Genomic DNA, 128,740 nt, shown 5'->3' with positions numbered 1-128,740 from the left:
GACGTCAGATGTCCCGGGACCTCTGGGCTGTGTCTGGGTGAGCAGCGTCCAGTGAGTTAAAGGATCCTGCCCGCTACGCCGGTCATAGGGGAGGGAGAAATCTTACTCCTTCTCCCTGGATTCTTCGAGCTGCCTTAGGAATTAAATCGATCTGAGACAAATTAACGGGAGGGAAAGCCAAAGTTTTATCACGTGTGCACGGAGGCCCAGCAATGAAACCGAGACCCAAAGAAATGACCAACACAGGCAGTTTTTATACATTTTTAGCAAAGAGACAATACATTTGTGAGGAATTGACGAGATAAAGGAGACTGGTGCTTGGAAGTTTTAATTAGTAAGAGATTCTAAGCAGAATTTAGGCCGATAGATTAGAAAAAAACCAGTAGGGTTGTTTCTACAGCTTTCCCGACTTTTTTTTTTTTTAAATGTTTCTTTTTGAGAGACAGTGTGTGTGCATGTGCTAGTGGGGGAGGGGCAGAGAGAGGGAGACAGAATCCGAAGCAGGATCCAGGCTCTGAGCTGTCAGCACAGAGCCCGACGCGGAACCTGAACCCACAAACCGTGAGATCATGACCTGAGCCGAAGTCTGACACTTAACGGACTGAGCCACCCAGGTGCCCCAGCTTTCTCAACTTTCAAGTCCCTCACTCTGGTGAGAAGGATGTCTTTTTACTTCTTAGTACAGGGAGGGTGTTTCTCCTGTGGGAGATTCACATCCCGCTCCCAGGGGGACAGAGGAGGGTCCGAGTGACTTTGTACCACGGGTTGTTTTAAGTAGCTTCAATTCAAGGTAATCAATATGTCATTTTGGGGGTGGCCTGCCTGGATCCTTTTGGTGGCCACCTGCAAGCCGAGGAGAGAGACCTCAGGGGAACCCAGACCTTGATCCAGGACTTCCAGCTACCAGAACTGCGGGAAAATTAATTTCTGTTGTTTCAGCGCCCCCGTCTGGTATTTTGTTACAGCAGCTGGAGCAGACTGATACACAGGTCAGTTACTTTGTAAACCATCTCTCGGCTTGGTTCTGGATCATTCTTAGTTGTCTCTTCTTGCCATCTGAGATGCCCTGGATGGTTCCTCTAAGACATCGCTCCTTTATCAAGCGAAAATTTATTCGAAATTTTGCTCACCTTGCGGAATACACGCAGAACTAGTTACTCGCAATCCAGAGTTCCGCTGTATCTGTATTTCGGGGCTCGGCTGACTCAACACCACTTTGAATGAAGCGACTCTTAGGGCTGCTCCCCCCACACCGGGCCCTTCTTTCCTTTTTGGAACCTATTGGGATAATAATAGCTATTATTTGTCGCTGATCTACTATATGCTAGTATATAAATATAATTCATTTAATGCTATAACAACGCAACCTAAGAGGCAGGTACAAACCCGCTTTACAGATGATGAAGGCAGAGGAGAACTCACCTGTCCAGATCTTACATAAGACTGAGTGCTTCTCCAGGATGGGGCTGGGTGGCTTTGTGAGCACGTGACCTATGTGGTCACACGGGGCCCCACACTTAGAAGGCCCCCACGCCTGGTTTGCCATTTTGAAAACCCTAGTCATGTTTGAGCAAGGGAATGCATTTTCATTTTGCACCGGGCCACAGGGCAGCAACCAGTCCTGTGTTTGGCTCCCGTGACCTTGCATTATTTCCGCTCTGCACCCAGTGAAGCCACTGGAGTGCTAGCAACACTTGTTTATTCACGTGAGTTTTCCTCCCCAGCCTGGGGCTTAGGAGACGGCAGGAATGATATCTGAATCATCTCCTGTCCTCAGCGCCCAGGACAGAGCCCCGCACGGTAGAGATGAGCAGGAAATGTTTGTTGAACGAATTGACTAATGAGTCAACTATTGATTCAAGACAAAGGAGGGCCAGCATCCAAGGTAGGGGTGTTCCCCCAAGGCTGGCTTGGCAGTAACAGTCATGTGCCACGTTGGCCTCTTACCTGTCTCCAGAATCAGACTGGGGAGAAGGGCAAGGGGAGTGATCTGGAAAGGACTGCCTCTGTGAAAGAAACAAAGTCTTCTGTTGTGCATGGGGGGGGGCGGCGGGGAGCAGGGAAGTGCCTGCTGTTCCACATAAGAACCCGAGCTGCTCTCCAGTCACCCAAGCTGCGGGCACTCCTCCTCCTGGAAGGCAGCCTGGCTTCAGAAAGCTCACCTGCTTCCTGGCTTCCAGCACACAGATGCTGTTTTCAGAGGGTGCAGAGGCCAACCAGAGAGCCCCCGATGGATGGATGCTGGAGAGTCAGCCCGTCCTTCCTCGTTTTTCAAGCCCTGGTTGAATGCCACCTTCTCCCCGGGGGCCTCCCAGATCTCTCCGAGGCAGAGTGGCTCATCGTGTCCTGTGTGTTCATCGCTCTGGGTTTCTAATGAACTTTAAGTGCTGGTTTTGGGCTCCCTTCACAAGAATGGATGCCCAGGATGGTGAGGATACCAATTATCAGCATGGCTACATTTGATTCTGACAAAAAGATCCTGCAAGTAGGGATGATTGCAACGTACCCAACCCCTAAGCCCCCAAACCTCTCCATCTCTACCAGCCTTACTCCCTTACCTCTCCTGTCACCTGCAACATGGGTGAATCTTGTCAACACGTATGCCAAGGGAGAGAAGCCAGACGGTGAAGGCCACACATTGTAAAATTTCGTTTATGCGAAATGTCCAAAAATAGGCAAACCCATAAAGGTAAAAAGCAGATTAGTGGTTCGCCTGAGTTAGGGTGGAGGGTGGGGGAAAATGGCAGGGTGACTGCTAATAGATACAGGGCTGATTTTTTGGAGGGTGATGAACATGTTCTAGAATTGACTGTGAAAATGGTTCCGTGATCATGTGAATATACTAAATACCCCCGAATTGTACACTCAAAATAAGTGAATCGTATGACATGTGCATTATATCTCAGTAAGGCTGTTATAAAAAATACTCCCCGGGGAAGGGGTGGATGTCCAGCAAATCTAGGCAGAGACCCTGCCCTCCCATCTCACATGTGGTGGGGAGACAGACACAACTCACTGGTCACAAAAGCAAATCCACACTTGTGGGGATGTCCTATAGGAGAAGGTGGGGTGTAGCGTGTGTGGTGGGGAAGAGGGGATTTGCCCAGGGCAGGTGGGGTCGGTGGTGTTGAGGAAGCCATACTCGAGAGGAGAAGGCCACCTAGGATCCCTGTCCCTCACACTTAGAAGCCTCAGGTTACACTGTCCCCAGGGGACCAAGCAACTTGAGGAACTGGGCTTTGTGTCTCTTGAGCTCCACCTGGGGTCACCAGAGGCCCCTCCCTAGGGGCTGGCATCTGGGCACCTGTGGGGGTGCCTTATGCTCTCTGAATCCCTGGCTGACAGCCACACTGGTTCAAATCCTACTGGAGGGAGTTGAAAGACGACCCCTTGAAAGATATGCCCACATCGTCATCTCCTGGATGTGGCCTAATTTGGACAAAAAAAAAGTCTCTGCAGATGTGCTTAAGCTAAGAATCTAGATCATCCTAGATTACCCAAATGGACTCCAAATCCAATGACAAATGTCCTTATGAGAGAAGAGAGGTGCACAGAGAAGAAGAGAAGCTTCAGGAAGGAAGGCAGAGGCTGGAGCGATGCGGCCTCAAGCTGAGGAACCCCCGAGCTCACCAGAGGCTGGAGGAGGCCAGGAGTGATTCCGCTCCAGAACCTTCCCAGGGAGCATGGCCCTGCCCACACCTCGGCTTTTGGACTCCCTGCCTCTGCAACTGTGGGAGAATAGATTTCTGTTGTTTTAGGCCGAGTTGGTGGTAATTTGTTACAGCAGGCCCTAGGAGACCCATACACCTGCCTTCTCCACTTACCCACTATTTTACCCGGAACACATTTCTTAGTGCTGCTGAGCCTGGGTTTCCACGTCTGTGAAGTTTCTACATCAGGGACGCATGAGGACGTGAGGTGATCTGGCTGAAGCTCTCAGAGAAAGGCCTGGCACCCCCTCTGGGCCCCTCGCTTGGCAGCGAGCATTTAAGGTTCTCTTACCGACCAGTTCTGTCTCCTGCGGGGGCACAAAGGAACTTTAGAAGCCCCCATACCTGCCTCCTTGCATGGTTTGTCACACCTAAGTCAGGACCCGGGCTCGTCAGGGGCTCTGGAGGCTGCGTGGTACGAGAGGGTGATGATGAACCATTGTGACGTCATGATTAGCCCCATGAAAGGGATGGCAGGATCTCACAGTGGTCAGAGTATGCGAATTAGTGGCAGTGACCCCAGGGATGCCATTTTTAACACCCATGAAAGGGATGGCAGGCTTTCACAGGTGGTCGGACCACAGTCTCTGGGTTAGATTCCTTGCTTTGCTACTTCACTTGCCACATGGTCTTTGGGTAAGTTACTTAACCTCGTGTGCCTCAGTTTTCTGACCTGAAAAATGGGCATGATGTTCATTATGCTGCTGGCCTATAGTGTTTCTAAATGCTTAGATTCGTGCTAGAGAACGCTATGTTGTTGTTAAACACATATCCAACTCAATAAAGAGGACACTCCTTTGAATCTGAAATCTAACTACATTCCCACTTGAGGCAAAACTGCCTCTTCACTGCTCGCCCCACCTTGCCTCCAAAGGGGTGGTCACCCCCGCCCCCCCCCCCACCGGAGGGTTCTTGGCTGGGTTCTTGCTTAGGGTTTTCCCAGCCAACACTTCTGAAGGCTGGGAGGAGTGGATAATTGCTCTGGCCCTTGCCCCAGCGTGCCTGGGTCTCTCTCCCTCTGAAAGAAACACCCAGCTTCGAGTTGCGAGTTGCACCTGCCCCCTGAATTCTTAGAATTCTTGGCTATCCAGGAGTGTCCCCAAGGGGTCTGCTTCCAGGGCTGGGTCCGCTGGGCTGACTTACATTGCAGGGGGCTCAGGCTTCAGTCTAGGGAGGAGGATGGAGTGGGGAGGGGGCATGTAGGACAAGGATTCCCATTGTCCCGTGAGGCCCTGGCATCTGGGCTGGGCTCAGGCCCCGCCTCATCTTTGCCAGCAAGTTGACATTCCAGGATTTCACCCTGTGCAGAGAGGGTGGGTGGTGGGCACCACGCAGCCCGGGCACACCCCAGAAGACACTGCACCACTCCTGAGGGAGGGACCCTGGGCCCTTCAAAGAGGGAGCGAGGCCCTGGACTACTGCCCACTGCTTTGCTTGTGATCCGGGCAACTTTCAGCCTCCCAGAACTTCATCTTCTCACCAGTAGCATGAGGTCCGTGACATCGCCCCTCAGCACGGGGTGGGATTCTGGGCCACCACCTCACTGTTCTTGGCGTCCCCAGGGGACTCTGGGGCTGTCTGGGGAAGTCAGGGTGAGGCCCGTGCCCAGCCAGGATGCCCTGTCCTCACAGCACAATGAAGACCTCGGCTGGCTGTGTGTGGGGACGTTCTGATCTGCCACCCAGAACTCCCTGTGTTCTCCTCCCTCCGGAGTTTGTTTTGGGACCTTGATTCCAAACCCTGCTGTGATCAGGGATGCCCCACGTGTCTCCCAGTTTCGAGTTCCAGAAAGCCACCCACTCACGAGTTCAGGCGTGTTGAGCCAGCTTCAGAGAGCATCTCTGTGCAGGGCACTGGCCTCGGAGGCAAGAGAGTCCTTGAAGGTAAGCTTCCTTCTGTCCATGTGTTTGTCCATCTGTCTATCCATCTATCCATCAGAGAAAGGATGGGCTGAGCCATTCTACTTCCTGGGTCTGTAATATCGGTGTCCTCATCCGTTCAGTGAGGATTACATCAGTACCTACCTCTTGAGGTGCTTCTGGGCATTAAACAAACTCCATACAGCTGTGCCTGGCTTACCGTAGGCACTAAGCCAATGGCGAACCTTATTTTCATTACTGTTGTGAGCGTTGATATTAGCACTGTGTTGCTATGGGAACCTGCATAAAGTTAACACACAGCCTCGCGCACTTGGTGGGAGCTTCTTCAACTTTGGCTGTAATCTTGGGAAGCCGATGATAAGAGTCTGCTTCTTATCAGTTTGTTTACCCCAAATGGCTCTTGGCAGGACCCATGCTTGGAGGTGCTCAGTCAATGTCAATGGTTTACCGGTTGCATTGCTGCCTTGACCGCCCGAAGTTCTAGCCTCAGCAGCCCCCCTGATGTGCTCCTCAAACAGCCTGTGCTTCTCCAGCAACGCTGGCTTGGGAAATTTCAAGACGACACCACATAGTCCCACTGCTGTCCCCTCGGCTCCCTGACCCATGTCCCCCACCCAAGCTGGAGCTAGGGTCTCAGTGAAGCCACACGGGGTGGAGGTTGTGGGAAGAGAATGGTCTGGGAGTTAAAAACCCCAAAGCTCTGAACTCTCCTTGTCCTGTTTGTCCCTTAGAAACTCTATATTGGGAGGAAGAAAGACTCTTGGTTAAGGTTGTGGACTCAGGGTCAAGCTGCTCAAATCAAACCCCCTGCTTCTAATGCTTATTAGTCCAGGGCTTCCCCTCTTTTTGCCTCAGTTTTCTCATCTGTCAAATGGGGATGAGAGAATATGTATTCTCCGGGCTTCTACTGAAGAGTCAATGACACGACATTCTTTTAAAAATTTGCTTAATGTTTATTTTTGAGAGAGAGACGGAGAGCGAGCAGGGGAAGGTAAGAGAGAGAGGGAGACGCAGAATCTGAAGTAGGCTCCAAGCTCTGAGCTCTCAGCACAGAGCCCGATGCGGAGCTCAAACTCATGAGCCTTTCAGCCATGAGATCATGACCTGAGCTGAAGTCGGCTGCTCAACCAACTGAGCCACCCAGGCGCCCCTATGACATGACATTCTTTTTTTTTTTTTTTTTTTTTTTAAATTTTTTTTTTCAACGTTTTTTATTTATTTTTGGGACAGAGAGAGACAGAGCATGAACGGGGGAGGGGCAGAGAGAGAGGGAGACACAGAATCGGAAACAGGCTCCAGGCTCCGAGCCATCAGCCCAGAGCCTGACGCGGGGCTCGAACTCACGGGCCGCGAGATCGTGACCTGGCTGAAGTCGGACGCTTAACCGACTGTGCCACCCAGGCGCCCCTATGACATGACATTCTTAAAGAACGTGGTGCGGTGCCTGGCGCTTCATAGGTGCTCAGCGAATGCTGTTCTCTAGTAGGTTCAACCCCAGCCCTTTCTTCTCTGGAACACAACATGGCAGAGGGTTACTGCCCTGTCTGCTGTCCTTTCTGGGTCCAGTGGCTTCCCCCTCCATTTCCGGGCTTCTCTTCCCTGAGAGGGAGCCCCCCTGTGTCTCAGGAACCCTGAGGGAGCTTGCCAGACTGAAGCCACAGCACATGCTAGTGTTTCCCAGACAGGGCTCCACTCCGCACATCTCCCATGCCTCCCACCACCCATAATGTGCTAACTAACCCCCTCTGCTTCTAGGCTGCAAGTTATTCCTTCACCGCTACTTATTTACCTCCGAACTCACACGGAAGAGCAGGAGGTGTAACTACCTCGACCAATGTGTGTTGTCTTATTTGATACAATGAGGCACTATTATTCCCACCTTACAGATGATGCAACTCAGACACAGGGGGTTAAGTACCTTGCTCAAGGTCTCAAATATAGTCAGAGGTGGAGCCTGATACAAACGAGCTCACGTTCTTGATTCCATACAAATTTTAGGATTATTTGTTCTAGCTCCGTGGAGAATGCAAGTGTTATTTTCATAGGGATTGCATTGAATATGTAGATTGCTTCGGGTAGTATTGACATTTTAACAATATTTGTTCTTCCTATCCAGGAGCATGGAATCTTTTTCCATTTTTTATGTCTTCTTCAATTTCTTTTATAAGCTTTCTATTGTTTTCAGTGTATAGATTTTTCACCTCTTTGGTTAGATTTATTCCTAGGTATTTTATGGGTTTTGGTGCAACTGTAAATGGGATCGATTCCTTGATTTCTCTTTCTGTCACTTCACTGTTGGTGTATAGGAATGCAACCGATTTCTGTGTGTCGATTTTATATCATGCAACTTTGCTGAATTCATGAATCAGTTCTAGCAGTTTTTTGGTGGAATCGTTAAGGTTTTCCATATAGAGTATCATGTCATCTGTGAAGAGTGAAAGTTTGACCTCCTCCTGGACGATTTGGATGACTTTTATTTCTTTGTGTTGTCTGATTGCAAAGGCTAAGACTTTAATACTATGTTGAATAACAGTGGTGAGAGTGGACATCCCTGTCTTGTTCCTGGCCTAGGGGGAAAGCTCTCAGTTTTTCCCCATTGAGGATGGTATTAGCGTTGGGTCATTCATATATGGCTTTCATGATCTCGAGGTATGCTCCTTCTATCCCTACTTCCTTGAGGGTTTTTATCAAGAAAGGATGCTGAATTTTGTCAAATGCTTTCTCTGCATCTATTGAGAGGATCATATGGTTCTTGTCCTTTCTTTTACTGATGTGATGAATCACATTAATTGTTTTGTGGATATTGAACCAGCCCTGCATCCCAGGTATAAAAATCCCACTTGGTCGTGGTGAATAATTTTTTTAGTGTACTGTTGGAACCAGTTGGCTAATATCTTGTGGAGGATTTTTGCATCCATGTTCATCAGGGAGATTGGTCTATAGTTCTCCTTTTTAGTGGGGTCTCTATCTGGTTTTGGAATCAAGGTAATGCTGGTTTCATAGAAAGAGTTTGGTAGTTTTCCTTCCATTTCTATTTTTTTGGAACAGTTTCAAGAGAATAGGTGTTAACTCTTCCTTAAATGTGTGGTAGAATTCCCCTGGAAAGCCATCTGACCCTGGACTCTTGTTTTTTGGCAGATTTTTGATTACTAATTCAATGTCCTTACTGGTTATGGGTCTGTTCAAATTTTCTATTTCTTCCTATTTCAGTTTTGGTAATGTATATGTTTCTAGGAATTTGTCCATTTCTTCCAGATTGCCCATTTTATTGGCATACAATTGATCATAATCTTCTCTTATTATTGTTTGTATTTCTGCTGTGTTGGTTGTGATCTCTCCTTTTCATTCTTGATTTTATTTATTTGGGTCCTTTCCTTTTTCTTTTTGATCAAAGTGGCTAGGGGTTTATCAATTTTGTTAATTCTTTCAAAGAACCAGCTCTGGTTTCACTGATCTGTTCTACTGTTTTTTTGGTTTCGATAGCATTAATTTCTGCTCCAATCTTTATTATTTCCTGTATTCTGCTGTTTTGGGGTTTTATTTGCTGTTCTTTTTCCAGCTCTTTAAGGCATAAGGTTAGGTTGTGTATCTGAGATCTTTTTTCCTTCTTTAGGAAAGCCTAGATTGCTATATACTTTCCTCTTATGACTGCCTTTGCTGAGTCCCAGAGGTTTTGGGTTGTGGTATTATCATTTTCATTGGCTTCCATATACTTTTTAATTTCCTCTTTAACTTCTTGGTTAGTCCATTCATTCTTCAGTAGGATGTTCTTCAGTGTCCAAGTATTTGTTACCTTTCCAAATTTTTCCTTGTGGTTGGCTTCGAGTTTCATAGCATTGTGGTCTGAAAATATGCATGGTATGATCTCGAGTTTTTTGTACTTGCTGAGGACTGATTTGTGTCCCAGTATGTGGTCTATTCTGGAAAACGTTCCATGTGCACTGGAGAAGAGTGTATATTCTGCTGCTTTAGGGTGAAATGTTCTGAATATATCTGTTAAGTCCATCTGGTCCAGTGTGTCATTCAAAGCCATTGTTTCCTTGTTGATTTTTTGATTAGATGATCTGTCCATTGCTGTGAGTGGGGTGTTGAAGTCTCCTACTATTATGGTATTACTATCAATGAGTTTATTTATGTTTGTGATTCATTGATTTATATATTTGGGTTCTTCCACATTTGGTGCATAAATGCATACAATTGTTAGGTCTTCTTGGTGGATAGACCCTTTAATTATGATATAATTCCCTTCTGCATCTTTTGACACAGTCTTTATTTTAAAATCTTGGGGCACCTGGGTGGCTCAGGAGGTTAAGTGTCTGACTTTGGCTCAGGTCATGATCTCGTGGTCCATGAGTTTGAGCCTTGCATCAGGCTCTTTGCTGACAGCTCAGAGCCTGGAGCCTGCTTCAGATTCTGTGTCTCCCTCTCTCTCTGACCCTCCCCCGTTCATGCTCTGTCTCTCTCTGTCTCAAAAATAAATAAACATTAAATAAATAAATAAATAAATAAATAAAATCTAGATTGTCTGATATAAGTATGGCTACTCCGGCTTTCTTTTGTTGACCATTAGCATGATAGATGGTTCTCCATCCCCTTACTTTCAATCTGAAGGTGTCTTTAGGTCTAAAGTGGGTCTCTTGTAAGCAGCATATAGATGGATCTTGTTTCTTATCCATTCTGTTACCCTATGTCTTTTGATTGGAGCATTGAGCCCATTGACGTTTAGAGTGAGTACTGAAAGATATTAATTTATTGCCATTATGTTGCTTGTAGAGTTGGAGTTTCTGGTGGTGTTCTCTGGTCCTTTCTAATCTTTGTTGCTTTTGGTTATTTATTTATTTATTTATTTCTCTCTCTGTATATATTTTTTCATCTTTTCTCCCCTCATAGAGTCTCCCTTAAAATTTCTTGCAGGGCTGGTTTAGTGGTCGCAAACTCTTTAATTTTTGTTTGGGAAACTTTTTATCTCTCCTTCTATTTTGAATGACAGCCTTGCTGGATAAAGAATTCTTGGCTGCATATTTTTCTGATTCAGCACATTGAATATATCCTACCACTCCTTTCTGGCCTGCCATGTTTCTGTGGATAGGTCTGCTGCCAACCTGATCTGTCTTCCCTTGTAGGTTAGGGACTTTTTTTCCCTTGCTGCTTTCATGATTCTCTCCTTGCCAGAGTATTTTGTGAATTTGACTATGATATGCCTTGTTAATGGTTGGTTTTTGTTGAATCCAATGGGAGTCCTCTGTGCTTCCTGGATTTTGACGTCTGTGTCTTTCCCCAGGTTGGGAAAGTTTTCTGCTATGATTTGCTCACATACCCCTATTTCTCTTTCTTCCTCTTCCGGGGCCCCTGTGATTCTGATGTTCCTTTTTAATGAGTCACTGATTTCTTTAATTCTTAAGTTGTGCTATTTTGCCTTAATCTCCCTCTTTTTTTCTGCTTCATTATTCTCCATAAGTTTGTCCTCTATATCACTGATTCTCTGTTCTGCCTCATCCATCCTTGCTGCTGTGGCATCCATTCGTGATTGAAGCTCATTTATAACATTTTTAATTTCATTCTATTTTTCACTTCTTTTATCTCTGCAGAAAGGGATTCTAATCTATTTTCGACTCCAGCTAGTACTCTTATTATTGTGATTCCAAATTCTCATTCAGACATCTTGCTTGTATCTGTGTTGATTAAGTCCCTGGCTATCGTTTCTTCCTGCTCTTTCTTTTGGGGTGAGTTCCTTCGTTTCATCATTTTGAAGGAAGAAAAGGAATTAATGAGGTAGAAAAATTAAAATAAAAAAATATTAAAATTAAAAAAATATTAAAATTTAAAAAATATTAAAATTAAAAAATTAATCCCCCTCCAATTGAGTAAATGATGCTAGATCCTAGATGTGTGTTGGCCTGGGTGTTGCAAGTGGCTTGATAGATTAGAGAAAAAAGGGGGAAAAAAGAAAAAAAAAAGGAAAATCATTTGAAAATTTGAAAAAAATCAATACACTGAAGTAGACTAAATTGAAATGATGGAAGTAAAATAGAATTTGAAAATTTTACACAAAATGAAAGAATCTGGTAGAAAAAAGTTAAAGAAAAATAGTTTCAATAAAAGTTAAAAATAAAAAAGAATTTTTTCTCTTTCTGTATTCAAGAAAAAGAAAATAAATGAAAAATATAAAAAGAAAAAAAAGGAAATCTTTTGAAAATTTGAAAAGGTGAATACACTGAAGTAGACTAAAATAAAATGATGGAAGTGAAAGAGTTTGAAAAACTTACACAAAAGTAAAAAAATATAGTAAAAAATGTAAAGAAAAATATTTTAATAAAAATTGAAGGTAAAAATGAAGTTTTTCTCTTTCTGCATTCAAGAAAAGGAAGTGAAACGAAAAAGAAAAAAAAGGAGATCATTTGAAAATTTGAAAAGGTGAATACACTGAAGTAGACTAAAATAAAATGATGGAAGTAAAATAGAACTTGAAAAAATTTACACAAAAGTAAAAAATATAGTAATAAAAATTAAAGAAAAATATTTTTAATAATAATTGAAAATAAAAATGAAATTTTTCTCTTTCTGTATTCAAGAAAAAGAAGTGTAAAAGAGAAGAAAAAAAAAAGAAAGAAAATTGAATAGATGAACCTGCTAACAGATTGAAGTAGGACTGAAATTGCTTCATTTTCCCCTAGAAGTCAGACTAGGAAGTGCTTTATGGTCCATAAACTCAGCAGGTGGTGAGACGTGTGTTCTTCAAGAGCGAGGTTGACCCCGTTGGGCGGGGCTCAGTGTAACGGCTCCGCTCTCCACTAGATGGCGCCGCCAGCCTCCTGGGGTGGGTTCCTGTGGCGCTCGTAGGTGCGTATGCGCATGCGCGCGAGCGGTGAAATGGCGCCACCCAGCTACCTGGTCTGTTCTCCCCATCAGCAGTCACGCACCCGTCCTCTGTCTTCAGCTCTCGTCCGCTCCCCGCTTCTTCCCTCTCCGTGACCAGGCCCCAGGCAGTACCTCTCCCCGAGTTTTGTCTCAGACGCGGCTGTTTTCCCCGGCCCCTTACTTCCGAAGGGCTGCGGCTTCGGCCCCTTCCGCCCCTCTGCCGGAGGGTCTCCCCGAGCAAGGGCCGAACGCCGGCCACACCCAGGAAAGTTCGCCAAACCGTGCTGCTGCGAAGCCCAGAGACCGCGCCCGGGTGCCAGCCGCCCCAGAAAAAGTTCGCGAGCTAGCGCAGCAGCAGCCTTTCAGGGATTATGGAAAATCGCAACACGCATCTGGCACCAGGCTTCACCCTTAAGGACCTTGTTCCAGCACCAGCGATCGGGGCCGTTCTCTGGGGTCTGCTGGGCCCAGGTGGCCTCACAGCCTCTGCCGAACGTCCTTCCGGCCGTGGAACCGCTTCTCCCCGTGTGGCCCGAGAACCTCCCGGACCCCGCTCTGCTCCTGGGGATTCGCCCTTCCCGCCAGAGCACCCACCGCCAGGTATCGAGCTGGGGAGTTGCAGCCTTTGTGCTCCCCGTTTACAGTCTTAATGGAATTTAAACCCTCTTCTTTCTCCTTTCTCCCTTTTTAGTTCAGTCCCTGCGGCTGTTTCCAATTTTCCACTTTCTCTCCAGCTGCTTTTGGGGAGGGGTGCTTTTCCCATATTCTGCCCCCATCTCCGTCGCAAAGGCACCCCCCTGCCCTCCGCAGCTTACCTCCCCCCAAGTACCTGCGCTGCGTACCTGCTGAATTCTGTGGTTCAGGTTGTGCAGATTGTTGTGTTAACCCTCAGCTCAGTTTTCTAGGTGTGCAGGATGGTTTAGTGTCAGTCTGGCTGTATTTCATGGACACGAGACACACACGAAACTTCCATGCTGTTCCGCCATCTTGGCTCCCTCCACAAAAGCCAGAGCTCACGCTCTTGAGCCTCAGGTTACATACTGAGTGACCCCATTCTCCAGCAGCAGCAGCACTGCGGGCTGCTGTGAAGATGAACTGAGAATACACACCTCCTGCTAACTCAGTTCTTGTCATATCGGGAAGAGCTCACTGGAACTTAACTCTATGGGGACACTGATAACAACAGCTTCTAGTGTTACGGCTCCTGCCATTCCCACCCCCCCTACACTGAGATCATGTAGGAGCCTTGATCACAGGACCTGCCTGCTGTACATTCCCCATCCTCCTCCCCTATCCAGTTGAGTCCATACATAGTAAACCCCCTGGAAAATGGGCAGGTGCTGGAAGCCTGACTGCAATGCAGAAATGCAGATTTAAGATAAATTTTTTATATTAAATTTTTTAATGTTTATTTATTTTTGAGACAGGGAGAGAGACCTTGAGCAGGGAAGGGGCAGAGAGACAGAGGATTCAAAGCAGGCTTTGCACTGACATCAGAGCGCCTGCTGTGGGACTCGAACTCATGAATCGCAAGACCACGACCTGAGCCGAAGTCGGATGCTCAACCAACTGAACCACCCAGGGGCCCCAGAAACGCACATTTTCATTAAGTTTAGGAAAATCACAAAATGCTTTCTTGATGAGAAAGTTTATAATCATGCGATGATTGTAGATCTCAATGCCATTAGAGGGAGCCAGTTTATGCACCATGGTTCTGGGGGAGGGTCTGGGAGGTCAGACCTACTTGGCTGTTCAGATTTGGGCAGGAGAAGCCACCGGAGTGGGGTTAGGAGGCTGGGCATGGAGTGTGTGTGTGTGTGTGTGTAAGTGTGTGTGTAGTGGGGCATACATGGTGTGGAAGGCAATGGGGTGGGGTGGAAGCTGGGAGCCAGGAGCCGCATGACCCTCCCTCTTGTTCCTTTGCACCCCAGCGAGGTTTCTGAACTAGCAAGAAGCCGAAAGTAATTGGGTTTCATATGGCAGAGATCGACAGGGCTGAGGCAGAGTTAAGTCTAGACAACACAGTTGAAGGCAGGAAGGCTGGAAAGAAGCAGAAGAAGACATCAAGGATGTGTGACGCAGGGCTTTGCTCTGGATTGGATGCTTTCAGGAAGGAGGGCAATTCTTAACACATCTTATTTAGAAGCAGGAGATTAGACAGAGGCTAAAGAAGCAGCAGTCACTCACATTAGCCATTTTGGGTCATTATATGGTGACTCAGACCATCTCCATATTTTGTTTGTGTTCAGACATGATTACGGAGGGGTTTTGGTTTTGCATGAATCCATCACGGTCACCGGGGGGACTTGTCTGATGTCAATGTTCTGTGACTTGTCTATGTTCCTCAGGAAACTACCAAGGCCCGGGTGACAGTTCCAGGGTCACTGGCTCCTGGAGGTCAAGAGCTTCTTGTTTCTTTTTCTGAAGTGAGTTATAGACACTTGCAGAAATCGGGAGGAGACTGGTTTCCACGTGCACTGGAAAGAGATGTACAAGGTGCCTGGCATATGATGAGCGTTAAAGTGTGTGCTCTGTATAGTTTGGTATTTTAGTTTTCGCTAAGCATGTGTCTAGAGTATCTTGTTTTCTCATGGGTGTGCATATCCCCGAATGATACTTGGCACAGAGTAGACAGTCAATAAAATTTGTTGAATGAATAAGTGAGGGAATTTATTTAACCATCCTTCTATTGTTGGACATTTAGGTATTTCGTATTTCTGGTGTAAATTACACAGTGCTTTGCACACATTAAGTAGAACATGTGCTGTCCAGCTGCCCCAGTCCCCACCACTCCCTATCGCCCCTGATGCTGGGATTGTTATATTTCATCATACATGCACCGTGGTTTTTCTTAAAGAAATATTACTCTGTACCCATGTCTCTACCAAAAATGGAAAGATAAAAGTAGGACTGAGAGAGTCGTCCATTTCTAGAGAAACAGAAGTGAATCGTTGGCAAAATTGATGAGCATCTTGTGGGTAAAGTACACAAGTTGCGTAAACCGTCCTTGTCTTGTAACCAACTTGCCTTGTCTGTTGGCATATTGCCCTTCACTTACTGGATTTGAAAGAGCATGTTTTGTCTTCTCTGTGTGAGAACACCCCATATGGCAAACACCCAGCTGAACAAGTAAAGCAAGGCCAGCATCCAAAGCAATATCCACCCTCAAGGGCAACCTGTGTCCTGACTTACAACACCACAGGCTAATCTTGCCTATTTGAACTTTATATATGTGAGACCATACAGTTTGCATTCTTTTGTGTAAACCCTGTGTTTATGAGGCTCATCTCTATTGTTATAATTTGTTCGTTTACATTGCTGCATAATATTCCACGGTATACATATGCCATCAGTCATCCATTTCCTGTGGGATGAACATTTGGGATTTTGTTTCCAGTTATGGCTTCTCATGAGTAATGCCTTTAGAAACATTTTTATACGTCTTCTGGTGAGCATATGGGTACTTTCTGTCAGATACATTCTTAGGAGTAGAGTTAAGCCGTTTTTTTTTTTTTTTTCTTTAAGATTCTGCCAAACGTTTTTCCAAAGTACTTAAATCCATTTGAAGCATTTTAACATGGAGCGTTCATGTGGTGGTAAGTATGATTAGTGTCCCCATTTTACAGATAAGAAACCTGGGGAAGAGAGAGGTGAGCTAACTTAGGTCGTGCAGCTGGGAAATGCTGGCGCTGTCCTTCATCACACACCATATTGTTTCTCATGAAGGTCCAACCTGGTTCCTATAAAATGTAGTGTCTGAGACATAGGAGGTGTTTAGTGAGGGTTTGTTGAATAAATGGGCCGCTGAAAGAATGGGTCCTCCAAAGGAGGGGCTGAGGGGGCCTCTCAGTCTACTCTGGCTCCGCGGTTGATTTTTAGGGAACAGAACAGTTTGGGTTGAAAGATCTGCAAGGGCTGCCATTGCAACCGCTTCCACCTTTTGAAGAATTTTGGTCTCTTATCTTTTTTTATAAATAAAACTTTTTTTTAGCGTTTATTTATTTAGTATTTATTTTTGAGAGAGACAGAGTGCCAGTGGGGGAGGGGCAGAAAGAGAGGGAGAGAGAGTCCCAAGCAGACTCCATGCTGTGAGCGCAGAGCCCGACGTGGGACTCGAACTCACAACTGTGAGATCACGACATGAGCTGAAGTTGGACGCTTAACCCACTGAGCCACCCAGGCTCCCCTGAAGAATTTTGTCTCTTAAATCACATAAATAGTACATCATCATTACGGATGTATTGATAACTCCACCCAGAGAGTCACCGGGAAGATATAATTGGTTATTTCCATATAAATAAACGCTGTTATGTAGTTGAGATTATCATTCATTTCCTCTGTGATTTCTGTATTAAAATTTTTTTAAATGTTTATTTTATTTTTGACAGAGAGAGAGAGAGAGAGAGAGAGAGAGAGCATGAGTAGGGGAGGGGCAGAGAGAGAGAGAGAGAGAGAGACACGGAATCCAAAGCAGGCTTCAGGCTCTGAGCTGTCAGCACAGAGCCCGACGTGGGGCTCGAACTCATGAACTGTGAGATCATGACTTGAGCCGAAGTTGGACGCTCAACCGACTGAGCCACCCAGGCGCCCCATGTATTTTTAAACATAGTTAGAAAGTTCTTTTCCTCTCCAAAGTTGTAAGAGTTCTTCTGTGTCTTTTTCTGGTGCTTTTACAGTTTTCATTTAAAAAAGTTTATATTTGCCCCATTTGGAGTTTATCATGGGGTACAGCCTATGACATGGGTTCAATTTCATTTATATTTTTCATCTGGCTACCCAACGATCGTACATCGTTTGTTAAAAAGCCCATATTTACTCAAATTGTTAAGGCTTTGAGATATGTTTTAATATCTAGCCTGGCCATTTTCCTTCTATTGTTCTTCAGATTTTCCTGGATGAATTTGCTTATTTTCCATTTGAGATTCTGAAGTAGCTTTTGTAAATTTCAGGCAGGGGGTGGGGTGGGGGGGAAGATCTATTAGCATTTTTGTTGGGATGTCATTAAATTTTACAATTATGCCAGAGGAAATTGGCAACTTTATGATATTGAGTCTTCCCACCCAAGAACATACTATGTAGCCTTCTTTGTTCCTAAGTAGTATTTTAACGTTCTTATTGTAGATTCACGTATGATGTAAGGAAAGGATATAAATTCATTCTTTTGCATGTGGACATCCAATTGTCCTGGCACCATTTCTGGGAGACTGGTTATTTTTTCTCCCATTGAATTATCTTGGCATGCTTGCTAAAAATCAGTTGACCATAAATGAGACGGTTTAGCTCTGGACTCTTCAGTTCTATTCCATTGATTCATATATTTACCCTTATTATGCCAGGACCACACAGTCCTGATTACTATAGCTTTTTACAAAGTTTTGAAATAGGAAAATGTGAATTCTTTTTTCCAACTGTGTTCTTTTTTTCAAGACTGTTTTTGGTATTCTGGATCTGCTTGTTTTCTACAGGAAGTTTAGGAGCAGCTCGTCAATTTCTGTAAAAAAAAAAACAACACAGTTGGGATTTTGCTGGGGGGATGCATTGAGTCTGCAGACCAAGTTGACAATATTGTCTTCAGTATCATGAACAAGGGGTTAAATTCATTTAAGTGTTTTGTAATTTCTTCCAACAGTGTGTTGGGGTTTTTAGACTACCTGTTTTGCAACCTTTTGTTAAATTTCTTCCTAAATATTTTATTTTTTTGATGCTATTGTGAATGGAATTGTTTTCTTAATTTCATTGCCAGCTTGCTGAATTCCTTTATTAGCTCTGATAGTCTTTGTCGTGGATGCTGTGGGTCTTTTTTTTAAGATATAGATATAGATATAGATATAGATATATAGATAGATATAGATAGATGATGTCATCAGCAAATAGAATTAGTTTTGCTTCTTCCTTTTCAACCTGGATGTCATGTATCTATCTGTCTATCTGTTTATCTCTATTTCTCTGTCTCTGTCTCTCTAATTATTTGTTTTTGTTTGTTTTTACCTAATTGCCCTGGCTAGAACCTCCAGTACGATATTGAATTGAAATGGTGAAAATGGACTTCCTTGTCCTGTGCCTGGTCTTAAAGCAAAAGCCTTTTACCATGGCAGGGAGAATAATAGCCCCTTCCCTCCCCAAAGATGTTCATATCCTAATCCTAGAACCTGCAAATGTAAACCTTGCTTGGCAAAGGAGAATTAAGGTTGCAGATTGCTAATAAGTATAGAACAGGGAGATTATCCTAGATTATCTGGGTGAGTCAAATGTAATTGCAAAGCCCTTAAAAGTAGAAGGAGAAGCAGAGGAGGGGGAACCAGAGAGAAGGCAGTGTGAGATGGACCTTGCCCAGTGTTTTTTTGGCTTTGAAGATGGAAGAAGAAGGTTGTGAGCCAAGGGATGTGGGTGGTCTCTAGAAGCTGGAAAAGGCAAGAAAACAGATACTACCCTAGAGCATCCAGAAGGAATATAGCCCTCCTGACACATTGATTTTAGCCCAACGAGATCCATGTTGGACGTTTGACCTCCAGAACTGTATAATAAGCTTGTATTGGTTAAGCCACTAAATTTGTGATAATTTGTTACAGAATCAATGGAAACGAATACACACCATTAAGTGTAAGGTTAGGTATGGCTTTTTCATAAATGTCCTTAACCAGAAAGTTCCTTTCTATCTTGGATTTTTTTTTTTTTGAGTGTTTTTATCTTGAAAGGGTTTTGGATTTTGTTAAGTGCTTTTTCAGCATCTACTGAGATGATCACGTGGCTTTTGTTCTGTATTTTCTTGATATGGTATATTATATTAGTTGAGTTTCACCAATTGAGTTAATCAACTTTGCTTTACTGGAATAAATCCCACTTGGTAATTCATCTTTTTTCTATGTTGCTGGATTCGATGTGCTAGCATTTTGTTGAGGATTTGTGTACATATATTCATCGGGGATATTGGCCTGTGGGTTTCTTTTCTCTAGTTGTCTTTGTCTTTGACATCAGAGTAATACTGGATTCACAGAATGATTTGGGAAGTGTTCTCTCCTCTTCCAGTAGAAGAGTTTGTAAAGAATAGGAATTAATTCTTCTTTAAGTGTTTGATAGAATTTCCCAGTGAAGTTCTCTCTTTCTATCGATCACACTTGGAGTTCACTGGGCTTCTTGGATGTGTATAACCTTTCTCATCAACTTTAGAAGGTTTTCAACCATTATTTCTTTGAATATTTTCCTGTCCCTTGTCCTCTCTTCTCTCCTTTGTACCCCCATGATATGTACATCGGTGTGCCTAACGATGTCCCACTTTTCTCGAAGGCTCTTTTCATTTTTCTTTATTTGTTTTCCGTCTGTTCTTCAGGTTATGTAATCTCTATCAATCTACCTTCAAGTTTGCGGATTATTTCTTCTTCCATCTCAGGTCTACTGTTAAGCCCCTCTAGTGAATATTTCATTTTGGTTATTATTCTTTCCAATTCTATAATCTTAGTTTGGTCTTTTAAAAAAATATAATGTGTATCTCTTTGTTGGTATATGGTATAGAAAATATTGCCACCATACCTTCTTTTATTTCTGTAAGTGTGATATTCTTTAGCTCTTTGAACATACGTATGATAGCTGCTTTGAAGTCTTTGTTAAGACATCTGGGTGCTCTCAAAGGAAGTTTCTGTTGCCTGTGTTTTTGCTTTTTCTTCTGTATGGATCATATTTCCCTGTTTCTTAAAATGTCTCATTTTTTGGTGATGTTGAAAACTGAGATATTACAATGTAGCAACGATAGATTCCCCTACCCCTTCTCAGAGCTTTTTGCCCATATTGTCTGCTTGTTTGTTTAGTGACTTGGATGGACTATTTCAGTTACACGTGTTTCCCTCAGTGTGCAGTTCCTTTTTTTTATTTTTAATTTTTTTAATGTTTATTTATTTTTGACACAGAGAGAGAGACAGAACATGAGTTGGGGAGGGGCAGAGAGAGAGAGAAAGAGAATGAGACACACACACACAGAATCTGAAGCAGGTTCCAGGCTCTGAGCTGTCAGCACAGAGCCCGACGCAGAGCTTGGATTCACGGACCATGAGATCATAACCTGAGCCAAAGTCGGGATGCTCAACTGACTGAGCCACCCAGGCGCCCCAACTTCTTTTTTTTCTAAGTTTATTTATTTTTGGCGGGGGGGAAGGCAGAGAGAGAGGGAGAGAGAAAGAATCCCAAGCAGGCTCTGCACCATCAGCATGGAGCTGGATGTGGGCCTCAAACTCAAAAACCGTGAGATCATGACCTGAGCAGAAGTCAGACGCTTAACCCACTGAGCCACCCAGGCGCCCCTCAAGTGTGCAGCTTCTGATGTCACTCCTCAGGGGGCACAGCCTCAGGCCGTGTACCATCAGCCTGGGATGACACTGTTTGCATTAGAGCTCTTTTTGACCTTCGCAGATCTCTCTGTTAAGCTACCTGCCTCTGTTAATTGCAGGCTAGTGACTACTGCTCTCAACAGCACCCTGGGGCACAAATTGCTTCACAGGGTTCTGCAGGCTCAGCTTCCGTACTGGGGGTGGCTCTTCCAGTCCTCTAATCCCGTAGTGCATGTGGTTGCGTAGCTCTAAGCTTCTGTGGTGTAGACAGCTGCTCTAACCCCGGCTCCTGCGGTAGCTTTCCCTTTGCAGCCCCCCGGGGTAGTTTCATTTCAGAGTGCTCCCAGCAAGACACCACCCTGCGGAAGAATGACTTTAAAACGGCAAGTTTGGAGCTGAGAGGCAATCAATTGATGCCTGGCAAAAACTCAGATGTCCAGCAGCAGCAGAAAGAATAAAAAGTTGTGGTGTATTCATACAGTGGCATGCTATCCAGGAAGGAGCATGGGCGAACCCATATACATGACGTGGAAGAGACATCCAGCCCGACGCTGAGTGAAAGAAGCCAGACGTAAAGGAGTCCCCTCTGCGTGATTCTATTTATATAAAAGTCAGAAATCAGCCACATGAGTGTGGGCTGTTAAAGGAAGGAGAGTGGTTGCCTTTGGTGGGTTTAGTCATGGGCAGGGGGCGGTGGTGATGGGGAGAAGGGACCCCTAGTTGCTAGAGATGTACCGTATCCTGGTTTGGGTGCCGGTGTTTGGGTGCGTTCACTGTGAAAATTCTTCGAGCGGTATATTGCACGATTTATGCAGTCTTCCACAGGCATTTGTGTGCATACGTTTATTTATAATAGGTAAGTAAGATTTGCTTGAAAAGGATATTTGCATGCTCCTGTTCTTTGCCGCGCTATTGCCAATTCCTCAGCAGTCTATCTCCTTTCAGAGGAGGGCACCAAGATGCAGAGAATAGAGAGAACTTATCCAAGGCCACTGAGCCAGTAAGCTGAAAAGGCGGGATTCAAACCCAGGCAGGCTGGCATCTGAGTAAGTCCTCTTGACTCTCGGCCATGCTGCCTCTCCCCGCAGCCTGGACTTGAATGCGGCCAGGGCTGCAACCTGGCATGAGATGTGCTTTGGCCAGCCCAACCATGCCATGGTGAGGAAAGCTGGCCGATTCTGCCTGGGAAGGTGAGGCCACAGAGGCCTGCGCAACTATGTGAGGCCTTTCCCTTAGGGGTCTTGGGCAAGACTGGTTTTCTTGGAGCTTTCATTGCTCAGAGAAATAGTCCCTCCAGCTCCCATTGGCCCTGTAAGATGCCACGTTAGCCCACTGAATCACGGCTAAGTCCAAAACCAGTGGGAGCAGAGAGAGAGCTGGTATAGCGGGTCCACATTCTCCTAACACAAGTGTCCAAGCTCCTTTCTCTGGAGAGGCAGCTGCTAGCAACCTTGGGAGCATGCTCGTCTTGTGCCTGGTGCTCCTGTGCACCTTTTTTGTGGGAGTCTTCGTCTGGACTGTCCTCCAGCATTTCCTCACCGTAGATGTCCCCTCTACCTTGCAACATCCCGCCAAGTTCAGATTTCTGCATTGCCTGTTCCTGTATGCTTTAACTTTGGTGAGTTTGCTCTTGGGCTCTGTAGTGGGTTGGGTCTCCTTTCCTCTCTCCCCATAACTTGCCCCTCCTTTCCTCTTCAGACTCTCCCCAAGACATATTTTGTTACACTCTCTTTTGTGTCTGCAGCTCTGTTTCCCTTCGTTCCCTTCCTCTCTCCCTTCCAGCTCTCCCTTCCCTTCCTCTCTCTGCCCCTCCCTCCTTTTCTTCCTTCAAACACTTACTGAGCACCCGTCACCTGGCTGCTTTCTGAGGATTCTAAAAGGATTGCAGACCCAGCCCCTTCTTCTACAGGGTTTTCAGCCTGACAGGGAACCGAACCGCCTTAAACCACAGCCTCTTTTGCCCTCTGCGCACTTAGCTGCCTGTAGGCTGTCTCCTCTGAATACAGTGTAGGCACATGGAAGGCAGGGACTGCTTTAACTACCTTTGTGACATTGGCCACAGGCACAGACCTGCCACCTGGTAGGTGCTTTCCATTTGCTGATCAAGACATAGGTGAATCTATCCAGTATGTCAGAGGGGTCATGCTGGCCAGGCTCTGAGCAGGGACTAGGGTTGGGGATAGGACGGCACATATTTAGAGCTGCAACAGGTTTGGAAACAAAGGCTTGGCATCTCGTAGGAGGCAGACCACTGGTTTTAACCCAGTGTTCCAACCCCTGGGTGTTATCAGCCCAACAGTTCACACTGCTTACTTGTGGGGATGGAGGGCAACTGTAGAAGGAGGAAGACAGAAGGCCTCACTTAGCTGATAGCAGAGTGAAAGGTAAGGAGCCCAGATGGTAGGCAGCCTGCCAGCATGTGCATCCCAGCTCTGGCTGTGCAATCTTGGGCAATGCACTTGACCTCTCTGTGTCTATTTTCCCATCTGCGAAAGGAAACAATGGTGTCCATCTCATCAGGATGGCAAAAGAATTAAATGACACGTGTTAAGGGCTTCCTATGTTTGGTAAAGAAATAAAATATGTCTATGTGCTTCTGGAATGTTCCACCATGGATGTGGATGACTCTTAGAGACATGAACACCTCTAGTTTATAATTTCAGAAATGTTACTGACTCAAGGAGACAGGTTGCAGGCAAAACTCTCATCTCTGTTATTTTTCCTGGCCAAGCACTTCACTGGAAGTCGGCCTGTCTCAAACCAGTGGCTGCCATTGCACGGAATTATGGGCCAGTTTGAGACCCAGAAAAAACCAAGGCCTTTCCGACCTTGTTTTCTCCTAAAGAGTAGCCCACAAGCTGCAAGCACCTGCTGATGACCGTGGCTCTGGGGCACTCACAGGAGGCTCGCAGACGGACCTTAGAAGCAACACAGCCCATTATTTTGCCAGCAAGGTGGGCTTATTCAGGAAGAGTAGAGGAATTGCAATTGGGGACCTGCAAGTTATGGCAAACCACCTGCGAGTCCAGAGATCAAAGGAGAGAAGCTTCTTTACGGAGAAGTGGAGGGAGGTGGGAGGGGCTGCTTTGAATGAAAGTCCATTGGAGGAAAGTGTGAGGTCAGGGAGGGGCAGTTTCTCATTGGCTGAGTTGTGGTATCTTCTTATTGGCTGAGCTTGTTGCTGGGCAAGAAGTTCCTTCCTTCCTCCTGTTGGAGGAGGCAAGCAGGCTTCTTCCGCCCACAAGGTGATGCAAGCCTTCTCGCTGGTCTCCAATCACGATGAGCGGCACCACGCGAGGGCTCCCCCTCTTCTTCCCAGGGGGTTTCCTTGTCCAGCTTCACGGCCCTGAAGCGGGAGCTTCGCTTGTGATGTCTCATCCTGATCCCTCCAGCGCTGGCTGGGTGCCCCCAGGACGCACTGCCCATCACGGGGTGTCCGTGATGAAGATAATGATGTTCGGTGGAGGGAGACACACGGGTGACCACATCCACGTACTAAAGCCTTGAGGGGTTCTGAAGAAATCTGGGCAGGGTACTTAGGGCCTCCAAGGAGGCAGCAGCCATTGCTGTGAACAGGAGGATACAGCGCAGGGATGGCATCAGTCAATGAGAACACGGACTTGAGCTTGGATATCAAAGTCCGTTTGGTGTTTCTCCACCTGCTAGGCAGGTAGAAAGGCTTCCAGGAAACAAGGTGAGCCGAGGGTGAGCACATGGAGCATGGGGGAACTGCAGTGGAGGAGGTGAGAGCTGGAGCCCATCTGAGCCGACAGGAGGCATCTTGACGTCAGGGTGCTCGGAGCTGAGCTGGCCAGTGAAGGTCCGAGCTGGCTGAGTACAGAGGCCTGGCGTCCTCAGATGTGGGCCAAGCAGGCCATCTCCCACCAGTTCCTCACCTCACTCTCCTCCAGCTCAAGCAGGGAAATGAAGGTTTTGTTTGGAGTTCTCTTTGGAGAAATCAAAGCCTTGGATGTCTCCACGGAAGGAAGGCACTGGGGCATCCCAGGGGACCTGGGACAAGACCCAGTGGGTGTGAGCAGGAGAAGGACTGGGGATCACGCTTGCCAGGACCCAGCAGTGAGACACTCATCGTGACCGGTCACGTCTAATCCCCAAGCCTCCTCCTTGGGCTGTGGACACCATTCTGTTTTGTAAAGGAGGGAGATCGGAGCTCAGAGACGGTTAGTTTGGCGATAAGCTAAAACCTGAGTTCAGATCTTCCTGACTCCAGAATCCAAGCTCTTTCTGGTTTAGTGGTTGAGAACACATGTTCTGCATGTTACTCCTTGGCAGGCAGGGCACTTGACCTTGGTTTGCCTCAGCTCCCCCATCTACAAAATAGAGCTGATAACTCTGCTTGACTTAGAAGCATCACTGAAAAGTTTCATCCAGTTTATAACCACTCGGACCACTACTGGCATGCTATAGGTGACTCATAAATGATGCACTTCCCTTGGGACACGGACACACTTAATGTGCGGTCCTTGGAAGAGATGATTCCAGTGGTTGAAAGGCAGTGAGTACATGCAACATGATAACTTGTAACTATATTTCATGATTTATTCAGACATTTGTTTGTTTATAGCTAGAGTGACTATATTAGTTTAAAAACAATGGAAATTTATACACATTTGGCAAGTAAATGGCCATGTGCCATTGCACCCTTCTTCTGAGTCAACAGCAGGCATCCCTAATCCCATCACTTTCTTTTGTTGAACACAAACATGGCTTAAGAATCTGTCATGGCGCAGGCTCCGGGCGGGCAATGTTGGGTGTTGACCCAAGTGATGACCCTTTTTGCCATCTGAGGCTGGAGAGCCAAAGAGGAAGGTTGTCTGCCAGTTGCCTTGAACAGTTGACTTTGTTCAATTCAGTGCCCAACCAGTCAGCCTAAACATGGTCAAGATCTTTGGCCAATTCATACCGTTATTCAATCAAGATCGTTTGGGAGGAAGTTGTGAAACCCAAACCCTCTATGGGGACACAATCCAGAGCCTGTCCTTCCTGATGAGCCTTACCCAGATGAGACACATAAGAAACTGCAAAAACATCCTAGCAATTACAGGTGACAGGAGTCCTCTACGATCCAGATGGGTCCTGACCTCTCCTAATGTCTCCCTTTCTTTCTCTTACGCCTGACAGGGGAATATATTTGAGAGGCTGGGAATCTGCTCCAGGCCCAGATTTACCCAGTTATTGCATGGTTTTGTGAGAACAAAAAAGGATGCTAGACTTGTAGTGACTGACCTGTATTTTGGGACCATACCTGTGAGGCTGTTCCAATCCAAGGCAGAGTCCTCCAGCCCCTGGTGAGGCATCATCTTCTTCCACGGAGGAGGCGGGTTCATGGGGAACTTGGGTAAGGTGCTTCCCTGCAGCTTTGTAAAGGAAGAGCTTCATCTGTGTGTACAACTTGGCTCACCCTTCACTGAGAACCTTTTTAAGAGTAACTCAAAGGAATCAGCGGTTGGAGGCTTTTTTTTTTTAAAAAAAATTATTTATTTATTTAGAGAGAGAGAGTGCAGGGGAGGGGCAGAGAGAGAGAGAGGGAGACAGAGTCCCAAGCAGGCTCCGCACTGTTAGCGCAGAGCCTGACACGGGTCTTGAACACATGAACTGTGAGGTCGTGACCTGAGCCGAAATCAAGAGTCAGGAGGCTTAACTGACTGAGCCACCCAGGTGCCCCAGCGGTTGGAGATTTTTTATAGGAATCCCAGGCTGAGTGCTTTGGGCTCAAGTAAGCAGATGACACTCAATCTATGCGAGAAACGTTCTTTTCTGTACTATAATGGTCTTGGTCAAGGTGAGGCTAGTGCGGTGTTTCAGTGGGGCTTTCACGATGCTGGGGTGTTGACTGCTCTCTTCCCTCGCCACCCACAGCTTTGGCCTGTCTTATCCATTTTCCACCCACAGTACATCCCAAACCCATGCATCTCTCCCTGGCTCTGCTACACTACCATGATCCAAGACCCCATGTTCTCTCTTGCCTCGGCCCCCTTGACCCTCACACCCCACAACCACCCCCCCCACACACACACTTCTGTCGCCCCTCAATCCATTCCTTCCCTGGCAGCCAGAAAGAGCTTGTAAAACTATAAGTCAGAGCTTGTCGGTCCTGGGCTAAACCCTTCTTGTGGCTCTCCGGTGCCTTTAGATGGAACCGAGCCCTCGAGCCCTGACAGCTTTGGAGGTCCTGCCCACCTTTCCAACCAGGTGCACGGCGTCTCCCTCCTCCCAAAGCAGTTCATTGCGCTCTAGCCACACTGCCTGCCTCTCAGACACTCCAGGCTCCTCCCCTCTCTCTCTGAATCTTTGGCACCTGCTGTTCTGGCAGCTTCAGACGATGTCTCTCCCCTCCTGACTTTGCATGACTGGTGGACCCTTATTTGTTCATTCAGGCTGACCTCAAATATCCTCTCCAGAGCGGCCTCCCTGAACATCTTACCTAAGGCACAGTCCCTTAGAGTTCCATGCCCGTCTCCATCCCTGACATCATCCCTTTAAATTTCCCTCAGGACACTTGTCATGGTCTGAATTTATCTTGTTCCTTCGTGTATTTCCTCATTTTCTGTCCGTCTTCCCCAACTAAAAATGGAATCTCCCAGAGTGCCAGGAAGACTTGTGTTTTGTTCGCTGCCTTATCTCCAGCGCCTTCCTTGCCTGTGGATTTTAATTTTTGAATGACTGTATGAGTTCATGAACACAAAGATGGATGAATGGATGGGTGAATAACTGGGTGAAAGGATGTGTTCATGGACGAACAAATGGGTGGACGGATGGCTGCCCAAAGTTGCCCAGAACTTCCCTGAGATTAGGGTGTGCTGCCACCTGGTGGTGGAAATAGCAATAGCCGCATTTGCTGCCGGGATGCTCTCCTTTTTTTCACAAGTTAACAATGGATATCTCCCATCTACCGGCCCCGGAGGTCATGCTTCCCTTTCAGAGATCTCCCGGGAGCACCCCATTAGTTGGCCAGGACTGTTAGCCCTCCTCTGTGGGGCATGATGTTATTTTAAAAGTGAAGCGAGGCTTCATTTGGGAAATATTCACCCGGTATTTACCTTGTGTCATATCCTGTTCCAGGTACAGGGGACCGAGTGGAGAACACGAAAAACTCTGATGGAGCCTACTCAAACGAAGAGGCTGGGCAATGAAAGAGAAAGCCAATAAATAGGGTAATTCCACAGAGTTATGGCACAAGATGATGGGATAGAAAATGATTCATGTGCATCTTTAGTTTTTCCAGAGGAAGCTTCTGGAAAAGGTAGAATTTGAACTCAGGTCCAAGCACCTGATGAGGAGGAATAAGCCCCATAGAGGCTGGGGAACAGCATTCTAAGCCTGTAGGGATAGGGGCAGGCAAATGGGGCCCCTGCCTGGGGCTCGATATTTAAAGGGGCACCAAGAAACTCAGTCTTCAAGATAATTTTATGCACTATTTTCACCTTTTTAACGTTAATTTATTTTTTGAGAGAGAGAGCGAGTGGGGGAAGGACAGAGAGAGAGGGGGACACAAAATCCAAAGCAGGCTCCAGGCTCCAAGTTGGGAGATCATGACCTGAGCCAAAGTCAGATGCCCAACCGACTGAGACACCCAGGTGCCCCCTTTTTATGCACTATTTTGAAAAATTCAATATTAATGCAAAAAATATATGGTGAACAAAATAACAACGTTTATCTAAAGGCGGGATCCAACAGGGCCAGGCGAATTGTACAAATGCAAAGTAGGCTCTTGTCTATGTAAGATTTTCATACGTCCTTCATCACAGATACTCGTGGCATTTGCTTTGATTCCTTAAAAGATTGCACCAAAGTATTATTTATCTCAGCTGCAGAGTGTCTTGGTGGCCCCTTAGTTTTGTGCCCAAGGCAAGTGCCTGCCTCACTCTGTCCCAGCCCAGTTAAGTCTAAGCAGAAGAAACAGCAAGTGCAGAGCTCCAAAACAGGGGCTCGAGGGAGAGAAAGAATGTCAGGGCAGCAGAGCAGGGAGGCAGGGGGATGATGTGGGAAAGGCCAGCAGCGGTCTCCACCCTGGCTGTGCTTTGAACCCCCTGGGGGGGCTTTGAGTCATACCCACACCAAGGTCCTGCCCACGCCACTGTCAGTCTCAGGGGTGGGGCCCAGGCATCAGTATTTTAAAAAAAGCTCCCAGATGGCGCTAATCTGCAAGCTAAGGCCTCCTTGGGAGCTGCCTGTCCCGCTCAGTTTTGTCCCCTCCTCCGTCACGTCCCTCAAAGGGTGATGAGGAAGCTGGGGCACTTCTCCCGGTCTGCTCAGTCATTCACCACCGCCCCCGAGGCTGGAATTTGGGAACTCCTGCTGCCCGTGCTCCCCACCCCAGAGACACTGGTTCAATTATTTGGGGCTCAGTCTGGGCACCAGGACTTGGAAAACCTCCCTGGTACTTCTATCTACAGCACAGCCAAGGTTAGAAACCACGGAATTAGAGGCTTATTTGGCACAGATACTGTGTCTGGTGCTGTACCAGGATGGCCAACGGACTGTTGATAATGGACTTGTCTGAGAACCTCAGAGGTACCCCTCGGCTAATAGAAATGGCCCATGGAGCTCCTGGGTGGCTCAGTTGGTTAAACGTCCGACTTCAGCTTAGGTCGTGATCTCATAGTTCGTGGGTTTGAGCCCCACATCCGGCTCTGTGCTGACAGCTCAGAGCCTGGAGCCTGGTTCGGATTCTGTGTGTGTGTCTCTCTTTCTGCCCCTCCCCTGCTCATGCTCTATCTGTCTCTGTCTCTCAAAAATGAATAAATTGTTAAAAAAATTAAAAATAATAAAAGTGGCCCATCCAACCATCCCATATTTCTTAATAACATACATTTGTGTGCATGCGTACGTAATTACCATTAATATTTTACAGCAGGCATGCCTACCCTCCCTGGCCTTGGTTTTGTCCGTTTCAAATCGCCAAGCCTTCCTGGTCCTCAGTTCCCCCCCACTGTGGAAGAAAATGTTGCAGCTGGTGAGCCCTGAGGTGCATTGGAGTCCCGACATTCAGGAGACCACGGCAGATGTCAGGTGTCTTACATGGCCTGGCTTTTTGGTTTTGCCCAGGCAGAGCCAGCTGGAGTCACTGCAGAGGAAGTAGGGAAAGGAACAGAAAAACAATGTCACACCCAAAGCAGACACTGCTGGCAGGTTCTCCTCGGGGACTAGGGTGAACAGTGCTGGGCCCTGCATGGGGGTGTTGACATCCCTGCAGGCCACTCAGGGCGGCTGCTGTGACCGATTCTGTCTTGCAGACTTGTACCACCACCTGTGCAATTTTCTGGCCCTGGAGACTGATTCTGTGCTGCTGTCGATTGGGTGAGCTGCTGGAGAAAGTCAGTGGGTGTCACTTGGGTGGAAGAAGGTAGGGAGGAGCACGTGGATGATTTGTAGAAGAGAGAGAGGGGCCCTAGCCCCCAAGAGGCACTCTCGCACGTACATGCACGGACACAGGCACAGCGCCGTTCAAGAGAGCAAAAACCCAGAAAGAGGTCAAATGCCCACAGCAGGGGTGTGCACGAACAAACTGGGGCATGAGACAGCGAGTGCTGGTGAGGAGGTGGAGAAAGGGGAACCCTCACGCACTGTTGGTGGGAATGCAAAGTGGTGCAGCCACTGTAGAAAACAGTATGGAGGTTCCTCAAAAAGTTAAAAATAGAACTACCCAATGATCTAATAATTGCACCACTGGATACTTACAATTAAAAAGGATAGATGCACCCCTGTGATTACTGCAACATTTTTTTCAATGGTCAAATTATGGAAGTAGCCCAAGTGTCCACCGGCAGATGAATGGATAAAGATGTGGTGTATACACAACGGAGTGTTTTCCAGCCACAAAAAAGAATGAAATCTTGCCATTTGCAATGATGTGGTTGGAGCTAGAGGGTATTATGCTAAGCAAAACACTAAGTGACACTACATTAAATGTACACACAAGTGATTCAGCACTCACATATAACACCTCATGCTCATCAGAACAAGTGCCCTCCTTAGTACCCATAACCCATTTAGCCCATCCCCCACCCACCTCCCTCCATCAACCCTCAGTTTGTTCTCTGAGCCTCTTACGGTTTGCTTCTCTGCCTCTCTCTTTTTTATTTTGCCTTCCCTTATGATCATCTAATTTGTTTCTTAAATTCCACGTATGAGTGAAATCATATGATATTTGTCTTTCTCTGACTGACTTATTTCGTTTAGCACAATACATTCCAGCTCCATCTATGTCGCTGCAAATGGCAAGTTTTTGTTCTCTTTGATCACTGGGTAATACTCCATTGTACATCCACATCACATCTTTATCCATTCATCAGTTGATGGACATTTGGACTCTCCCCATAGTTTAGCTACTGTTGCTAAGCAACAAATGCTTTTTAGTATAAGCATCTGCCATGTTTTTTTCTACTTTTTAAAAAATTTACATCCAACTTAGCTAGCACATAGTGCAATATGATTTCAAGAGTAGAACCCAGCGATTCACCCCCCACGTATAACACCCAGTACTTAGTGTCTTCCTTAATTCCCCTTGCCCATTTAGCCACCCCACTCCCCAAACCCCTTCAGCAACCCTCAGTTTGTTCTCTATATGTAAGAGTCTCTTATGTTTTGTCCCCCTCCCTGTTTTATATTATTTTTGTTTCCCTTCCCTTATGTTCATCTGTTTTGTCTCTTAAAGTCCTCATGTGAGTGAAGTCATAGGATTTTTGTCTTTCTCTGACTAATTTCGCTTAGCATAATATCCTCTAGTTCCATCCATGTTGTTGCAAATGGCAAGATTTCATTCTGTTTCATTGGCAAGTATATGTATATATATATACAAGTATATACAAGTATATATATATATATATATATATATACACACACTACTCCACCATATATATATATATATATATATATATATACACTACTCCACCATATATATATATATATATATATATATATATACACTACTCCACCATATATATATATATATATATATATATATATATACACACCATATCTTCTTTATCCATTCATCTGTCAATGGACACTTGGTCTCTTTCCATATTTTGGCTATTGTTGATAGTGCTGCTATATACATTGGGGTGCATGTGTCCCTTCGAAACAGCACACCTGTATCCCTTGGATAAATGCCTAGTAGTGCAATTGCTGGGTCGTAGGGTAGTTCTATTTTTAGTTTTTTGAGGAACCTCCATACTGTTTTCTGTCCGGAGTGACTGCACCAGATTGCATTCCCACCAGCAGTGCAGGAGGGTTCCCCTTTCTCCGTATCCTCGCCAACAGTTGTTGTTGCCTGAGTCGTTAATTTTAGCCATTCTGACTGGTGTTAGTTGGTATCTCATTGTGGTTTTGATTTTTATTTCCCTGATGATGAGTGGTGTTGAGCATTTTCTCATGTGTCTGTTAGCCATCTGGATGTCTTTGGAAAAGTGTCTATTCATATCTTTTGCCCATTTTTTTTCACTGGATTATTTGGTTTTTTTGGGTTTTGATAAGTTCTTTGTAGATTTTGGATACTAACCCTTTATCTGATATGTCATTTGCAAATATCTTCTCCCATTCTGTTGGTTGCCTTTTAGTTTTGCTGATTGTTTCCTTCTATGTGCAGAAGGTTTTATCTTGATGAGGTCACAATAGTTACTTTTTACTTTTGTTTCCCTTGCCCCCAGAGACATGTTGAGTAAGAAGTTACTGCAGCTGAGGTCAAAGAGGTTTTTGCCTGCTTTCTCCTCGAGGATTTTGATGGCTTCCTGTCTTACATTGAGGTCTTTCATCCATTTTGGATTTATTTTTGTGTCTGGTGTAAGAAAGTGGTCCAGGCTCATTCTTCTGCATGTAGCTGTCCAGTCTTACCAACACCATTTGCTGAAGAGGCTGTCTTTATTCCATTGGATATTCTTTCCTGCTTTGTCAAAGATTAGTTGCCCATACGTTTGTGGGTCCATTTCTGGGTTCTCTATTCTGTTCCACTGATCTATGTGTCTGTTTTTGTGCCAGTACCGTACTGTCTTGATGATTACAGCTTTGTAATATGTCTTGAAGTCCAGGATTGTAATACCTCCAGGTTTGGTTTTCTTTTTCAGGATTGCTTTGGCTATTCATGGTCTGTTTTTGGTTCCATACAAATTTTAGGATTGTTTGTTCTAGCTCTGTGAAGAATGCTGGTGTTATTTTGATAGGGATTGCATTGAATATGTAGATTGCTTTGGGTAGTATCGACATTTTAACAATATTTGTTCTTCCTATCAAGGAGCATGGAATCTTTTTCCATTGTTTTGTGTCTTCAATTTTATTTCATAAGCTTTCTATAATTTTCAGTGTATAGATCTTTTGGTTAGATTTATTCCTAAGTATTTTATGGTTTTTGGTACAATTGTAAATAGGATTTATTCCTTGATTTTTCTTTCTGCTGCATCATTATTGGTGTATAGAAATGCAACCAATTTCTATGCTTTCTATAATTTTATATCCTGTGACTTTGCTGAATTCATGGATCAATTCTAGCAGTTTTTTCATGGAATCTTTCAAGTTTTCCACATCATGTCATCTGCGAAGAGTGAAAGTTGGACTTACTCCTTGCTGATTTGGATGCCTTTTATTCCTTTGTGTTGTCTAATTGCTGAGGCCAGGACTTCCAATGCTATGTTGAATAACAGTGGTGAGAGTGGACATCCCTGTCGTGTTCCTGACCTTAGGGGGGAAGTTCTCAGTTTTTACCCATTGAGGATAATATTAGCAGAGTGTATCTTGTATATGGTTTTTAATCTTGAGGTATGATTCTTCTATCCCTACTTTCTTGAGGGTTTTTATCAAGAAAGGATGCTGTATTTTGTCAAATGCTTTCTCTGCATCTATTGAGAGGATCATGTAGTTCTTGTCCTTTCTTTTATTAAAATGACACATCACATTGATTTGTGGATATTGAACTAGCCCTGCATCCTAGGTATAAATTCCACTTGATTGTGATGAATAATTCTTTTAATGTATTGTTTGATCTGGTTGGCTAGTATCTTGTTGAGGATTTTTGCATCCATGTTCAGCAGGGAAATTGGTCTTTAGTTCTCCTTTTTTGTGGGGTCTTTGTCTGGTTTTTGAATTAGGGTAATGCTGGCCTCACAGAATGAGTTTGGAAGTTTTCCTTCCATTTCTATTTTTTGGGACAGCTTCAAAAGAATAGGTGTTAACTCTTCTTTAATGTTTGCTGGAATTCCCCTGGAAAGCCATCCGTCCCCGGACTATTGTTTTTGGGGGGAGATTTTTGATTACTAATTCAATTTCTTTACTGGTTATGGGCCTGTTAAAATTTTCTATTAATGGGTCTCTTAAAATTTTCTATTCTTGTTTCAGTTTTGGTAGTTTATATTTTTCTAGGAATTTGTCCATTTCTTCTAGATTGCCCAATTTATTGGCATATAATTGTTTATAATATTCTCTTAGTATTGTTTGTATTTCTGCAGTGTGGGTTGTTATCTCTCCTCTTTCATTCTTGGTTTTATTTATTTCAGTCCTTTCCTCTTTCTTTTTGATCAAACTGGCTAGGGGTTTATCAGTTTTGTTAATTCTTTCAAAGAACCAGCTTCTGGTTTCATTGATCTGTTCTATTGTTTTTTTGATTCTGATAGCATTGATTTACATTCTAATCTTTATCATTTCCCATATTCTGATGGTTTTGGGTTTTTTTTTCTGTTCTTTTTCCAGCTCTTTAAGGTGTAAGCTTAAGTTGTGTATCTGAGACCTTTTCTCTTCTTTAGGAAAGCCTGGATTGTTATATACTTTCCTCTTATGACTGTCTTTGCTATATCCCAGAGGTTTTGGGTTGTGGTATTATCATTTTCATTGGCTTCCATGTACTTTTTAATTTCCTCTTTAACTTCTTGGTTAACCCATTCATTCTTTAGTAGGATGTTCTTCAGTCTCCAAGTATTCGTTGTCTTTCCATATTTTTTCTTGTGGTTGCTTTTGAGTTTCATAGCATTGTGATCTGAAAATATGCATGGTATGATCTCGATCTTTTTGTATTTGTTGAGGGCTGATTTGTGTCCTGGTACGTGATCTATACTGAAGAATGTTCCATGTGCACTTAAGAAGAATGTGTATTCCACTGCTTTAGGGTGAAATGTTCTGAATGCATCTGTTAAGTCCATCTGGTACAGTGTGTCATTCAAAGCCATTGTTTTCTTGTTGATTTTCTACTTAGATGATCTGTCCATTGCTGTAAGTGGGGGTGTTGAAGTCCCCTACTATTATGGTATGATTATCAATGAGTTTCTTTATATATGTGATTAACTGATTTATATATTTGGGTTCTCTCATGTTGGGGGCACAAATGTTTACAATCGTTAGCTCTTCTTGGTGGACAGACCCCTTAATTATGATATAATGCCCCCTTTCATCTCTTGTTATGGTCTTTATTTTAAAATCTAGATTGTCTGATATAAGTATGGCTACTCCAGCTTTCTTTTGGCAACCATTAGCACAATAGATGGTTCTCCATCCCCTTACTTTCAATCTGAAGGTGTCTTTAGGTCTAAAATGTGTCTTTTGTAAACAGCATATATATGGATCTTGTTTTCTTATCCATTCTGTTATCTTATGTCTTTTCATGGGATAATTTAGTCCATTGACATTTAGAGTGAGTACTGAAAGATATGAAATTATTGCCATTGTGTTGCCTGTAGAGTTGGAGTTTCTGGGGGTATTCTCTGGTCCTTTCTAGTCTTTGTTGGTTTTGGTCTTTTTTGTTTCCTTTTGTCTTTTCTCCTCTCAGTGAGTCCCCTTAACTTTTTCTTTCAGGGCTGGTTTAGTGATCATGAACTCCTCTAGTTTTTCTTTGTCTGGGAAACTTTTTATCTCTCCCTCTGTTTTGAATGACAGCCTTGCTGGATAAAGAATTCTTGGCTGCATATTTTTCTGATTCAGCATGCAGAATATATCCTGCCACTGCTTTCTGTCCTGCCAAGTTTCTGTGGATAGGTCTGCTGAGAACCTGATCTGTCTTCTCTTAAAGGTTAAGGACTTTTTTTCCTTGCTGTGTTCATAATTCTTTCCTTGTCTGTGTATTTTGTGAATTTGACTATTATATGCTTTGTTGATGGTTGGTTTTTGTTGAATCTAATAGAAGTTCTCTGTGATTCCTGGATTTTGATGTTGTGTCTATCCCCAGGTTAGGAAAGTTTTCTGCTATGATTTGCTCACATAACCCTTCTACTCATTTCTCTCTCTCTTCATCTTCTGGGACCCCTATGATTCTGATGTTCCTTTTTAATGAATCACTGATTTCTCTAATTCTTATATCGTATTCTTTTGCCTTAGTTTCCCTCTTTTTTTTTCTGCTTCATTATTCTCCATAAATTTGTCCTCTGTATCACTGATTCATTGCTCTGCTTCATCCACCCTTGCCACCATGGCATCCATTCGAGTTATAGCATTTTAATTTAGTCCTAACTAGATATTACTTATTTTATCTCTGCAGAAAGGGATGGTATGCTTTTTTCTTTTTTCTTTTTTTTAATGTTCATTTATTTTTGAGACAGAGACAGTGCACGAGTGGGGGAGGGGCAGAGAGAGAGGTGCGCGCGCGCGCACACACACACACACACACACACACACACACAGAATCCAAAGCAGGCTCCAGGCTCCAAGCTGTTAGCACAGAGCTCGATGCGGGGCTTGAACTCACAGACCATGAGATCATGACCTGAACTGAAGTCAGACGCTTAACCAACTGAGCCACCCAGGCACCCCTATCCTTTTTTCAATTACAGCTAGTATTCTTACTATTGTGATTCTAAATTCTAGTTCAGACATCTTGCTTACATCTGTGTAGATTAAGTCCCTGGCTGTCATTTCTTTCTGTTCTTTCTTTTTGGTTGAATTACTTTGTTTCATCATTTTGGAGGAAGAAAAAGAATTAATTTAATAAAATAAAAATAAAATTAAAAAATTAAAAACAACACACAAAAATCAAATGAAGGAAGCTAGGTGTGTTTTGGTCTGGTTGTTGAAAGAAGCTTGATAGAATAGAGAAAAAAGGGAAAGGAAAAAATGTAGAAAAGAGGGAAAAATTAAGAAAATGTTTAAAAATTTAAAAAATGTATACAATAAAATAGAATAAAATGAAATTAAGAAAGTAAAATAGACTAAAAAATTTACAAAAAATAATAAAAAATATAGTAGAAAAAAATTAAAGAGAAATCTTTTTTTTATAAAAACTGAAAATAAAAAATAATTTTTTTCTCTTTCTGTATCCAAGAATAAGAAAAGAAAAAAAAAATGAATAGCTGGACCAGCAAACAGAATGAAATCTGAGTGAAATTACATCCAGTTTTCCCTAGAAGTCAAACTATGAGCACTTTATAGTCTGTAAACTAAGCAGGCAGAGAGACTTTTGGTCATCCTCTAGGGCTTGGTTGGTGGAGATGGACAAGGCTTGGTGTAATGGCTCCATTCTCCACTAGGTGGCACTGCTTAGCTTACTGGGGTGGATTGTTGTGGCGTGTGGGCATGCATGTATGCCCGGGAGATGTGAAAATGGCATCACCCTGCTTCCCAGTCTCTAGCATCAGAACTCTGTGCTCTCCCCAACTGGCAATCAAACACCTCTTCTTTGTCTTGGACTTCCATCCACTTCCTGCTTCTACACTGTCCACAATCAAGCCATCAGCCTGCCAGGCAGCACCTCCTTCCCAAATTTTTTCTCAGATGGGACTGTGTTTCCAAACCCCTCACTTCTGAGGGCCCTGCGGCTTGAACCCACTCTGACCCTCGTAGGGAGGGTCTTACTGAGCAATGGCCAGGTGCTGGCCCATGCTGCTGCAGAGGCCCAGAGACTGTGGCCAGGTGCTAGCCTCCCTAGAAAAAGTTCACATGATTGTGTGGCAGCAGTGGTTCAGAGGCTATGGTAAATCACAACACACACCTGGCGCCAGTCTTCACCACACCCTAATGTCCTTGCTCCAACACCAGCAACATGGCTGTAATCTGGGGTCCACTGGGACCTTTGCCTGTGGGGAGACTGCATGGCCTCTACCAAATGTCCTCTCTGCAAGGGAACTGCCTCTTCCCATGTGGCCTGATGACCCCTTGGACTTTGCTCTCTGCTCCTGAAGATTCGCCCTTCCCACCAGAGCAGCACCAGGTATCGAGCTGCGAAGTTTCTGGCTCTGTGCTCCCCTATTTATAGAGTCGTAATGGTATTGAAACCCTCTCCTTTCTCCTTTCTCCCTTTCTTATGAAGATGTTTCCTTGCAGGTGTTTCCACTCTTTCTCTTTGTCTCCAGCTGCTTTTGGAGGGAGTGCTTTTCCTGTAATCTCCCCCCAAATCTCTGTTCTCTCTCTGCAAATAAAAACAGTTCCCTACCCTCTGCAGCTTCTCTCTCCCCCACCTCACCTCTCTGCACCATGTGTCTGCCAAGTTCTGTGGCTCAAGTTATGCAGATTGTTGTGTTTGTCCTCAGATCAATTTTCTAGGTGTGCAAAATGGTTTGGTGCTGATCTGGCTACATTTCAGGGACGAGTGAAGCAGAGAGCTTCCATGCTGCCTGCCATCTTGGCCTCTCTCCCCTACCGTGTTTTAAATGACCTTTGGGAGAGGAACAGGGAAAAATAAATCCATGTCATCTTCTTTCTGAAACCAGAAATTTGAGTAATTACTAATGTATCATATTCTAAACCCTTTTCAACATGAGTAAAAATTCTCCTAAACAAACAAAAACTAAGCTAAACTAAACTAAACCATGGCACAGTGAATATTATGTTACACAGCCATTAAGGTATTATGGATGATTACATAGCCATTTAAATAAATGAACTGGAAGGGCACACCAGAATGTGAATGAGTCTTGGCAGTATAAAATTAAGTGAAAAACATTCAAATAATTACGTAAGCCTCGTACTCTTTTTATCAAGTTAAAAACAAAATCAGAAGAGTATTTGTAAGGAATATGCATAGACATTATAAAAGTACATGAAAAGGAAAGAAAGGGAATGGTGGATACAGGATTGAAGGTCAAGGTCACTGTTCCCTCAGATGGCGAAGGCAGCGAGGTGGGATGGTGGTGGGGGTATGATAGGGTTGGCCAAAGGTTATGGTCAAGGTCCTGGCTGTTGTTTGGGTCTGATGGTTCTTCAGGTGCTTATTTTGTTAAAACAACTACCTACCTACTTAACTTTGGGGTCCAATGCTGGGAGTGTCTCGAGACAGAAGAAGACAGTGGGCAATAGTTTCAAGAAGTTAGAGAAACTAAAAGCTGTCCTTTTAGATTCAACCTCTACCACAAGGCCCCTCAAACCCTGGCTGCCCCCAGGCATCTGTGCAGCTTAAAGCAACTTACTTAGCATCTCTGGTCTTCTCAAATTTGAGGAAGACAGTGTCTGACTGATAGAGGCTCTGTCACACTCTACATCTGAGAAGCCCTTTGTGATAATGAAAATGCCCCTTGAACACACGGAAATGTTAATAAACACCTGCATGAATATTTGTAGGAGATTGCTTAGGATATTGTTGTTTGATATAGTTATAGTTGAAAAGACTTAAGACATGGGTTTTGATAGAGAGGCTGGTGGAGGTTGGAAGACAGGTAAGGTTCTTCAATCTGCCAGGGTGACTGCAGGTCGGAAAAGATGTCCAGTGTCTGAAATGCTCCCTGGTTTCTCATCAAGACATAATGAGACTCCCTACCTAAGCTCCTGGAGAATCTTTTGACTTTCACCCCTACCCTGAGTGGGCAAGGGTGGGCATTTCTGCCTCTTTCTAGCAGGTCGGGATTCTGCTAATGGAAAGCATGTAATATTTGTTATTTCTTTTATACTGCCATATTTGTATATTTAACATTTAGTAGGATGTGTATCCTTCTAGAAATAGAAAAATGGAGGCTGAAGTTTGTGTTTGCTGCTTCTAGGTGCTGAGCACATCTCAATACAAGGACCCTACTAAATAGTATATGTTTTGCTAAGTTTAAATGGAAAGCTATGTTGATAACATTGATTTATTTATCAACATATTTGCTCATTGAGGCAATGTTGCAGGGTTGCAGTCAATCAAACCCTATCCTTAAAGATGATGCCTTAGAGCAACTTTTAATGGAAACAAAAATCAAGATCTAATAGGAAGTGGTGGCTTCCAGACTGGGTTGCTTAGGACACTGGGATTCCCTTCGTTTTTTTAGGGGTGGCCAGGGAGGTCAAAGAGGAAGAAGAATGAGTGAGGTGTTCAGATCCCTGCCCCTGGGCAAAGCTAGAATGACTGACCACTACTCACTTATTTTATACAGTGGGGGTCCTTGTATCATTTTAATAAGAAAAAATTAGAGGGTCTGGGTGGCTCAGCGGTTGAGCGTCCAACTTCAGCTCAGGTCATGATCTCACAATTAGTGGGTTCAAGCAAGCTTTGTGTCGGACTCTGTGCTGACATCTCAGAGCCTGGAGCCTGCTTCGGATTCTGTGTCTCCTTCTTTCTCTGCCTCTCCCCTGCTTGTGCTCTGTCTCGCTCTGTCTTTCAAAAATAAATCAATGTAAAAAAATTTTTTTGAAGAAAAGCAATGTTGCTGTTCTAACGAAGTTTGAAAGCCACTAGTCTAAAGTGTCAGTTTTCTTTATGCGTGCCTTCCAAATTTAATCTTACAAGTAGAATGCACTTTCTTTTACAATGCTTTTAAATGATAGTTTGTAAGAAGAGAAAACACATTTAGCAACAACTTCAAACAAAAATTTGGGATAATAGCCATGTTTTTCATAAAATTTCTAATCAAAGCAGTTTAGCCAAAGGGTTTCTATTTTTTAAATTGATTTCTTTCTATTATCTCAATCTTGATTTGTGCATTAGTTAGCTTGTGTTTTACTATTTCTGTAAGTTCAGCACCACCCCCAGCTTTATTGAAATATAATTGACATATAACATTGCATAAGTTTAAGGTGTATAACGTGTCAGTTTGAAACACTTATATATTGCAAAATGATTACCATGATAGCATTAGGAAACATCTCCATTCTATCATGTAATTATTGTTTCTTTTTTGTGGTGAGAACATTTAAGATCTACTCCCTTAGCGCATATATATATTTATAGCACATATATATATTTATATATTTATATTTATATTTAGGGTTAGAGAGAGAGGGAAGGAGAGAATCCCAAGCAGACTGCACTGTTAGTGCCTAGCCCTGTGAGGGGCTTGAACTCGTGAACCATGAGATCATGACCTGAGGCAAAATCAAGTGCTGGCCACTCAACGGACTGAGCCACTCAGATGCCGCTAGAAGTTCATTTTAAAGTCCTTTCTCTTTGCCCTTGAATTCCTATGAGGAGACACACTTTGAGGGCTTAGAGCAGCCTTCAGGATGCTTTTCACAGCCAGAGCAGAATCTGTTTCCTGCCTGTTTACCTTTCCTCCACCTTCACCCTCAGGGCATCTCCCAAACCTCTCCCTCTTTCCCCAACCCCCAGAAAGAAGACAGCTCTTTTTTTTTTTTTTTTTTTTTTAAGAATTTAAGATAGTGACATTTATTTATTTATTTAATTTATTTTTTATTTTTTAAAATTTACATCTAAATTAGTATATAGTGAAGCAGTGATTTCAGTAGGTTCCTTAATGCCCCTTCCCCATTTAGCCCATCCCCCTCCCACAACCCCTCCAGTAACCCTCAGTTTGTTCTCCATATTTATGAGTCTCTTTTGTTTTGTCCCCCTCCCTGTTTTTATATTATTTTTGTTTCCCTTCCCATATGTTCATCTGTTTTGTCTCTTAAAGTCCTCATATGAGTGAAGTCATAGGATGTTTGTCTTTCTCTGACTGACTAATTTCACTTAGCATAATACCCTCCAGTTCCATTCATGTAGTTCAAATGCCAAGATTTCATTCTTTTCGATTGCTGAGTAATACTCCATTATATATACATAGCACGTTTTCTTTATCCAGTCATCCATCGATGGACATTTGGGCCCTTTCCATCAACTTTGGCTGTTGTTGATAGTGCTGCTATAAACATGGGGGTGCACGTGTCCCTTCGAAACAGCACACCTGTATCCCTTGGATAAATGCCTAGTAGTGCCATTGCTGTGTCATAGGGTAGTTCTATTTTTAGTTTTTTGAGGAACCTCCATACTGTTTTCCAGAGTGGCTGCACCAGCTTGCATTTCCACCAACAATGCAAAAGAGATCCTCTCTCTCCACATCCTCGCCAACATCTGTTGTTGCCTGAGTTGTTCATGTTAGCCATTCTGGCAGGTGTAAGGTGGTGTATCTCATTGTGGTTTTGCTTTGTATTTCCCTGATGATGAGTGATGTTGAGCGTTTTTTCATGTGTCGGTTGGCCATCTGGATGTCTTCTTTGGAGAAGTGTCTATTCACGTCTTTTGCCCATTTCTTCACTGGATTATTTGTTTTTTGGGTGTTGAGTTTGATAAGTTCTTTGTAGATTTTGGACACTAACCCTTTATCTGATATGTTATTTGCAAATATCTTCTCCCATTCTGTCGTTTGCCTTTTAGTTTTGATGATTGTTTCCTTCCCTGTGCAGAAGCTTTTTATTTGATGAGGTCCCCATAGTTCATTTTGCTTTTGTTTCTCTTGCCTCTGGAGATGTGTTGAGTAAGAAATTGCTGTGGGCAAGATCAAAGAGGTTTTTGCCTGCTTTCTCCTTGAGGATTTTGATGGCTTCCTGTCTTACATTGAGGTCTTTCATCCATTTTGAGTTTATTTTTGTGTCTGGTGTAAGAAAGCGGTCCAGGTTCATTCTTCTGCATGTCGCTGTCCAGTTTTCCCAGCACCACTTGCTGAAGAGACTGTCTTTATTCCATTGGATATTCTTTCCTGCTTTGTCAAAGATTAGTTGCCCATACGTTTGTGGGTCCATTTCTGGGTTCTCTATTCTATTCCATTGATCTGAGTGTCTGTTCTTGTGCCAAAGGCAGCTCTTTAAGTCACTGGGAAAGAACAAATCTTGGTCATTAGATTAAAAAAAAAATTTTTTTTAAATGTTTATTTATTTTTGAGAGAGACAAAGCATGAGCAGGGGAGGGACAGAGAGAGAGGAAGACACAGAATCTGAAGCAGGGTCCAGGGTCAGAGCTGTCAGCACAGAGCCTGACGTGGGGCTTGAACTTGTGAAATGGGAGATCATGACGTGAGCTGAAGTCAGATGCTTAACTGACTGAGCCCTCCAGGAGCCCCTTGGTCATTAGATTTTGATTAAAAAAACCAAAAACTCATCCTGAAAGAAACTTCTGCTTTATTTGAGCTTTACTTTGCTTAGCCTGTTCTCTTTGGGCAGCCAGTGGGACAGCCAGGAGGTTCCTTTGTATCTCCCAGCATCACCAGTTGTTTTGCCCCCACTTCAGATGGCTCAGATAGCTTTCAAGTTGCATAATCTTGTGTGGAATGTCTACACCTATGGACAACAGGCAGAGCCTAGTGTTGGAGTCCGGAACCCCTGCCTGTAGGACTAAGGGGAGGTCCTTCATGTCCTCATATGCAAAAGAAAAAAAGAAAAGATAAGAATCCCCACCTCACCGGGCCATTCTGGGGATTTAGTCAGAGACAGTCTTGCAAGGGGGACTTGAGGACATGGTTAAAATGGTTCCCAGTGACACCTGTCCACACTGCGACACTTTTGTTCCCTGCTTGCTCTTCAGGTACCGCAAGCTTCCTGATCACCATTACCCCAGCATTTTCTGAGATTGCCTGAATGCCTCCATTCACTTCCTGAAGGCCCTGGAAACCTACAGCGTGGACCCCTCCCGGGTTGTGATCTGTGGAGACAGCACTGGGGGAGCGTATGTGGTCTGTGTCACCCAGGCCCTGGTGGGCAGATCAGATGTTCCCCAGATCCGGGCCCAGGTCCTGATTTATCCACTTGTTCAGATCATCAGTTTGCAGCTGCCATCTTACTGGCAGAGCAGAAATGTCCCATCCTGCCCCAGAAGTTCATGATGACATGTATGTTTAAATATATGGTTATCGACTTTCACTGGTGGGAAGCCATCTTGGATGGTGCCTTCATGCCCCCAGACTTCTGGAGGAAGTACAAGCAGTGGCTCAGCTCTGACAACATACCCAGGAGATTCAGGAAGATGCGCCACCAACCTGTGTTTCCCAGCCCTTTTAATGGGGCTGCCTATCTGGAAAACAAACATCTTTTGGATGTAGACAATGCCCCTCTGATAAGAGATGATGAGACCATTGCTCAGCTTCCCAAGGCCTTCCTGGTGAGCTGTGAGCATGACATCCTCCGTGATGACACCTTGCTCTATATGAAGCGCTTGGAGGACCAGAGGGTCCCCGTGATGTGGTATCATGTAGAGGATGGCTTTCATGGGTCCCTACTGCTTTTTGACAAGGAAATTTTCTTGTTCCTGTGCTCCCTGAAAATTGTGAATGCTATAGCCAATTATATAAAGAGCATATAGCAACCCTGGGGTGCTGATTAAGGAGATGCTGAGTCAATGCTCTGCTCACTTGAAAAGGGTAAGTCAGCTTAGAATGGTTTTGCTTAGTATTTCAGAAAATCCAAATTGTGAGCAACACTTGCTAACATTCTCACTCAGGTGAAATAAATATCAAAGGGAGAGACAAATGCCTTTAAAAACTTCTCAAAGCCCTAACACACAAGGTCTGTGAAGAATAAATGCTAACAACTGGTTATTCTGTCCGTGTGTCTCTAATCATGGTGCATCTATGCTCATGATGCCAACGCAGGGCTTGGGGCCATGGTGCCTGTTGGACGAGGGGGCACCTAATTGTTCTTGGGATCATAGGTCACCAGCCAAATTCCAACACACCAGTTATAGATCAGTCTCCAGCAGGAGAAATGCTGTTGCAATGAAACTCTTGCCTCGCTTTAGCCATCCTTGGACAGGACTAAAGGCAGGTTTCAGGGGAGGTGGTGGGAAAAGGAGATGGAGAAGAGGGAAGGGAGAAGCAGTGAGGGAAAGAGTGGGCTCTGGGGGGCTGTGAATGTGGTCTGGGCTCAAGTCTTTAATCCGAATTCCAAAATCAGATTCCTGGCTACCAAGAGGCAGGTTCTCAGAGCTAAGTCTGTCCTGGGAACCTCCAGATGCTATCTGGAATATGAAAACTGCATTCTCCAAGACAGACAACTTACTATACATTCTTTCTTTGGTGAGCTTATGTATTGTTCCCACTTTTACAAAGAACCTTGCCTTAGGGGCGCCTGGACGTCTCCATCAGTAGAGTACAATCCTTGATCTTGAGGTTGTGAGTTCAAGCCCCACATTGGGTGTAGAAATTACTTGAAAATAAAGAAATAAAATCTTACAAAAAAGAACCATGGCCTTGCTTAGTTCATACCACTTTCTCTGCTCATGGGGTAAGGAAAGAGAATCTTGGTACTGCATGCTGGTATAGTCCACATTAGTTTTCCCACTGGGCTCATGTTTGCTAGATACATCCGTAATAACACTGGGCGTCACTGCTGTCTAGACCCACCCAAGCACTGGAGTTGGAGGCTCCCTTCTGTTCAACCATAGCCTCCCTTGGTACCAAGGACCCCGCCAATGGTCAGTGGAGGAGGGAGTCTTACAGGTGTCTTGGATCCTTGCAAAGAAGGCAAATATCTTTTTCCAAAAGGTATTTCATTTTACCAAACAGGCAGTTTGGACTGGGATTCTCAGGACACAGGCAGACACAGAGTGGGAGCAGGGGAGTGGCAGAGAGAGAGAGACATACACACAGAATCTGAAGCAGGCTCCAGGCTCTGAGCTGACAGCACAGAGCCTGACGGGGGGCTTAAACTCATGAACTGTGAGATCATGACCTGAGCTGAAGTTGAACACTTAACCAACTGAGCCACCCAGACGCCCTCAAATTTAATGTTTAAAAAAAATTTAAAAATTAATGGGAAAAGATGAGTCAGGCATTCTTTCTTATACAGTTGATCCTTGAACAACATTGGTTTGAACTGCTCCAGTCTGCTTATATGTGGACTTTTTACAGCCCAGTACTGTAAATGTATTTTCCCTCTCTTTTGATTCTCTTAATCACATTCTCTTTTCTCTAGTTTGCTTTACTAATTTTTAAAATTTATTACTATTATTTTTAAAGTAGGCTTCACACTCAATAGGGAGCTTGAACTCATGACCCTGAGATCAAAAGTCAGAAGCTCTGGGACTTCAGAGCCAAGGTGAGTAGAAGCTAAGATACAGTATGTTTTGGTTGTTGTGCCGTAAGTCATACAAGTCTTTGAATCTGCACAAGGTATCATATGTTTCCTGACAGTGTCCATGACACTGGGGCAGGCTAGCCGGGTCGTCTGCAAGTAGAATAAAATCTCATACCTATTTCACAGTTCTTGATATGCCCTTTACATATTTCCCCTTTGCCACCAGCTTTGTCAGTAGAGGATGCTGGAGGAATACTGAAAATAGATGGAGACTCTTCCTGGTTCTGGTGCACTCCCTTGGCCAGACTTCTGCTGCCAAAGAATGGTTTCTCTAGGGACACCTGGGTGGCTCGGTTAAACATCTGACTCCAGCTCAGGTCATGATCTCACGGTTCATGGGTTTAAGCCCCACATCGGGCTCTGTGCTAACAGCTCAGAGCCTGGAGCTCACTTTAGATTCTGTGTCTCCCTCTCTTTCTGCCCCTTCCCTGCTCATGCTCTCTCTCTCTCTCTCTCTCTCTCTCTCAAAAATAAATAAACATTAAATTTTTTTTAAATGACTTTTCTGGCACTGGGCTCCTGCAGTATTCAGTTTTTCCAGCATATGGGTCCTGTGGTGGATGGTTTCTCTGGTGCCTGGCTCCTACAGTACATGACGGCCATCACACTCAAGTGGTCAGCAGCTTTCCTGGGCACTTGTACAGCAGAATGCCACCAATAAGGCATTTACCCACGCGTGGCTTCCTTGACACCCTTTCCAGTTAGCCATGGCCATGTCCTCTAAAATAAAATCTGGATCTTGCCCTAGGGATATTGGTTGTTCACTATATCTGTGACTCCCCTTTTCTGTCTCTTGGCTGGACCCTGACTAATACAGAATCTTAAGTGCCTTCCACTCTGTGTTCAGATGATGCAATCAGCACAATGTCACCAATGCAGGGGACCACTGTGATGTTTGGTGCCATGATTGTGACCTCTGCACACTGTATGCTGTCACAAATGTTCTCTATAGGTATCACACTATAGACTTTCTTGCAAGCGGGAGAATTGACAAAGCCCTGATGAGAGACCGTAAAGGTATACTGTTGGATCTGTCAGATAGAGGCAAATGAAACCTATATTCCTTACAAGATGGTATGGACAAAAGGGCGTTGGCTGGGGCCATGGCTCCATACCAAGTGCCAGGAGCTGTGTTTGTGGGCTCCAAGAAAGAATGACAGCGGGGGGAGCAGCTGCGGTTGGAGTCACTGCATGAATAAGTTTAGAATCATTCATAGTCATCCTCCAAGATCCACCTGACTTCTGCACAATCCAAGCTGGTGAGTTACACTGGGGTGTGACAAGTGTTTTTTCAAGTGTTTTAGGATGACAGCAGCCTTTGCGGTCCCTGTGAGATTCAGCACTGCTTCTGGTTTACTATCTTGGTGGTGGTGGGGGGATGGTGAAGATCCACTGCCTTCCATTTAGCCCTTCCTACCCCAGACTTTGATCACAGAGCCAATGTGGGGACTCAGCCAGTTTCCAAGGATATCTACTCCAATTATGCATTCAGGAAGTAGGGGTATAAGAAACGTGAGTCTGTGGACCAACGGATGCACTGTGAGTTGGACTTGAGGAAGACCTTGCCTATATCCTGAGTACAGGAAGCCCCCACTTTGACCCGGGAGTCACAATGGTGTTGTGGGTCCACATGGAGAGGCACCATGGTCAGTCAGGAGACAGAAGGAGATAGGGAACAGCAAGCAAGAGCCTTTATTGTGGTTTCCATGGGGAGGAGCAGGAAAGAAAGGGTAAGCAGGTTAAAGATTGGTTGTTTCGAGTAACTTCAGTGGGTTCTGGGGCCCAAGGGCTGTCCCTAGTTATCTGATGTCTCGCCTAGTTGTCTGGCACCTGACCTTGGTCATGACTGGGGGAAGGGAAGAGTGGCCCAGAGTGTGACAGCTGGGGACAGAAGGTAGTTGGGGGGTGGTGGCTCTGAATCAGCTGGTTTATATTTGAAAATTGCAGTCCCAAGTGGGTTATTTACTATCTTTAGGATTTGACTAACCTTGGGAGGGACAGTCGCTTCTAGGTCAGTTGGGCCCTAGATGCCAAAGCATCGGAATACAGAAAGTTAAAAAACATGTTTAATAAAAGGAATCGTGATGAAGCTGAGTCCTTAACTTGAGAAGATCGGGCCAGTGAATAAGAGGAGAGGTGAGAATGGGGTGGGTGACTACCTCACAGCCTGGGATTTGTTCTTTCTCACCCAGGCTGAATATGGCACATCGGCCAGCTCTCTTATCTCTGATTTTACAACTGAGGGCCACAGAGCAACTGATGTGACTTTTGCAAGGTTCCCAGTCTCCTAGGAACCAAGCCGGGGTTTGGGCTCATCACCCCAAAGGCTTCCCCTACCCCCCACTCTGGCAGCCCATCTCCCGACCAGATGGTTGTGGTTAAGCACACCTTCCCCTGTGGACAAGGTGCCAGGTCTCCACTCCCTCAGGGACAAAGTCTTCCCAGGTGGAAATCTGACCCTTTACATGGAGACATCTTGAATTTGCCAAAGCCTCTTCCTGTGAGGGAGAGATAGGCCCTGGAGCCACCCTATGAATTACAAGGTCTACAGGTGAGAGGGTTTCACTAGGTCTTCTCCAGGTGAGAGTTTTTCCTCAGCTCACCATCCAGGAAAAAGAGCATCAGGGTTGCTTTGCTGCAGACCCTTCTCACCACTTGGTGCATCTTGGGCCTGAGAGTCAGTGTGTGTGGGTTCTTGGTAGGCACATCCCTCCTCCCATCAGCCACCTGGTGAAGTTTTGGCTTCTGCCCTGCATTTTCCTATTGACAATGAAATGGTTAAAGTTTTGCTTAAGGCCCACATACTGCTAAGGGGATGAGAACCTGAGGTCAGATAAGAGGGGCTTAGGGAGAGCAATGCATAGGGCTACATAGGATGACAGTGCTGTCTAATGTTTATTGAGCATTTATTATGTGCCAGGCACTGTACTGAGGGCTTGTTAAAGGAAAGACAATGGCCTATACAGTGACCATCAAAATGAGCTCTGAATTCACTTATTTGTCAGGCAAGGGAGCCATCGACAGTGAAGAAATTCATGGAGAATTTAACTATGGGAAAGAATTAGGAGTTTGTACATACTAGAAACTGAGAAGGGGGCGTGTATGGTGGTCCTGCCTGGGTAGGGCAGAATGAGTCTGCAATTCCAGACCCAGGCATTGCTCATGTGAGCAAATGTATTGTTCGTTGGTTAGGAAAGAGCCTTTGGTGTGGGAGATGAGAGTCCAAGATGCTGGGACAGCTCAGAGTTCATGGCTGTTCCTCAGTTTTGGATGGTTAGAGCCACAGTCATGAAACTAGGTGCTGGATTTTAGTGTCTCCCTGGCAAGCATTAGCGCCAGTGGAGTTTGTTTTTCATGGCATAGGAGAGGAAAAACATTCTTGCTGTACGCCTTAGCTTCTGCACCTAGATCCTGGAAGTTAAACTAACAAAAGACAGGTTCCAGGAGAAAAGGCATACATGTTTTGTTTGATATTAATATTTTTACATGGCATGGGGGTGTCTTTTTAGAAAGAAGGGAAAACCCTAAAGAAATGGTTAGGCCAGAAAGCTTATGTACTACTGTTTGACAAAGAACAATATATTGCAGAGAAGTGACAAGACAAAGGAAGGGGGGTCAGGCTTTTAGGGGCAGCAGACAATTGGAAAGCAAATGTATGGGGGGAGCTAATGAACAAGAGAGTCGGGTGTTTTACTGAGATTTGTTATCATCTGGCAGTGCCTCTGGGCTGATGAGGGTCTATGGTTATCTCCTGCTCTCCTTCCTGGTGTGAGAGAGAGGAGGAGAGAGATCTACACAAAGGAGAATTTGTGTCCTACATTGAGGCAAATGGGGGAAGAGCAGAGAGCTGTTTTGGGGTCACTGCCTTTCAGTTGTCTTCAGCTCACAGAAGCCCTTATGCCAAAGTGGCCCATTTTGGGGTGGCATCTTCTGATCCCCTACAGTAGTCTTTGTATATTTATTTTGACTTAATTTCCTGAGTCTGATAGTATTATCATTCTTCTTTGTCAGAGTAAGCAACTCATCCAAAGTCAACAGCTATTTGGGCGTAGAGCTAGGACTTGAACCTCGGTGTTCCAGCTGAGGAACATTAAGCAGTTCTTTTTATACCAAACTGAAGGCGAAGTAGGTTCTGTGTTCTTCAAGGGGGTGCATGAGGTGGATCTGTGTTGAGTAGCATCCTGTGTGATGGGGTCAGAGTGGCATTTCTCAACAGGGGCAAGGGTGTTAAGCCCCCAGGGGACATTTGGCAATATCTGGTGATGTTTTTGGTTGTCACCCCTGAGGAGACCCTACCGGCATCTGGTAAGTAGAGGCTAGAGGCCAGGAGGTTGCTAAACATCCCAACAGTGTGCAGGACGACCCCCACAAGAGTTGTTTGGTCCCAAATGCCAAGACCACCCAAGTTGAGAAACCCTAAGTAATAAAAAGAGGTTATATGGGTCTTGTTTTGAGGTTGGACAGACTAGTTGGGTTCACATCCCTTTCTACTGGACACCCTTGAGCTCTACTGAGTCACAGCTTCCTCAACAGAAAATGCCCACCTGGAAAGTTCATTGTTGAAAGGAAAGGAAATAATGTAAATGGCCTGCACACCGCCACTGTGCAGGTGGGTGACATGGCCTTACTTCCTGGCCTGGACAGTGAGGTGACTCAGGAAGGTTGTGAGGGACAAAGGAGCAAAGATATTCCATATAAGATGGAAGGAGGGGGGCACCTGGGTGGCTCAGTTGGTTGAGCGTCCTACTTCGGCTCAGGTCATGATCTCACGGTCTGTGAGTTTGAGCCCCATGTCGGGCTCTGTGCTGACAGCTCAGAGCCTGGAGCCTGATTCTGATTCTGTGTCTCCCTCTCTCTCTGCCCCTCCCCTACTCATGCTCTGTCTCTCTCTCTGTCAAAAATAAATAAACATCAAAAAAATTTAGTAAGAAGGAAGGAGGGATGGCAGGCCAGCTATGGAAAGTAAAGACACATTCTAATATTTGTTAGTTCTCATGCTCAAAGCCTGACTTAAAAGTTGAGGCATCTGTGGACAATGGAGAGATGGCTGAATTAGCCAGCTGAACTCTAAATGTGCTAGCTGCTAGCTGGGTGACTCAGAACAAGTTTCTTAACCACTCTGGAACATGGTGTTCTCACTTTTTTGATTTTGAACTTTCTGCCTTTGATGGAAGAACCAAAGCTGGAGCTGACTTCATTTTGCTGCTCACTTTTTGGCTGGGGGAAGGGTCCCTTTTGGGATCTGTTGCACATCCATGTTTATCCTCTTTTTTGTTTGGACTCAGCTAATCAGTCTTCTACTCAGTGAACACTGACCGGGCACCTGCCCTATGCAGGGCATTATGCTGAATGAAGGGCATGGGAAGGGTCATCTGGAAATGAGTAGCAGAAGTGCCAAGGCCTTGCCACTGGCCTTGCCAGCCCAGTCCCAGGACAAGGCCCAGGAAACCCTCTGTTCCCAGGACAAACTGAGAAAGGAAACAAACAAACAAAAAATGAGCCATCTTCCAGCATTCTTAAATAAATGTAAAGGTGTAGGTCCCTGAGTCGAGGGCCTTGCAAGGATTCCACTGTGGGAGTATAGAATAGTAGAATTATATATCATTCAACAAGTATGTATTGAGCCCATGCTCTGGGCCAGGCTCTGCTTGAGGTTCTGGGAACATGGTGGAGAAAAAAAGGACAAAAAAATCTCACATGGAGGTTACTTGCTAGTGGGTATGTGGGTAACCAATGAATGCACTCAGCTGCCCACTAAACTAGACAGTGCTGGGTGGGCAGGATACAATGGAGAAGAAAAGACCGACAGGAGGATGGAAATACCTGGCTTGGGAGGGCTTTGGTTAGAGGGGGCACTTTGAGCAATTGGCCAAGGAGGTGACCCACATGAGTCTCTTAGAGGAAGAGTGGTCCAGGAACATGTTCATTTGGGGGATGGCAAGGCCAGCGTGGTTAAGACAGAGTGAGGAAGGGGCAGGGAGGGCTGGGGTGGGGAATTGGGTAGGGTCTGAGGATGCTCAAAAGTCTTTGGTGTTTTCTTGAGTGAGATGGGAAACCACGTGGAGGGGCCACAGGTAGATATACACCAACGACGGTCAGCTCCCCGTGCTTTGCATCAGCTTTGAGCCATGACCCTGTTTGCAGAATAACTGATTCAGCTCCTTAATTCAGTCCCAGCCATGGCTGATCAGCTAGTTTCTGTGGAACATCAGTGGCCAACACACCTTTTCCATCTTCACAAATCAAAAGTTAACCTTACCAAGGGCTTACCTTTGGCCTTGTACCCTTGAACATTGCCTCTATCCCATTCAGAAGTGTCATGCTGAGTTCCCTCCAGGCACATGGGAGATGGTCAAGAAATCACAGGAAAGGTAACTAGCCTTTGCAGAGTGCATTGTATGGCAAGTTACAGAAATAAATCTATTTAATCTGCTCAGACACCCTTCGAGGTACATTTAATTACTTCCTTTGTTGGTAGAATAACTGAGAGGAAAATGCAGTTGGTTTAGGTTGGGAAGAAGTGGGAGTTAAATACAGATCTTCCAGCTTGCAAAGTCTGTGCTGCAAAGAGCGTAAGTCAAGGGCAAATTCTGGGTCAGCCCTTTGGCTTTGCTATAGACCATGAATGGAGGAAGCAGCCCATGAAGGCAAAAGTGCTTATGGTCCATGAAAGTCATCATGGTGTCCCCAGGCCTAGAAAATAGCAGCTTCCACAAATGTTTATTGACTGAATGGAAAAGGAAAAATGAAGACACCAAAGTGCTTTGGAAGTGAGGTGTTGGGTGATCAGAAATGAGTTAAGAGCCCACACAGAATCAAGACTAACTGGACCAAGGGGGTTTTGTGCAGAGGCCAAGGGGAAATTTTGTACAGAGGCCAAGGGGAGTCCAATAAGAAGGAATCACTCCCTCTTCTTTTTTAAAAAAAGTATTTATTTATTTATTTATTTATTTATTTATTTATTTTGAGAGAGAGAGAGAGAGAGCACGTAACTGGGAGAAGGGCAGAGAGAGAGAGAAAGAGAGAGAGAGAGAGAGAGAGAGAGAGAGAGAGAGAGAGAGAATCTCAAGCAGGCCCTCTACTGTCAGCACAAAGCCCAATGTGGGGCCCAAATCCATGAACTGTGAGATCATGATCTGACCTGAAACCAGGAGTTGGAGGCTTAACTGGGAGACTGAGCCACCTAGGTACCCCATTCCCTCTTCTTTCTTGTTCACATCCACCCCACTTCTTAGAGCTATATAAGCAAATTTGTTAATCCATCCTCCAGAGGGGAGAGACAACTCAGAGTACATCCAAAATAGTGGTTTTGTCTTTGAAAGAAAACTCACCTGAAACAAGGCAGCAGTCTGGGCAGTACCAGTTGAATGAAAAAAATAGCTTCATCCTGAAACCAATCAAGAGCTCTCTCTCCTTCCCCCTCTCATATAGGAGCATATTTTTGAGAAGCTGGGAATTTGCTCAATGCCCAGATTTGTCTGTTTTGTACATGATAACATGAAAATCAAAAAAGGACCCCAAACCATACCCATGAGTCAGTTCCAGCCCAAGGTGGTATCCCCCAGCCCCACCAAAGCGCCATCTTCTAGCCTAGAGGGGGCAGGGTATTCAGTAGCCCATGTAAGGTGCTTCCTCACCCAGCTTCATAGAGAAAAGTCCTCATTTGCTAGCACATAGTAGCTACTCAACAAGTATTGGCGATGCCTGGGTGGCTCAGTTGGTTAAGCGTCTAACTCTTGATTTTGGCTTAGGTCATGATCTCATGATTCATGACATCGAGACTCGCATCAGGCTCTGAGCTGACAGAGAGGAGTCTGCTTGGGATTCTCTCTGTGCCTCCCTATCTCTCTCCCTCTGCCCCTCCCCTGCTCACTCTCTCTCTCTTTCTCCCTCTCTCTCAAAATAAATAAATAAACTTAAAAAAGAAACAAGTATTTGTCAGATGGATGAATAAGTGAATGAATGAAGAGTATCTTTTACCAGCCTATCCTCTCTACCATTCATTGAGTCAATCAATGCCAGTAGTGCCTTAATAGAATTAGGCCATTCAGAATAATTTATCAATAGGCTCCAAATTTTTTTATCTGCAATTCCAATATCAAGACAGCTGGGAAAACAGAATTTTTTTCATTACATGCTTGGTAGCCAAATTTGACCTGAGCTCATTTGTTGGCTTATTTAGATTTAAATTGGGATGAGGTTACTTGTTGCCCTTACTTATTCCACTTAGGTGAATGCTCATAGATTTGCTGCAGAAATACTGATGTGTGTAATAATGGAATTATTTTCCTGTGTTCCACTGGGATGATATATACTATACAGTTTATGCACTGTTTATGTCATCTTGTTATAAATATTAGATCATCAGACACACATAAGAAATCACAATGAGCCATCACTCTGCTCCTACCAGGTTGGCTAAAATAAAAAATAGCGATAACCTCAAAAGTTGGCAAGGATGCAGAGACACTGGATCACTCATTTCGTTGTTCGTGGAAATGTAGCACGGTACAGCCTTTCTGGAATACCCAGCATTAGAGGGCTTAAAAAAAATACAAAGCCAAAATGTATAGCTGTAACAACCTGAACTTGCTGAATGGAGAGTCAGCATTTGATGATCTTGGCTTTTGGATCTTTCTTTTTTGGTCTCCATCAGCAATGAACATTGTTTCTTTTAAATTCTCATGAGCTTTTTAACCTTTATTTTAATAACCAAGTTCCAAGCAACTCCAGCAAAGGAAGAGCTGTGTCTTTTGAGTAGCACCTTTTTCCTTTACCATTTGTTGGTTCCCCATCAGTCCTTGTCATAACCATCGTGGAGCTGATGTAAATCCCCCTCCCTCATTAATGGACACAACGGAGCCCACTGAAGTTAGGAAGCATCCTCTATAAGAGAAAGCTTTGACCAGGTTCTATTCAGATGCTTATGCAAGGAGCTCATAGACAGAAGACAGATGTAAGCTTTAGCCTGACAAGGAAACCATTGATTTTTGCCCCATTTTCAACCTTACAACAAATACTTATGAAGTGTCTGTGGCATGTCCTGTGCCAGGCACTGTCCTGGCTCCAGGATATAGGACCAGGTAAAACCAAACTGGGTCTATTGGTTGTTCTTTGTTTTTCAGATGTTTACCATGAGCCATGTGTTCATTTATCCAAAGGGATGAGACTACGCACCTCTGTCACTTGGGTGAGTGAAAAAGCATGCACCAGGTGAGGTGCTGATGGGCAAGGAGGGCTGGGGAGGGAGGAAGGAGCTCAGGTCTTCTTGTTTGGGCCCCAGGCAGGGTTGATTTGGCTTCCTACACCCTGCAGTCAACAGCAGCAGACCAAATCATCAGGGAAAGGTATGGTTAGGTCAGTTCAGAAAAGGAAGAGTAAAGAGGAGGGATTTCCCCTACAGGAGGCTGAAGGAAGCTGAAGTCAGTCAGCAGCACAGGACTCTGAGCAGGACGACCAGACTAGGACAGGAGACTGGGCCCCATGAACGGGATTGCGTCAGGATGATGAGGGATTCATCAGGGGCCCTCAGAAACCTTTGGGTCCAACTCCCTCGTTTTCCAGGAAGGCTTCTGGGATTGGGGGGCGAGTGAAGGGTCTTGTCCTCAGAGCCACCAGTGGCAAAGACAAGACTAGAAGCCATGTTTCCTGATTCCTAGAATCCAGAGGGATTTTCCTTCTGTGCTTTGTCTCTTTTGCCATGCGAAGTGTTTCCATGGGGTGTCCGTATTTTTAAGGATGATAGATGACTAGCCAGACTGATAAGCATATGGATAACCACAAGACCGCTGAAAGGGGTGGCTGGTAGTGGTAAGACGGGCTAGTTCTCTAAGGACAATATGCAAAGTAACCAATAATCGCCGTTGAAATAACATGACACAGAGGTAGACCATCTTTGCTGACTAATCCTGCATGAGACATGGTGCAGTGGAAAACATCTGGCTACACCACCTGTGCAGGGAAGAGTTCAAGTCCTGGTTCTGCTCTAAAACACAGGTGGCCCTGGGCAATGACCTACTTGGTTCAACCATATACATTGTTGAATATATATGTGCCAGGTACTGTCCGATGGTGAGGTATGAAGCAGACAAACTTCCTGGCCCGTGGGGACTCCCCTCCCAGAAGGTTCCTGGATAGTTGTTGTGGATGAAGCCATCACAAGTTGGGGACATTTTCTCAAGCTTTGAAGAAAGACTCCTTTGTTAAATTGTTATCTGAGCCAGAAAGGTGCAATCTGTTGACACTAGTCACTAGACCTCCCTCATGGGAGTGGATGGCTGGTTCTGGGAATCTAATTTAGGCTGAGAAAATTTATAAGGGAGTAAAGTCAGAGTAGCCTGTTGCTACGTGATGTTGGGTCTCCCTGAGACTCTCCCTGAGTCTCACTTACTTTTTTTGTCATTGGGTCTTTTTTTGGGTCAACATCTTATAGGGCCATGGTGAGTATTAAATAAGAAAACAAATACCAAGGACTCTGTTTCCTTTCCCTCCAACATTATATTATGACCTATGGGATTTCACAGGGGAACCCAGCCAGCACAGGTCCAGATGAAGGCAGAGAAGGCTGGGACTCAGAATTCAGCCAGACAGAAAACAAGCTGAGGTAACAGGTGGCTGATTTCCAGGGAAGGTGTTACAGATGAAGGCAAAACCAGACAGGGAGTAGATGACCAGTCACATGGACAGGGATCAGTTCTGGGAAGTCAGCTGGGTCAGCGAAGGGTAGGAAGTGTGCACATGTGGCTGAGCAGAAAGTGGACAAGTCTAGAAAACCCAGTTGAGGCAGGGATCAGGGACCCAGTTGGACCAGGCACTTGATATGGGAGTTCATGAATCCAGAGGTGGAAGCTGCTTCCTGATGTGTTTATGTGGCAGCCACATGCACCCACCCATCCACCACCTGTCACTTCCACCTGCAGGATGTCAGCTTCTGTCACTTGTCTCCCTACAGGGAAGGAAGCAGGCAAGTGCCAAGGACAGAGAAGCTGGGGGTTGGAAGCTGGGTCCCCCAAAGGAAACCAAAGGGACTGAGCCTTTGGAAGGCAGAACAGAGAGAGCATCTGGGGTGCAGGTAAACCACAAACCTCCCCCAGGGCTTCGGAGAGTGATTCAGGGGGGGACAATGATGGTGAACAGGAACAGACACATGGCTCCAGCAACAAGGGAGGGACCTCAACCCCATGCCTGTGTTTCTGGGCGGTGGCTTTCCTTCCTGACTCTGGTCAAAGACTATTCCATCTGGCCAGGCCCCAGGCAGATGACTGGGAGGATGGGCGAGCACTGATTGGCTAGAAGTGGGGATGTGGGAGGCAGGGTGAGGTGGAGAGTTGGTTTACATGTGGTGGTCTTAGGCAAGCCCCTATCAGTTGAGGAGGCCAGCTGGAACTCTGGAGAAAAACTGCCTGGTTTTGCAGTCTTGGCTCCATTGTTATTTCCTTGTGACCTTGGGCAAGTTATTTAACCTCTCTGGGGCTCAGTTTTGTCATCTTCAAAATGGAGGTAATGATAGCACTTACCGCATCGTATGTGCTCAGTTAAGCTTCAGAGTCATTACCAATATCATCGTCATCATGATGTCTTCATAAAACTTGAACTTGCCCTTGAGTTTACTAGGATCCTTATCATGGTTATGCTAGTGAAACCAAACCTGTGCCAAGGAGGTTTTAGTCATGCAAGAGTCTCTTTCTCTTTCTCTGTTTGTTCAAATGAAGGTGGGCAGGACCTCCTGTGGTCCCAGCACTTAACTCCTTGTTCTAGCAATTTTCTATTGTTGGTGGGGGTCTTCTATGTCTCCTCCTTCACTGGGAAGGCTTCTCTGTCTCCAAATGCTTGTCTTCCCCTCTTCCTTGTCCAGCAGACCACCCTCCATACAGTTGGGTCAATAGAAATAAGCTGGTGTTCAGAATGTTAAAAATTATAATAATGTCATATATGGAATGACAACTTCTAAGAGGGATTTGAAATATAGCAACAGCCCCCTTTTTAGTTATAGAACCTTTTTATCAAATGAAAGTGAACACGGCACCCTGATGTATAAAACAGAGAAAAGCAGAGTTGTCTGGCTGAAGTCTAGATAGGAGGTCTGCCTAGTCAGCCTCTCCCTTGAACCCAGACCAGCCCCAGAGCCCCTTGAAGCATGGTTTATAATCACCAAAAATGACCGACTGAGACAAGACAGAGTTAGCAAAACTCATCTCCATTTCTGTTTATGGAACATCAAGTTTCTTTTCTAAGTCTTAGGTTCTTGCCTTTGGCTTTTCATTGCAATGGCTTTCTCCACAACCATCTCAGTCACTAACTGGCCAAGGGGCTTCTGTGCTGTATGTACCCTTAGGAACCTTGTCATTTCCCTCTTTTTACTCCTTCATGAATGCAAAGGATAGAAATAGCTGTGCCTGGGGCTCCCCTACCACTTGGTGGCAGTGTACTCTAAAATAATTTATAAATTTATTTAATTTGTAAATTAAACCTAATTATAGGTTTAAATTCCTTTAAAATTTTTTAAAAATGTTTATTTATTTTTGAGAGAGACAGAGAGAGACAGAGAGAGACAGAGAGACAGAGTGTGAGTGGGGGAGGGGCAGATAGAGAAGGAAACAAAAAATCCGAAGTAGGTTCCAGGCTCCAAGATGTCAGCACAGAGCCTGACACAGGGCTCGAACTCAGGAACCATGAGATCATGACCTGAACCGAAGTCAGACACTTAACCGACTGAGCTACCGAGGTGCCCCTACAGGTTTAAATTTCTAAGGAGAATATGTTTTGAAGGTTGATTCTGCAACCTCAAATTAGAAATAATAGCAGTAAGATGACAGAATGATACACAAGACGACAAACTTTGTTAAGTAAGACAGTGTATGGAGGTAAGAAAGTTTCATCACCTGAGTAAGGAGCAGATTTTGAGGGAGAGAATCCAGGTGACTATGAGGCAGCATGCAGGCATAACAAAGAAAGCAAAAGGTCATAGGAAAACTTCTAACCCACAGGTTTGTTCAAGGTCAGCCATGTGTGCTGTGGAAAATTACCCTGATGCAATGTAGCCCCAAATACTAGCAGGCAGGGAATTCTGAAGGTCACTGAACAGAAAGGCTCACAGACCAAATTAAGATGGTGTAGTCACATGGTTTAAATCCATTTAAAACACAGCAAGAAGCAAGGGGAAAGTTAACCCACATAGAATAAGGTGCCAGAAGGTAGAAACTTTATACCTACTCTACCCTGGGTCGTTCAATATCCATATATCCTATCTGTATGCTACATGTGACTTCCCCTCTGCTGGTGTGGTTAAAAAGACCAGGGGGGTTCCAGCAGATGGAGGGTGCCTAGAACCAAGATACATATGTCATGGGGGAGAAATGGGAACAGTTAAACCTGACCCCAGCAGTAGTTCATCCATTAGCTTGCTGAGTAGCTGTGAATTTTATCTGCATTCTTTGGGAGAGGACATGTACAGCCAGAATGGGGCCATGTTTGGTGTTACCAATGGGAGACCAATATAGGATGATGTGGCTGTCAATCCAGACACAGCATGCTCATGACTTATGATTTAATCTTTCCATCCCCTTCTTTTTATAAGTGAAATTTTGTTTGTTCCATCAAATATTTTGTTTATCCACTCTATTGTTAATATATTATACAGTTACTGTCTTACTTCTATCTTGAATGTGTGATACGAATTCTTCCTACGTCTCCAAGCTCCTCCTTTATTCGTGATCTCTATTTAACAGTCCCGATGTGTTTTATCCATGTCTAAAGTTACCAGCTTACTTTCCATCTATGCTTCACCCTTCTTATGGGTTTCATACATCCTGTTTCTCTCTCTCTCTCTCTCTGGTGCAGAATTGAATATTCCTAAATGATAAAGCAAACACCCATTACCCCAAGTTCCTCTTTCCAATCTTTACAATAAGTAAGAATTTTTGCCCAGTCTGTCCTGCAGGAATGCATTTTCAGGTATTTTCAAAAATCATATGATGGGAAATCATTAAAATGTGAGTGGGTCAAGAGAAGCGAAGGGAGGGCATTCAGTGGCTGCTATAAGCTTTGTGATATGTGGGCTGTAGTGGTTTTTTTGGAAAGCGATGAACTTGGCCTTGGAGTTAGATTTGGATTGAATTGGATTTAGATCAAATTGGGTTCATATTGAATTGGATTTGAATCCCAGTTATTTCTGCCTCTGAATGTGGACCAAGTGCTTAATTAAATGCAGCTTCTCTTTCCTCATCCATGAAAATAGAATTAATAGTGTTTCTAGTTCTGGAGCTCTCCCCACCCCCACCCCGCCCCCAGCGGTCAAAAGCTCATTGGGGCCTGAGGCAACATAAAGGAGACAAAAGCTGCAGAATCTGAAGAGATTTGAGTCCAAGATGGTTTCAAAGAAATAAAATTCCCACAGATCTCCTGTGTATTGTCTCTAGACTTTTCCCAATTTCATCACCTTTCATTTCCACCAGCAATTTCTACTTGACAATATTATCCTACAATAAACAACCAAAGCAGCCAGAGGATGCATTTTCCCTGGTATCCCTGTCATGTATCATCATTCATTCATCCATTCAGTGATTATTTATTGAGCAGCTACTCTGTGCATTAGATACTAGGGATACCACAGGGAGTGAAAAAGGCATGGGTGCTTGCTGGAACTGTAATTTCCTTGTGGAGACAGAAAATAAGCAGAAAAGCAAACACATGTAATTCCAAATTCTAGCATGACTGGAAGGGAAGGTGTAGGGAGCCATTATTGAAAATGTTGAATAGAAATTGATATAGACGTGTTTGAGATCTAGGATCTAATGGCCCAGGGATGGCTTGGGTGTGAGGGTGGCAGGAATGCACAGCACCATGGAGAACTCTGGGGATTCTAGCAGAAGCAATGAGACAGGAATGAAATGGAACAGAGAAGCACATGTCAAGAGGGCAGAAACTCTGGAGAGAGTTAGGGGCTAAAGGTATGAATGTCCACGGTGGTCCTTACAGCCGTGGGAGTGCAGATTGTTGAGGAAGAGAAAAGAAGGAGTTCTAGGACTGATCCCTAAGCCCAATGTTGGGAAGGAAGTGGAGGAGGAGGGAGAGGAGGGAAGGAGCCTACCCTTTCACAGTCCATGGTTTACAAGATCAACAGGTAAGTCTTGGCTAGAATCCTCAGTACAAGCCATATGTAGAAACCAAGACTGCATAGAGTTACCAGTGAGAGTGACTACAGGCAGCAGGAGGCTGAGCTACAGGCTTTTTATCTGCTTTCTGCTCCAGGGAGGCATGGAGCTTTGCTACCCCCAGCTCCACTGGCCGAATGAGACCCACTGCCCAGTGCCATGTAGGCCACCCATAGTCTGAGTGTGTCTGGAGACCCAGCTGATGGTCACTGTCAGTAAAACCTTCTTGACACTGTGAAGCTCACCAAACTGGCAGACCTCACCTGAGGCCCTGAGACCCGTGAGCCCAAAGGAAAGGAAGAAAGGAAGAAAGGAAGAAAGGAAGAAAGGAAGAAAGAAAGAAAGAAAGAGGAAGAAATTAAATAAACAAACAAACAAACAAACAAATAAATAAATAGGTAGGATCTACATACCATATGAAAATAACATGAGTTTCTCTTAAGAAAGCCATAAAGTGCAAAATTTGGGCAAAGATAGTTGAAAACAAATGGTCTAGGACAAAGAGCAAACTCAGACTCTTTTACTTTTGGCTAGAGAAAAATCCAACCCCAGTGACTAGGGGAGGAAATGAATTTAGGTCTTCCCTCCAAATCTTTCCTCTTCAAGCTAGGCAACCAGCACGAGGCATTCCAATGCTAGCTCCCTAATGAGTCCTCTTTATCTTTCTCAACAAGCAATGCTCACGATGTATGATGCTATGAGGATAGAACAAATCAGCAAAGTACCTGGTACAGTGCTTGGCTGGCCCGTTGATGGAGGTCAACGGGGACATGAGTTTTCCCTCTTCCAATGCAGGATAAAAGATGGCTCCTGGTGGTTGGAAGTATTAGTAAGAAGAGAGATGGTGATGTTGATCATTAGTCTTTGATTCCACCCCAGATTCCAGGAAGTCCCTGAAAGTTCCTGTCTGGGAGAGATGGTATTTTGAATGGCATTCATTTGTGGACAAGAGGAAATGAGGACAAGATGAGGGAGGTGGCCAGACTCTAATGACATACCTTGAGAGCTTCAAGGAAAGAAGCTATCTTCAAGGAGTCTGGAATGTTTAGGGAGGAAGCCCATCTGGTGAGCACAGAGATCCTTAACTTAAAACATTCACCTCTTGTTGCCGGTGATGACATCATCCATCTCTCCCCCAGAACTTGTCTTGTGAGCCCTGAGCATGATGTCCTTTGAGATGACACTCTAACGTATAAGAAGAGGATGGGAGACCAAGGGGTACCAGTGGCTTGGTGCCACGTTGAGGGTGGTTTTCATGGAGCCATCAATACTGTGGCATTAAGTGGGCTTCTTTCCCTTGTGCTGAGGAGATTATGAATGTTGCTGCCAGTGTCATAATAAATCTGTGAATGTTTCTCCCCTTCACCAAAGCCAAGAATAGGAGCTCTCCATCTATGATGGCAGGTCCTTTTCTCCTGCTCTGATTGGAAGATGTCTCTACACAGAGAGTTGCTGGTGATAGAACACAATGCCAATGGGTCCCACCTTCTCTAACCCTCTGTGGACAACAATTGCAAAGATAAAGGAGAAACTGTCACTGTTAACAGCTGGGTTAGAGCCCTGCTTCTCAAATAGTGGCCCCTGGGCCAGGAGCACCATCATTGCCTGGGAGCTTGTTAGAAATGCAAAATCTCAGGCCCCTTGCAGATCTACTGAATCAGAATCTGCATTTTTAACCAGATTCCCAGGTGATTCATGTACTCATGACAGTTTGAGCCACATTACCCCTGGGGATAGAGAAAGGCACTGAAATCAGACAGGCCTTGGTGAGCTCTGACTCTGTAGATTCATTGGTCAACTTTGAGCAAGTTATTTATCTGCTCCTGGCCTCGGCTTATCTCTAAAAGGGGGAAATAACATGCTTTTCTCAGATCAATATTTTTTTTTTTTTAAAGACAGAGAACAAACTGAGGGCTGGTGGAGGGAGGTGGGTGGGGGGTTGGGCTAGATGAGTGGTGGGTATTAAGGAGGGCACTTGTTATGATGAGCACTGGCGGTTGCATGATGAATCACTGAACTCTACTTTTAAAACCAATATTGCACTGTTTATTAACTAACTAAAATTAAAAAAAAAACACCCTTAATATCAGTCTTTTTTATTGTGGTAAAATATACATAACATAAAAAGTCACCACCTGGGGCACCTGGGTGGCTCGGTCAGTTAGGCGTTTGACTCTTGATTTTGGTTCCAGTCATGATCTCATGGCTTGTGAAATTGAGCCCTGAGTCGGGCTCTGCACTGACAGCATGGAGCCTTCTTGGGATTCTCTCTCCCTTTCTCTCTGTGTCCCACCCCCAATCTCTAATAAACAAACAAACAAACAAACATTTAAAAAAAGCCACCTCTCTAAACTGTGCAATTAGGTGGCATTCCATGCATTCACACGTTGGGTAACATTCACCACTGTTTCATTCCAGAACACTTTCATCATCCCCAAAAGGACACCCTGTACATTAAGCTATCATTTCCATTCTGTCCTCCCTCCAGCCTCTGTTAATTTTCTTTCTGTTCCTATGAACTTGCTCGCTCTGGTTATTTCATATAAATGGAATCATACAATATATAGCCTTATACTTCTGGCTTTTTTCAACCTGGTCTTTAAAAAGAAAAAAAAAATGTTACCAGAGGAGAATAAATCTAGAGAAAAGTGCACAAATCCTAAGTGTACTGTTCAATGCATTTTCGCACCAACTAACCCAGGTAATCACTACCCAGATTTAAAAAAACAGCATTTCAGTGTCCTGAAAGCCGCCTTCCTGCCCTCTTTCTGCTACCATGTTTTGCCTGCTGTTGAAATTTATAAAATGGAATCATAACTGTACACTTTCATATCTGGTGCCTCTTGCTCAACATTGGTGAGATTTATCTACATTGTTTTATGTCCTTGTGCTATAGCTCCTCGTTATGTGAACAAAGGACCACTTATTCATCCCTTTGACTCTTGATGGGCATCTGGGTTGTTTCCAGTTTTTAGCTATCATGAATACTGCTGCCATAAACATTTCTGTCCATATCTTTTCGCACACATGTCCAACTTCTGTTGGCTCCATACCTCAGAGTAGAATTGTTGGATCAGAGGGTACACATGTGTTCAGAATTAGTAGATGCTTCCAAACAGCTTTCCAGAACAACTGTGCCAAGTTACCAGCGTTGCACGAGAGTTTGGGGTGCTCTGTATTGCTTCCCGCCCTTCTTGATATCCAGTTCTACTGGAGAGTATTAGAAGTGATCTGTTGAAAAGGTCTCATCCGTTCTGGATGTATACAGCTACTCTATGATATGAAATAGCAACAGAGAATCCAGTAATTGTGTTTTTCAATATGGCTTTTTATTTTATTGCCTTTCTTTAAGTTAGAAGTATTTCTTTTTTTCTTTTCTTTCTTTCTTATTCCTTTTTTTTTTTTTTTTGGTTTCAAGAGTGGAATTCAGTGATTCATCACTTACATTCAACACCCAGTGCTCATCACAAGTGCCCTCCTTAATACCCACGTAGCCCATCCCCCACCCACCCCGCTCTATCAACCCTCAGTTTGTTCTCTATCATTAAGAGTCTCTTGTGGTTTGTTTCCTTCTCTCCTCCCCCCCCCCCATATGTTTATCTGTTTCATTTTTTAAATTACACATATGAGTGACACCATATGGTATTTGTTTTTCTCTGATTGACTTATTTCACTTAGCATAATACACTCTAGCTCCATCCATGTCATTGCAAATGGTACGATTCATTCTTTTTGATGGACAAGTCATATTCCATTGTATATGTATACTACATCTTCTTTATCCATTCATCGGTTGATGGACATTTGGGTTCTCTCCATAGTTTGGCTATTGTTGATAATGCTGCTATAAACATCAGGTTGCATTCAAATCTGTATTTTTGTATCCTTTGGGTAAATACCTAATAGGGCAACTGCTGGAACATAGGGTATTTCTATTTTTAGTTTTCTTGAGGAGCCTCCATACTGTTCTCCAGAATGGCTGCACCTGTTTGCATTCCCACCAACAGTGCAAGAGTGTTCCCCTTTCTCCATATCCTCACCAACACCTCTTGTTTCTTGTGTTGTTAATTTTAGCCATTCTGACAGGTGTGACGTGGTATCTCATTGTGGTTTTTATTTGTATTTCCCTGATGATTAGCGACGTTGAGCATTTTTTCATGTGTCTGTTAGCCATCTGCATGTCTTCTTTGGAAAAATATCTATTCATGTCTTCTGCCCATTTCTTAACTGGTTTGTTGTTTTTTGGGTGTTGAGTTTGATATAAGTTCTTTTTAGATTTTGGGTACTAATCCTTTATCAGAGAGGTTATTTGCAAATATATTCTCCCTTTTAGTTTTGTTGATTGTTTCCTTTGCTGTGCAGAAGATTTTTATCTTGATCAAGTCCCAGTAGTTCATGTTTGCTTTTGTTTCCTTTGCCTCCAGAAATATGTCTAGTAAGAAGTTGCTACGGCCAAAGTCAAAGAGGTTGCTGCCTGTGTTCTCTTCTAGGATTTTAGTGGTTTCCTGTCTCACATTTAGGTCTTTCATCAATTTTGAATTTATTTTTGTGTATGGTGTAAGCAAGTGGTCTAGTTTCATTCTTCCACATGTTGCAGACCAATTTTCCCAACACCATTTGTTGAAGAGACTTTTTTCCATTGGATATTCTTTCCTGCTTTGTCGAAGATTAGTTGGCCATACCTTTGTGGGTCCATTTCTGGGTTCTCTATTCTGTTCCATTGATCTGTCTCTCTGTTTTGTGCCGATACCATATTGTCTTGATGATTACAGCTTTGTAATATGGCTTGAAATTCATAATCATGATGCCTCCAGTTTTGTTTTTCCTTTTCAGGATTGCTTTGGCTATTCAGGGTGTTTTGTAGTTCCATACAAATTTTAGGATTGTTGGTTCTAGCTCTGTGAAAAATGCTGTTGGTATTTTGACAGGGATTGTATTAAATGTGTAGATTGCTTTGGGTAGTATATACATTTTAACAATGTTTGTTCTTCCAATCCATGAGTATGGAATGCTTTTCCATTTCTTTGTGTCCTCTTAAATCTCTTTCATATATGTTCTATAGTTTTCAGAGTACAGATCTTTTACCTCTTTAGTAAGGTTTATTCCTAGGTACCTTATTTTTGGTGCAATTGCAAATGGGACTGATTTGTTGATTACTTTTTCTGCTGCTTCATTAATGGTGTATAGACATGCAACCGATTTCTGCACGTCGGTTTTATATCCTATGACTTTGCTGAATTCATGTATTCTAGCAATTTTTTTGGTGAAGTCTTTCAGGTTTTCTACATAGAATATCATGTCATCTGCAAGTAGTGAAAGTTTGACTTCTTCCTTGCTGGTTTGTATGCACTTTATTTCTTTTTGTTGTCTGATTGCTGATGCACCAGTACTATGTCAAATAGTAATGGTGAGAGTGGACATTCTTGTCTTGTTCCTAACCTTCGGGAGAAAGGCTCTCAGCTTTTCCCCATTGAGAACGATATTAGCTGTGGGTCTTTCATATATGGCCTTTATGATGTTGAGGTATGTTCCATCTTTCCCTACTTTGTTGAGGGTTTTTATCAAGTATGGATGCTGTATTTTGTCAAATGCTTTTCCTGCATCTAATGACAGGATCATATGTTTCTTATTCTTTTTTTTTTTATTAATGTGGTGTATCACGGGGATTGATTTGTGAAAACTGAACAAGCCCTGCAGCCCAGTAATAAATCCCATGTGATCATGGTGAATAATTCTTTTCATGTACGGTTGAATTTGATTTGTTAGTATCTTGTTGAGAATGTTTGCATCCATGTTTATCAGGGATATTGACCTATAATTATCCTTTCTGGTGGAGTCTTTTTCTGGTTTTAGAATCAAGGTAATGCTGGCTTCGTAGATTGAGTTTGGAAGTTTTCCTTCCATTTCTATTTTTTGGAACACTTTGAGAAGAATAGGTATTAACCCTTCTTTAAATGTCTGGTAGAATTCCTCTGAGAAGCCATCTGGACCAGGACTCTTGTTTGTTGGGAGATTTTTGATTTCTGATTCAATTTCTTTGCTGGCTATGGGTCTGTTCAAATTTTCTATTTCTTCCTGTTTCAGTTTTGTTAGTTTGTGAATTTCTAGAAATTTGTCTATTTCTTCCAGATTGCCAAGTTTGTTGGCATATAATTTTTTCATAGTATTCTTTTATAATTATTTGCATTTCTGTGGTGCTGGTTGTGATTTCTTCTCTCTCATTTGTGATTTTATCTATTTGGGTCCTTTCTCTTTTCTTTTTGATAAGTCTGGCTGGGGGTTTATCAATTTTGTTTATTCTTTCAAAGAACCAGTGTTTAGGGGCACCTGGGTGGATCAGTCGGTTAAGCATCTGCCTTTGGCTCAGGTCATGATCTTATGGTTCATGGGTTTGAGCCCTCCATCGGGCTCTCTGCTATACATATGGAGCCAGCTTCAGATCCTCTGTTTCCCTCTTTTTCCCTGCCTCTCTCCTGCGTGTGCATGCTCTCTCTCTCAAAAATAAATAAATAAAAACTTAAAAAAAAATAACCAGAATTTAGTTTCATTGATCTGTTCTGTTTTTTTTTTAAATTTCTATATCATTTATTTCTGCTCTAATCTTTATTGTTTCCCTTCTTCTGCTGGCTTTAGACTTTATTTGCTGTTCTTTTTCTAGCTCCTTTAGGTGTAAGGTTAGGTTGTGTATTTGGGACCTTTCTTACTTCTTGAGATAGGCCTGAATGGCAATGTATTTCCTTCCCTCTTAGGACTGCCTTTGCTGCGTCCCAAAAGTTTTGGACTGTTGTGTTTTCATTTTCATTTGCTTCTATGTATTTTTTAAATTTCTTCTTAAATTTCCTGGTTAACCCATTCATTCTTTGGCAGGATGTTCTTTAACCTCCATGTATTTGAAGAATTCCCAATTTTTTTTTTCTTGTGGTTGACTTCAAGTTTCATAGTGTTGTGATCTGAAAATATGCATGGTATGATCTTGATCTTTTTGTACCTGTTTAGGGCTGATTTGTGACCCAGTATGAGATCTATTCTGGAGAATGTTCCATGTGCACTCAAGAAAAATGTGTTTTCTGCTGCTTTAGGATGAAATGTTCTGAATATATCTGTTAAGTCCATCTGGTACGGTGTGTTACTCAAAACCATTGTTTCCTTGTTGATTTTCTGCTTAGATGATCTGTCCATTGCTCTGAGTGGGGTGTTAAAGTCCCCTACTATTATTGTATTATTATAGATGAGTTTCTTTATGTTTATTAGTTGATTTATATATTTGGGTACTTCCAAGTTGGGGACATAAATGTTTACAATTGTTAGATCTTGATGGATAGACCCTTTAATTATGCTATAATGCCACTCTACATCTCTTGTTACAGTCTTTGTTTTTTTTTTAAATAAAAAAAAAGTTTTTTAACGTTTATTTATTTTTGAGACAGGGAGAGACAGAACATGAACGGGGGAGGGTCAGAGAGAGAGGGAGACACAGAATCTGAAACAGGCTTCAGGCTCTGAGCTGTCAGCACAGAGCCCGACATGGGGCTCGAACTCACGGACTGTGAGATCATGACCTGAGCTGAAGTCGGACGCTTAACCGACTGAGCCACCCAGGTGCCCCTACAGTCTTTGTTTTAAAATCTAGTTTGTCTGATATAAGTATAGCTACTCTGGCTTTATTTTGACATCCATTAGCATGATAGAGGTATCTCCATCCCCTTACTTTCCATCTGCAGGTGTCTTTAGTCTAAAATGAGTCTCTTATAGGCAGAATATAGATGGATATTATTTTCTTTTCATCCATCCTGATGCCCTATGTCTTTTGTTTAGAGTGTTTAGTCCATTTACATTTAGAGTGATTACTGAAAGATATGAATTTAGTGCCATTGTGTTGCTTGCAGAGCTGGTGTTTTTGAAAATATTCTCTGGTCTTTTCTAGTCTTTGTTGCTTTGGAATTTTTTTTTTTTTTGTCCACTCAAAAAGTCCCCCTTAAAATTTCTTGCGGGGTTGGTTTAGTGGTCATGAAGTCATTTAGTTTTTGTTTGTCTGGGAAACTCTTTATCTCTCCTTCTATTCTGAATGACAGCCTTGCTGGATAAAGAATTTTTGGCTGCATACTTTTCCCATTCAGTATATCGAATATTTCCTGCCACTCTCTTTTGGCCTGCCATGTTTCAGTGGATGGGTCTTCTGCTAACCTTATATTGCTTTCCCTGTGGTTTAAGGACCATTTGTCCCTAGCTGCATTCAGAATTCTCTCTTTATCTTTGTATTTTGCAAGTTTCACTATGATATGTTGTAGTGTTGACCTGTTTTTGTTGATTTTGAAGGGAGTCCTCTGTGCTTCCTGGACTTGAATGCTTGTTTCCTTCCCCAGGTTTGGGAAGTTCTCAGCTATAATTTGTTCAAATAAACCTTCTTCCCCTTTTTCCCACTCTTCTTCTTCTGGGACTCCTGGGATAAGGATATTGTTTCACCTGATGGAATTATTGAGTCCCCTAAGTCTGCCTTCATGATCTAATAGTTTTCTTTCCCTCTTCTTTTCAGCTTATTTTCCATAATTTTAACTTATTTTCTATTTTAACTTGTGACTGTGTATTTAGATCTCAGTTGTAGCATTTTTTATTTTAGCCAGGCTAGTTTTTAGGTCTTTGATCTCTTCAGCAAGGGTTTCTCTGGTGTCTTCTATGCTTTCTTCAAGCCCAGCTAGTAATCTTGTGACTATTGTTTTAAATTCTTGTTCAGATATATTGCTTATATCTGTTTTGAGCAAGTCCCTGGCTGTGAGTTCTTCTTGAACTTTCTTTTGGGTAGAATTCCTCTTTGTCTTGTCGTGTTGGCTAAGTTTCTGTCTTATGTGTATTTTGAAAGCTTGTTATACTTCCTGCACCTGAGAGTACTACTATATTCAAAAGGGGTCATACACGGTCCAGGGCCTGGCACTTCAGGAAGTGTTTCTGGTGTCTGCTGTGTGCACTCTGCTGTTGCATTTTGGCTTTTCTTTCCCACTGTCAGTTCTCTGCAGAGCTCCTCTTTGCTTGCGTTGGGGAGTGTTTGGACCTTTAACCAGATGTGGTTTGATTTGTTAAAGTAATCCTGGAAAAAAAGTGAGGGGTGGGGGAAAGCCTGGTCCAAAACTGAGAGAGAGAGAGAGAGAGAGAGAGAGAGAGAGAGAGAGAGAGAGAGAAGGAAAAGGAGTGAAAAAAAAAACAAACCCAAACAATCAAACAACTGTAAGCCTGATTCCAAACAAAAGGAAAAGAAAAAGAAGGCTGATCAAAAAAACAAAACAAAAAACCAGAAAAGGAAATGAAAAAACAAACATAAAACTATAAGCCTGACTCCAAAGAAAAAAAAGAGATGGGGAAAAAAAAAAGTAAGCCTGGTCCTATTTCCACCAGCATTGTAGGTGACACTTTGAAGCACTCTGTTTTTCAGTACACTTGTTGCATGCGGAGTGCTGGCTGTGCTGGGCTTCTGGAGAAGACTTCTGTGTTGGCTCTGAGTCCCGCCCCTGTAAATAAGCAGTTGCTAGGCACAGGGGGTGGGGTTTGGTGTAAGCAGGTCCCGCGTCCACTGGGGGCAGCAGTGTTGCTCTCCGAAGTCCCACAGTGTTGCTGTTAGTGGGGAAATGGTGCCACCCAATCCAATCTCTCCTCCCTGGACCAGGGATCTCACACCCCCTGCTGTTCAGCCAGCCCTCACAGAATACCGAGCACAGTCAGTGCGCCCTGCATCATAGGTCTCCTGCAATTTTTTTTTTTTTTTCTGGCATGGGGCTGGGATTTAAAACTTGAAATCTTAAAGGGTGCAGCACCACATTGATCCAACCCATTCCTCCAGAATAGAGCCTCTTCACACTGTGCTGATGTCCTTTGTCCCAGAAAAACAGTCCCCCACCTTTGTGGTGCATGGAACCTATGGTGTAGCACCATGGAAAGCAGCAACCAGCTTATCTGCCCTCTGTGCATGCCTCTGTCTCCTCCTGATGAAAGGCTATAAGGGGAATGTTCTCTCCCAGTGAGACCCAGATCCCTACACCATGCTATGCACCCTGGGGCCAGCACCCTCCTTCTCCCCAGGAGTGTGCATCACAACTTTGCTCAGGAGAAAGTCACGCAGTTCCAAAACCTCAGAGTTTGAGCTACACACTGTTTGCATAAAACATGACACTCAGTACCCCTCCCTCCCCACCCAGCCCCTGGTCCAGAGAGGCTGTCCTCTTGCGTGAACCCAATGCCGCACTCTTTCAACCCCTCTCTCTTTCTCTTTCTTTTCTCTCTCCACAGAAAGGGTTCCCTCCCCTCCGCAGCACCACCATTTTCCTCTACCATCAATTCACTTCCACGTGCCTCTCACCTGCCATGCGGTCTCTCTCCAACCATGGAGATCCTTCTGCTACTCCCAGATTGATTTCTTGGGTGTTCCAAGTGATCTGACCTCAATATGGCTGTGTCTGAAGGAGAGGAAAGCCCACCCCTACTTCTCCACCACCTTAACTCCTCCCTCACTTAATTGTCTTTCAAATACTGAATCAATTATTAGGATCCAGACCTGTCAAGCTACTAACCAGCTGTGGCTACAGAAGGGAGTGGGATTGTATTTCCCTTGGGGAACAGAGGGCAGGTATCATTTTCTAGTGGGAACACTTCGTTTTGCTGAGTACCTGAAACCAAGATAGCTTCTCATCTTTGGGAAACGCCAAAAGTTTATTTTTCAGCTCAAATATTTTCAACAAAACTACTGTACCTTCAAACAGGGGCTCAGTGCTTAGCAGTCAAGTAGTCATGAACTTGAATGGGGAAAGAAATCACACTTATTTTCATGAACCTCTAATTGAAATTTAGAATTTTTAAAAATATTTATTTTTGAGAGAGAGAGAGAGAGAGAGAGAGAGAGAATACGCAGGAGGGGCAGAGAGAAAAGGAGAGAGAGGATCCTAAGCAGGCTCTGCACTATCAGCACAGAGCTCGATAAAGGGCTCAATCTCATAAACTATGAGATCATGACCTGAGCCAAACGCTTAACTGACTGAGTCATCTGGGCATCCCTAAATTTTTTTTTTTTCTGGCAGAAATGTGGGCCACAGGCCACAGTAATATTGCTTGTACATGGGACTTTATCACCAATAAGATCACAAATATTTTCATGTATTTCAGTTGTGACAAATATTACAAAACATCCTTTATGCTCATCATTATTTCAAAATGTGGCATTTCTAGATCTGCCGCTAGGTAGTGTTATTTAATGTTTTTTTTAAAGCACTTATATTTCTATATTAGAAACTGAAAAAAAATCTCTACAACTCCATGTTAATATAATTTTTCTTAGTAAGTCTATGTCTGTTTTGCAGTTATTTAAGAACATTGTTTTTATGAAAGAAGTACTAAAAATATTCTGAGAAAAAGTCTGCAGCACAAAAAGATTCAAGGATCAGCCCCCAACAATGAATGCTCAGGAAGGAGTGGAACATTCCAAAGGGTTCCTGGGTGTCTGCAGGGTCACTCCACCTGTCTGCCATTATGTCCAACATCAAGCCATCATAAAATTAACATGGATGAACAAAGCCATTGTGAAGATTCAGCCAGGATTAGTGACTTCAGATTTTGGAAAGTTGACCTAGCCTTTAGGTCAAAGCTTGTTTGCCTGTTCTTGAGGCAGGAGGGGCTCCTGAAACACAAGGTGGTCCCTCCTTTCCTCCCCAGGGGCTTCCTCAGGAAGTATTACATCTCTGCCTGGAAGGCTCTCCCCAGAGAGTTGCTTGGAGAGTGAGCATCCTAAACGTTTATGAATGAATAAATGAATGAGTGAGTGAATGAATGCATGAAGGCACCCTCTGATGCTGCAAACAAGGGCAATTACACAGAGACAGGTTTTTCCAAAGCTGACGCCATATTGGTGCCGCATGCAGGAGAAGCTGGCACTGCTGGGATCTGGTCCAAGTTTAAATTCACGTGCCCTCTGTGGAACACTTCCACCTGGCTCTCTGCACCATCATGCCTGACTGTCACCCCTTTGATTTGTCTGCATCTGAGATAGAGACCCAAAGGGTCAGGTGGCCTGATGTAGCTTTCACAGCCTCTCTGGCCCTGCAGACCCTCGTGTCCACCTGCTACCAACACTGTTCTCCAAAACCCTTTGCTAGGGACTCAGTTGGGCTCCAGGGACTTCCCTCTGGGAGTTTCAGCCTCTGTTTCTCCAAACCCAGGAATGTGTTTTCAGGAAACTACTTTTAGCTCATTTTTCCCTTAAAATGTGCACCACACCCCGAGTCCCTCAGCCCCTCCACCCTCACTTCCTTCCCCTCTACCCTTCAAAGCACATATGGATTTTCCTAAGGGATTAAGAGCCCCTCCATGACGTGAAAGGTGGGGAAAGAGACAAAGGTGTCCTTGGTATCCATTTATGGAGCCACTTTTAAGGCAGGAACTATACTAAGGAAGATTAGTCTAGTAATTTTTTCATACCTTCTGTCTTTATTCACTTGGAAGATAGAAAAGAAAGTCAAAGATTCCTGATGGCTCTTTTCACAGAGGATTTGTGACAACTTACAGCAAAAGCATGTGCAATGAAGTCAAAGTAAAAGATGCACAGAAGTGGGCACACAACCGGAAGATAGAAGATAAAAGGGAGGAAGATAAGAAAGCAGCATGTTTCCCAAAGGAGCCAACAACATGCCACACTCCAGGCAGGTAATTATTATTATTATTAATTTATTGAAGCATCATTGGCATACAGCATTGTATTGGTTTTAGGTATGTGACATAATGATTCGATAGATGTATGCACATACATTGCAAAATGACCACCACAAAAAATTTAGTTAGGGGCACCTGGCTGGCTCAGTTGGTGGCGGCTCAACTCTTGATCTTGGGGTCATGAGTCCGAGCCCCACGTTGTGTGTAGAGATTGCTTAAAAATACAACCTTAAAAGAAAGTTTAGTTAATTTCATCACCACACAGAGTGACATTTTTTTTTCTTGTGATAAGAATCTAGCAATTACTCTTAACAATTTCAACATACAGTATTGTTAACTGGAGTCCCTACGGCACATGGCATCCCTTGGACTTATTTACCTTGTAAATGGAAATTTGTACCTTTTGACCACCTTCACTCATTTGGCCTGCCCCCACTCCCTGCTTCTGGCAAACACCAGGCAGGTAATTCTTATCTTGAGAAAGGAGAGAATTCTACTAAGTCTTTAGATGATGCACCGAAAAGAGTTTCAAGTGGGAGTTATATTGATGATAGTAACTGCTATAGCAAAATACACACTGAGTGCATTTGCAAAAGCAAATTGCATGTGCCTATTTCCCAAAGCCAAGGGGGTTTGAAAAGGGTTGGTTCACTGGTCCCTTCACTGTGGTGGGGGTTCACTGGTCCCTTCACATCCCCCCACCCCCCTCCCAGAGATGTTCATATCTTAATCCCAGAACTTGCAAATATGTTACCTTACATGGCAAAAGGGACTTTGAACTTGTAATTAAGGATTTTGAGGTGGGGAGATTATCCTGGATCATCCAAGTGGGCCTAATGTAATCACGAAGGCCCATATAAGAGGGAGAGATAGGAGGAGGCAGCATCAGAGAAGGAGGTGGGATGACAGAAACAGAGAACAGAGTGGTGCTGGGAGGGGATCCTGGGATTCCTTGGCTCAGGAATGCAGGCACCTCTAGAAGCTGGGAAAAGGGAGGAAACAGGTGTGAGCCTCTAAGAGGAATGCAGCCCAGCTGATACCTTGATGTTAGAACTTCTGCTTCCAGAACTGTGTGAGAATAAATCGGTATCATTTCAAGGCTCTAAATTGGTGGGAATTTATTATAGCAGCAGTGGAAAATGAATACATTATTCCTCCCTTCCTCCATGAGCTCAACACTAACCAGAAAACAGAATAGGAGTCAAGGATTTGGAGACGAAAATACCCCTGTGCTGGACATTTTCCCTTTGTCCCCCAGGTAGGCTCCCCACCTTCCTCCACCCACTCTGTAGCCTGGGAAACTGACCTGCATGGACCCCGCCAAGAGCATCCTTTGCCCTCTGCTTTCCTGAAGGGCCTGGGCAGAGGAGCACAACAGCATGAGAGCCTAGGAAGGAAGGGGAGTGACAGTGGGGCCAGCTCTATCCCCGTGGGTTTGCCATGTGTAAGCTGTGTGCCTCAGCTCAGCTCACAGGGAGCCCTTTCCACACAGCCTTGGTTCTGCTATATCCCCTCCACTCTGGGAGGGAGAATGGAGCCCTGCTGTTACCGGCTGTGCTATCCTGTGGGCTCTTTGCAAATTACCCTAATATGAGGGTCTTAGTCCATTCAGGCTGCTGTAATAAAATTACCATAAACTGGGTGGCTTAAACACAATAGAAGGCTGGGAAGTCCAAGATCAAGGTGCTAACAGATTCCATGTGTGAGAACCCACTTCCTGGTTCATTGACAGCTGTCTTTTCTCTGTATCCTCACATGGCAGAAGGGGCAAAGGAACTCTTGGAGGTCTCTTACTAGGGCACTAATCCCATTCATGTGGGCCCCACCCTCATGACCTGATCACCTCCCAAAGGGCCCACCTCCAAATATCATCATACTGGGGATTAGAGTCAGCATATGAATTACAGGGGGACACAAACATTCAGTCTATAGCATGAGTAAGCCATCCAATTCCTGCTAGGACCCTGATACGTCACCTTTCTTTCTGATAAAGCTGATTATCAGAGCATGTGGCTTAGGTGTGTGGGCAAGGGTGCTGCCTGATATTAGGAACAGGGTCCCAGGCAGCATTGAACATACATACACCTCTCTCTGGAGGCACCTGGCTACAGAGAACAGGATGCCCCTTCTCTGCGGGCAAACAGATGTCACAGCGAGCTGAGCATGCCCAATTCCTTCTCCATTTCACAAAAGCCACTTCTCCTCCAAGGGGAAGAGTGAGTGCAGAAGTAGAGGGAACATAGAGTGTTATTTTTCTAGAGATTGCTTGGCCCAGGGGAGAAGTACACTCAAATACTTCTTAGCTTCTGCCTTTGGGCAAGCAGAATTCAAGGCAGGAAACGTATCGTAAAAGAATACCATTCGATGTTGATAAGGGTGCTGTTGTGGGTTGAATTGTGTCCCTCTAAATTCATATGTTGTGAGTTTTTAAATTAAAAAAAATTTTTTTTTTAAGTAATCCTTACACCCAACATGGGGCTCAAACTCACGACCCTGAGATCAAGAGTCACATGCTCTACTCGACTGAGGCAGCCAGGCACCCCTAAATTCATATGTTGAGCCTAACCCCCAGTGCCTCAGAATGTGACCTTCCTTAAGAGGTAAGGTCTTTGCAGAGATGATCAAAATGAGGTCCTCAGAGTGGGCCTCACTCCAATACAACCGGTGTCCTTGTAAAAAGGGAAACTGGACACAGAGACATGCGTAGAGGGAAGACAATGTGAAGATACAGGGCGATGACAGCTGTCCAAAAGCCAAGGAGAGGGTCCTGGAGCAGACCCTTCCTGCACGGCCCTCAGAAGATTATCAGCCCTGGTGACACCTTGGACCTCCAGCCTCCAGACCTGGGAGACTCTAAGCTTCTTTTGCTGAAGCCCCCCTTCCCCCACCCCCACCCCCAGCCTGGGGTCCTTTGTTTAGGGCAACTCCAGCACGCTGAGAAAGGCGACTTCCGCAGTAAATATATAACTCTGTGCCAAATGACATCGCAGCAAGATACACAAAAGAAAAGACTGCTAGAAATTCCCTAATGAGCGTGCAGGAGCACAGACACCACAAAGAGACGGAACAGGAGTACTTGACCTGACCTTGGGCTGGGGACTCCTTGGCAGTCTGTGGTTGGACTTCAAGGGCCCTAACATCACGATCAAACTATTTCTTGTGCCAGATGCTGGCACTCAGCACCCTCCTTACTGTTCTGAACCCTCTCCTGTGTCTGGGGGTTAAATGCAGGAGAATGACGCTTCCTAGGCCATCTTGCCCACAAGGCTCCAGTTTGTCTCAGGAACATCGGTCCCGGAAGCTCTGGAAGGCAGCTAGAAGCGGAAGCCATTCTTCCTGGGCAGCGCCGAGCATGCGCACGTGAGCACCAGCCGGTAGAAGCCTCCCCGTTTTGCATCCGCCTCCCGGTGTCCCCTGGCGAGTCAGCCCTCTTCCTGTTCCAGAGATCAGTCAGCAGCGTGGTTTCTTGTGACACCTGGGGTGCTGTTTACTGAAAGCCTGCCCTCCCTCCACCCTGCCCACAGTGTTTTGAATTCCCTGTATTAAATCTCCTCTTGCTTGTTGGACAAAAGGCTGCGTGGCAGAACGATCCTATGAATCTGCCAAACTCCATTTCATTTTCATCCTTAGGTAGATGGAAGGTTTGCCCCCCCCCCCCCCAAGAGTCCCATGCATTTCGGTGAAGCCATGTGAATGCGTTCCGGCCAATGGGATGTATTTCCAGGCCTGGCCCTTAAGTTCACCTCCACGGGTTCTTCCACGAGCATATCATTCCTGGGGCTCCTGGCAAGGCACGGAGGATCGGCGGAGGTCCTGGAAGATGGCAGAACATCAGACGGAAAGAAACATGGATCCTGTAATCACCAAGTGGTGTGGGTGTTCATCAAACACGCCAGTGTCTGTGTTGGGAGGGGAAAATTAGTCTTTATTCTACCAAAATCTTTTGTTATAGCAGCTGGAATTACTGATCCTAAGTAATATAACCAGGAAATAAAAAAATGGTTCGGTGCTTATATGTAGGCATTCCCTCATTCTCCCTGTGCTTTTGCATAATTTCTGGGTTAAGTGTTTATAAACCTCAGTGGTAACAGACTCTAATCCTTCTCATAGTAATTGATCTATGCGTATTTTCTATTTCTTGGGTGAAATTCATATATATATTTTAAGTTTACTTATTTATTCTGAGAGCAAGAGAGCACATGTGTGAGTAAGGGAGGGGCAAAGAGAGAAGGAGAGAGAAAATCCCCAATGATAGTGCAGAGCCTGACGTGAGGCCCCATCCCATGAACCAGTGAGATCATGACCTGAGCTGAAATCATGAGGCGGATGCTGAACCGGCTGAACCACCCAGGCGCCCCTAGATATTTATATTTTGGCAAAGAAAATCTTCATTTTCAAAATCATTGCCATATAGTTTCATGTACTGTAAAAAAGATCTTTCTAAGCATAATAAGAGAACAGATGAGAGATTTCATTGTGGAAAAATTACAAACGTCAATGCAGAAAAACGGCATTAACAAAGTTAAAAAAGCAAATAACTAGAAAATAATCCTTAAAAATATTTTAAAAAATTTTTATTGAAGTATACACTCCATACAGTGTGATATTAGATTCAGATGCACAGCATACTGACTCAGCAATTCTATACATTACTAAGTGCTCACCACAATACGTGTGGTCACCGTCTGTCACCAATGTTATTACTACAAATATTTTTTCAAGTCAGTGCAAAAAGAGAAACGAAAATAGAAAATTTTAGATACAGAGTATGAAGACACAAAATAAATTCACATGAATCCGTAAAGGAAAAACCTCAAATACTGGATAAAATATGAAAGAATGTTCTACTTCATTGGATTCAAAGAAATACACACTGAAAGCTAATGGAGTTACTATTATTATCCCCATCTTACAGTCTCGGAAGCTGAGGCTCAGAGAGTGTATTGTAACTCGCTCACGATGAGAATGCTGGGTGGGGCAGAGCCAGGATTCAAATCCAAGTCTTACTAGCTCAGGGTTTTTCATCCTGGGCACTACCGGCCTGTTGGACCAGGTACCTCCTCTCTGTCGGGGCCATCTGTGCATTGCCGGATGTTAAGCAACATCTCTGGAACCTACCCCTGCGGTGCCAGTATCAGCCCCCACCCTGCCCATTTTGTTGTGACAACCAAAAATGTCTCTAGACATTGCCAGGTCTCTCCCGGGCGGGTAGGATCTCCCTGTGCTCTGACACCATGGTGGGGAGGTGGAAGAGAGGGCAGCCATCATCGTTATTACTGCAGATGTGGGACTTGTCATTAGGGAAGATTTTGAATGGTGACATCGATCTCGACCTAACCTGAAAAGGCAGGTAAGCTCAAATTTTCCTGCTTTAAAATGAAAAGGGCAAAGCTTGTTCATTCATTGCTTCATTCGGTAGACATTTGCTGAGCACCTGCTAAGCACCAAACCCTGACCTAGCCTCTGAGGATAAAGCAAGGAACAAAGCAAAAATTCTTGTCCCCACAGAGGCGCCACTCCACAGACAATAAACAAACAAGTGAAGTATGCGATATTTCAGGTGATAATAAAGGCCATGAAGAAGTGGAGGGTGGGATGGGCATAGGGATGCTGGTGGGGAGTTATACCTTTAAATCAGGTGTGCAGGCACAGCCTCACTCAGAAGGTGACATTTGACCAGAGACCTGCAGTAGGGGAGAAGTTGAGCTCAACCATTATCTCGGGGAACACTGTTGCACAGAGAACCACAAGTACAAACACCCTGGGACCTCCTTGGCAGACTAAGGAACAGCGAGCATGGCCAGAGTGTAATTAGGGGGTGAGTGCCACCAGAGCACAGGTGGAGGGAATGGTGTTTGTGACATCCATGGTGACTTCTCCAAGGCCACTTCTTTTTTTTTTTTTTTAAGTTTATTTATTTTGAGAGAGAGCGTGTGTGAGGGTCCGAGGGAGAGAGAGAGAATCCCAAGCAGGCTCTGCAGTGGCAACACGGAGCCTGACGCGGGGCTCGAACTCACAGACTGTGAGATCATGACCGGAGCCGAAACCAAGAGGTGGGCACTTAACCAACTAAGCCACCCAGGTGCTCCTCCAAGGCCATTTCACGTAGCAGTGCTCCAGGGTGTAGCTGGAACTTTGGAGCCCTCATTTCCAGCTGAGTCAGGCTGCATGAACCACTTTCTCCTCTGCATGGGCCCTGCCCTAGAATTATGTCCTCACCTGAGTCTGTGACTCACCTGGGCTGGGCCAATGCTGTGGAGATGGGGAGGTGGGGAGGGCAGGTTGTGGTGTATAAGTGGAGGAGGGCTGCTGACTCCTGACCGTGTCCGGCACTGAACAGCCTCTTCTCTTAGCCTCCTCTGTGTTGAAAAACAGCATGATGGCAGTCCTGCTCCTGCCCCTTCTCATGGCAGCCTGTGCGTTCTTGGGGGTTGGTCTGTGGGTAATCTGCAGCCATTTCCTTACTGCGGACATCCCTGCAGCCATCGGCCACCCGGTGAAACTGCGGGTCCTGGATTGCCTTTTCCTGCTGTTGTTGAGATGGGTGAGTTCCCTCTCCGCCTGAGGGTTCAAGGAGGAGGTTGGGAAACCACATGAGAAGATTCTACTTGCATTGACGCAGCAGCAGAGACAGGCTGGCTGCATTTTATTCTCACATCTGAGTGATCCCTATTAGGGAACCTATTAACTAAGAGGTTCTCAATTTCTTCCTAGTGTTTCTCAAGCTGTACTGGGCTCAGAGCCAGAAAATGAAAAAAGATTTACTTCCTCGGTTAACAGGAAAGAAAGATCAATTCCAGTCCCACCCTCCCTGCCTCCTGTCTTACTGTCTTCACAGCACACACTATGAAGCTGTGAAGACAGGAATGAGTTACTGCGGATTTTGAGCCCCCATTACCATCTACCTAGCTAGAACCAGCCAACAACAAAGACACATGCAGCCAATTAGTAAATTAGTACAAATGAGCAAAACTTCAGAATGTAGCTTTAGATACACACACACACACACACACACACACACAATCTTTTTACTATTGAGAGATGGAAAACTGTTTATGTCATATAGTCAGATTCTGCTCATTGCTACTGGTGTGTGAATTTAATAGAATAGATACAAATAGATCATGGGGAGAATTGTGTCAAAGTTGCCAATGGGGACTGGTTGTGCTTTTCCAGAGGGCTGACAGACTGAATACAGAAAACACGGTTAACTCTCTTATGCAATGGAAGGGACTCCCTGGTGTCTTCTTTGCTTTCCTCAAGCTCAGCTAGTATCCTCATGATTGTTGTTCTAAATTCTAGGTCAGGCGTATTACTTATATCTATTTCGATTCGATCCCTGGCCGTGACCCCTTTTTGTTCTTTCTTTTGGGATGCATTCCTCTGTCTTGGCATTTTGTTTACGTCTGTGTCTTCTGTGTGTTAGGAAAGCCTGTTCTGTTTCCTGCTCCTGAGAGTTATGGCTATAATGTTCATTTATTTATTTTGAGAGAGAGCGAGAGAACGAGCGGGGCAGAGGGTGAGAGGGAGAGAGAGGGGGAATCCCAAGCAAGTTCTGTGCCGTCAGCATAGAGCCTGACACAGGGCTCGATCTCACGAAGCTCGAGGTTGTGACCTGTGCTGAAATCAAGAGTCAGACGCTTAACTGTCAGAGCCAGCCAGGTGTCTCGAGAGTAATGGCTATACCAAGAAGACCTCATATACTGTTCAGGGCCTGGTGCTTCAGGAAGGGTCTCTGGTGTATGCCATGTGCACTCTGCTGCTGTGTTTTGGCTGCTCTTTCCCTCAGGTCAATCCTCTGCAGAAGTTCTCCTTGCCTGCAGTGGGGTGTTTGGACCTTGTCTAGTGTATGGCGAGCTTTAACTAGGTGTGTTTTAGTCTGCTTGTTAAAAGAAGCTGGATCCTATTTCCCCTAGAGCTGCGTTCTGTGATCAGTAGACCTGGTGTGTGTGTGTGTGTGTGTGTGTGTGTGTGTGTGTGTGTGTGTGTGTTGGGGGGGAGTTGCACTGGTCTTCTGGGGGAGGGGCCTGCTGCACTAGCTCTCAGGGGGACTTGCCCTAGTTCAGAAGCACCTGCAAGGCGCAGGGGGGAGGGGCTTGGAGTAAGGGGCTCCAGCTTCCCCTGGGTGATGCTGTGCTGCCCACTGAAGTCCGGCAGTGTGATGGGCTGGGGAATGACATCAGTCCTTCCTCTCTCTCTCTCTCTCTCTCTCTCTCTCTCACCTGGAGGAGGGAGTTCTCCCCTGCTGCTGCTCAGGAAGCCCTCACAGAAGAGTGAACAATCTCCCTTGTGTGTCCCAGGTGTCCCTCAGATGCCCCTGCCTCCCTCTGTGTCCTGGCTTTCTGCTGCCTGGTGGCACAGTACTCTTGTGTTTTATCTCAGGTACCCGGCTGTGTTTCGCAATTCCAAATTCAGGGACCCAGTGTGGCACGGACCCATGCTGATCCTCTGGGGTAGGGTCTCACTGTGCTGTGGCCGGTGCCTGTTTGTCCCAGAAGGGCAGTCGCATGACCGCGCAGGGCTCGGAGTCTGTGGTAGAGCGCAGCAAAAAGCCAATGCCAAGGTTTGCTGCCCTTCTGTCTCCGTTCCTTTGCTTGTGATGCTTGTGAACGGGGCAGCATGTGGGCGCCTGGGGCTCTTTTGTCCCCTGAGAGGCTGTGCCACCTCTCCCAGATGCACTCCAAGCAGGAAAACTGTGTCTCCCAGTGTGACCCAGGGGATCCTCAGACCACGCTGCCCGCTCCTGGGCCTCCTCCCTCCTTCCCTGAAGCACCGCTAAGCCCACCAGGCCGTGCCTCTGACTTCTTTGCCTTCTGTGGGTCCCCCTGCTTGTGCAACTTGCGATGTTCGGCCCCTCTTGATTTCCCCGTCAATGGTTTGGGCAAATGTTTTTCTTATGTAGTCCCCTGGGCCCTGCTCTCTCTCTCTCCCCCTCTCTCTCTGTCTCTCAGTCTCTGTCCTCTCTCTCCATGATCAGGGCTCCCTTCCCTCTGCAGCATCTGCAATTCTTTTCTTCCCCAAATCACGTCTCTGCACCTTCCTACCTTCCACGATGTGGCCTCTTTTTCTCCTTCTTGTTGTGCAGTTTTTTGTGTGAGTCCTCAGATCAATTTTCCTGGGTGATTTGACATTATCTAGCTGTGTTTGAGGGATGAAGCAAGCCTAGGGCCCCCCTACAGCTCCACCATCTTAACGCCCCCCCCCCCCCCGGAGGCTGAGGCTTTCTCAACTCTCTTACATAATGAAAAGCAAGTGCAAACACCTGTTCCCATGAAGACCCCTTCCTGGAGAAGAACCCACTGGCCGAAGGCTTCCTATGTCCAGCTTTCACAAGACCTGATGATTTGTCCCCTGGCTTTCCTGACCTTGACCCTCATAGTCTGTAGTCTGGGCTCCCAAATACGGTGCCTCAGTTTCCTCATCTGCAAAAGAGGGGGAAATACTAGTCCAGACTCCATAGCATGCTGTGGGCTGCGATGAGCTAAACCGTCCCGAGTGCAGGTTACAATTCCTGGCATAAAGGAAACCCTCAATACGTATTAGCCTTATTACTGTTTGTTGACTTGCTTTTTTTTTTGTTTGCTTGTTTTGGTTTTGTTTTTTTGTTTTTACAAAGATGTGTCATGTAACTACGATGTGTCGTCCACCAGTTGTGGCTCTGGGATCAATGAGGGGCAAGAGAAATAAAGTCCCAGATAGAGTCTGCCTTCAGGGAGCTTATAGTCTCGTGGCAGTGTTGGTGGGGAGACAGAGAGAAGAATCAGGCAAAACCACTATAAACCAATCCACTTACAGAGCGGCGAGTGCTTCCAGCAAAGCGAAAGAGGGCTTCTTCATCCGGGGTTCTCTGAATCCCCAAGGGGACCGAAGACAAGGGGTCCGTGAAAGTGGGTGGGGTAAAAAAAACGCTCCATTTTCACTCACCTCTAAAGGAAATGCGGGGTTCCCTTCCATGAAGAATGAAGGGGACAGACCACAGTTGTGACAGCACAACCTGGGGCTTTGTCACCAAGAGGAACCCCGCGTATTTCCAGAGCGTATTACAGCCATCGCAGATATGGTGAAAAATTGCACGGATGCCTCATTTCTTCGAAGTAATAATGGTATTAAACCAGCCGCTAGATCTCGCTGTTGTGTGCTCGTATGTAATCCCACATATTTTATTTTAGGTGTCAAAAACATTCTGTGACGAGGTCCACAGGCATCGCGGAAAGCCAAAGTGGCATTGGTGCAGAGAGGGTTAGGAACCACTAGAAAGAGGGTGCCTGGGTGAGAGACCACTTTGTTTACTTTTATTTTGTTATCATGCAAACTTTCAGATATGTACCAAAGGAGACAGAAAACTATGGAGATGCCCCACGTACCCTCCCCCCAGTACTGATTGCTGACTCCTGGCCAATCTTGTTTCACTGGTGCCCCCACCTTTTCCCCCTTCTCATTTCTCAGGAAGTGGACCTCAGACATCATATTATTTTCTCCAAAAGGTTTCAGTCATTATCTCTGAAAGACCAGAATGCCCTCACCTTTTAAAAAACATAACCACAGTGTAGTTATCACGTCTTAAAACTAGCAACTGATGCTTGGGACGGCTGCATGGGCTGGGCTGGTCCAGGAGGACCTGCCCCGGGAAGAGAGGTCACGTCCAGGCCACGGTTGGGGGTGTTCTGGGGGAGAGGGACCCTCACGGGGTGGCCAGAAGCTCGGTTTGTGGGACCGGGTGTCAATTGTCTGGGGAAAGAGGATGAGGGGGCAGCGTGGGCCAAGGTGGGGTGGACTTACTGCAGTGTCGCAAGGGTGCACGTGGACACATGGTCCAGCCTGCCCTCCAGCCACTCCGCTGGGGGCACGGGTGGCGGCTGCACCCGAGCGCAGCACAGACTGAAATCCTTCCGGCCTCATTTCCTCCTCTCTCACCAACAGGGGATGATTTTTGAGAAACTGAGAATCTGTTCTATGCCCCGATTTGTCCGTTTCATGCATGATCTGAGGCCACTGAAGGAGGATCCGGATGTCGTGGTCACAGACCTCCGCTACGGGACAATCCCTGTGAAGCTGTACCAGCCCAAAGCGTTTTCCTGCATCCCCAGGCCTGGCATCGTGTTCTACCACGGCGGCGGGGCGGTCCTGGGGAGCCTGAGTAAGAGTCTTTCCCTCAGACCCCACCCATAGTATGACAGTCCCAGAGCAGAGCTGGGTGGCCACCCACCTTCCAGCAAGAGGTGGCACCCCAGTCTATAAGCCGCTGTAGGACCCGGACAGTTAGCGGGTCCCAGATCATCCAGGTGGCAAAGATATGCAAGGTACTGATCTCTTTCTGGAACTAAGGAGACCTATATATGCAACATATATATTCATATATACATATGCTATATAAATATATATATTCATATATATGCTCTAATTACATTCCTATATACACATATGTGTATATATTCACATATACACATATGTGTATATGTGTGTATCTATGGATATGTTTATATCCATATATATATGAAATATCCATATATATATATATATATGAAATTCACACAACATAAAATTAACCACTTTTTTTCTTAATGTTTATTTATTTTTGAGAGAAAGAGTGTGAATGAGGGAGGGGTGGAGAGAGGGAGAAACAGAACTTGAAGCAGGCTCCAGGCTCTGAGCTGTCAGCACAGAGCCTGACACGGGGCTCGAACTCACGAACTGCAAGATCATGACCTGAGCAGAGGTCGGACGCTCAATCGACTGAGCCACCCAGGCACCCCAATTATTTATTTTTTTAATTAATTAATTAATTAATTAATTTATTTATTTATTTATTTTTGATAGGAAGAGGTCCCAAGCGAGAGAAAGGCAGAAAGAAAGAGAGAGGGAGAGAGAGAGAGAGAGAGAGAGAGAGAGAGAGAGTGAGTCCTAAGTGTGGAGCTCGAAGTGAGGCTCAACGAACTCACCCCATGTGGGCTCAAACTCAGTGAACTGTGAGATCATGACCTGAGCCAAAGCTGGATGCTTAACTGACTGAGCCACCCAGGCGCCCCCAAATTAACCACTTTAAAGTGTACAATTCAGTGGTGTTTAGTACATTCATAGTGTTCTACAACCAGCACCTCTATTCAGTTGGAAATAGAATTTTTTAAAAAGTGGAAATAGCTAAACACATGTCCTTTTGTTTCATACCAGCCATCATCTGAGACAAATTCTGGTACAGACAGGAGAACCAACAATTTGAGGAAAATTAATGACAGAAAAAACTCAAAATCGAGACCGTTTTATTATCTTAGCCCCCCCCCCCACACACACACACTGGTGCCCCATGAATTCAAGGGAAAAAAACCTTTTATTTGGTTTCAGCCCTGCCTTCTAAACTGTGGAATGTCAGAGGCACACTGCGGTAGCTTTTGAGAGTAAGGGATTTGAATCAACCATGGTTTTGGTTTGGTCTGCATAATGGATGGCGGTAACAGTCAGTAGGTATTGATAAATACTATTAATAATTAATATTTACACAGCAGGCACTGTGGAAACCCTCTATGTAATAGTTATCTCATTAACCACCCTCCCCAAAACAACCCTGTTATTATTATTGTACCCATTTTACAGATGTGGCAGTCAAGCCTCAGGGAGGTGAAGGCACTTGCCCCAGACTACTTCGGCTCAAGCTAAAAGGAGGCAAAGTCGGGATGTGAGCTCCGGTCTGAATCTAGAGCTCGCACCCCTGTGCTCTATGGCCAAACGGCATCTCAGATATTTTGAATGGATTGCAGAATCAATGGGGATGGGGGGAAATCTTAGAGGAAGTTCTTCAGACAGGATCTCAGAGGAGAAGTTCTAGAAGGTGGGGAGGAAGGACTGCTCCACAGCTGGAAAGAAAGTTTGCAAAACCTTGTTAGGATCAGCCCCAGCTCTCTGTCTGTGGTGGTTGTCAGAGAGAAGGGGGCAGCTCATGGCGATGGCTGGCAAAGGAGGCCACTAATCTTCCTAGTGAATGTTAAATACCTTTTATTTTCTAGAAACTCATCATGTCATATGCTGTCATCTGTCCAAGAAGAGTGGCTCAGTGGTCCTATCAGTTGGGTGAGTAAAAGGCGGAGGGGTGGTGCTGGATAAGGGGGGTGGAGAGCCGGGCTTGGGGCGGGCAGGGGGATGCAGGGACACCAGTACACTGGAGCAGGGGATGATGGGCTGTGAGCAGCGGTGAGGAGAGGGACAGGGAGAGGCAGAGAACAGCACTCCCCCCTGTGGGTGGCCCTCGGGCATTCTGTGCATGGTAACATCCGGAAGCTGTGTGGGGAGTGGTCTTCTCTGGGTAGATCAAGTGCAGGGCTTTGCAAACATGAGCCCTGTTGGTGGCACAGAAGCACGTTCCAGACACTTAGCACCTCCTATGCGAAATGCCACAGTGCCCTGCACGGTAACAGGCAACCTCGGCCATTGCCGTAGAATTCCCAAGTGCTCCTGAGAGGGAGGTCCACCCCGGTGAGACACGGGGCAGGGGCAGGAGAGACCTGGGGTGGCCCCTCCCCGGGCAAAGTGGACACATAAGAGGAGCGGTCACTGTGGTCAAGTGGCCTCATCCTCCCTCTCCTGCCACCTGACACCTTGTCCCACGGGGGCAGGATGGTTCCTTCCTGATTAATCTTTCCTGCGGTTTATTTATTTATTTATTTATTTATTTATTTAATATATGAAATTTATTGTCAAATTAGTTTCCATACAACACCCAGTGCTCATCCCAAAAGATGCCCTCTTCAATGCCCATCACCTCCCCTCCCCTCCCTCCTACTCCCCATCAACCCTCAGTTCTCAGTTTTTAAGAGTCTCTTATGCTTTGGCTCTCTCCCACTCTAACCTCTTTTTTTTTTTTTCCCCTTCCCCTCCCCCCATGGGTTTCTGTTAAGTTTCTCGGGATCCACATAAGAGTGAAACCATATGGTATCTGTCTTTCTCTGTATGGCTTATTTCACTTAGCATAACACACTCCCTGCGGTTTCATTTAAAAGCGCATTCCAGGGGCGCCTGGGTGGTTCAGTTGATTAAGCATCTGACTTCAGCTCAGGTCATGATCTCACGGTCTGTGGGTTCAAGACCCGCGTCGGGCTCTGTGCTGACAGCTCGGAGCCTGGAGCCTGCTTTGGATTCTGTGTCTTCCTCTCTCTCTGCCCCTCCCCACTCCTGCTCCTAAAAAAATTTAATAAATGCACATTCCATAGAGCAGTACCAATGCCAATGTCTTGGTGGGAATACGTTTCCCAGCTTCCGTGTGGCACAGCTGGTTGAGTTAGAGTGAAAGATACAGAAATCGGTCCTGGATGAGGCAGAGGACCCCAGAGAAACCACTCACTTTACAGTTCTCAGCTCCCAAACCGTGTCTTCAGTGGGGTAGACGTCTTGATCCAAGTGTTGGCCATGATATGCCTTACAACTCTGGTCACTATAGTATGCCAGCAAATCTCTGCAACAGAATTATTTTATGAATCCAAGATAGATGAGGCTTTAGAGTAGAAACATTGCTGTCCTGGCATGAACTCAGGGTGGCTTAAAAGAGGAGGCATCGCGATGGGAATGGTTGGCAAAAGTTCGTGGGTCCCACAGAATATTTTTTTTTCTTTCTTTTTTAAAGTTGAGACCAGCATTTAAAATGGTAACATTTCTCACAACACCCAGATTTCTGGAATCTCTTGAGAAACCGGGAGGTCTCGCATGCCACGCTGCTGACCTCCATGGCAGTACGTGCATGGTGCACCTTTAGGACAGCAGTGGTCAGGAGTGGACGTGGGTGATCTGGAGGAGACCCGTACGTTAACTGCTGGCCCCTGGTGGTATTTATGTCTGCAAGGTCCTCCCACAAAACCTGCAAGCACGGCAGGGTTAATTGGAATTGAAACCCAGGCAAATCTGGAGTTGCTCATACAAGAATCATAAGAAAAGGGGACAGCTGTGAGCCAGGGAAGGACCCACGGGTAGGTTCAGAAAGATGGGGTTCATGTTGGTGATTGCTAAGTTGTTGACCCATAGGCAGATGACAGGGCTCTCTGGTCACAGCCTGTCCCCCGAAGGGTCATTGAGATGGAGGGAACAGCAACCGCCACTCACGGATCCTGTGTGCCAGGCTTCATGCCTATCACCTCATGGAAGGCTCATACCGTGAGTTCACCTTCTTGGGCTTCAGAAAGAGAGACTAGTGGATGAAATTTGGTCTAAGGGATGCTAGACACGTATTGTTGGCTCTCCTAGGGCGATGAGCATAAACCGTGTTCCTTGGTTCTTTTTTAGATACCGCCGCCTGCCCCAGCATAAATTCCCGGTGGCGGTCCGAGACTGTATTGCAGCCACCATCCACTTCTTGAAGTCCCTGAATGTGTATGGGGTGGATCCAGATCGGGTCGTGGTCTGTGGTGACAGTGTGGGAGGGGGAGTGGCCACGATAGTTTGTCAAAAACTTTTGGACTGTCCAGATCTCCCCAAGATCCGTGCTCAGATCCTGGTCTACGCCATCCTCCAAGCTGTGGATTTTCAATCCCCTTCCTATCAGCAGAACAGGAATATCCCACTGCTCAATTGGAATTTTGCCTTCTACTGTTGGAGTTGTTACCTGGACATCAACCCGTCCTGGAAAAGCACCATCATGAAAGGTGCCCATTTGCCTGCTGAAGTCTGGGAAAAGTACAGCAAGTGGTTGGGTGCAGAAAACATCCCGGAGAGGTTTAAGAAGAAAAGCTACCGGCCGATGCCCCGTGAGCCCCTAAACGAGGCTGCCTACCTGGAGACGAACCTCGCCCTGGATTTGATGAACTCACCCCTGATCGCAGAAGATGAAGTCATGTCTCAGCTCCCCGAGGCTTGCATTGTGAGCTGTGAGTATGACCTTCTCCGGGACCATTCACTGTTGTTCAAGAAGCGGTTGGAGGACTTGGGAGTCCCGGTGACATGGCACCACATGGAGGATGGTTTCCACGGAGTGCTTAGCACCTTTGATATGGGCTACTTGCAATTCCCCTGCTCCACGAGGATTCTAAATGCCATGGTCCATTTTCTAAATAAGTTGTGACCGTCTTTCCTTCCTGTTAGAGCTGCGGAAGTGTGCATTCAGCCACGATCTGGTTCCCCAATGGGACTCTTTGTTGTGATGTAGGTGAGGCTGAGTGGGGCTGGGGAGGGTGTCGAGGTTGCCATGTTCTTCTCGCTTCAGCTTCTAGAACTGCAGAATGCATGTTTCTGATGTCTCAAGGGAGAGCAGTAGGAGAGACAGGTTTGGGGGGAGGGTGGGACTCTGTTCATGTTCGTGGTCAGGAAAACTTGAGCTGCAGTGGCCATTGGAGAGAGTGAATGATCATGTAAGGGTTGCCTGTGGCTTCCCTGAGGGAGAGTTCAGGCTGATGTAGGCTGTAGGTAGCACTTGGCTAGCCTTGGAATGAAACGGGCATCATGTGCAATCCCATGGGCTTTTTTCAGCCTAGCTCAGAGGATGGGGCTCTGATGTTCTAGACTGCTGAATGGAGGTGGGAAACTGGTGTCACTCTCTCCCTGTGGGTACACAGTAACATTTCTCCTGCTGTTCCTCTGCCTCTGTGCTCAGAGTTTTGACTGTCTGGGCTTGAAGAGTTAGGACAGAATGGATAGGTTTTCCATAGTGGTTGGCACCTAGAGGCTGATGAAGATAGCCAAGAGCCATCTCGCCAGGGAGCTCTGGATCTCCTGGAGTCAAAGTAGCCAAAGGGCTGAAGATGTATTAGCAAAGACGATTTCTGTCTGAAGACACACAACCAACTCAAATTGGCCTAAATCAGGGAAAGAATGTATTGGTTGATGTAGCTATGAATTCCAAGGATAAATCAGGTATGGTTTGATCTAGGAACTCAGACGATGCCACCAGCTGCCTTCTCTTCTCCTCTGCATTTACTTCGCCTTCACCTCTGCATATGGGTGGCCCTGAGCAGCTCCATACTTACATTCTCTAGAGTCAAGTCCGTCCTTATAGACTTGCCTCATTCTCAGCCATGCCAGAAGAAGCCACATTGTAACTCAATAGCTCTGTGGGCATTTTGGGTGGTGTGTCCAGGTGCCACAAGTAAGGGAATGGAATGTTCTGACTGGCCAGGCCTAAGTCCCATACTGGCCTTGGAGTGAAGGATGGGATCAACTCCACCCAGTGCTTGGACTGAGCATGAGGGAAGGAGAGAATATTTTCCTCACATCAACACTCACTCTTCTACAGTAGACATCAATGCTTACTCTACTGAGTGGAGATCAGTGCCAACTCTGCTGGGTGGACATCGATGCTTACTCTACTGAGTGGAGATCAGTGCCAACTCTGCTGGGTGGACATCGATGCTTACTCTACTGAGTGGACATCAGTGCCAACTCTGCTGGGTGGACATCGATGCTTACTCTACTGAGTGGACATCAGTGCCAACTCTGCTGGGTGGACATCGATGCTTACTCTACCACAGAAGCTAAATGAACTCTGAATCAGAGTACTTCGATGTGGCAAGGGATGTCAAGGACCACTCAACAAGTTGGCCACTTGTCCGTGAGGAATAAAAATTCCAAAGAAGGGGCTCCTGGGTGGCTCCGTCGGTTGGGTGTCTCCGACTTCAGCTCAGGTCATGATCTCGCGGTTCGTGAGTTTGAGCCCCACATTGGGCTCTGTGAGCCTGCTTCAGATTCTGTGTCTCCCTCTCTCTCTGCCCCTCCCCTGCTCACACTCTGTCTCTGTCTCTCTCAAAAATAAATAAATGTTTAAAAAAATTCCAATGAAAGGGATGGCCCAGGTTCCCAGGCTGGCCCTACCTGGTCTTCAGGTCGGCTAGCAGCTTTTATAGGCCAAGATCCAAGTCTACTGCACAGAGACCCCCGTGCATGACCTTAACTGGCTTTCAGATGAATGCTCGTACTGAAACATGGGGCAGAGAGGAATCCCATCTGGTGGCTCCTCAATCCATTCACAGCAGGAGACCAGCAGGTGTCTTTGTTGGAGAATTAGGAACCACTCACTGAAAGCACCTCGTCTGGTGGCCCCTCAGCTGTTGGGCAGCACTGGGATCTGAGGAGCATGGTCCCTTCTAGAATAGGTCTCTGAGCTGAGTCTGGGTAGGCTCCTCTCCTGGAATGTGGCCTTCATTGTTTTATGCTGCCTCTGACTCAGCTGGCCTTCTGGGGAGTTGGGTGGTTAGCTCTCCTACTGTGGGATGGCAGGGGGTATGTGAACCAGTGGAGGACCATACCCAAGGGAGATGAGTCAGTTACGTTTTTGGGGCTGGAAGAACCTCTGGGTTTGAATTTCCATTGCCCTGTGATAAGAAAGCAGTTGCTTCGAGCTGCTACCCTGGCATTTTCCAGCACGACAGCCCTGCTCACACCCACAGGCTAGACATTCAGATAAGAACCTGGAGCTTAGGATTCTTGCTGTAAGTTCCCACTCTACTTTTCCTGGGCCACCTTTAAAAATAGCCATGTAGGGTTGAGTCCACAAGAAATTAGTGACCTCTGCCACAGCCACCTTATCAGTAGCAGGTGCTTACTACCCTGCTCTCTCTCCTGCTCACTCGAGACCTGAAACAGAGGACTTGGCTCATTGTACATCACAACCCCATTTCTGGGATCTATAAGCAATAAATCTTGAGACTTTACTACCTTTGTGTGAGCATGTTGAAACTGCGCCTTCAATCAAAAAGACCCCCAGGTTTCTACATCCCCAAGGTCGGAGCTAGGAAACCGAGGGAGCTGCCTGCCCACCCTACGAGGGAGGCTCACACCTCCTCACTCAGCAGGTCATAATCTGCATATTCTTAATGTAATACACCAGCTATGGTCCCCCCAACAAGCTCGTGTGTTCCTCATGTGAATTCTACAAAGTAGGTTTTCTTTTTTTTTAAGTTTTATTTTATTTATTTTCAGAGAGAGAGAGAGAGAGAGTGAGGGAGCTGGGGAGGGGCAGAGAGAGAGGGAGAGAGAGAATCCCAAGCAGGGTCCACACTGACAGTGCGGGGCTTGAACCCACGAACCATGACATCATGACCTGAGCCAAAACCAAGAGATGCTTAACCAACTGAGCCGCCCAGGAGCCCCCAAAGTAGATACTCTTAAGCCCATTTTACAGATGTGGACACTGAGGCTCAGAATCATTAATAACATTGCTCACTTCCTGTCTCTTTGTGGTAAGGTTCAAGGCCACGTGATTGGCCAGGTGCTGTGCATTGTAACCCTGATCCAACTGACGACACCCCTTTTCTGCTGTGACCCATGACCCATTAGCTCGTTCCTTTCCTCCTCATTCAGAATTAAAAGACACAACTGAGCCACATGACCTTATTTGAGTCATTTGCCATCCACCTAGGTGCTGGCTCCTGTCTGATCTGAGTCATGTTGAAGAAGCTAGGTGTTTTTGCCTCCTGGTTTCCTTTGCTTTTTCAACTGTAGCTTTCTTGAAGTCTGAATGACTTTGGAATTGGTCATCGTAGGCCTTTCCAGCTGAGGTGCCCAGCTAATACCAGCTCAGGGGAGGTGGGCACCTATGTATACCATTAAACCTGGACGCTCTGCAACTGTTTTCTCAGTAATCTGCCAGGACGTCCCTGAAAAGATCTGCCAGTTAGCCTAGGGCAAGTGCCATCTGATAAAGGGCAACATGTCGCATCCCAAAGTGCTATCATTGGTCGGGGGTAATTGAGGACAAGGTCCTAAGGCAAAGTTGAAAAATGGGCAAAATTAGCATCTGCTGCTTTTCAGTCTACTTCCCTTTCAGTGTCCTCCTTGGGGTCCTCCTCACCCCCACCCGGGACCTCCAGGCCTTTCTGACCCCAAACCTTGTCTCCCTCTCTGCTCCAGAGTGGCTGCTACTCTCTGTTATCCCTGGGCTTCTCTGGGCTAGTCTAGGTTAGGTTCTGCCACAGTGACAAGTGGTCCCCACAGTCTCAGTGGCTTATAATAGCAAAGGTCTATTTCTTGCTCCCATCACACGTTGCATGGCCTTCACAGGTTGGCTGGGGCTCCGCTCCACATTTGTCTACTCCAGGATCCAGGCTGATGGGACAGCCTCTCTCTGATATGTCTCCAGTCTTGTGGCAGAGGAGAAAAGAACACGGCAAATCACACACTGACTCCTCAAGCTTCCATTCTCCTTTCATTGGCCAGAGCAAGTCTGACATTGATAGCACAGAGAAGCATCATCCTCCCCAGAGAGGGGCAGCAGATATTTTTTTTGGATAATATTACAGCTTACCATGCCCTCAATCATAATATTTCCATTCTACCTTTAAAATTTAACTTTACATTATGTAAGTGATAGACAAAGATATTATCTTAAAAAATTTTTTTAATGTTTTTTTTTTTTAAGTTTATTTTTGAGAGAGAGACAGACAGAGCATGAGTGGGGGAGGGGCAGAGAAAGAGGAAGACACAGAATCCCAAGCGAGCTCCAGGCTCTGAGCCATCAGCACAGAGCCCGATGCGGGGCTCGAACTCATGAACCGCGAGATCATGACCTGAGCCGAAGTCAGAAGCTCAACCGACTGAGCACCCAGGCGCTCCAAAGATATTATCTTTTTAAATAAAACCTTCAAATACCAGAGATAAGGCTAAAATCCTTTTTGACCACTCTCCCTTAAATCTATCCCCTTTTATCTGGATGTATCCACTGTTACCTTTTTTGGTTGGGGGTGGTCTTTCAACTCTTTAAAGCCTCTTTCTATGGTTTTACATACACAGATATGTACCCATGGAAAATATGAAGCATTATTTTGTGGGATGGTTTTGCTAGATATTAGTACATAAAAGATATTCTGTACATGTTGTTACACTTGAGTGTTTTTCAATGATATACCAGAAATCTATCCTAGTAAACAATACAGATTTACCTTACTCTTTCTAGCTACTGCATAAAAATATTCCCCAGTGTGGCTATATTATAGTTCTTAGCCATTCCCAACTAGTGGGAATTCCCAATGTTTGGTCTCTTTCTGGTTTTTCACAAATAAATCCGTAGTGAATGTGTCTGCATACACCCCCCCCCCCCCAACTTTTGCACATGTGATTCTGTGATAGATTCAAGAAGGAGAAGTGTTGACTGGGCATATTTTACCTGTCGGTGGATGTTACCAAAATGCCTGTCCCATTCCCTTTTTCTCAGCAGATCTCAACTGGGAGGGAAATAGATCATAACCACCCATCCCAAAGACAAAAAAAAAAAAAAAAAAAAAAAAAATTGATTGGCTTGACAAGCAGTAGGGTGCGACCAAGTTGGCATGGCATGCCTGTATTTTAAGTTCCTTAGTTCAAATGAACCTCTATGAGAATCAGCTGAGGAGTCAAGGGAAGGTTGCAATATAATCGGTCTCTTGCCTCCAACATCTTTGCATCTTGTCTAAGAAAACAATGGATGTCTGAATCAGAAGATTGGCTCCTCATTCCCATGGTTGCCATGGTTTGCTCTGTTCCCCAGCAAGAACATCTCTGCCCCAACACTGTAGCTGGCTGTCTTGCAAATTGCTGCACAAAGTTGAATCAGATAAGTCAGTGCCTGGGGTTCAGTTTCAAAGCATTTCTAGTCATAGGGAAAAGCCCCCAATTTCCCAGTTTCCCAAATTATGATTCTCTAATGTAGGGAAAGGAATGGATTTTGCCACCAACATAAACTGGGTTTAGGCACAAACAGAAGAAGGGGTTGAATATTTATCTACCCCTTATATGTGACAAACATCTTATGAAGTGTTTTATAGGTGACATTACACTGAATTCTCATAATCTCATAATGCACATGATATTTCCTCCCAATTTATAGATTAGGAAACCAAGGTTGACTTAGGCAATCTTCAAGTTGATGCCAAATGTGTCTGAGTTCCAAATCTACCACCCACCACCATCCCATTGCCTGTGAAATAACCCGAAGCAAATTGGCCATCTTTTAAGAAGTGTTTCTAGGCCATGCTGGACAAGGAGAGGAGAAGTCAATCTATGATCCCTCTCTCAGGTTTCACCTTCTCTGGAAAGCCAAGCAGGGTTGGATCCTTCTGTGAGCTTGCAGAGTATGCTGTATTTCCTCTAACAATACCTCTAGCACACAGTATTGGGGTCATACAATGACCAAAATGTCTGTCCCTGGATGAAAGTGATCCCCAATTTCTAATGTCCACAGGAGACTGGAATAGCAAATGGCAATAATCTCTGCAGGAGGATGAGTCATCCTAGACCTACATTATTTTTGCAAGTAATTTTTCATGCACCAGGTACACGAGAAGAGAAAAGCTAGCAAAAAGAAGCCACAGAAATAACAGTTTAAGTTAGGCACCAGTCAGGGTTCCTGAGTGGCTCAGTTGGTTAAGCGCCCAACTTTGGCTCAGGTCATGATCTCATGGTTCATATGTTCGAGCCTCCCATTGGGCTCTTCGCTAACAGTGTGGAACCTGCTTTGGATTCTCTCTCCCTCTCTCTCTGCACCTCTCCCACTCACACACAAACACACACACACACACACACACACTCTCTCTCTCTCTCTCCCAAAATAAATAAACTTTAAAAAATTAAACAAAACAAAATAAAATAGAAAAAAGAGTCACACACTGTAAAATAGTTCTGCTTACATTCTCCAAGGAGATAAAAATCTGTATAAATATATTTATAAGTATAATCTATATAAATATAACAAGTAAATCTATATGTAAGTCTATAAATATAATCCATAAATTTAAAATTTAATCTATAAATCCATAGATTTGAAAATTTGGAAGGCAAAAAGTGCTAATTTAAAAATTCAGGGGCACCTGGGTGGCTCAGTCAGTTAAGCGACCAACTTCAGCTCAGGTCATGATCTCACAGTTCGTGGGTTTGAGACCCACGTTGGGCTCTGTGCTGACAGTTCAGAGTCTGGAGCCCGTTTCGGATTCTGTGTGTGTGTCTCTCTCTGCCCCTCCCCAATTCATGCTCTCTCAAATAAATAAACATTAAAAAACACTTAAAAACTCAAAAGGTAGAAAAATTAAAAATTGGAACTATAAAACACGACGTATATATAAATTGAACAGAAATTTTAGAAGTGAAAAATGCAACAAATCAAACTAAAAATCCAGTGGGTGGGCTTAATTGTACACTTGATAGAGGATGTGTGAGCTGGAATACAGGTCAGAAGAAACTATTCAGAATCAGGCACAGAGAGACAAAAGGGTAGAAAACACAGAAGCGGGGACGAGAGGCATTGAAAATTCAGTGAGAAGGTATAGCAAATATGTAGTTGGTGGTCCAGAAAGCAAGGAGAAAGAAAGGAGGCAGAAACAATATTTGAACATATGGTGGCTAAGAATTTCCTAAAGTGGTTGAAAGATTAGCATTAAAAAGTATTTTATAGGGGCGCCTGGCTAGCTCAGTCAGTGGAGTCAGCAACTCTTGATTTCAGGGTTGTGGGTTCAAGCCTCATGTTGAGTGTGGAGATTATTTAAAAATAATATCTTTAAAAAAATTATTGTGTAGTTTTCAATGTATTTGTTATCTTTATATATTTTTTTATATCATTAGGGCAAAATTTCTAAAATATAAAATAATCACATGGTAGAGATCATCAATATTGCCTTGTTTGGGCTCTTTGAAAACACTGAGAAAATTGATAAGCATCTGATGAGACCAATGAAGAGAAGGGGGGCACAAATAGAAAATACTTGGAATAAAAAGAGACTTCAGTACAGATCCTAGAGATATTAAAAAGATAATAAGAGGAAATTATGAGCAACATATACTAAAAATTTGAAAATTTGGATGCAATGTGTGAATTCCCAGAAAAATACAGTTTACCAAACTGACACCCACAAAAAAAGACAAAATATGATTCATTTTATAATAAAAGATATTGAATCAAAACAAACTGAAACAAAATGTAAATCTCCTGGCCCACATGCCTTGATTTACTTAATATTAAGGGGAAAATGAACTTAATCCTACATAAATTGACCTAGAGAATATGAAAAGCAGGTAAACTCTTTCTGTGAGGCTTACCTAGTAATAAAATTCCACAAGGAGAGTGGAAATGAACATGACAGGCTGTGAGAATCTTACTCATGGGTATAAATATTTTTTAAATGTTTATTTAGTTTTGAGAGTGAAAGAGAGAGAAAGAGAGAGAGAGAGAGAGAGAGAGAAAGCATGAGTTAGGGAGGGACAGAGAGAGAGAGAATACCAAGCAGGCTCTGTGCTATCAGCTCAGAGCCCGATGCAGGGCTCAATCTCATGAACTGGGAGATGGTGACCTGAGACGAAATTAAGAGTTGGACGCTTAACCCGACTGAGCCACCCAGGCGCCTCTAGATATAAATATCTCTAAAAAGTATTTAGCAAACTAAATCCATCAATACATACAAAGGATAATATATCATGACCAAGTTGGGTTTATACTAGAAATGCAGGATCAGTTTAACATTGGAGAATTTGTTCATATCACAAACTCAATATAATTTGTGATACTTAATACATTCAATGAAAGAAACTGTGATTATCTTCATAGATGCAAAAAATTAAGCACTTATTTATGGGGGAAAAACCTGTCGCTATTTAGAAGAGAAGAAAATTTCTTTAACCTAGTAAATGGCATTCACAAAATCTACATATAGCAAACATCGTACTTAATGGTGAAACACAGAACTTTCCCCCTTGGTATCAGAAACAGGAAAAGAGTTGTTCCCTAACATTTTTACTTAACATTGTACTAGTGGTCCTAGGCAATGCAAAAAGACAAGGATAAACCAATAGGGATTGAAAGGGAGGAAATAAAATCGTTATTATTTTCAGATGCTGTGATCTTACCTGTGGATTCTCAAGGAATCTACAAAAAAAACCCAGTAGAATTAATAAGAGTTAACAAGGTTGATGGATATAAAGTTATCATCTGTAAAAAAAATCAACTGCATTTTAATATGTAGGCAAGAATCAGAAAGTGAAATGAAAATAATCCATTTAAGTAGCATAAAATGTAAAATACATAGGAACAGACAATATCAAGAGAGAAAAGATAACACATTGAATATGAGAAAATATTTGTAAATCATGTATCTGATGAGGAATTAATATCAAAAATATACAAAGAATTCCTCCAACTCAACCACACACACACAAAAGCAAAAGCAAAAAAAAAAAAAAAACAAACAAAAAGAAACCACTCTCAAACAACCCATTTAAAAAATGGGCAAATGACTGGAAAAGATATTTTTCTAATGATTAAGGAGGGCACTTGTTGGGATTAGCACCAGGTGTCGTATATAAGTGATGAATCACTGGGTTCTGCTTCTAAAATTGATACCACCTTGTATGTAAATTAACGTGAATTTAAATAAACTAAAAATAAATAAATAAATTGTACCCACAAAACTAAAAAAAAAAAAAAAAAGATGATGCACAAATGGCCAATAAGCACATGGAAAGACGTTCTACATCATTAGTCATTAGGGAAATGCAAATCAAAGTCATGATGAGATGTCACCTCACGCCCATTAAGATGGGCTATTAATAAAAATGAAAAACAACAAGGGTTGGCAAGGATGTGGAGAAATTCAGAACACCTATGCATTGCCGGTGGGGATGTAAAATGGTGTGAGCACTGGGGGAAATGGTTTTGTGTTGCCAATTCCATCCCTAGGTATTTCAAAAGGTTGAAAGGGGAAAAACTCAAGCAGATACCTATACACCAATGGTCACAGCAGCATTATTCCCAATAGCCAAAAGGTGGAAACAATCCAAATGCCCATCAACAGACAAATGGATAAACAATGTGTGGTCTACACATATAATGGAATATTATTATTCAACCATTATTCATTCTGAAAAAGGACATTCAGAGTGAAATTCTGACACATGCTATAACATAGACGAACCTTGAAAACATTAGGCTAAGTGAAATAAGCAAGACCAAACCAACCTGAACCAAAGCAAACCAACAAACCAAAACCAAAAAACAAACAAACAAAAACCCTATATGGTTTCCCTTATATGAGGTACCCAGAACAGGCAAACTGATAGAGACAGAAAGTAGAACAGGGTCTAGGGGAAGTAAGAATGGGGCGTTATTGTTTTGATGGGTACAGAGTTTCTGTTTAGGATGGTGAAAAATTTCTAGGGTGTGGAGTGATGGAAACACACACTCATACATACTGATGGGGGGAATATAAATTGACATTTTGGAAAACAGTTCGGCACTATCTAGCAAAGTTGAAGACACACATACTCTATGACCCAACAATTCCACTGCTAGGTGTATCTATGTATCCTAGAGTGGAGGTTTCCAAAGCAAGATCCTCAAGCTTCCTTCAGGAGACCTGCAAGGTCAAAACTATTTTGTTACTAATGCTAAGATGTTATTCACTCCTTTCCACAATGTCGGCATTGGCACTTGGGCTGTAGAAGCAGTGGTGGGTAAAACAGTTGGTGCCCGATGCATGAATCAAGGCAGGGGCATCAGTGGTGATCGCGGTCGTGTTCTCCATCACCACACGCTTTGCAGTGAGATAACTAACAACGATCACAATGCTAGTTTCCCTTAAGGATGTCCTTGATGAAGAAGTAAAAATTACTAACTTTATTAAACCTTGACCTTTGAGCGGTTATCTTTCTAACACGCCATGTGATGAAACAGAAAGTAGGTATGAGTTAAGCTCTGTTGTTGCGCACCCAAGAATGATGTTCTCTTGAAAAAGAGCGCTGTGTGCAATTGCTGAAATTGTGAGCAGCATTAGGTAGACTTTTTTTTTTTTAATTAAATACGACTGTTACTTGAAAGCATGATGGGTGGACAAACCATGAATATTCAAATTGGAACACTTGGCAGATGTTTTCTTAAAAGTGAACGAAGTAGGAGCGCCTGGGTGGCTCAGTCAGGTAAGTGTGCAGTTCTTGATTTCAGCTCAGGTCATGATCTCGTGGTTTGTGAGTTCAAGCCCCGCATCAGGCTCTGCACTATCAGTGCACTATCAGGCTGCTTGGAGTTCTCTCTCTCCCTCTCTCTCTGCCCCTCCCCTGCTCGTTCTCTCTCTCTCTCTCTCTCTCTCTCTCTCTCTCTCAAAATAAATAAATTGAAAAAAAAAGAACAAAATAAGTCTGACACTTCAGGGAAAACAGTGGACATTAGCTGTTGCCAATGACAACAGTTTAGCTTTCAAGCTAAAATTAGAATTTTGGAGAACTTGTATCCATCACTGTGAACTTGTCAACTTCCTAACACTTAAATGCTCTTCTGGTGAGATTACTAGTGATATTTAAGATCCTACAGATTTTTAAGATATCGTATAATAGGTCAACATTTGAAAGATCTGGACAGCTCAGGTATTCAAATGACACCATGATGTAACAAAATCACAAATAACTGGAAGGTCTCCTCAAAGCACAAAATCAACAAGTAGATTTTAATGTAACAGAGTTCAAAGAGTTGCCTGAATAGGTTCAGATTCCACCTTGTAACTAACCTTTAAGAAACTACCGCTGAGTTTTCCTGTAGTATTGAAGAATATCCACAATTAATTGCAAAGTCTATTAAAATACCTCTCTCTCTTCTAACTACGTATCTATGTGATATTAGATGTTCTCCTTTACACAGGACAATATATCATAACAGATGGAATTTTTTTGAAATCAATAAATAATAGTCAATATATTTATATTAATCCACTGAGTTTGCCTGTTCTGTGGTACAAATGTTCCCACCATGACTGATGTTGAGCTACTGATGTGATTTTACAGAATATGGTGTTGGGAAGAGATGGGCACAGTTGGCTCTCATGCACTGCCATGATCTGGCTCCAGATCACCAATACAATTCATATTTTATTTTATTTTATTTTTTTAGTTCTTTTAGTTTAATTTTTTTTTTATTTTAGAGAGAGAGAAAGAGAGCATGAGTGGGAGAGAGGCAGAGGAAGAGAGAGAGAGAGAGAGAGAGAGAGAGAGAGAGAGAGAGAGAGAATCTTAAGCAGGTTCCATGCTCAACGCAGAGCCCGACATGGGGCTCAAACCCACAACCCTGGGATTACTACCGGGGCCAAAATCAAGAAGTTGAACGCCTAACCGACTGAGCCACCCACATGCCCCTCAATCCACATTTTAAAAAGCCCCTTTGGGTCCTCAATAATTTTTAAGAAACTACAAATTTGAGAAGTACAGCTCTAGAGAAATGGCTGTATCTGGGTACCAGGAGACACATACTAGATCCAAAATAGTCATAGTAACCACAGCTATATGCAACATGAATGAATCTTAAAAACATTAACCATATTGAGGAAAGGAAACCAGACTCAAATGAATACATGCTCTACGGTTGCATTTATATCAAGTCCACAAATGGGCAAGGCTAAGCATTAGTGTTTAGGAGCACACCCTTTGGTGCTCAGCCTATTTAAAAAAAAAAAAAAAAAGAAGTGACAACTACAGGAGTCAGGTGGTAGAGGGAGGAGGCACGTGTGGCCTCCACGTGTGGTTTCCAGACTCCTTTGCTTAGTGAGTAAACAAAATAATAGTCTTTCTCCCATCAGACTGGGTTCTGTGGGGATGGGACCCTGGTCTAGTCACTGATGCATTTATAGCCGCAGCTCAGTGCCCAAGATGTAGCATGTGGTCAGTGAGAGGATTGTGGGATGAATGAGGACTAACCAAATGAACCATACAGCATCAGTTTGAGCACAAAGATAGGATTCTCTGTGGAAACTCCTTGGGCAAAGGGGCAGACAGGCACTGAGTGGAGCCCAAGGGTCTAGGCCTGAATCAGACTGGATTTAAATCCCAGCTCTCCCACACGTGGGACTTTCAACAGCTACTTGGTCTCTCTTTGCTTCACTGTTCTCATCTGTAAAAGGGTGTAACGATGGCACCTGCTTCAAAGGGCTGCCGTGAGGATCAAATGGGTGAATGCACACAGATATCTCAGAGTGGGCCTCACACATCAGTACTCATTACGTAGTGATAGAGTGCGACCATCTCAACTCACCCCTGTAAAGAGTGCCTTAAAGATGATGCCTCTCACGGGGTCACAGCACGAACACCAAGCCCTTCTGGCTCCTGCATTTGTGGTGGTTATTGCTGGTTTGATTTGCTTTTATGAGGTCAGTTTTGCTCCTGAAGAATCAGCTTCTCCCTTCAGGAGAGTATTTATACACAATCTATCACCATGGAGACAGTCAACAGTAGGGAATCCAAGATCACATCACCTCTCCCTGGAGGCAGAAAGCAGACTCTCAGGCCCATCTATTTTGTGAAGTTGGCAGGGTGTCATCTCTATCCACTCAGAAGAGTGGCTGGGACGATAAGAGAGAAAGACACCCTACACTCAACAACTTCATAACATCTACCCACCCCTAAAGCCTGAAACTGTCTCAAGTCTAAAGACTCGGGGCAAGCACTTACCATGCAGTTTTTGACTGCAGTAAGTCCACAGTCATTCTCTACCCCAGGCTGGAAGGTGGAGACCAAGTATTCAACCCGAGTGCTCACTGGAAACTGGGTGGAAGAGAGGAGGAAGGTAAGGAAAGGGAGAGAGTGGACAGAGGGCTTGGGGGATGGACTGGCAGGCAGAGGTAGGAGTGAGGTCATTACTATTTCCAAATTAGGGGCCATAGATAGTTACATCTTAAGAATGGGGCATTAGGGTCTCTGTGCTCTTCGGAGAGGAGTTACATTCAAGTAATCAGCAAGGTCCCTGGTATAGCTTGAAAACACGATAGTACAGGTATGAATATAGCTGTGCCTTACAGCATTATTTTCAGTGGAGTGTTTCTAGGCATCTGGTGCTCCCTGTCTCTAATTCCTCTGCATCTTGACCTGAAGAACATCCGTTCTCCCTGGCCTGGCCCTTCCCAGAGTGTGGTACTTGCCAGGGAAGGCTTGCCACTCTTCTACATTGATGTCCAGGGATGGGCTGCTGCTCTGTGGCACCTGTTCCACAACCTTGCCCGGCCTGTGCGTTTCAGTTTTTCTTTCATTTTTTTTTAATTTTTTAATGTTTTTATTTATTTTTGAGACAGAGAGAGACAGACCATGAGCAGGGGAGGGGCAGAGAGAGAGGGGGACACAGAATCTGAAGCAGGCTCCAGGCTCTGAGCTGTCAGCACAGAGCCTGACGCAGGACTCGAACTCACAAACCGCGAGATCATGACCTGAGCCGAAGTCGGATGCTCAACCGACTGAGCCACCCAGGCGCCCCTCAGTTTTTATTTTCAAAACAGAACAAATGGGCTCTTGGTGTTCCCGTGTATTTTAAGGCCACAACAAAAATACTTTGCCTGAATTGGCCTACTTGAAATTAAATATCTTCATTAGTGGCAATCAAGACTGAGCCACTTAAATGTCTGCAGAGACATGTAGACATCCTCATTTCTTCTTGGGAAATGAGCAAAGAAAAGAGAGTGAAATACAATTGGAGGCTTTGGTTTAAGTGTGGAGAAGGTTGGTGGTGACTTCTGAGAATCGGTAAAGACTGTTTTCGGGGAGAACATTGGAATTCACCAGCCCTCTGGCTAGATGTGGTCTATGGCCATTGTTAGCTCTGATTTCACTTGGCCTTATTTGGGGAGTAAGGGTGTGTGTAAGAGAAGCTCCAAGGGCAAGAAGAACTGGCTGAGCAATCCTCCAGGCTCTTGTGGGTGAGGTAGTATCCAGGAATACTATGGGTTGGTCCTATACTTAGAAGAGATTGCATAAAGAGAGCAGAGTTGGAGTGATATCAGAAACCTGGTAGACGAGAAGCTCCAGCTCCTTATTCTCCCATGGAAACACTTAAGAAACAACTATGGCCTGTCTAAAACAACTATACAAGAGCTCTGGGAAATAGTTAAAGGTCCACAGTGAACAAAAAAAGGCCCAGTTTAGAAAAAGTCACATTCAAAATGGTAGGAAATTCTAAGATATTTTTAGTTGCTTTTTTTCCCCATTCTCTCCTTAGAACAGCATAGTTCAGTTTCAGAGAAGCAGTGGCTTAGCGGCCATTCCCCCTCCCTTGAGCCCAGAGAGAGTAGAAGCACATTTTTTTTTTCTGCAAAGAGGAAAAGAGGGCTAAAATTTTATTTTTTTTATTTTTTTACTTTTTGGACATCCAACTTTTTATTTTTATTTTTTTAATGTAATTTATCGTCAAGTTAACTAACATACGGTGTATGCAGTGTGCTCTTGGTTTCAGGGGTAGATTCCCGTGATTCATCGCTTCCATACAACACCCAGTGCTCATCCCAACAAGTGCCCTTCTCAATGCCCATCACCCATTTTCCCCTCTCCCCCACCGCCCCCCATCCACCTCAGTTTGTTCTCTGTATTTAAGAGTCTCTTATGGTTTGCCTCCCCGTCTGTTTGAAACTATTTTTTCCCCTTCCCTTCTGCCATGGTCTTCTGTTAAGTTTCTCAAGTTCCACATATGAATGGAAATATATGGTATCTGTCTTTCTCTCACTGACTTATTTCATTTGGCACAATACCCTACAGTTCAATCCACGTTGTTGCAAATGAGAGGATTTCATTCTTTCTCGTTGCCAAGTAGTATTCCATTGTGTATATAAACCACATCTTCTTTATCCATTCGTCAGTTGATGGACATCTGAGCTCTTGCCGTACTTTGGCTATTGAATGGGGCAACCGTTTTAATCTGTCTGGAGGCTGCCTAAAGAACTGGTCTCTGTTTTGCTTGACTCAGAGCTCAGATGGGGAAAAGTGTCATAGTTCATGTTTCAGGCCAAGAAAGGCTGTTGAAAGCAGACTGGTTACAGTGAGCAAAAGTTGCCAGGGGACTACAAACCAGTGAAGGTCTGAGGCCTGAGATTACAGGTAGAGGAATACAACGGAACATAAAGGGCCTTGAGAAGAAGCAGGGGAGACACTCTTTGGGAAAGTAAGGCATTTTAAAGTAGCTGTGAATACAGACTAAATACAAAGGTACACACACACACACACACACACACACACACACACAGGCCCAGGCGAGATGCATGCTCAGAAAACTCCTGAGAACTTAAGCCTTCCTTCATATCAGGCTGATTCCAAGCCTCAGAACATGCCCTGTTAATTAATGGAGATCTTCCCTTAAATGGAGCCAGTTTGCAAAGACTATGAGAGGGGGCTGTTTTTACAAATGTCCACGTTCAACAAAAAATTACAGGACATACAAAGAAATAGTCAAACATGGCCCGCCGAAGGGAAGAAAACCAAGTGGGGAAAACTGCCCTGGGGAAAGACAGACATCAGAAGGACTAAACAAAAACTTAAAAGTCTTAAATATGCTTAAAGAGCTTAAAGAAGACATGAACAAAGGAACTAAAGGAAATCAGGAAAATGATATATGAACAAAATAAGAATATCAATAAAAAATAGAAATTATAAAAAGAAATCAAATAGAAATTATGCAGCTGAAAAATTCAATAACTACATTGAAAAAATTCACTAGAGGTGTTCGGAGAACTTGAAGAGAGATCATTTGAAATTCTTGAGTCTGAGAAGACAAAAAAAAAAAAAAAAGAAAGAAAGAAAGAAAGAAATGTGAACAGAGTCTAAGGACTTATGAGACACCATTATGTAGACCAGTATACACATTATGGGAGAAAAAAGAGAAAGGAGTAGAGAGAGTATTTGAAGAAACAATGGCTGAAAAATTCCTAAATTTGGAGAAAAGATACAGATCTACAAATCCAGGAAGCTCAGTGAATTGCAAAAAGATACATCCAAAGAGACCCACACAAAGACATATTATACTCAACCTGTTGAAAATCAAAGACAAAGAGAGAATTTGGAAAGCAGCAAAATCAAAATGACTCATCACTGTACAAAGATGCCTTTATGAGATTATCTGTAAATTTCTCAGCAGAAACCATGTAGTCCAGAAAGGGGTGGGGTGATATATTTAAAATGCTAAAAAAAAAAAAAATCCACAAAACTTATCAACTGAGAATACTATAGCTACCAAAACTGTCCTTCAGAAATGAAGGAGAAACTAAAAACATCCCCAGATAAACCAAAGCAGAAGGAGTTCATGACCACTAAGCCTGCCCTGTAAGAAACAGAGCAATGCTAGACAGTAACTCAAAGTCATATGAAATAAAGACCTCTGGTACAGGTTAAACACATGAACAAATATAAAAACCACTATTATTGTGATTTTGGTTTGTAACTCCACTTTTTTTTATGGGATTTAAAGACCAAATGCATAAAAATAATTATAAATCCATGTTAATGTGTACAAAATATATCAAGATGCCATTTATGACATCAGTAACATAAAATGGGAGATGGCAGGGCTGTACAGGAGCACAGTTTTTATGTCAGAGCTGAGTCAAGTTGGTACCAGTTTAAAGTAGATTATTAAAAAGATTATTATAAGTTTAGGATATCATATGCAATCTCTATGATAACTACAAAGAAAATATCTCCAGAGTATACACAAAAGGAAACGAGAAGAAAATAAAAATGTGTCACTACAAAAAGTCAACTACACAAATGAAAGTAGTAATGGAAGAAATGAGGGACCAAAAACCCTGTAACAAAATAAATAACAAAGTAGTTAAATGAAGTCCTCCCCTGACAGTCATTACTTTAAATGTAAATAGATTTGGGGCGCCTGGGTGGCGCAGTCGGTTAAGCGTCCGACTTCAGCCAGGTCATGATCTCACGGTCCGTGAGTTCGAGCCCCGCGTCAGGCTCTGGGCTGATGGCTCGGAGCCTGGAGCCTGTTTCCGATTCTGTGTCTCCCTCTCTCTCTGCCCCTCCCCCGTTCATGCTCTGTCTCTCTCTGTCCCAAAAATAAATAAAAAAAAAAAAACGTTGAAAAATAAATGTAAATAGATTAAACTTTCAACCAAAAGACATAGATTGGCAAATGGGGGGAAAAACGCAAACCTGGGATGCAAGTATATGACACATATGAGACAGTCTTTAGATCTAACGTCATGCGTAGGTTGGAATTGAAAAAAGATATCCATACAAATAACAATCAAAAGAGAGTGGCATGGCTATACCAACATCATAAAAAGTAGACTTTAAGTCAAAAACTGTTACAAGAACCAAATAAGGAGAGTACATATTGAAGAAAGGGTCACAAAGAAATAGAAAATTTGAATAGTTCTAGAACTAGTGAGCAAATTGATCCAGTAATAAAAACATCTCCTGGGGCGCCTAGGTGGCTCAGTTGGTTAGGTGTCCGACTCTTGATTTTGGCTCAGGTCATGATCTCATGGTTTGTGGAATTGAGCCCCGCACCGGGCTCTGTGCTGTCAGTGAGGAGGTTGCTTGGGATTCTCTCTCTCCTTCTCTCTCAAAAAATAAACAAATAAACGTTTAAAAAAAATCTCCCAAATGAAAATCCATGACTAGATGGCTTTTCTTGTGAACTCTACTCAGTATTTTACTACTATAACATAACAAAGGCCATAAATGAAAAGCCCACAGCTATCATCGTACTCAGTGGTAAATAACCCAAAAATAATTTCCTCTAAGATCAGGAATAAGACAAGGATGCCTGCTTTGCCAGTTCTATTCAACATAGTATTAAAAGTTCTAGCCAGAGCAATTAGGCAAGAAAAAGAAATAACAAGAAATTGGAAAGGAAGAAGTAAAATTATCTCTGTTTGCAGATGATGGGATCTTATATGTACCAACCTTAGAGACCACACATACAGAGACAAAACAAACAACAAAAAAACCCAGAAAAACCTGTCAAAACTAATAAATGAATTCATCAAAGTAGCAGGATACAAAAATCAAATTGCAAAAGTCAGTTGCATTTCTATACACTAAAAATGAACTATCTAAAAGGGGGATTTAAAAAATTCTATTTATAATAGCATCAAAAAGAATAAAATAGTTAGGAATAAACTTAACCAAAGAAGCAAAAGACCTATACAATGAAAATTACAAAATATGACTGAAAGAAATGGAAGTTTATGCCAATAGATGGAAATATCTCCTATGTCCATGGATTGAAAGATTTAATATCATTAAGATGTCAATACCACCCCAAAATGGCTACACATGCAATGCAATCCTTATGATATTTTTTGCAGAAATTAAAAAATCCACCCTAAAATTCACTTGGAATCTCAAGAGACCATTCTCAAGAATAGTCAAAACAATCTTGAAAAGAAGTACAAAGTTGAAGGATTCACATTCTCCGATTTCAAAAATTATTACAAACTACAGTAACCAAATATTGATATATGGGCATAAAGGCAGTAATATAAACCAATGGAATAAAATAAAGAGCTCAGAAGTAAGTCCTCACATATCTGGTCAAATGATTTCAACAGGGATCATTCAGTGGAGAAAAAACAGTGTTTTCAACAAATGGTGTTGGGAAAACTGCATATCCACATGCAAGAGAATGAAGTTGGACCTTTATCTTACACCACATACAGAAATTAATTCAAAACAGATCAAAAAGTTAGATGTAAGACTTAAAATGGTAAAACTCTTAGAAGAAAACGTAGGAGGAAAACTTCATGACATTGGATTTAGCAATGATTTCTTGGATAGGACACCAAAATCATAGGTAACAAAAGAAAAAAATAGATAAATTGGATTTCATCAAAATTGAAGTCTTTTAGGCATCAAAGAACACTATCAACAGAGTGAAAAGGTGACCCATGGAATGGGAGAATATGTTTGCAAATATTACATATGATAAAGGATTAATATTCAAAATATATAAAGAAGTCCTAAAGTTCAACAGCAAAAAAGCAAACGAACAATTAAAAATGGGGAAAAAAACTGGAAAAGATATTCCTCCAAGTTATGCAAATGGCCAAAAAGCACATGAAAAGATGCTCAACATCACTGGTCATTAGGGAAAAGCAAGTCAAAACCGCAAGATACCACTTCACACCCATTAAGATGGCTAATATTGAAAAAAAAGAAAGAAAAAGAAAATAATAAGCGTTGGTGTGGATGTAAGTGAAATCAGAACCCTTGTACATTGCTAGTGGGAATGTAAAACGGTATAGCTGCTGTGGGAGACAGAAGCTATGGCAGTTGCTAAAAACAGTACACATAGAACAACCATATCATCTAGCAACTCCGGTTCTGGGTTTATAAACATCAGAACTAAAACCAGGATCTGGAAGAGAGAGGTTCATACATTATGTGTGTAGCAGCATTATTCAAGGCAGCCCAAAGGTAGGATGGGTAAGCAAAAGGTAGCATATACATACAACGAAACAGTATTCAGCCTTGAAAAGGAAGACAATCCTACCTCGAAGACACTATGCTAAGTGACATAGGCCAGGCCCCAAAGGACAAATACTGTAGGATTCCACTTGTGTGCGCTCCCTAGAGGAGTCAAATTCATAGAGACAGAAAGTAGAATGGGGGATGCCAGGGGCTGGGGAGGGAGCCATTTAATGGGTTCAGGGTTTTAGTGTGAGAAGATGATGTTCTGGAGACTGATGGTGTTAATGGCTGTACAACCATATCAATGTACTTAATGCTCCTGAACCGTGTGCATAAAAATGGTTGAAATGGTAAATTTTGTTACGTATATTTTACCACAATCAATGTTTAAGAACTGAACCAGGAGACATAAGATAATGGGGGGAAAAAGAGTGGAACTGGAAAGAGCGAGGAAAACAAGAAGAAAAGAAGGAGGCTAGCAGGAGTGGATAGCGGGGAGAGAGAGGACAAAGGGAACAGGTGCAGACCATGACAAGTGGTCGGGTGACCCAAGGAACAGCTTTCCTGAGGCTTGGGTCTGGGCAGTGGGGTGCCAATGGCCTGAGCATGTTCCTTTCCAAGCTCTGGAAGGGAGGGGGCAAAATGAAGCCCGGCTTGTGTAGGCTGTTGCCCTGGGGTCGTGTCTATCCTTCCTCTTCCCAGCCTCCCGTAGCCCAGAAGGGGAGGGGACACTACAGAAGCATGAGAAGGTGCATCACAGAAGTTATCCTGAGTATTTGGTCTTTTTCAGTTCACCAAAGCCATGGAGGAAACACCTCAGTCCATTTACAGAAAAGAGTATGTCCCCTTCCCGGGCCACAGACCCGACCAGATCTCCAGGTGGTATGGCAAGAGGAGAGTGGAGGTAAGTGGGGGAGGTGGGGGCCCCACACTCAGGCCTGGGATCCCCTCCAGAGCTCAGGAGACACCACCTCCTTCTAGGCTCGGTTCCCTCTGGGGACACAGGAGCAGTCTCGTGGGCATCCTCCCCCACCCGGGGGCCACTGATGGCATTCACCTTTATTTACAACCCACCAAATCTCAAGCCAGTAGCATTCCCTCTGCCCTGTACCCCAGCACTTTCTTGGATCATTTTCCCCGTTCCCCCACACTTTCCCAACAGGAGGTAGGCAAAGGGTAAATACTGAATTAGGTGAACATAGTGAGGAAATCGGGGAGGTCCTGCAAAAACAAGTAGCGGTGATGCTTGAACGGCAGTGTTTTGCATCATCTATGCCCCAACTTCCTGTTCTTTTGTATAAAATCAAGGGCCATTCTGTCCTCTCTCACTCATTGAGGGCCTATGTGCGTCATTGTGTCACAGGCCTCCAGAGCAGGAAGCAGGGCACTGCATCCTCAGGACACGTCCCCCACCATGACCCATCTAACCCTTACCTGCCTAAACTCAGGGTGGGGGCACACAGTGAGGGGTGGACATTGTCAGATGGAAGCATTTTGGAGCTGGAAGGGATCTGAGAGATAGTTCAGCCCAGCAACCTCCTTTTCAGATAAAAAGGTGTCCCAGGTGTGGTCAATGGTTTGTCCAAAACCGTTTGGCTGGTTGGTAAGGGACAAAGCAGGTGGGCGGTCTGTAAATCAAGCAAGAAGTATCTTCATATTCCTTTACGCTATCTGCTGGAGTTGACTCTGTCTTCTGCATTTTGGGGGTCCATCTTAGTATAAATAGCAGCAAATTTTCAGCTCTGTGCTGGCACCGCTGGGCTGTGTTGGCATCTCTGGACAATCCTGGCATCTTTGGATTGCACTGACTTTCCTGGAGCACGCTGGCATCCACAGACCCTGCTGATGGTCTGGAGCTGCTAGCCTTTGCCACTAGCGTGCCAAATGCCTGTTAATGTAAGGAAGTCAAAATAAAAACCCATGATCTGGGGATCCTGGTCCCCAGTTATCAATACATAAGTACTTAGGCTAGTTCTCAATACACATTAGGTGTCCTCTCTTTGGACTCATAACAAACCCTGATGAGATAAACACACACACACACACACACACACACACACACACACACACACACAGTCTGTTTAAAATTAAGACGCCCCCTGCTAACATATACACAAAATAGAACCAAGCAATCAGATATTCGCTTCTAAGGACTCTGTTCAAATATCTGTGTGCCAGGGACCCTGGACACAGCGCTGCTTCTGAACAGCCGTTTCAGTCCGTCAGCTGTTCTGTGGATTTCATTCTGCACCTCTCCCATCCCCCACCTCACACCTCCCCCTTCTTAGGCAAATGCTGATCTCCCTTCAAATTGACTTTGGATAGATGGGGTTAGCATTCCCCAGGGAAAACCCCCTTCCTGTGCTTTGCCCCTAGGCAGGTGTATTAACCAAATTTTCTATGTCCTGTATTTTATTTTATTTTATTAATTTCTTAAAGTTTATTTATTTTTGAGAAAGAGAAAGAGAGAGTGAGTGGGGGAGGGGCAGAGAGGGAGAGAGAGAATCCCAAGCAGGCTCCCCACTGTCAGCGCAGAGCCCGATGCGGGGCTCGAACTCATGAACCGTGAGATCATGACCTGAGCCAAAACCAAGAGTCAGACGCTTAGCCAACTGAGCCACCCAGGCGCCCCCTATGTTTTGTATTTTAGATGGCTTGACATCTTAGGGGCCTTGCTGATCCTGGAGAGACTGCCTTCCCAGGGCTTGCTAATTCCTAGAGATAGTACACAACTTGCCTATAAACAAGCTTGTAGGATACAAAGCAACCAACCCAGAGCCCATATCCCAACCACCTCTTTTATCTAACGCTTCTATGCCAAGTCAATATCCTTTTGCCCCAAATCACTCCAGGGCCTGGCACCAACAAGAGTGGGCACCCCTATAGCCCAGAGCCTGCTGAAATCATTCAAACTCTGTATTCCTCAACTCAAACTTGACTATCCTGCCTCACCTGTTCCTTCCCTTGGAAACCACATGGACAACCTGGGTCATGCTCTCTCTCGTCCTCTCCTTCTGGGTGTTTCCCTAATGTGGCCCCATGTGGTGTGGCATGTCTTTCAAAACTGTTTCTTTCAAAGGCAGTTGTCTCCCTCTCTGCCACCTGACCATACCTGATCAAAACAAAAATCCTAGGTACATAATCCAGACAGCAGGGCCACACCCCAAACCAAGAGGAACTTGTGGCTTTCCTCCTTTCCCTGCCATGATGCCCCCCCAACACTTCCCTTGGTTCATGGGAACCCCCCCCCCCCGCCAATGTGCCCTCCCTGGCGCTGGAAATGTACTCTGGGCACCCAGTGATACGGATCTTGGGAACCCCTGCTTAATGTCTGTGCCTCCCCCCTTGTCTCCCTTCGGCATTGTGATCTGACTTATTTATGGAACCACTAACTTGAAATATTATGTGCAGTCAGCGTTTCCAGACCATAGCAGACACAGACCTCCCTGTTTGGTCCAGACAAGAGAACAGGCATGGAAATCCACATTATCTTCCCCTGTAAATCAGCCCAGTCCTCCAAGATTCCCTTGCAGGGCCAAGAGGATTTTCTTAGGAAAAGCACTGATGCAGGCAAACGTCCCAGAATAAGGAGAACATGGCTTTCTTCTCCTTGTAAATAACCCCCACCAAAGAAATCGCTCCCCAAGTTTCCAGCTGAGGGAGCCATAAATCCTTTGCAGGAGAAGGCAATTTATGGGACATGCTCTGATTCCTCCCATAGTAACTGATTGAAATACAAGGTGCATATGTCAGGCTCGGTATTCAACGTCTTTCTCTCTCCATGGAAATAGGCACTTGGATGGATGAGACTCGAGACAAATCAAAGGGTATAATTTCAGATCGCAGGGCAGCACTGAGATGGTTCTGACTCTTCCCATTCACCTGGATGTCCTGACTTTCATTTTAATGTGTCCCCACGGCCCATTCTAGGGATGAATTGACTTGGCATGGGTTGGGGGCCCTCATACGGAGAACGGACTGCAGCCAAGATGGAATGTGTGTGTGAAGGTGAGCTGTGTCAGGTGGGCCAGACAACCACGTCTCCCGTTTGGTGGCCCTGAGGGCCCAGGCGGCAGACCCTCGCCGCCGGCCCGTGGAGGCCTCCTCGCCATCAGCACCACAAGCCTCGGTGGCAACAGTTTCTGCCTCCATCCACCGCCCCGTGGATGCCTTGCTCTGACCAGTAACACACCCGCTGTGTCTGTCCTTCCAGGGGCTCCCGTACAAACACCTGCTGACGCACCACCAGGAGCCCTCACACCGCCATCTGATTAGCACATATGACGACCATTACAACCGGCATAATTACAACCCCAGCCTGCCCCCGCGTCGCACCTGGAGTGGACACAAGTTGCTGTGGCTCCCGGAGAAAGCAGACTTCCCCCTTCTTGGTATTTGTATAATTCAGGATTTCCCCCCTGTAGTGGGCTGCGAGGGGTCCACAGCCGCGTAGGGCTGAGGTGTGCCGGGCACAGGCTGAAAGACGCGCAGCGAGGGCATCAGAATGACCCGAGAGCGGGAGAATCCCGTTTCCCCCCAGGGCTGCTGCCTGCCCCCGCCCCCTGACACAGAGGGGACGCTGGCCGTGCACTGGAGCCCTCACCTGCGTGCACCATGGAAACATGGTCACCTGAGCACAGGTGGCAGGAACAACACCGCTGCACGTTCGGATCAGGCAGCTGTGCTAAATGGGGACTGTTACTTCCCAGGGGCCCTGCCCTGCGGGAGCACCTGAGGACACAGGAGTGACACACAGGGGAGAAATTCCTGCCCTTGGGGAGTCGTCATTCCAGTGGGTCTCAGATCAGACGCCATGCATGCATAAGATACCTTAAGATCTAGTAAATACGGTAATTTTGGACAGGGATGTGCGTCATGAAGAAAACTTATAGGTAAGCAACAGAAAATGAGGCGGGTGTTTGTGAATTTCCTTCGGGTGGAATGATGCCGGATGGTCTTTCTGGGAGAGATAGCTGAGTCGAGAAGGAGGGAGCCATACAGGAATGGGGGGGTGGGGTGGGAGAGCATTCCAGGCAAGGGAATGGCAAGTGAAAAGGCAGGAGTACCGGAAGACCACATCAGGGCTCGGAGGCCACAGTGAGGAGGGGGACCGTGTCCTTCCAGCGGAACTAGGACTTTGGAGTGATTTTTGTAAGAGAGGGCCTTGATCTGATTTACATTTCAAGCTGCACCTTGCCTCTTTCCATGCCTCTTTCTCTGCACCCTATGCTTTGTACTCCCACCCTTCCACGCAAAGGGGTCCGATGGTGAGCTGCGCGCCACGCCCTGTTACCCTGGGGTTTGTCCTCGACATCGGCCTTCGCACGCCTGCACTGCTTGCTTCGCCGCTGGGGCAGGACGCTCCCCTCCATCCTTAACCAGTCACGGCGCTGACTTCTCCGAGGCCCACAGACCGGCGCCTGGTCCCTCCTGAGGACACAGGGAGCCGGCCCCCCGCAAGCCCTTCTTCCCTCCGGAGCCCGGCCAGCCTCGCTCCGGGAAACCCCCAGGGCCCCCGCTGCGCTGTCCCCCGGCCAGTCTATGCCCGGTCCCGTTCACGCAGACCCCGGTTTCTCTTGCAGCTCCCCCTACCAACTATGGACTCTATGAGCAGCTGAAGCAGAGGTGGCTCACGCCCAGGGCTGCCCCGAGGGAGAGCATTTACACCTCGTCCTACCCGAGACCACCGCTGTGTGCCATGTCCCGGCGGGAGCACGCCATCCCTGTCCCTCCCCCTCGCCTGCACCCTGTCCCGCGCTTCTGAGAACGGCCACGGGCTGTGCAGGTGGGTCCGACCGGAGCCCCAATGTGCTGTTGGACCCGCCAGGCCGCAGGTGGCTGCAGACACACCCAGAGTGCTAAATCCGGCCCGGCTGAGGCCCCTAGTTCACGGTCTGTGTCCTCCAAACCCTCAGGCTCCTTTCTTTTCCATCCCATAATTAAAGCTCTTCCAGGCAATGGAGTGACAGCTATATGCACAACTCTGCAGAATGTCAGGACTCTTAAGTTCCTCCCCCGGCCTTTCACGTGAGGGGGAACTGAGGCCCAGAGAGGTGACGTGATTCCTGCAGGTTCTCACCGCATAGACGCCCTCCAGGAGTGTCTGGTCCATGGAGAAGGGGGTCTGACCACGAGACCCCCGCTGCAGAACTCCAGGGAAGGGTCAAATGTGGTTATGGGGAGGGCAGGCACCCTGCAGGAGCTGGCCATCCGTGGTGGGGGGGGGAGGGGGGGTGCCCAGCACGTCGTTGTCTCCCCAGGGGCTCAGAAGAAGGGAGACACACAGCATCTCCCCTCCACCTCCGAGCTCTCAAATCTTTTCCAGAGTTGAGTTTGAGGATGGGGGATTTTTTATTTATTTATGTAAAGAATTTTTTTTAACATTTATTTATTTTTGAGAGACAGAGAGAGACAGACAGAGCACAAGCAGGGGAGAGGCAGAGAGAGAGGTCAGCACAGGCTCAAACCCATGAACCGAGAGATCATGACCTGAGCTGAAGTCAGACGCTTAACTGGCTGAGCCACCCAGGCGCTCCAGGGAATGGGGGCTTTTTCAGTGAGTGTCTTGGAACAAGGATGGACCCCCGGACAGAAGGACAGGGCGCTGTCCTGGCTCAGGGACTTGGTGCTGTCCTCGCCCAGGATGGAGTCCCTAGAGGCATGTTCTGCCACCTGGCGTGGAGTCCAGCCTCTGGTTGAGAGTGGCCGGCCTCCTCTGTCCTCTCTCACTGACACAGTTGGATGGTTATAGCCTGCTTTCTCTGCGTGGCCTTCCCTGCCTGATGCCTCCACCCTGATGATCTGCATTCATTATTGTAGGTGCAGTGCTCCGTGGAGAGTTGGTGCTGAATTTCCTTGGCTGGACGGATGAATAAATTGTTGTCTCTTTGGGGGCTCCTCTCTGGACCCACGCTGTACCCCACTCACCACGACCCAGTCCAGTTCCACACTTCGAGCCTCCATATAGCTGCTCTCCCCAACCCCCGTCCGCAGGGTGGACCTCCATCCAGACCCCAGCCCATCCTGATGTCCAAAGACCCCTTATTCTTCCAAGATCTTGGCTTCTCCCACCTCTTTTTTTAAAAAGTTATTTGTTTATTTTTGAGAGCAAGAGAGGGAGGGGAGGAGGGGCAGAGAGAGAGGGAGAGAGAGAATCCCATGTTAGGAGCCTGACACGGGGCTCGAACCTGTGAAATTATGACCTGAGATGAAACCAAGAGTCAGGAGCTTAACTGACAGAGCCACCCAGGCCCTCTCACTTCTGACTCAGGGAAAAGCGAGCCCACCTAGAATCCTTCTGTCAGCATCAGAGAGGAAGTCGCTTTTCTGCTCCTCCATACTTTAGAACCCGGCCATCTGTCCATGGCGGTGCATCAACGCAATTCTGAGTCTCTGCCAGCCCATCTCACATCTGCTACGACAAACAGTTGTTTTCTCTGCTTTGGAGAAAAAGGAATGCGTAGAAGTATTTTCCGTGATGCTTTTCCTTACATTTTTGGCACCTGCTACCACATTCTAGCAAATAATCAAGAAAAAAAAAAAAAACAAAACAAGCTGGGGCGGGGAAAAACCCAAGTTAATATTTATTCTGGGTTGAAGGCCCGGGATCTGGGCCTAATTTAGATTATCTCATTGCCTTGTCACCACCACCATCTATATAGTACATGCCCCAATAGGGATTATAAATGTCATTTCTGTTTACAGATGAGGGAACAGACCATAGAGATTAACCGCCTGGTCTGCAGTTGCACAGGGAATGAGTCCTAGGCAGGCTGGTCACAGAGCAAGCATGCTTAGCTCTGGTGCAAAACTGTCTTTTCAAAGAAATGCCAGCAGGAACCCTTGGGACCAGCTGGACACGTCGATCCGCTCCGCCGTGCGGGTGGCTCAGGGGCATGTGTGTGTGGTTGACTTTAATTCTGTGCCACAGGTAATGTGACTCAAAGTGGAGGAAGACTGGGTTCGGACTCTCCCTGCCAGGGACACCTGCCGGCTCCAGGCTTCCCTAGATTGACCTCAGCACACTTCAGAGCCATCACTCATTTGTCCAAGAGTCTGTTCAATGACCTTGTCTTCCCTACGAGACTCGAAGATTCCTGAAGTCAGAGCCTGGCGCTACCTGTGAGGTGCTGAGTCATGTTTGTTGAATGAGGGATGGGCCAGAAGAGGAAGAGGAATAAAGGATGTTGTGCCAGGAGAAGAGCTTCCGAGTGACAGCTGTGGGCTGGCGCCCAGCTGGACTTCCTCACCCCTCCAGGAGCCACTCATTCATCCCGTAAACATCCTTTGAGATCTGGTGGAGCTGGTGCCAATACAGAACCTTCCATCAGGCAGAGGAGAGGGCTCTTCAACCAATACAGGACAGGATAGAGAGAAGTTGGAGACAGGTGTATGGAACTCGGGACTTTGGGGACCAAGGGGTCATCAGGGAGATCAGTGGGGGCAGGGGTGCTGAAGTGAAGGGAAGCCCTAAGAGCAATAATGGGGGCATGGGGACAGGATATCAGGGAAGCCTACCCCGAAGAAGGGACATTTAGGCTGAGGCCGGGACATTGAGGGGACTGGCCTCGTGCAGGGGCAGGTGGGGAAGGGGGAGGGGCGGCTCAGGCTGCAGGAATAGCCTGTGTGTGTGGCTCCGTGTTGGGAAGGAGCTTGGCAGGTCTGTTAAGAGCCCAGAAAGCTGGTGTATGGGTTTCCTACTGCTGCTGTAACAAACACCGCAAACTTAGCCGCTTAAAACTTATTCTCTTGAGGTTCCGGAGGTGAGAAGTCCACTATGAGTTGGTCTGGAAGCTCTAGGGGTGACTGGGTTCCTTGTCTTTTCCTGCTTCGAAGGGACACCTACTTGCCTGGACGCATGGCCCTTCTCTCTGTTTCCAGAGCATCAATGAGACGTCTGTCTCCGCCTCCCTCTCAGGAGGACCTTTGTCATTACATTGGGCCCTGGATAATCCAGGATAATCCCCCCCCCCCTCCATCTCAAATCCTTAGCCACATCTGCAAAGTCCTTTTTGAATATAAACGAACCTATTTAGAGGTTCAGGGGGTGAAGGTGTGGACTGTGGTTGGGGGCTGGGAGTGCATTATTCACCTGGAGCCTGGATGCAAGGCAGGTGCCCTCTGCACCCCACATGTATTCCATCACTTAAGCCCCAAGACATATCTAGTCCTTTCCAGACAATTGGGGAGGTGGAGGCTGGGACTGAACAGACCCAAGGCCTGTGGCTGCCCGTACCAGTCAGTGCTCCCTCGCCTTCCACACTCACAGATTAAAAAGTGGCTGTAAACACTACGGTCACCGGAAGAACTAGAACCAGATTAAGTGTTCAAAAATCAGACTACAGCATTTGTAACCAGATTAATAAATCGGGCTGCACGACCAGTAGCCGTGGCCCCGGTTAGACCAGGGTGGAGGATGGGCCAATCTTTTCCAAAGGAGTGGAAAGGAGAGAGAAACTGAGGCAGGGAGGCTCTTTTTCCCACATCCCCGCCTCAGCTTGCTTCTCCAATTTAAGCAGCATCAGCATCGCTGGGCAGGGGTGGGGTTCTTGTCCTGTGAGTTTGTGGCTCAGTAGGTCTGGGGTGGGCTTGAGAAGTCCCATTTCTAACAAGTTCTCGGGTGATGCGGATGCTGCTGGTCTGGGGAACACACTTTGGGGACCGCTCTAGCAGGCTGCCCTCTTACTTCAGCTGTGGGATGTCTTTGGAATGACAGATTCTGCAGTGAAAACAGTGATTCTCTGCAAGGCTTCCTCCAGCTGCACTAGGAGGCCGGGTGTCCAGAATGTATTACAAAGTATAAAATGAGCAGTGCATTCCTGGGTGCTGGGACAGCATAGTGAAAGGTTCAAGAGCACTGGCGCCATGCCTTAGAATTCCTGTTTCACCAGGGATAGGCTGTGTGACCTTGAAGTAGTTACTGCCCCTCTCTGAATCTCTCTTCCTCCACCAATGGGTGCAAATAACTGTCTCTAACGCAGATAGAAATACTGAGGCCAGACCTTAGTACGTAATATATCCTCCATAAATGGTGGCAACTCTTGTTCAATAAAGACAGCAGTCAAGAAAACAGCCAAGGCCACAGAGAACAAGTCTAGCCAGCCGTTCCCTCCATCAAGACACGATGCTTTGATGTTTTTACTCTGCAACCTAGCACTTCAGGAGCACAACCCAGGAGCCACCCCTGGTGCTGTCCCACTGGCTGGGACCAGCCTGCCCCCTACTGGCCAATTTGACACCAGTTTACAGGTGGCTATGGTTCTGGGTTCAGGGTTTCTCTGGGATTGACACTAATTCTGCAGACGTGAACATAATTCAAAACCAGATTCTCTGTTTCTTCTCTTCAGCTGGTGGTGAACCTGGGTGTACCGATGCTTAGAGAATTCAGTAATGAATTTTTTTAAGTTTTTAAGTTTTTTTTTTAAATTTTTTAATTTTTTGAGAGACAGAGAGAGACAGAGCATGAGCTGGGAGGGGCAGAGAGACAGAGGGAGACACAGAATCCGAAGCAGGCTCCAGGCTCCGAGCCGACAGCACACAGCCCGACGCGGGGCTCAAACTCGCAAACCGTGAGATCATGACCTGAACTCAAGTCAGATGCTTAACCGACTGAGCCGCCCAGGTGCCCCTAAGTTTTTATTTTCATCACCTGGGACTCATCACAACTGCTATTTCACCCATCCCCCTCCCACCTCCCTTTTGATAACCATCCAGTTTGTTCTCCATAGATACGAGTCTGTTTCTTGGCTTGTCTCTTTTTCCCCTTCGCTCATTTGTTTTGTCTCTTCAATTCCACCTATGAGTGAAATCATATGGTATTTGTCTTTCTCTGACTTATTTCACTTAGCATTATACCCTCTAGCTCCAACCATGTTGCGAATGGCAAGTTTTCGTTCTTTTTAACAGCTGAATGATATTCCATGGCATACACACCACATCTTCTTTAACCATTCACCAGTCGATGGACACTTGGGCTGCTTCCAAATCTTGGTTACTGTAAATAATGCTGCTGTAAACGTAGGGGTTCGTGCACCCCTCTGAATTAGTGGTCTTGTATTCTTTGGGTAAATACCCAGCAGTACAGTTGCTGGGTTGTAGGGTAGTTCCATGTTTAACTTTTTGAGGAATCTCTATACTGTTTTCCAGAATGGCTATACCAGTTTGCGTTCCCATCAACAGTGCAAGAAGTTTTCTTTTTCTCCACATCCTCGCCAGCCCTAGTTTCTAGAGGTTTTTTTTTTTTTTTAACCATTTTCACACGTGTGAGGTGATATTTCAATATACTTTTGACTTGCACTTCCCTGACGATGAGTGATAACGAGGATATTTTTACGTGTCTGTTGGCTATCTGGATGTATTCTTTGGAGAAATGTCTGTTCGTGTCCTCTGCCCACTTTTTATTGGAATACTTTGTTTGTTTGTTTGTTTGTTTGTTTTGGCGTTGACTTGTATAAGTTCTTCATATAGTTTAGATTCAACCCCTAGGCCTGTATTGCTATAAACTTCCCTCTTAGGACTGCCTTCTGCCGCATCCCAAAGGTTTTGGGCTGCTGTGTTTTCATTTTCATTTGTTTCCATGGACTTTTAAATTTCTTCTTTGATTCTCTGGCTGCCCCATTCATTCTTTAGTAAGATGTTCTTTAACCTCCATGTATTTGTGCTGTTTCCAATTTTTTTCTTGTGCTCGTCTTCTTGTTTCCTAGTGTTGTGGTTAGAAAAGATGCTTGGTATGACTTCGACCCTTTTAATTTGCTGAGGCCTGTTTTGTGGTCTAATATGTGATCTGTTCTGGAGAATGTTCCATGTGCACTCAAGAAGAATGTGCATTCTGTTGTCTGAGGATGAAATTTTCTGAATATATCTGTTACATCCATCTGGTCCTCTGTGGCATTCAAACCCATTGTTTCCTTGTTGGTTTTCTGCTTAGAAGCGTGTCCACAGATGTAAGAGGGGCATTAAAGTCCCCTACGATAGTTGTATTATTATTGATTAGTTCTTTTATGTTTGTTATTAACCGTCTTATGTATTTGGGTGCTCCCATGTTGGGTTCAGAGAATTCGGGCATGAATTTGAAGGCATATCCTTGTTGACTTGCAAGTTTATGTAGGGCTCACTTTGAGGCCCCAATTCCGGCCATCTGAGAAATGGGATGTCTCTGAGGTCTCTGGAGAGATGGCAGTGGAACTGTGGTTATAGTCACTCCTCCAGACCTGAAACCGACCTTGGCTGGGGGCCTCGGCTTTGGATGGTGCTGGTGCCCCTCCAACCCTGCAGCATCAGGTAAAAAATACAAAATCAACCGGAGACATTTGCAAATAGAGATTGAATGAGTATATATATCATTTTATTTGAATAGAATTCTATTGCATTTGCTATTCTGTACTTAATTTTTTCACTCAGTGATAGAATTGTCTGCAATCTAATACAGTGCAGCCAACTTCTTAACTTCTTACCCCCTCCCCACCTTTTTTTTTTTTTTTTTTTTTTTTTTGGATACACCTGCTCCCTTCCATTCCTCTTAATCTCAGAAAGTCAGGACCGAGCTTTAGAGGGTCTCTTGACCCCTCACACCTGCCATTTGCTCTAAGCAAGTCCCAGTGATTCCACCTTCAGGATGTCCACAAAGCTATCCCCAGGGCCACCCAAGGGCAAGCCAGGATCCCCCATGGGGAGCAGCAGACAGTCTCCTGGCTGGTGTCTCTGCTTCCCTGTTTAACTCCCCCGTGGGACATAATCCAGCCATAGTGTGGGGAGGGGAGCGAGGAGGAGTGGCAAACATTCATCAGGTCAGGTCACAGCCCTACTTACAAACTTCCAGTGAGACCCTAGCCGGCCTCTGCCCTCGTGGCTACCTTCTGCCTTCCTAGCCTCCTCTCCCTACGCTCCCCGCTAGTTGAAGCAGAGACCAGTGCTTTCCAGGGGATCCTCCACTGCCGCCAACTCCGGGCCCACAGTGCCCCCTGGTGGTCAGAGACACAAGATGGTCCAGACAGAGAGGTGCGGGACGAGGCAGATGAGGCGGGACAGGACCCTGTAGATTTGGAAAAGGCTTTGGAAGAGCAAAGGCTTAGAAGACCAAGAGCGTTAGTGAGAGAGAGGAAAGTCTGACTAGTAGTCCCCGCGGGTGTGGCGCCTGCTCGCTGGGAATTGGAGCTGGGGCTGGGACGGGAGAGCAGCGGACATCCGAATGGGCCTAAAGCTCGCCTTGGGGACCTCGAATCGGACCAGCGACTACGTCTGCGTGGGCGTGGCCACTGGGCTGTCTGAAGCAGTTATCAAGGAACCTCCTGGGAACCTGGACTCTGAGTCACCGCCTTCCCTGGGGAACGGCTCTGCCACTGACAGACACCCTGCAGAAGGACCCTGGAAAGAGATGTGGCGTCGTGGTAGCCCCAGGGGGCGCTCTGCAACTCCAGCAGGAGCCGGGAGACGGCGTCCTGGGGCCTAGAAGGCCCTGAGGATAACCTTGCAGTCTCCCAGCCCGCCCACGTGTCCACTCTTCCAAGGTCTGAAGAACCGTGTCCTGTGATCCAAGTCGGGAAAGGGTTCTGAGGTCAGGCCGGGAGTTGCACCCAGTGCAAACCAGGGGCGCTGGTGGAGGAAGCCCCAGTTATGCAGATGAACTTCACTTGGAAGTTCAGGGGACAGCTTGATATGACTCTAGCTGGCTTGATTCTTTGGTGTTGGCCCAGTGCATCTTCAAGCATAAACCATAATAAGGAAACCGCTGCACGAATGGTCCAGGCACCGCCAGGCTGGTGGGTCCGGCTAGGAGCCAGGGCATGGAACCGAGCACCTCGGGTCCCACCGCTGAGAGGTACCCCTGCACCCCAGACCGCACCCCACATTTCTCCACACTCCGTTGGTTTGTAAGGCACTGCGTGTTGCTGACTTCATGATTCATATTAAAATTATTCTGAGAAGTCATGCCAAAAACTGGACTGGAAAGAGAAATGAAAGCAACGGAAGAGACAAAAGAAATGTTTGCATTTAGGATTGACTTCTCTGTCTAAACTAACACAACCAAGCGAGGAGTTGCCGCTAGAGTGTGGTCTGTCTTGGGGGGAGGGGGCGCTGACCCCTACCAGTCAGATCATGCCAGGTGTATGTGGGTGGCTCGCAGGGCATCAACTAACAATATAAGGAGAAAAGAACCATCATGTAAGTTCTCAACACTAGGGAGAAACCACTGCTTTCCTTTTTGGTAACTTTCTTCCTAGATCAGCAGGTCTCAAAGTTTGGTCTCAAAGACTCCTTTTTATCCTTAAAATGTATCAAAGATCCCCAAGAGCTTTTGTTCAGGTGGGTTATGTCTATTAATATTTTCTATATCAACTCAAATGGAAAAATGTTAAAAACATGTTTATTAATGAAATTATATATAACAGTTCGCAACCTATTGGCTACGAAATATAAACACCATCTTTTTTTTTTTAATCAAAAGCAGTTGTGTTTTCCAAAATTAAAAAAAAAATGAGTGTGAAGTGTGACATTAAAAAAAATAACAGCTTTACTGGGGTATAATCCATATACCACACAATCCAGCTATGTGTAGGCTATAATTGTGTGATTTTAGTCTATTCATAGAGTTGTGTGTCCATCAGCACTATGAATTTTATTTTTTTAATTAAAACATGTTTTTATGTTTATTTATCTTTGAGATAGAGAGAGAGACAGAGCACCAGTGGAGGAGGGGCAGAGAGAGGAGACACAGAATCCAAAGCAGGCTTCAGGCTCTGAGCTGTCAGCTCAGAAACTCTTCGGAAACTCTCAGCCCCCAAATCCAGGCTGAGACCCTGGTGGGCTCAGCCTTGAAGGAACACAGCTCTGCAAGAACCAGGGGACATATTCTTCTGCTCAGCTGGCCATACCCTGCTCTTTTTCCTCTTTCTTCCCTAGGTTCCTCTGGCGCCTCCCCCTCTTGAGGGAGCTAGCCGACACGCTTCCCACCCCATGCTTCTACAAGCTAGTCCCTTGGCCTTAATTGTCTGGACCCAGGGTGATTTGTCATGAAACCTTTATTGATGAGGAAGAAAGAGAACAGCCCCTTATTTAGGGCAAGATATTCGTGGAACTGGAGGGGGTAATTAGGGTCAAAAGAGACTTGGGCTTTTAAAAAGGCACTGAAGACAAGACACTTCAAGGTAAGAAGACATCTAACTTGGGAGAGAACAATTTCCTGGATCCCAGTAGGATTTTGCCAGCTCAAGGTCTGGGCCAAGAGAGACGCAGAGGGAAGAGCCACTTCATAATGGTCCCCAAAGCCTTTCATCATCCTTGAACCTCTAGGAAGACCAGAAGAATCAGGGTCCTCCTCTGAAACCCAAAAGGGGTCACTTTCCAGCATTTCTGGGTGCCTGTTTGGATTCAGAAGAGCAGTTGAGGTACTCTGTGCCTTGTGGTTAGTCATATCCTTCAAAATAGCCTAGTAGAATGTGAGAAGAATTTCTTGATTTCTGCTGATACCATGGGAAAGGTCTCCATGCTCCACATTCTAGGAGAGGTGAGCTGGAGCTCCTGGAATGGAGGAAGAGAAGGCTGCCACGTCAGCTCAGGCTGGGAGAGGGAACTAGAAGAAATATTCTAACCCCCTGAGCAAGGACCCAGGAGCAGATTTTGGGAATCTCAGTTGGGATTCTGTAACTGGAGAAAGGGGGTCAGGACATCACCCTGATGGGCTCAGAAGGCTGCTCTCACACGGGCAGTAAACTAGGGGTCATGCGGACAGGAGAGCAGGACACAATAAAATGTCCCACAAATCCAGGCTTCTCACCAGACTCCAGGAGTCCTGCCGGACCCCTGAATTGGGCAGGGATGATGGCATCTCTGTGCAGATGGGCTCCCTCCTCTTCGGATGCCCCAGTGTGTCCCCTTAGCAAACAGGCCCTGTGTGGTGGTGGACAGAAAAGAGTGTCCTGTTGCCTGAGAGGAGAAGAGTGTTGAACCTTTATATTTTCGAGGACATTTGAAGACTTTGACCCTTCCTACCTCCTTGGGTCTCATAGAAGCTTGGATCCCGTAGAAATATCCCTCCCTTGGACTTCTACAATTTTCTCATTTTCACTGATACTCACAAGAAGTCTGTCAGTAAGTATTTTCTAACATTTAAGTTGTCTGAAAACTAGGGAGGTTCTTCTGAGCCTCCAACTCTTCACTGTGTCAAAGCTAGCAGGCTTAAAAATGGGGGAGCTAGCAGTGATCTTCAGATTCTCTGTGAAGGTTATTAGAGGCAGTGGAGGAAAAGTGCTGGCACCATGGCTTGCCCAGTGTGTGTTCAATAACAGGCATTTATGATTATCCTTGTCACGAATCTCACCCTAATGCAGGTTATTAATAAAGGTGATTGCTAGGAGTTAAAATGTCTGTTGAGTACAATCCAACTAAACCCAATGTTATGCAAAGGCCATTTATCCCGAGGGCAGATATGTGGCAAAAAAGAATCTTCCAGAAAGATACCAAGATGGAGAACATCCTTCAAAGAATCTTAGCCCTGGCACCCAGTGGTAATAGAAGAATTGTTTGGACCTCACACTGAATGGAGGAGAGAAAGGCTTGGGGAATTATCTGGAAACAGAGGGATAGTCTCCCATTCTTCATATCCTGAGACGTCAAAAGAACCCACTTGTGATCCAGCCCGGGCGGGGATTCATCCCTACATTTGGCACATCTGCAAACACTGACCATAGCTTCTGGATTTTGTGGGGGAAAGGGGGTGGTGTTCAGTGTACTCCACTTGTTACAAACAGAGAGTTTTATTTCTTTGCCTAATGTCATGTCCTTGGTCGGGCTCTCCGTGTCCAAGATATCTTAAGGGTAGAAAGGGGTCTTCGAAGCTACATTTGCCTCAACTGTTACCTAAATCGGAGGAAATGTTCATTGTCAAATTATGCTTCGAAAGGGGCCAGTGGGGTTGGAAAGGTTAGGTTCCCGAGGCCCCAGAAATGGCTGGGGCCAATCTACCTGCTGTCTGGGAAGTGTCCTCTGTGGGAACAACTCTGAGGCTGAAAGAAAATGTCTCCTGGAAACAGCTGCCATGATGCTGACGAGGTCACATGCGTGATCGGCCCACGTTTATTTGTCTTCCTGGCTCCAAGATCCCGAAGGTCCATGGTGTCCACCCTTGCTGGAGCTTTCAGACTTGGAAGTGTCTGACTTGCTAGGGTTGCCTGCCTCTCCCTCAGCTGACATTTTTAGATTTAGGCTTCTCAGGTCAGGTCCCCAAGCTAATCCCATCTTTCTTGGAGAAACACCCTTTCCCTCCCTGGAGGGTCTGAAGAAAGAATCTCCCTCCCTGCCCTCAAGAATGGTGTTGTCTCTACCCCAGCCACTCCCTTGTTAATGTCTCTATTGAGAGAAAAGTCTTTCAATCTCCCTGCTCCCCAAGGAAAATAACCCGTATTTTACAGTCTTGGGTCATTCACAGGGTCCCATTAGGATCGCCCACCTCTGCCCTGCCCAGCCCCTAGCCCCACTTTCTCCTTATGACTTTGACCTGACCTCCTTCAGAGAAGTCTTACGGTCTGGAGAACCAACTTCAACCCAGCTGCCCCACCTTGCTCCCTGAGTGGGCTCCTGATTTGCTCTATTACTTGACGTAAAACCTAAGTGACAACTCAATTCAGAGACCCTTATTTTGTTTTCTTTGGGGATGATACCACTGTCTGCATGAAGCTGTTTTAACTCTGGAACATCTTGATAATTTTGATGGGGTCAAAGATCGCCCAATAACTGATACTCTCTAATGTCAAAAATAGATTAAACTTCCTTGTCTCATACTCAGGGCTAGACCACACCCTATTAGTAAAACCCAATCCATTTTTGTGGAGTGAATCGATTAATGAGTTCTTGACTTTCCCCCCCTCTCTAACTCTTTCCCCTTCCTGAATAGGCATATGATTCAATCAATCTAGAAAAACGCAAAGACCCAATCAGGAATAGCCGGAAGGAGATTGAAGAATCTAATCAAGTGTTGTTCTCCAATTAGAAGTCAGTGGTTGAAAGGGGTGGGGGATATGGGATTAGAAAGGTATGTAAAAGCCTCAGGCACCAGAGAAGAAATACAGAGCCCTCCATCCTTGGAACCACAGACTTGGCTTCTCCACCAGGTCTGAGATCTGAGCACCTGGCCGACTGCCTCAGAGATGGTAAGTTGCTGTCCTGGTTAAGGACATTCCCATCCCATGCAGCTCAAGATGGCACACGTTTCCTTTTCCTTTCTTTTTGAGGTGAGCAGGTTTAAGGCTTTGGTTGTTTTTTTTTTTTTTTTTTTTTTTTGAATGTTTATTTATTTTGAGAGAGAGCGAGAGAGAGCAAGTGGGGGGAGGGCCCAGAGAGAGAGGGAGACACAAAATCTGAAGCAGGCTCCAGGCTCTGAGCTGTCAGCACAGAGCCCGACGTGGGGCTTGAACTCATGAACCGTGAGATCATGACCTGAGCCGAAGTCGGACGCTCAACGGACTGAGCTACACAGGTGACCCTAAGTACAGTTTTGCCTAAATCCCAAACATTTTGATTTTGAGCTTTGGTTCATGTCATTTTTAAATGTCTTGGCCAGGCAGATTTTTTAAATATATTTTTAAATTTTTATTTCTTGACATTTTAAATATTTAGTTTGTGCCCTTCAATTATCGCTGCTATATTTTATGGCTTTGTGATTTTACCAGTTCTTCCTTTTTTAACTAAACGCTTAAAAACATCCCACGTGAGGTGCCTGGGTGGCTCAGTGAATTGAGCTTCCGATTCCTGATTTGGGCTCAAGTCATGATCTCACCATCGTGGGACGGAGCCCCCGAGTTGGGCCCCGAGCTGGGTGTGGATCCTGCTTGAGGTTTTCTCTGTCTGTCTGTCTGTCTCTCTCTCTCCCTCCCCCTCCTCCCCCA

General features: G+C 45.0%; 4 protein-coding genes across 10 annotated transcripts in view; all 4 read left to right on the top strand.

Moving 5' to 3' along the window:
- The first annotated feature begins 12,400 nt into the window (after positions 1-12,400).
- On the top strand, positions 12,401-91,052 carry AADACL3 (arylacetamide deacetylase like 3). 7 transcript variants are annotated; one of them, XM_019461444.2, is made up of 7 exons: positions 12,401-13,048; positions 55,071-55,135; positions 71,373-72,765; positions 73,617-73,775; positions 84,702-84,918; positions 86,780-86,843; positions 89,043-91,052. In XM_019461444.2, exons 4-7 carry the CDS (start codon positions 73,734-73,736, stop codon positions 89,815-89,817), a joined length of 1,098 nt encoding a protein of 365 aa, XP_019316989.1. In that variant the 5' UTR covers positions 12,401-13,048; positions 55,071-55,135; positions 71,373-72,765; positions 73,617-73,733; the 3' UTR covers positions 89,818-91,052. The 7 variants fall into 7 exon arrangements, with proteins under 7 accessions (XP_019316989.1, XP_053754915.1, XP_053754917.1 ...); XM_053898940.1 differs by lacking the exon at positions 71,373-72,765; XM_053898942.1 differs by lacking the exons at positions 55,071-55,135; positions 71,373-72,765.
- Positions 21,557-44,600, top strand: LOC109274143 (arylacetamide deacetylase-like 4). Its single transcript, XM_053898944.1, is given in 5 exon segments — positions 21,557-22,384; positions 25,909-26,125; positions 30,024-30,087; positions 43,400-43,674; positions 43,677-44,600. Coding segments are annotated over 5 exon segments (1,212 nt in total). The 5' UTR covers positions 21,557-22,225; the 3' UTR covers positions 44,174-44,600.
- An 11,760-nt stretch (positions 91,053-102,812) lies between the features above and the next one.
- CFAP107 (cilia and flagella associated protein 107) lies at positions 102,813-115,820 on the top strand. Its single transcript, XM_019461445.2, has 4 exons — positions 102,813-103,245; positions 110,653-110,766; positions 114,076-114,253; positions 115,445-115,820. The coding sequence occupies exons 1-4, from the start codon at positions 103,132-103,134 to the stop codon at positions 115,624-115,626; spliced, it is 588 nt and encodes a 195-aa protein (XP_019316990.1). The 5' UTR covers positions 102,813-103,131; the 3' UTR covers positions 115,627-115,820.
- Positions 115,821-128,221: 12,401 nt separating this feature from the next.
- Positions 128,222-128,740, top strand: part of LOC109274144 (PRAME family member 8-like) — a 4,347-nt gene continuing 3,828 nt past the window's right edge. The window contains exon 1 of the mRNA XM_019461447.2: positions 128,222-128,740. This exon is cut by the window's right edge and continues 781 nt beyond it. The gene's annotated coding sequence lies outside the window, so the exon portion shown is untranslated.

The sequence above is a fragment of the Panthera pardus genome, unplaced genomic scaffold (genome assembly GCF_024362965.1).
Source record: "Panthera pardus isolate Hobbes unplaced genomic scaffold, ASM2436296v1 HiC_scaffold_11, whole genome shotgun sequence".
Classification (NCBI taxonomy): Eukaryota; Metazoa; Chordata; class Mammalia; order Carnivora; family Felidae; genus Panthera; species Panthera pardus.
This window is presented reverse-complemented; position numbering and strand designations above follow the sequence as displayed.

Bases quoted from the DNA above. Each gene is read 5' to 3' on its own strand.
- CFAP107 (XM_019461445.2), top strand. From the start codon at position 103,132: ATGCAGTTTTTGACTGCAGTAAGTCCACAGTCATTCTCTACCCCAGGC. The intron at 103,246-110,652 runs GTAAGGAAAGGG...GGTCTTTTTCAG, and splicing joins GGGTGGAAGAGAGGAGGAAG to TTCACCAAAGCCATGGAGGA. The intron at 114,254-115,444 runs GTATTTGTATAA...TTTCTCTTGCAG, and splicing joins AGCAGACTTCCCCCTTCTTG to CTCCCCCTACCAACTATGGA.
- AADACL3 (XM_019461441.2), top strand. From the start codon at position 84,375: ATGGGCTGGGCTGGTCCAGGAGGACCTGCCCCGGGAAGAGAGGTCACG. The intron at 84,919-86,779 runs GTAAGAGTCTTT...TTTATTTTCTAG, and splicing joins GGCGGTCCTGGGGAGCCTGA to AAACTCATCATGTCATATGC. The intron at 86,844-89,042 runs GTGAGTAAAAGG...GTTCTTTTTTAG, and splicing joins TCAGTGGTCCTATCAGTTGG to ATACCGCCGCCTGCCCCAGC.